At 41.8% G+C, this 144,179-nt stretch overlaps 1 long non-coding RNA gene and 2 pseudogenes across 2 annotated transcripts; 2 read left to right on the top strand and 1 right to left on the bottom strand.

Moving 5' to 3' along the window:
• Positions 1–47,771: 47,771 nt before the first annotated feature.
• Positions 47,772–99,965, top strand: LOC131275844 (uncharacterized). 2 transcript variants are annotated; one of them, XR_009183308.1, is made up of 5 exons: positions 48,122–48,198; positions 48,973–49,024; positions 78,830–78,951; positions 99,358–99,549; positions 99,835–99,965. It is a non-coding gene; the product is annotated as an uncharacterized lncRNA (long non-coding RNA). The 2 variants fall into 2 exon arrangements; XR_009183309.1 differs by lacking the exons at positions 48,122–48,198; positions 48,973–49,024 and adding an exon at positions 47,772–47,859.
• LOC101421127 (heterogeneous nuclear ribonucleoprotein D0 pseudogene) lies at positions 64,358–65,350 on the bottom strand (annotated as a pseudogene).
• Positions 99,966–132,553: 32,588 nt separating the features above from the next.
• LOC101420258 (ornithine decarboxylase pseudogene) lies at positions 132,554–134,451 on the top strand (annotated as a pseudogene).
• Positions 134,452–144,179: the final 9,728 nt, after the last annotated feature.

Genomic DNA, 144,179 nt, shown 5'->3' with positions numbered 1-144,179 from the left:
CAAGGTTAGTCTTTCCTATATAGTAAATGCTAGTTTTAGAGATAGGAATGTTATCACAAAAACTGAAGGAAAAGAGATAGTTGCAAAATCTCTGCACACAATGATTTGTTCTCAGAAATCAATCATATATACCATGTTGTTTCATTTGGTTTAAAGAGTTAGCTGCTATACCTTTGGTTATTCTTTCCTATACAGTAAATGCTAGTATTAGAGATAGGAATGCTGGCAGAAAAACTGAAGGAAAGTAGATAGCTGCAAAATCTCAGCACACAATGCTTAGTTCTGAGAAGTCAATCATATGTACCATGTTGTTTCATTTCGGTTTAAAGAGTTAGCTGCTATACCCTCGTTTATGATTTTCTATATAGTAAATGGTAGTTTTAGAAATAGGAATGTTAGCACAAAAACTGAAGGAAAGGAGATAGCTACAAAATCTCAGCACACAGTGCTTAGTTCTGAGAAGTGAATCATATGTACCATGTTGTTTCACTACGGTTTAAAGAGTTAGCTGCTATACCCTCGGTTAGGCTTTCCTATACATTAAATGCTAATTTTAGAAATAGGAATGTTAGTACAAAAACTGAAGAAAGGAGAAAGCTGAAAAATCTCTGCACACAATGCCTAGTTCTCAGAAGTAAATCATATGTGCCATGCTTTTTTATCTAGGTTTAAAGAGTTAGCTGCTATACCGCCAGTTACTATTTCCTATGGTGCAAATGCTAGTGTTACAGATAGGCATGTTAGCACAAAAACTGAAGGAAAGGAGATAGATGCAAAATCTCTGCACTCAATGCTTAGTTCCCTAAAGTAAAGCACATATGACATCCTCTTTTAAGTAGGTTTAAAGAGTTACTTGCTATATCCTCGGTTATTCTTTCCTATATAGTAAATGCTAGTTTTAGAGATAGGAATGTTAGCACAAAAACTGAAGGGAAGGGGATAGCTGCAAAATCTCTGCACTCAATGCTTAGTTCCCTAAAGTAAAGCACAAGTGACATCCACTTTCAAGTAGGTTTAAAGAGTTAGCTGCTATACCCGTGGTTAGTCTTTCCTATATAGTAAATGCTAGTTTTAGAGATAGGAATGTTAGCACAAAAACTGAAGGAAAGGTGATAGCTGAAAAATCTCTGCACAGAATGGTTACTTCTCAGATGTCAATCATATATACAATGTTGTTTCATTTAGGTTTAAAGAGTTAGCTGCTATACCCTAGGTTATTCTTTCCTATATAGTAAAAGTAGTTTTAGAGATAGGAATGTTAGTACAAAAACTGAAGGAAAGGAGATAGCTGCAAAATCTCTGCACACAATGCTTACTTCTCAGAAGTAAATCATATGTACCATGTTGTTTCATTTAGGTTTGAAGAGTTAGCTGCTATACCCTCGGTTATCCTTTCCTATATAGTAAACGCTAGTTTTAGATATAGGAATGTTAGCACAAAAACTGAAGGAAAGGAGATAGCCACAAAATCTCTGCACTCAATGCTTAGTACCCCAAAGTAAAGCACATGTGACATCCTCTTTCAAGTAAGTTTAAAGAGTTAGCTGCTATACCCAAGGTAGTCTTTCCTGTATAGTAAATCCCAGCTTTAGAGATAGGAATGTTAGCACAAAAAGTGAAAGAAAGGAGATAGCTGCAAATTCTCTGCACACAATGCTTAATTCTCAGAAGTATATCATATGTGCCATGCTTTTTCATCTAGGTTTAAAGAGTTAGCTGGTATACCGCTGGTTATGCTTTCCTATGGTGTAAATGCTACTGTTACACATAGGCATATTAGCACAAAACCTGAAGGAGAGGAGATTGCTGGAAAACCTCTGCACTCCATGCTTAGTTCCCCAAAGGAAAGCCGAAGTGACATCCTCTTTCAAGTAGGTTTAAAGAGTTAGCTGCTATACCCAAGGAGGGTCTATCCTATATAGTAAATGCTAGTTTTAGAGACAGGAATGTTAGCACAAAAACTGAAGGAAAGGAGATAGGTGCAAAATCTCTGCACACAATGCTTAGTTCTGAGAAGTCAATCATATGTATCATGTTGTTTCATTTCGGTTTAAAGAGTTAGCTGCTATACCGTCGGTTATTCTTTCCTATATAGTAAAGGCAAGTTTTAGAGATAGGAAGGTTAGCACAAAAAATGAAGGAAAGGAGAAAGCTGCAAAATCTCAGCACACAATGCTTAGTTCTCAGAAGTAAATCATATGTACCCTGTTGTTTCATTTAGGTTTAAAGATTCAGCTGCTATACCCTTGGTTATGCTTTCCTATATAGGAAATTCTAGTTTTAGAGATAGGAATGTTAGCACAAAAACTGAAGGAAGGGAGGTAGCTGCAAAATCTCAGCACACAATGCTTAATTGTGAGAAGTCAATCATATGTACCACGTTGTTTCATTCCGATTTAAAGAGTTAGCTGCTATAACCTCGGTAAAGCTTTCCTATATAGTAAATGCTAATTTTAGAGATAGTAATGTTAGCACAAAAACTGAAGGAAAGAAGATAGCTGCAAAATCTCAGCACACAATGCTTAGTTCTCAGAAGTCAATCATATGTGCCATGTTTTTTCATTTACGTTTAAAGAGTTAGCTGCTATACCAACGGTTATGCTTTCCTATAGCAAATGCTAGAGTAACAGATAAGAATGTTAGCACAAAAACTGAAGGAAAGGAGATAGCTGCAAAATCTCAGCACACTATGCTTTGTTCTGAGAAGTCAATCATATGTACCATGTTGTTTCATTTCGGTTTAAAGAGTTAGCTGCTATATCCTCGGTTACGCTTTCCTATACATTAAATGCTAATTTTAGAGATAGGAATGTTAGCACAAAAACGGAAAGAATGGAGATTGCTGCAAAATCTCTGCACCCAATGCTTAGTTCTCAGAAGTAAATCATATGTACCATGATGTTTCATTTAGGTTAAAAGTGTTAGCTGCTATACTCTCGGTTATGCTTTCCAATATAGTAAACGCTAGTTTTAGACATAGAAATGTTAGCACAAAAACTGACGGAAAGGAGATAGCTGCAATATCTCTGCACACAATGGTTAGTTCTCAGAATTCAATCATATGTACCTTGTTGTTTCATTGAGGTTTAAAGAGTTAGCTGCAATACCCCTGGTTAGTCTTTCCTATATAGTAAATGCTAGTTTTAGAGATAGGAATGTTAGCACAAAAACTGAAGGAAAGGAGATAGATGCAAAATCTCAGCACACCCAGCCTAGTTCTCAGAAGTCAATCATATGTACCATCTTGTTTCATTTCGATTTAAAGAGTTAGCTGCTATACCCTCGGTTTTGCTTTCCTATATAGTAAATTGTAGTTTTAGAGATAGGAATGCTAGCACAAAAACTGAATGAAAGAAGACAGCTGCAAAATCTCAGCACACAGTGCTTTGTTCTCAGAAGCCAATCATATGTACCATGTTGTTTCATGTAGGTTTAAAGAGTTAGCTGGTATACCCTCGGTTATTCTTTCCTATATATTAAATGCTAGTTTTAGAGATAGGAATGTTAGCACAAAAACTGAAGGAAAGGAGATAGCTGCAAAATCTCTGCACCCAATGCTTAGTTCTCAGAAGTAAATGATATGTGCCATGCTTTTTCATCTAGGTTTAAAGAGTTAGCTGCTATATCGCCGGTTATACTTTCCTATGGTTTAAATGCTAGTGTTACAGATAGGCATATTAGCACAAAACCTCAAGGAAAGGAGATAGCCGCAAAATCTATGGACTCAATGCTTAGGTCCCTAAACTAAAGCACATGTGACATCCTCTTTCAAGTAGGTTTAAAGAGTTAGCTGCTATACTCAAGGTTAGTCTTTCCTATAGAGTAAATGCTAGTTTTAGAGATAGGAATGTTAGCACAAAAACTGAAGGAAAGGAGATAGCTGCAAAATCTCTGCACACAATGCTTAGTTCTCAGAATTCAATCATATGTACCATATTGTTTCATTTAGGTTTTAAGAGATAGCGGCTATACCCTCGGTTATTCTTTCCTATATAGTAAATGCTAGTTTTAGAGATAGGAATGTTAGCAGAAAAACTGAAGGAAAGGAGATAGCTGCAAAATCTCAGCACACAATCCTTAGTTCTCAAACATCAATCATATGTACCATTTTGTTTCATGTAGGTTTAAAGAGTTAGCTGCTATACCCTCGTTTATTCTTTCCTATATAATAAATGCTAGTTTTAGAGATAGGAATGCTAGCACAAAAACAGAAGGAAAGGAGATAGATGCGAAATCTCAGCACGTAATGATTAGTTCTCAGAAGTAAATCATATGTACCCTGTTGTTTCATTTAGGTTTAAAGACTTAGCTGCTATACCCTCGGTTATACTTTCCTATATAGTAAATGCTAGTTTTAGAGTTTGGAATGTTCTCACAAAAACTGAAGGAAAGGAGAAAGCTGCAAAATCTCTGCACACAATGCTTAGTTCTCATAAGTAAATCATATGTGCCATGCTTTTTCTTTTAGGTTTAAAGAGGTAGCTGCTGTAACACCGGTTATGCTTTCCTATGGTTTAAATGCTAGAGTTACAGATAGGCATATTAGCAGAAAAACTGAAAGAAAGGAGATAGCTGCAAAATCTCTGCACTCAATGCTTAGTTTCCTAAAGTAAACCACATTTTACACCCTCTTTCAAGGAGGTTTAAAGAGGTAGCTGCTATATCCTAGGTTTCTCTTTCCTATATAGTAAATGCTAGTTTTAGATACAGGAATGCTAGCACAAAAACTTTAGGAAAGGAGATAGCTGCAAAATCTCTGCACACAATGCTTAGTTCTGAGAAGTAAATCATATGTGCCCTATTGTTTCATTTAGGTTTAAAGAGTTAGCTGCTATACCCTCGGTTAGGCTTTCCTATAGTGTAAATGCCAGTTTTAGAAACAGGAATGTTACCACAAAAACTGAAGGAAAGGAGATAGCTGCAAAATCTCTGCACACAATGCTTAGTTCTCAGAAGGAAATCATATGTGCCATGTTCTTTCATTTAGTTTTAAAGAGTTAGGACCTATACCCTCGGTTATGCTTTGCAATGCTGGAAATGCTAGTTTTAGACATAGGAATGTTAGCACAAAAACTGAAGGAAAGGAGATAGCTGCATAATCTCTGCACACAATGCTTAGCTCTCAGAAGAAAATCATATGTGCCATGTTGTTTCATTTAGCTTAAAGAGTTAGCTGCTATACCCTCGGTTATGCTTTCCTATATAGTAAATGCTAGTTTTAGAGATAGGAATGTTAGCACAAAAACTGAAGGAAAAGAGATAGCCACAAAATCTCTGCACTCAATGCTTAGTTCCCTAAAGTAAAGCACATGTGACATCCTCTTTCAAGTAGGTTTAAAGAGTTAGCTGCTATACCCTCGGTTATGCTTTCCTATATATTAAATGCTACTTTAGAGATAGGAATGTTAGCACAAAAACTGAATGAAAGGTGATAGCCACAAAATCTCTGCATACAATGCTTAGTTCTCAGAAGTAAATCATATGTGACATGGTGTTTCATTTAGGTTTGAAGAGTTAGCTGCTATACCCTCGGTTATGCTTTCCTATAGTGTAAATGCTAGTTTTAGAGATAGGAATGTTAGAACGAAAACTGAAGGAAAGGAGATAGCTGCAAAATCTCTGCACAGAATGCTTAGTTCTCAGAAGTAAATCATATGTGTCATGTTGTTTCATTTAGGTTTAGTTAGCTGCTATACCCTCGGTTATACTTTCCTATATAGTAAACACTAGTTTTAGAGATAGGAATGTTAGTGCAAAAACTGAAGGAAATGAGAAAGGTGCAAAATCTCTGCACAGAATACTTAGTTCTCAGAAGTAAATCATATGTACTATGCTTTCAGGTAAGTTTAAAGACTTAGCTGCTATACCCCCGGTTATGCATTCCTTTAGTGTAAATGCTAGTGTTACAGATAGGCGTATTAGCCCAAAAACTGAAGGGAGGGAGATAGCCACAAAATCTCTGCACCCAATTCTTAGTTCCCTAAAGTGAAGCACATGTGACATCCTCTTTCAAGAAGGTTTAAAGAGTTAGCTGCTATACCCTAGGTTATGCTTTCCTGTATTGTAAATGCTAGTTTTAGAGATAGGAATGTTAGCACAAAAACGGAAGGAAAGAAGATAGCTCCAAAATCTCTGCACACAATGCTTAGTTCTCAGAAGTCTATCATATGTACCATGTTGTTTCATTTACTTTTAAAGCGTTAGCTGCTATACCCTCGGTTATGCTTTCCTATCGAGTAAATGCTTATTTTAGAGATAGGAATATTAGCCCAAAAACTGAAGGAATGGAGATAGCCACAAAATCTCTGCACACAAAGCTTAGTTCTCAGAAGTAAACCATATGTACCATGTTGTTTCATTTAGGTTTAAAGAGTTAGCTGCTATACCCCCGGTTACGCTTTCCTATAGTGTAAACGCTAGTGTTACAGATAGGCATATTAGCACAAAAACTGAAGGAAAGGAGATAGCGGCAAAATGTCTGCACACAATGCTTTGTTCTCAGAAGTAAATCATATGTACCATGTTGTTTCATTTAGGTTAAAATGTTAGCTGCTATACCCTCGCTTATACTTTCCTATATTATAAATGCTAGTTTTAGAGATAGGAATGTTAGCACAAAAAATGAAGGAAAAGAGAGAGCTGCAAAATCTCTAAACACAATGCTTAGTTCTCAGATGTAAACCATATATACCATGCTGTTTCATTTAGGTTTAAAGAGTTAGCTGCTATACCCTCTGTTATGATTTCCTATATGATAAATGCCAATTTTAGAGATAGGAATGTTAACACAAAAACTGAAGGAAATTAGATCGTTGCAAAATCTCTGCACACAACGCTTAGTTCTCAGAAGTCAATCATATGTACCATGTTGCTTCATTTAGGTTTTGTCACTGAATGGGAAGGTTTCAACCTCGCTTAGGCCCGAGAGTCGGGGGGGCTTGCTCCTGCTGATCCACCGGCCGGGGGTGCCCCAAGAGGAAGCACCAGATCTCCAGGCGTGGGGGAAGCGCGGTTAAAGAGAAACCACGGAGACCGCTTGAGCGCAAGAACAGGTCTGCTTTATTGCAGAGGTACACTTAGTTATATAGGGTTGGGTAGAGGGAGGAGTGTGGCGAAGGGAGGGCTGTTTACTGGGCGGCTGTGGATAGGCTGAAGCGGATGGACCGACCTGAGGTAAGCAGTTACTGAGGAGGAGGGCAGATTGTGGGTTGGCAATGTGGGCGGGACTGGCGGGAAGGACGGCGGGGGCTGGAAGGGGAGAAGGGTCGGAGAAAGGCGGTAACAATTGCTCCTTTGTTTTAAAAAGAAAATAGAACAAGTTTTGGTGTGCACGGTGGGTGTGAATGACTCGGCGTGCGCAGCAACAAAAGACAAGGATTATGAGGATGAGAAGGAGGAGGAGAAGGAGGTCATAGGGACGGGTGCTGGGATAAGACGAGGGGTGGGACTGGCCGGCCGTGAGCAGACGACATAGCATCTGGCCATGACACATGTGCCCGCTATTAGGGTCGGCGCACGCTGGCGCCTGGTGCGCGCCGAGCCTTGCCAGCAAAACGTGCCCGTGATGTCCCCGAACCCCCACCTGAGGGGGAGGAATAGTTGGGGAGAAGTGAGGGGAGGAAGACAAGAAGCTATAGGCGTGCGGTCCGGAGTAGGTCGCGCGGGTGGAAGGGGCGAGGTGGACGGTTGGGGGGGGCTCAGTGGTGGCGAGGCGTTGGTAGTGGACTTGCACAAAGGAGCTGAACACTGCATTGGCTTGGTCTTTGGCAAGGTGGACTATCTTTCTGATGGCCCAGGGGCCCACAGTGAGGGCTAAAAGGATAATGATAAGGGGGCCTAAAAACGGAAGGAGATATGGGAGGAGGGTATGGAGAACACCGGAAAAATAGTTCGCGTTTTCTCGCTCTTTGCGGCGTCTATCTAGTCCCTCTTGGACTTTTTTCAGGTTGTCCTCGACCAAGCCGGTGGAGTTGGCGTATATGCAGCATTCTTCTCCGAGGGCAGCACAGAGACCCCCTCTTTAAGGAGGAGGAGGTCGAGACCGAGGCGGTTCTGGAGAACTACTTCAGAGAGAGTTGAGAGAGTCTTTTAGGTATTTTACAGCATTACAAAGATAGGTGATATCTTCGTCAATGGCCTGTCTGAGAGAGGAGAGGGCAGAGGACTGTGTGGTGAGGGCGGCAATCCCTGTGCCTGCTCCTGCAATACCCAGAAGGGAAGCAACTGTTAGGACTGCAGTGATTGGTTCTCTCTTTTGTAACTGGAGAGAGGTGTGTTTGTGCAGCAAGCGGCGGAAGAAATCGGTGTCAGAGTGGTAAAGGACTCGAGGGGCGAGAAGGATGAGCAGACAAGTTTCATTGGTGGCATTGAGGGTGGCGACATTGAGGCAGGGGGTTAATCCCATGGAGGTACAAAGCCACTGGGAGGTGTTAAGGGGGATTAAGAACTTGGCAGAAGCGCTAGGAGAGGTGTAGCTAGAGCAGGCGTGCACAAGGGGATGGGAACCTTGGCGGGAATGAACGCAGCGTCCTGTGGAGGAAACAGATTGGAAGGTTAGGGGAACAGAGGAAGTGTTCCAGGAACACTCGGCTGGGGCGGCCGAAGTAGATTCGTTGAACGTGAAGTTAATGGCGACAGGCTCATAGATAGGAAGGGAGGGAGAAAGGCAGAGCCAACAACTTTTGGAGAGGTTGGGGTGGGAAGAGTTCAGGGAGGTGTACGAGGCCTTAATTAGGTTGATGAGAGGGCTGGAGTGCTGAGTAGGGGGTAAGCGAGGCTTGGGGTGGTGGGAGCTAGGGGAGGCGGTAGCGAGAAGGGTGCTGGGCGAGGGAGAGGGTGGGGCGGCGCGGGACGGAGAGGGAGGCCGTGCCTGTGGAGGACTGAGAATTTGGTTTGGGCCCACTGGGGTGGAACGTGAGGGAATTGGCTCTTTTTTTATAGTGATAATGGCACCGTAATCATGGCCTACTGCATACAGGCAGGCTCCCCACATGCGGCCCTGTAACCAGAGGTCGGAGTTGGGGTCTTTAACTGTGAGTGTGATGGTGTTCCATCGAGTAGCATTACGCTGGAGAGTGAGGTATGGGTCTTTGTTGGGGGCGCCGGACCATCCGTGGGCGATGGTTTCGCACCCCCAGGAAGGACAGTAGTAATGCGTTGGGTCATGGCATCCTCTGGCAGAGGATGGGCACATGTAGAAACCTGTGGCAGTGACTCCGCCTGCCCCTAAATTATAGGATGGACGGTTTATGAGTCCAGTGAGATTGACGACATCAGTTGTGAAAGAGGGGGCGGAGGCGGTTACATTTGAGGCGAGGAGCCTTTTTTGTTCACTGCAGCTCTCGCAGGTCAAGAGGGAGAGGGTCCACTTGAAAGGCTGATGACTCAGGTTGGCAGGAGCTGGGAGAGCGAAGGAGGCCAGAACAATGAGGATGGTCGCGAGGCAGCACGGGGGCATCATCCGGTGGCGAGGCATCTGTGTAGACAAAAGAAGAGAAAATTCCTCGCTCTCCATGCGTGGCGAGCGGGCAGCATGAGGGGGGTGAAGAGAGCAGGGTAGGGGTTTGAAACATTTTAAGAGGGGGCGTTTCTTGATGATGGCTGGTGCTGGATCCGGGTGAATGGGGTGACATCTGGGCCATACTCACTGTCGATATTATCTCTCACCGAAGGCATAGGGTGCTGATCGTTTGGTGGAACTAGTGGGTCAGTGGCAGGCCGGATGCAGCGCCCAGGAACCCAGAGCGGCTGTGGCTCAGAATCTGGAAAGACGCAAGCAAAGCCCCTCCCCTGTGCTAGGAGGGGAGCTGGATCTTGCCAACGGTTGGTGGCAGGGTCTTTCCAATGGACAAGGGGAACTTGCGAGGGCTGCCACATGGGTCCCCAATGTTTGTGGGTGGGGGAGAGTCCATTGTCATCGAAGGTTAGGAGATTATGGTGGATAAGGCAGGCAGTCACGATATCGGCTGGGGCCTTGTGGGGAGACGAGGCTGATTCTTTTTGAATGAGTAGCTTGAACTGTCGGTGAGTGCGCTCGACGATTCCTTGCCCCAGTGGATTGTATGGAATGCCAAAATGATGTGTGATGTGATACATCTGCACGAAGCTGGCGAAGGCAGTGCTGCGATAAGCAGGACCGTTGTCTGTTTTGAGGTCCCATGGAATTCCCATGAACAAAATAGCCTGGCGAACATTGCCTTGATGCAATGTTTAGCACTTTCTCCTGTGAGAGGAACTGCATAACACAGGTGCGAAAAGGTGTCAACTGCCACATGAAGATATTTGAGGTGGCCAAATGCGCTGACATGAGTGACATCTAATTGCCACCTTGAGTTCGGGTGGAGGCCGCAGGGGTTAACACCCTGAGGCTGCAAAGGCCCAAGTGGCAACAATGGCGCGCAGGTCCGGCATGCGTGCACAAGGTGTTTGCAAGTTTCAATGGGTAGGTCTGGAAAGAGCTTCCGGATGGACCGCGCAGAGAAGTGGAATTGGGAATGCAGGAGCTTGGCTTGATTAACAAAGTCTCCAAGCCGCGGCCCGTCGGCAGGGCTTTCATGAAGGAGGACTGGGTTTACCTGGCGGCTTGACACAGAAGCATCAGCAAGGTCATTTCCTTGAGCCAGCAGTCCTGGTAGGCTAGAATGGCTTCTAATGTGAGCGATGAACCAGGGCTGTTGCCGTTCTTCAAGCAGCCGCTGCATGAAGGCAAGAGCCCGATCGATGTTTGAGTTACCTGGTAGGAAAGTGGCAAGCGGGAGGCTGTGACACACTTGAAGAGTGTACAGGCTGTCAGTAAAGATGTTGAGAGGCTGGTCCGGGTGGAGATTGAGGACTGCAGCGACAGCTAGAAGCTCGCCCACTTGAACAGAAAAGTCATTTGCGAACAGCAGCTGCCGTGGCTCAGGATTCCCAGGAGTGTATATGATGGCAGCAAACGCAGTTTTTGAGGCATCTGTGAAGGCAGTGATGGCTGAAGGGATCGGGTTCCATGCGGGCAATGGACGGAATGGGTTAGAAAAGGCCAATTGGGACATTCCCTGCAGCAATCGGTGATGAGGATAGTGGTTGTCAAAGGAGCCACGAAAGAGCTCTACCAGGCTCTGCATTTGGGCATTGTTTATGATGAGGGAGGTAACTTCTTTGGCATCTAAAGGCCAGACGATGGTGTGTGGTGGGACACCATACGTCTGTATGGAGAGGAGTACTAAGTCAGTGGCCAGCGCGATCCAGGCCCTTATGATTTTTGGGCAGATTTTTGGGAGCTTGCTTTTTGACGTATGAAGAAAGAGGAGGGGGCCATCTTGCCATAAGAGACCCATGGGAGTGACCGGCATTGGCAGAACTAAAGCCAAGATTGTAAGGTCAGGGGAGAACCACTCTAGGCGGCATTGCTGCAGAGCAGCGCTGACCTGTTGGACGGCTTCTCGGGCAGCGGGGGTAATGGTGATGTTACAAGTGACTGCAGTTGGTGGGCTATCCTTGGTCTGCAAGAGCTCGAAGAGGGGCTGCATTTGCGCTGTTGTGATGGGGAGCGCCGAGCGAAGCCAATTGATTTGCCCACAGAGTTGTTGGAGCTCAGTAAGCGTCATCCTGTGAGAAAGATGGATCTTCGGGCTTGTGGGTTGGATGAACTGATGAAAATGAAAGCCCAGGAATTGAAAAGGAGGCTGGAGGTTTATTTTATCCAACTGCACGGTAAGTCCGAGGCTGGAAAGGTTTATCATCACTGCTGAAAGCAGGTCATTGAGGAGCACGCTGGAACTCGCTGCTAAGAGGAGATCATCCATATAGTGGAGGATGTACGTATGCTCTGGATCGTATTTGGAGCGTAGCGGCTCAATAGCATGGTTGACGTACAGTTGGCACATGGTCAGGCTGTTGCGCATGCCTTGAGGCAGTACTCGCCACTGAAATCGCAGCGCTGTGCCCTGGTTGTTGGTGCGTGGAACTGTGAACGCGAATCGTGGACAGTCCCGGGGGTGAAGAGGAATAGAGAAAAAGCAGTCCTTGATGTCAATGGTCGCCGCATGAAAATGCTGGGGGACTGCAGTGGGGTGCGGGCATCCTGGCTGAGGTGATCCCATTGGCTTAATATGTTTGTTGATCTCACAGAGGTCGTGGAGAAGGCGGTATTTGCCGGTGTTCTTTTTGCTGATGACAAAGACTGGCGAGTTGTAGGGACTGGTGGATGGCTCTATATGTTTTGCTTGCAGTTGCTCTTCGACGAGAGCAGAGAGAGCCTGCAATTTGTGAGCTGGCAAGGGCCACTGCTCGACCCAGATGGGCTCCTCTGTGTCCCATTCCAGAGGGATAGGGTCAGGTTTTGAGATGTGAGCAGTGGCCCCTAGTGGGGGGGGAGGTAGCACAGCTGAGAAGGCCTCTGTGGTAATTCGGGCCTTTAACTGGCTGAGGACATCTCTCCCCCACAAGATGGTCTGGACAGACGAAAGGACGAGTGGGCGAATTTGGCCTTCGTGGCCTTCTCGGTCACTCCAATGCAGAGGCTGAGATGTTTTCCAGGAGGTAGCGGCTCCCGTGGCACCGATGACTTGAGGGCCAGTTTCTAGGGGCCAGTGATTGAACGCAGTGACTTCGAAGGGAACACAGGAGACTTCAGCGCCAGAATCCAGGAGCCCATCGAGCCATTGCCCATCGATCTTAAGCTCTAATGAGGGTCTTTGGTGGCGTGTGATGGGCATCGTCCACATTATGGCCTGGGAATTTTTTTGAGGGCCTCTTGGGGATGGGGCTGAGGCCTGCCCCGCTGGGAGTTTAAAGGCTGCTGGGGATCTTGGTTAGAATGGCAGTCGCGAGCCCAATGGTATCCTTTACCGCAGCGTGGGCAAGGTGTGGGAGGGGCTCGAGGGGGGCCTCTCGGTCGCCGCGATGGCAGGTCTGAGTGAGGCGCTGGGCCTGGCTGAGGGCACTCGCAGACAAAATGGCCGGATTGGCCACATCGAAAGCAGACAGAAGTGGAGGTGGATGAGACAGCCATGGCAGACGCAAAGGCAGCAGTGAGCGTTTTGATTTGCGGGTCGACGTCGCGGCAAGCAAGGACCCATTCGTACAGAGCTTTGTCGCGTATGGGAAGGACTACGGCCCGGAACGGCACAAGGCACCTGTCTATGATAAGCTCTTTGGCTAGTGCAAACTGGGCATCCTTGCTGGAAACCTTCCGCTGACAAGCTTCCAGGACACGGGCAACAAACGCTGGGAAAGTCTCATTGGAGTCTTGAAGTAGCTGCGCGAGCTTGGTGGGCTGCTTGGTGGAAACTAGAGAGAATGACCGCTGGGCAAGGACTTTCACCCGGTGCCAAAACCCTGGGTCAATTTCTAGGTAAGAACGAGGGTTTGCATAGTTGTTGGTCCCCGTGTATGCATCGGAGGGATCAAGGACGCCAGCTTGGGCATTTTCTACGATTTGCCAGTCAACAGCCGCTTGGTAATGGGCGTGCCATTCAATAAATTGACCCGGCATCAGGATGGCACGGGCTAGTGCAATCCAGTCATATGGGAGAACGAGTTGGGTCCCCAACTCCTCAAGTAGTTGCTGTGCATAAGGGCTGCCAATCCCGTCTTCTTTCACAGCTTTGTGGAGGGTTCTGACCTCTTCTGCTGTAAAGGGTAGCAGAAGGGGTCACTGCGGCGTGGGCTGTGGATTCAGCAGAATCAGCTGAGGGGTTTGAGGAGGTGTGGCACCAGGGACCGATGGAGCAGCTAAGGCAGGTGAGGGGCTATTGCCATACGGCGGCGGCAAAGGATCAGCGGAACACGGGTAAGAAAATGGTGGCTTAGCGGCTTCCGGGTGATAACAAAATGGCGGCGGGACCCTTCTGGGTGCCGGCCAAGATGGCGGAGCAGCTACATCCGGTTGTGGACAAGATGGCATGAGGGGCGCTTCCGGTTTAGCGGAAGATGGTGACCATGCAGTTTCCGGGCCCGAACCGGATGCTGACTGGGTAGGAAGAGGTGGGTAAAGGCGGGAGGAGAACAAAGATGCAGGCGAAGAAGAAGCCGGATGTGCGCCATCTTGGGCAGAAGTGGGGGAAGAAGGCGGAAGTCCGCCATCTTGGGGAGCGGCAGGGGTGGTTTCTGTCTGCTGCGGAGAGCTCGGGCGGGGAGGTTCGCGCTCGAGAGCGGCAGCAAGTTGGTCGGACAGAGAGTCAGTGTCGGCGGGCTCATTGGGATCACAGTCTAGAGGCCGTTTGGGAGAAGCTTCATAAACGGCCTCAGTCGGAGCGCCAAGGAGACAAGTGCGAATGGCAACGAGAACGGGTAAGAGGCCTGTTGGGAAGGCACGTTTCTCGTGCTCCATGGTGGAGGTGACTCGATCTATGAGTCACTAGTACATATCCAGGCTCCAGAGTTGGCAAGTGGCGAGCCACGGATTGAAAAGGAGCAAGAGATCCCAGTACTTTTGGAGCTGCCGCAAGGAGACGCGGACTCCATTGGCATCGAGCAGGGTGGCAAGGGCCCTGACTTGTGGTGCCTGATGCAATGACAAAGAGGCGCCCATGAGGGGATAGGGATGAGACGACGGCGAGGGGTCCCTACCTGGAGATGAGATGAGGGCCGTCACAGCAGCAGCAGCAGCAGAGAGGGGCCGAGGGAGGAGCTGCCCCACGTTGGGCGCCAATTGTGGCTGAACGGGAAGGTTTCAACCTCGCTCAGGCCCGAGAGTCGGGGGGGCTTGCTCCTGCCGATCCACCGGCGGGGGGTGCCCCAAGAGGAAGCACCAGATCTCCAGGCATGGGGGACGCGCGGTTAAAGAGAAACCACGGAGACCGCTTGAGCGCAAGAACAGGTCTGCTTTATTGCGGAGGTACGCTTAGTTATATAGGGTTGGGTAGAGGGAGGAGTGCGGCGAAGGGAGGGCTGTTTACTGGGCGGCTGTGGATAGGCTGAAGCGGATGGACCGACCTGAGGTAAGCAGTTACTGGGGAGGAGGGCAGATTGTGGGTTGGCAATGTGGGCGGGACTGGTGGGAAGGACGGCGGGGGCTGGAAGGGGAGAAGGGGCGGAGAAAGGCGGTAACAAGGTTTAAAGAGTTAGCTGCTATACCCTCAGTTATGCTTTCCTCTACAATAAATGCTAGTTTTAGAGATAGGAATGTAAGCACAAAAACTGAAGTAAAGGAGATAGTTGCAAAATCTCTGCACACAATGCTTAGTTCTCAGAAGTAAATCATACGTACAATGATTTTTCATCTAGGTTTAAGGAGTAAGCTGCTATACCCCCGGTTATGCTTTCCTATAGTGTAAATGCTAGTGTTACTGTTAGGCATATTAGCACAAAACCTGAAGGAAAGGAGACAGCTGCAAAATCTCTGCACACAATGCTTAGTTCTCAGAAGTAAATCTTATGTACCTTGTTGTTTCATTTAGGTTAAAAAGTTAGCTGATGTACCCTCGGTTAGTCTTTCCTATATAGTAAATGCTAGTTTTAGAGATAGGATTCTTAGCACAAAATCTATAGGAAAGGAGATAGCGGCAAAATCTCTGGACATTATGCTTAGTTCTCAGAAGTAAATCATATGCACCATGCTGTTTCATTTAGGTTTAAAGAGTTAGCTGCTATACCCTCGGTTATGCTTTCCTATATAGTAAATGCTAGTTTTAGAAATAGGAATGTTAGCCCAAAAACTCAAGGAAAGGAGATAGCTGCAAAATCTCTGTACACTATGTTTAGTTCTCAGAAGTAAACCATATGTACCATGTTGTTTCATTTAGGTTTAAAGATTTAGCTGCTATACCCCGGGTATTGCTTTCCTGTAGTGTAAATGCTAGAGTTACAGATAGGCATATTAGCACAAAAATTGAAGGAAAGGAGTTAGCCACAAAATCTCTGCACTCAATGCTTAGTTCCCTTAAGTAAAGCTCATGTGACATCCTCTTTGAAGTAGGTTTAAAGAATTAGCTGCTATACCCTAGGTTAGTCTTACCTATACAGTAAATGCTAGTTTTAGAGATGGGAACATTAGCACAAAAACTGAAGGAAAGAGATAGGTCCAAATCTCTGCACACACTGCTTAGTTCTCAGAAATAAATCATATTTGCCATGTTGTTTCATTTAGGTTTAAAGAATTAGCTGCTATACCCTCGGTTAAGCTTTCCTATAGAGTAAATGCTAGTTTTAGAGATAGGAATGTTAGCACAAAAACTGAAGGAAAGGAGATAGCTGCAAAATGTCTGCATACAATTCTTAGTTCTCAGAAGTAAACCATATGTACCATGTTGCTTCACTTAGGTTTAAAGAGTTAGCTGCTATACCCTTGGTTATGATTTCCTATATAGTATATGCTAGTTTTAGATATAGGAATGTTAGCACAAAAACTGAAGGAAAGGAGATAGTTGCAAAAACCCCACACACAGTGTTTAGTTCTCAGAAGTAAAGCACATGTACCATGTTGTTTCATTTAGATTTAAAGAGTTAGCTGCTATACCATCAGTTATGCTTTCATATATAATAAATGCTGGTTATAGGGATAGGAATGTTAGCACAAAAACTGAAAGAATGGAGAAAGCTGCAAAATCTCTGCACACAATGCTTAGCTCTCAGAAGGAAATCATATGTGGCATGTTGTTTCATTTAGGTTTAAAGAGTTAGCTACTATACCCTCGGTTATGCTTTCCTATATAGTAAATGCTAGTTTTACAGGTAGGAATGTTAGCACAAAAACATAAGGAAAGGAGACAGCTGCAAAATCTCTGCACACAATGCTTAATTCTCAGAAGTAAATCATATGTACCATTCTTTTTCAGGTAGGTTTAAAGAGTTAGCTCCTATACCCCCGGTTATGCTTTCCTATAGTTTAAATGCTAGTGTTAGAGATAGGCATATTAGCACAAAAACTGAAGGAAAGGAGATATCCGCAAAGTCTCTGCACTCAATGCTTTGCTTCCTAAAGTAAAGCACATGTGACATCCTCTTTCAAGTAGGTTTAAAGATTTAGCTGCTATACCCCCGGCTTTGCTTTCATATAGTATAAATGCTGGTTTTAGAGATAGGCATGTTAGCCCAAAAACTGAAGGAAAGGAGATAGCTGAAACATCTCTGAACACAATGCTTATTTCCCAGAAGTACATCATATGTACCATGTTCTTTCATTTAGGTTTAAACAGCTAACTGCTATACTCCCGTTTATGCTTGCATATATAGTAAATGCTCGTTTTAGAGATAGGAATGTTAGCACAAAAACTGAAGGAAAGGAGACAGCTGCATAATCTCTGCACACAATGCTCAGTTTTCAGAAGTAAACCAAATGTACCATGTTGTTTCATTTAGGTTTAAAGAGTTAGCTGCTATACCCTCGGTTAGGCTTTCCTTTATAGTAAATGCTAGGTTTACAGATAGGAATGTTAGCACAAGTACTGAAGGAAAGGAGATAGCTGCAAAATCTCTGCACACAATGCTTAGTTCTCACAAGTAAATCATATTTACCATGTTGTTTCATTTAGGTTTATAGAGTTAGCTGCTATACCCTCGGTTATGCTTTCCTATATAGTAAATGCTAGTTTTAGAGATAGGAATGTTAGCACAAAAACTGAAGGAGGGGAGATAGCTGCAAAATCTCTGCACACAATGCTTAGTTCTCAGATATAAATCATATGTACCACGTTGTTTCATTTAGGTTTAAAGAGTTAGCTGCTATACCCTCGGTTATGTTTTCCTATATAGTAAATGGTAGTTTTAGAGATAGGAATTTTAGCACAAAAACTGCAGGAAAGGAGATAGCTGCAAAATCTCTGCATACAATGCTTAGTTCTCAGAAGTAAACCATATACCTTTTGTTTGATTTAGGTTAAGAGTTAGCTGCTATACCCTCGGTTATGCTTTCCTATATATGAAATGCTTGTTTTAGAGATAGGAATGTTAGCACAAAAACTGAAGGAAAAGAAATAGCTGTAAAATCTCTGCACACAATGTTTAGTTCTCAGAAGTAAATCATATTTGCCATGTTGTTTCATTTAGGTTTAAAGAGTTAGGTGCTATACCCCCAGTTATGCTTTCCTATATTAGTAAATGCTAGTTTTACAGATAGGATTCTTAGCACAAAACCTGAATGAAAGGAGATAGCTACAAAATCTCTGCACACAATGCTTTGTTCTCATAAGTAAATCATATGTACAATGTTGGTTTTTTTAGGTTTAAAGAGTTAGCTGCTATACCCCCGGTTATGCTTTCCTATATAGTAAATGTAGTTATAGAGATAGGAAAGTTAGCACAAAAACTGAAGGAAATGAGATAGCTGCAAAATCTCTGCACACAATGCTTAGTTCTCAGAAGTAAATCATATGTACAATGTTGTTTCATTTAGGTTTAAAGAGTTAGCTGCTGAGAGGGGGCAAGATGGTGGCTGAGTGAACTTGCCTGGTAATGTCTCTGCAGGGGCCGGCTGGGCAGCTTTGAAGGCTCTTTGGCACTGCGCTATTTCAAGGATTTTTGCTGGTTGGAAGGTGTCTGGACGTCGATTTGGTGGGAAGGTAACAGAGAGGATATGTCTATGATATATAAACGGAGGTCTCAGCTGGGCTCAGAAAGTTCTCTCCTTGGGTGGGCGGAGCCATGGTGTCGGGCGCTGCTGCAGCTCGGGGAGCCGTGGCGGCCAGGGTTTTTTTTTTTTTTTCCTTATTTCGGAGGCTCTTCGGTGCTGAGTAATTCGCGGGTACTGGGTCGGCTCTTGGGGGGTTGATGGGACAGGACTCCTTTACAGATCGATTTGGGGAGACAGACGGTGTTTTGTTGTGAAGCGGGGGACGTTTTGGTCGCTGGACAGGGGGGGTAGCGCTTCCGCCTGGAGCTCCATCCCCACAGGTCCGGCTGCCGATCTGCAACAGAATTGGATTTTTGGCAATAAGGGGACACAATTGGGAGATTGTTGTAGGGTGCAGTGAGGGAGGGGGACACGTCTGGAAGCCGATTGGGGAATATTTTGCGGAGTTTGGGACTTCCGTTCTTGGAGTCTGTTTTCGGCGTTTCCAGCTGAAGCCCAGCCCACCCGGCGGGGCTTGGGATCTGGGTCATTGAACTGGCTGTGGTGTAGAGGCGCCCTCAAGTGGCCATTGTGTGGGAGCACAGGGAGGGAGCTGTCCAAAGGCTGAAACCCTGAGGAGTAGGTGAATTGCAGGGATCAGACATTAAATATAGAGTTTGCGGACCTGGCTTCCCCCACGGGGCTGGCACCCAGCTACGGGGATCCCTGAGGGCTGTGTTGTACTGCGGGGCTCCTAAGCTTCCTGTTGACCAGATTTGAGGTTGCCAGGTCTGGGTCCCCTGGACTCTGGTGGTCCACACCCCAGACTCACACCTCTTGAGTCTTCAGTGTCTCAGACTTTCCACCCCTGAATCCATCATGCCCTGGGGTCTACCTGGGGTTCTTGAGTGCCCTGGACCTTAACATTTGCATTTTATCTTTATTGGTTCATATTGTTTTGTTTTTATTTTCACTTTATCTTATTTTTTACTCTTTTTGAAGCCCTGGTTGTTAATATTGCATTATCCCCTAGTCTTTTCTCCTAGCGTGTCCCCCAAAGTCCTTTTTTTATACAGTTATTTAGGGTTTTTTTTCATTGTTGGTTTAGATAGTGTTGCAATTGTGGCACATGTATACCTGTATTTCTCTTCCCCCTACCTGTTCCCCACCGTTTGCCCACCCTCTTTTTCTTTCTTCCTTTCTTCTCGTCTCTTTTTTTCTTTATTATAATTAGTTTTTCTTTTTCGGTTTTCTCTCTCCCTCTTGTCCCTCATTTTCCACTTATTTTATTTTAATTCAAGTATACAATAGGTGCTACAGGGAACACCTCACATTTGCTGGGTTTCCCCATCCTCCACTGCCTCATTTCTGTGTGAACTGATTTAGGCTACCTACACTATCTCCCTTCCCCTGCATCTTGATATCCGCTATCACCTACTGTCTCTCCTATATTCCACCCCCCACCTCCCGTTCTTTGATCCACAAAGTGTCTAACTCTTAATTTCTAATACCTTTGTTCTGTTTTCTGTCTGGTATCCACTCTTGAAACTATTACCTTTCTTTTCTTTTTCCCTCTCTCACAAAAACAATAGCTTTGTAGCTCATACCATATTCCTCCCATATTCAGTCATCTACCTCATAAAAGGTACTCTTCCTACAGCTATAACTCTACACAATCTACATGAATCTAACCTCCATCCTCCCAGATCTCATATTCTTGCTTTGTTAACATATATCACCAATACTATTCTACACTTTTTCCTTACTTACACAATTGCCTTTCCCTGGCACTAATACTTTCCTTTAAAGTGAACTTAACCAGCAACAATAAATTAGAATAAGAAGAACAAAGTGACAAAAAGAAGATATAACACTTACACAAAAATAACAGCTAATTAATCTCCAAGACTAGACAAAGAAGCTAAGGAACTGATTAAACCCGTCAAGATAAAAGGATGACCAGAAAGCAACAAAAATCGACACCAAATCAGGAATCAGGAAACCATGGCTGAATCCAATCAACAAACTAAAACTCAGGAAGGGGAGCAGAACTTTGCACAAGCAATGAAAGATCTCACAACATTTATCACCAACAAATTTGATGAAGTAATGAAAGAGGTTAACAACATAAAGACAACACTGGGAGGGGAAATTGCAGACATACACAAAAACATAACAGACATGATGGGAATGAACACCACAGTTCAAGAAATCAAAAATACACTTGCAGCAAATATCAACAGCTAGAAGAGGCAGAGCAGAGAATTAGTGATGTGGAAGACAGTACATCAGAAATCAAACAGATAGTAGAAGGGGTCGATAAAAAGATAGAAAAAATCCAGCTAGGATTTAGGGACCTGAATGATAATGCAAAACGCTCAAATATACGTATTTTAGGTATTCCAGAAGGAGAAGAGAAGGGAAAGGGGTCAGAAGGAGTGTTGCAGGAAATAATGGCTGAAAACTTCCCAAATCTACTGAAAGAGACAGACGTACATATCCAAGAAGCACAGCGCACTCCACTAGTCATAAACCCCAACAGGCCCACCCCAAGACATATACTTCTCAAATTATCCAATGCTCAAGACAAAGAGAAAATCCTAAAAGCAGCAAGAGAAAAGAAAACCATCACATACAAGGGAAGCTCCATAAGATTAAGTGCTGATTTCTCTTCTGAAACCATGGAGGCAAGGAGGCAGTGGTATGATATAGTCAAGGTACTAAAGGAAAAAAATTTCCAACCAAGAATACTATATCCAGCTAAACTAACATTCAAACATGATGGAGAGTTCAAAATATTCGCAGACAAACAGAAACTGAAAGAGTATACCAACAAGAAACCTCCCCTTCAAGAAGTTCTAAAGGGAGTTCTGCAGGAAGAAAGGAAAAAACAGGACAGGCAGAGTTGGAGGAGAGTATAAGAGCAACAAAAAAAGACAAACTAGATGGGGGAAAAAATACAAACAAAATATGACAAACACAAATCCAATAAAAATATGGCTAACACAAATAATTCCTTGAAAGTAATAACACTGAATGTCAATGGATTAAACTCACCTATCAAAAGATTCAGACTGGGACATTGGATAAGGAAATATGACCCATCTGTATGCTGTCTACAAGAGACACATCTTAGACCCAGAGACACATGGAGATTGAAACTGAATGGCTGGAAAACAATCATACAAGCAAACAATAACCAAAAAAAGGCAGGAGTAGCTATATTAATATCAGACAAAATAGACTTTAAATGTGAAACAATTGTGAGAGACAAAGAAGGATACTACATTTTAGTGAAAGTGAAAATTTGTCCAGAAGATCGAACAATCATAAATATTTATGCTCCTAACAAGGGTGCCTCTAAGTACGTGAGACAAACGCTGGAAAAACTAAGTGAAACAATAGATGCATCTACAATCATTGTGGGGGATTTTAATATACCACTATCTACCTTGGACAGAACATCTCAAAAGAGAATCACTAAAGAAACAAAACATTTGAACAGTATATTAGAGGAGCTGGAACTAATAGACATATATAGATCATTACACCCAAACACAGCAGGATATACATTCTTCTCAAGTGCACATGGATCATTCTCCAAGATAGACCATATGCTAGGGCACAAAGAAACGCTGAATGAATTCAGAAAGATTGAAATCATACAAAACAATATCTCTGACCACAGTGGAGTCAAGCTGGAAATTTGCAAGGGACAGAGGCCCAGGTTTCATGCCACGATTTGGAAATTAAACAGCACACTCTTAGAAAAACAGTGGGTCAAAGAGGAAATCTCAAAAGAAATCAATGACTACCTTGAAACAAATGATAACGATAACACAACATACCAAAATTTATGGGATACAGCAAAAGCAGTACTGAGAGGGAAATTTATAGCCATAAATTCATATATCAAAAAAGAAGAGCAAAAATTGAAGAATTAACTGCACATTTGAAGGAATTAGGAAAACAACAACAAAGTGACCCAACAGGAAGAAGAAGGAAGGAAATAACAAAGATAAGAGCAGAACTAAGTGAAATAGAAAATAAGAAAGCACTTGAAAAGATAAACAAGACCAAGAGCTGGTTTTTTGAAAAGATCAACAAAATTGACAAACCTTTAGCAAGACTAACAAAGAAAAAAAGAGAGAAGATGCAAATACACAAAATAAGAAATGAGAAAGGCAATATCACCACTGACCCCACAGAAATAAAGACTATCATAAGAGGATACTTTGAAAAACTATATTCCAACAAAAATGACAATTCAGAGGAAATGGACAAATTCCTAGAAACACATAAGCAACCCATATTGACGAAAGAAGAAATTGATGATCTTAACAAACCAATCACAAGCAGAGAGATAGAATCAGTCATTAAAAATCTCCCAACTAAGAAGAGCCCAGGGCCAGACGGCTTCACAGGTGAATTCTACAAACATTCCGGAAAGAACTAACACCAATCCTGCTGAAACTATTCCAAAAAATCGAAACAGATGGAACATTGCCGAACTCCTTCTATGACGCCAACATTACCCTAGTACCAAAGCCAAACAAAGACACCACAAAAAAGGAAAATTACAGACCAATTTCTCTAATGAACCTAGATGCAAAAATACTCAACAAAATACTTGCTAATCGTATTCAACAACACATTAAACAAATTATACACCACGACCAAGTGGGATTTATTCCAGGTATGCAAGGATGGTTCAACATAAGAAAATCAATCAACATAATACACCATATAAACAGATTGAAGGAAAAAAATCACATGATTATATCTATAGATGCAGAAAAAGCATTTGACAAAATACAGCACCCTTTCTTGATAAAAACACTCCAAAAGATTGGAATACAAGGAAATTTTTTGAACATGATAAAGAGTATATATGAAAAACCTACAGCCAACATTGTTTATAATGGAGAAATCCTAAAATCCTTCCCTCTAAACTCAGGAACAAGACAAGGATGCCCATTGTCTCCACTCCTATTTAACATTGTCTTAGAAGTACTTGCTCGAGCACTGAGGCAAGAACCAGAAATAAAAGGCATTCAAATTGGAAAGGAAGAAGTCAAAATTTCATTATTTGCAGATGACATGATCCTATACATAGAAAACCCTGAGAGATCTACAACAAAGCTTCTAGAACTCATAAATGAGTTTAGTAAAGTCACAGGTTATAAGATCAATGCACAAAAATTAGTAGCATTTCTGTACACCAATAATTAGCAAGATCAGGAGGAAATCAAGAAACAAATACCATTCACAATAGAAAATTAAAAAATCAAATACTTAGGAATAAATTTAACTAAAGAAGTAAAAAACTTATACATTGAGAACTATACAAGACTGTTCAAGGAAATTAAAGAAGACCTAAATAAATGGAAGAATATTCCTTGTTCATGGATAGGAAGACTGAATATTATCAAGATGTCTATCCTACCAAAACTGATCTACACATTCAATGCAATCCCAATAAAAATCAACACAGCCTTCTTTAAGGAACTAGAAAAACTAACTATGAAATTTATTTGGAAAGGAAAGAGACCCCGAATAGCCAAAGACATACTGAAAAAGAAAAACGAAATTGGAGGAATCACACTACCTGACTTCAAAACATACTACAAAGCTACAGTAGTGAAAACAGCATGGTATTGGCACAAGGAGAGACACACAGACCCATGGAATCGAATTGAAAGCTCTGATATAGAACCTCACATATATAGCCATAAAATACTCAATAAAGCCACCAAACCCTCTCAACTGGGAGAGAGTGGCCTATTCAACAAATGGTGTCTGGGAACTGGATATCCATATGTAGAAGAATGAAAGAGGATTACCATCTCACACCTTACACAAAGATCAACTCAAGATGGATCAAAGACCTAAATATAAGAGCCAAGACCATAAAAACCTTGGTAAGCAGTTTAGGGAAACATCTACAGGACCTAGTAATAGGAAATGGCTTCATGAATATCACACCAAAAGCACGAGCAGCAAAAGAACTAATAAATAAATGGGACTTCCTCAAAATTAAAGCCTTCTGCACCTCAAAGGAGTTTGTTAAGAAAATAAAAAGGGAGCCTATACAATGGGAGAAAATATTTGGCAACCATATATCTGATAAGAAACTTATAACTTGCATATATAAAGAACTCATATATCTTGAAAATAAAAAGATAAACAACCCATTTAAAAAATGGGAAAAAGATTTAAACAGACTCTTCTCCAAAGAAGAAATACAAATGGCTAAAAAGCACATGAAAAAATGCTCCAAATCTCTAGCTATCAGGGAAATGCAAATCAAAACTACAATGAGATACCATCTTACTCCCATTAGACTGGCAGCTATAAAAAAACAGAAGAATACAAATGCTGGAGAGGATGTGAAGAAAGGGGAACACTCATCCACTGCTGGTGGGAATGCAGAAGGATTCAACCATTCTGGAGGACAGTTTGGCGGTTTCTTAAAAAGCTAACCATAGATTTGCCATATGACCCAGCAATACCACTGCTGGGTATATACCCAGCAGAAATGAAAACAAGGACACAAGCCGATAGATGTACACCAATGTTCATAGCAGCATTGTTCACTATCGCCAAAAGTTGGAATCAACCCAAATGCCCATCAACAGATGAGTGGATCAATAAAATGTGGTATATACACACAATGGAATACTACACGGCTGTAAGAACAAATACACTACAAACACACGTGATAACATGGATGAATCTTGAGAACCTTATGTTGAGTGAAGCAACCCAGACATTGAAGGACAAATACTACATGACCTCAATGATATGAAATAAACAAGCTGCCTCAGAGAGCTAGAGACTGAACGATAGACTTACAGGAAATCAGGGGGTGGAGGAAGGATGTGAGCCAACGTCTGCAGGGGTGGAATTTATGATGAGCTGGTGGTAAGTATGAACACAATGAAGAGATAAAATGAGGGCAAGGGGCTGCCTTTGGGGGGGCTTTGTGGGTTTGAGGGGGGCTGGGGATGGGCGGATGAGTAATATTGCCCAAAAAGAGGGGGGAGGGAGGGGTAGCATACAAACACAGGGGAGTGTCAGGTGTTGGTTGAGAGTAAAATGCTGAAAAAATCGTATCAAAATATAATTAAGAGGGTTACCTGTTTAGGATGCTCGGAAGGGATGGTCCGATGCGGGACAGGCTCCTGGGGAATGTCTGAATGCTCATTTTGCCAGAGTGGGTGGCACCATTGGGTAGAGACCCAAGTAGTGAGAGTGGGGGTGGACCCACATCCTGGGGAGGACTAATGCCATCAAATAGAGGGAACTGTATCTCTCTAGAGAAAGGGTGGCTCCCAGGGCATTGGGGCAGCTGAGCAATTTAGGACCTGAACACTGTTGCAAGTATCTCTGGACGTGGCTCCTTGGGAAACGGAGGTTGGCTGTCACTGTGGGCACCAAGGGAAAGGGAAAATGGATGTTAAATGTGTGAAACCAACATAAAGGTGGGGTAAGAGAGGAGTTTCGTGAGAATACACAAGGATGGATATAAAATATGTAATATTACATCATAAACATATAGGGGACAACAGAATGACAATGTAAACCATAATGTAAAACATAGGGTAACTAAAAATGTCAGAAAACTGCGTGTCCTAAAGTATGCACCACAATGTAAGCACAGATGTCACCTGGTTTGAAAGCTATTGTCTCAGACTATGTACATCACTTTAAGTAAATATGTTGTGAATAGGTTGTAAGAGTATCGCTGTGGAAGGGAAAAGGTTTTGTAGTGGATGTGTGGGAGTGCTGTATATTATATATATGCATTGCTGTGGTCTAGGGCTCTTGTGAAGAGAAGTTCAATAATTAGGGGGGAAAAAAGGAAAAGAAAAAGATAGGATGTAGAAATTTTCCAAGTCAACACGTGTTCTATATCTAACCTTTAAACCCATCGCTATATTCCATTTTGCTAGTAAGAGATCCTGACATGATATTGGGGCTTCAATATTCAGGAAGTTCTGGATCCCAGAGTGGTCCAAAAATGGCAGCAGAGAAATACTGGTATGGGATACTATTGACAGGGGATATATGGCTGACAGGGAGCTATACAGGGCATATGTCCAGGGTGCATGGTAATGTTTGGATATACTCATAGTGGCAACAATTAAAAACTAAAGCTCGGGGGATACTGGGTCCCTGGCCGGGGGTGTTGTGCTGTGGTCCCTAGGGGAGCAGCGGCAGTCCCCCAAGTGCAGCAGCAAGGTCTGAGAAGGAATGAAGTTCCAACAGTAAGCCCCTGATACTAATGACTATGCTTGTGAGCCTATAGGCCTGAAATAAGAACAAGGCCTAGAGCAGCATTGTGCCTGGGAATTTCCTCCTGACAGCCTTCATGTTACTCAAATGTGGCCAGTCTCGAAGCCTAACTCAGCATCTAAATGCAATGCCTTCCCCCCAGCGTGGGACATGACACCCGGGGATGAGCCTCCCTGGCACCGAGGGATCACTATCAACTAACAACTGATAATGCAACTGGAAAATGACCTTGAATTGAAGGTTCGATGCGGATTAGTAGAATATCCCTGTCTACATAGAATAATATGACTTTAAAATGCTGTTTGATCTAATGTAAGGGGGAAATAGGAGAAATGAGTTTATATGGCTATGAGTCTCTAAAAAAAAAGAGTCTGGAGGCTGTCAGAAGGATTTCCCTTATGCACAACTGAGCAGAGTCTAAGAGACAGATAAAGTAGATACAATCCCCAGGTATTGGTTCCTTTGAGGGCTAAAGGGATCCACGGGTTCTACGGTCATGGCAGATAGGGTTCACTGCCATGTCAGATGGCCCTTCTATGGAGCTGGTGTTTCTGCATGATGAAACTGAACCCAGAGGGGATCTCTTTTCATAAGACTATCATGCTACTTTACTGGAATTGTAGTTGGTATTGGGGTTTAAGATATATTTAGGGGATTGAATCTTTTTACTGACAATATGATAGCCAGGCCCTGAGCCTCAACAGACTCCAGCTCCTACAATCTGAATTATTGGACTCACCTCACTCAGCTAAGATGGAGTTGAAGAAGGGAAACCACCACACCATGGAGCCTAGAGTGTCTACAACTGAAAGCAGGAGGATTGCATCCAGTAACCATGTGGAATCTGAGCCTCCTCTTGACATAGAGGTGCAACGGACACAACCAATCCAAGGACCTCATAGAAAAGGTGGCATTGGAGTGGGAAAAGTGGATATGGTGGCTGATGGGTATGGGGAATGGCAGAAAGAGATGAGAGGTGGAGGCGCCTTTGGGACTTGGAGTAGCCCTGGATGGTGCTTCAGGGGCAATCACCGGACATTGTAATTCCTCCCAGGGCTGACTGGATGGAATAGGGGAGAGTGTGGGCCATGATGTGGACCAATGACCATGAGGTGCAGAGATACCCAGAGATGTACTTAACAAATGCAATGGATGTGTCATGATGATGGGAGTGAGTGTTGCTGGGGGTGTAGGGGTGCGGTGGGGGTGGTGGGGTCTAATGGGACCCCATATTATTTTAATGTAATATTTTTACAAAATCAATTTAAAAAAAGAAAGAAAGAAAATAATATTACGATAAGGAAATTAAAAAAAAAAAAAAGAGTTAGCTGCTATACCCTCAGTTATGCGTTCCTGTATAGTAATTGTTAGTTTTAGGGATAGCAATGTTAGCACAAAAACAGAAGGAAAAGAGATAGCTGCAAAATCTCTGCACACAGAGTTTAGTTCTTAGAAGTAAATCATATGTACCATGCTTTCTCAGGGTAGGTTTAAAGAGTTAGCTGTTATACCGTCAGTTATGCTTTCCTATATAGGAAATGCTAGTTTTAGAGATAGGAATGTTAGCACAAAACTGAAGGAAAGGAGATAGCTGCAAAATCTCTGCACACAATGCTTAGTTCTCAGAAGAAAATCATATGTGCCATGTTGTTTCATTTAGGTTTAAAGACTTAGCTGCTATAACCTCAGCTATGTTATCCTATATAGTAAATGCTAGTTTTAGTGATAGGAATGTTGGTACAAAAACTGTAGGAAAGGAGATAGCTGCAAAATCTCTGCACACAATGCTTAGTTCACAGAAGTAAATCATATGTACCATGTTGTTTCATTTAGGTTTAACGACTTAGCTGCTATACCCTCGGTTACGCTTTCCTATATAGTAAATTCTAGTTTTAGAAATAGGAAAGTTAGCACAAAAACTGAAGGAAAGAAGACAGCTACAAAATCTCTGCACACAATGCTTATTTCTCAGAAGAAAATCATATGTACCATGCTTTTTCAGGTAGGTTTAAAGAGTTAGCTGCTATACCCTCGGTTACGCTTTCCTATAGTGTAAATGCTTGTTTTAGAGATAGGAAAGTTACCACAAACACTGAAGGAAAGGAGATAGCTGCAAAATCTCTGCACACAATGCTTAGTTCTCAGAAGAAAATCATATGTACCATGCTTTTTCAGGTAGGTTTAAAGAGTTAGCTGATATACCCCCTGTTATGCTTTCCTATAGTGTAAATACTAGCATTACAGATAGGCATACTAGCACAAAAACTGAAGGAAAAGTGATAGCTGCAAAATCTCTGCACACAGAGCTTAGTTCTTAGAAGTAAATCATATGTACCATGCTTTTTCATGGTAGGTTTAAAGAGTTAGCTGTTATACCGTCCGTTATGCTTTCCTACATAGGAAATGCTAGTTTTAGAGATAGGAATGTTAGCACAAAACTGAAGGAAAGGAGATAGCTGCAAAATCTCTGCACACAGTGCTTAGTTCCCAGAAGTAAATCATATGTATCATGTTGTTTCATTTAGGTTTAACGAGATAACTGCTATACCCTCGGTTACACTTTCCTATATAGTAAATGCTAGTTTTAGAGATAGGAAAGTTAGCACAAAAACTGAAGGAAAGAAGATAGCTGCAAATCTCTGCACACAATGCTTATTTCTCAGAAGAAAATCATATGTACCATGCTTTTTCAGGTAGGTTTAAAGAGTTAGCTGATATACCCCCTGTTATGCTTTCCTATAGTGTAAATACTAGCGTTAGAGATAGGCATATTAGCACAAAAACATAAGGAAAGGAGATAGCTGCAAAATCTCTGCACCCAATGCTTAGTTCCTAAAGTAAATCACATGTGACATCCTCTTTTAAGAAGGTTTAAAGAGTTAGCTGCTATACCCCTAGTTATGCTTTCATATAGTGTAAATGCTTGTTTTAGAGATAGAAATGTTAGCACAAAAACTGAAGGAAAGGAGATATCTGCAAAATCTCTGCACACAGTGCATAGTTCTTTGAAGTAAATCATATGTACCATGCTTTCTCAGGTAGGTTTAAAGAGGTAGCTGTTATACTGTGGGTTATGCTATCCTATATAGTAAATGCTAGTTTTAGAGATAGGAATGTTAGAACAAAAACTGAAGGAAAGGAGATAGCTGCAAAATCTCTGCACACAGTGCTTAGTTCTTAGAAGTAAATCATATGTACCATGCTTTCTCAGGTAGGTTTAAAGAGTTAGCTGTTATACCATCGGTTATGCTTTCCTATATAGTAAAAGCTAGTTTTAGAGATAGGAATGTTAGCACAAAAACTGAAGGAAAGGAGATAACTACAAAATCTCTGTACACAGTGCTTAGTTCCCAGAAGTAAATCATATGTACTATGTTCTTTCATTTAGGTTTATAGAGTTAGCTGCTATACCCCCGGTTATGCTTCCAATATAGGAAATGCTAGTTTTAGAGTTAGGAATGTTAGCACAAAAACTGCAGGAAAGGAGATAGCTGCAAAATCTCTCCACACAATGCTTAGTTCCCAGAAGTAAAACATATGTACTATGTTCTTTCATTTAGCTATAAAGTGTTAGCTGCTGTACGCCCGGTTGTGCTTTCCTATATAGTAAAAGCTACTTTAAGAGATAGGAATGTTAGCACAAAAAATGAAGGAAAGGAGATAGCTGCAAAATCTCTGCACACAATGCTTAGTTCCCTAAGGTAAAGCACATGTGCCATGCTCTTTCAGGTAGGTTTAAAGCGTTCGCTACTATATCCCCGGTTATGCTTTTTATATAGTAAATGCTAGTTTTAGAGATAGGCATGTTAGCACAAAAACTGAGGGAAAGGAGATAGCTCCAGAATCTCTGCCCACTGTGCTTAGGTCCCAGAAGTAAATCATATGTACGATGTTTTTTCATTTAGGTTTAAATAGGTAGCTGCTATACCCCTGGTTATGCTTTCCTATATAGTAAATGCTAGTTTTAGAGATAGGAATGTTAGCACAAAAACTGAGGGAAAGGAGATAGCTGCAAAATCTCTGCACACAATGCTTAGTTCCCTAAGGTAAAGCACATGTGCCATGCTCTTTCAAGTAGGTTTAAAGCGTTCGCTGCTATATCCCCGGGTATGCTTTTATATATAGTAAATGCTAGTTTTAGAGATAGGCATGTGAGCACAAAAACTGAAGGAAAGGAGATAGCTCCAAAATCTCTGCCCACTGTGCTTAGTTCCCAGAAGTAAATCATATGTACCATGTTCTTTCATTTAGGTTTAAACAGTTAGCTGCTATACACCCGGTTATGCTTTCCCATATAGTAAATGCTACTTTTAGAGGTAGGAATGTTAGCACAAAAACTGAAGGAAAAGAGATAGTTGCAAAATCTCTGCACACAATGCTTAGTTCCCAGTAGTAAAACATATGTACTATGTTCTTTCATTTACCTTTGAAGTGTTAGCTGCTATACCCCCGGATATACTTTCCTATGTAGTAAATTCTAGTTTTAGAGACAGGAATGTTAGCACAAAAACTGAAGGAAAGGAGATAGCTGCAAAATCTCTGCACACCATGCTTAGTTCCCAGAAGTAAATAATATGTACCATGTTCATTCTTTTAGGTTTCAAGAGTTAGCTGCAGTACCCCCCGTTATGCTTTCCTATAGAGTAAATGCTAGTTTTAGAGAAGAGAATGTTATCACGAAAAACTGAAGGAAAGGAGATATCTGCAAAATATCTGTACATAATGCTTAGTTCCCTAGAGTCAAGCCCATGTGCCATGCTCTTTCAAGTAGGTTTAAAGCATTAGCTGCTATACCCGCGGTTATGCTTTCATATATAGTAAATGCTAGTTTTAGAGATAGGAATGTTAATACAAAAAATTAAGGAATGGAGATAGCTGCAAAATCTCTGCACACAATGCTTAGTTCCCTAAAGAAAATCATATGTACCATGTTCTTTCATTTAGGTTAAAGAGTTAGCTGCTATACCCCAGATATGCTTTCCTGTATACTAAATGCTAGTTTTAGAGATAGGAATATTACCACAAAAATGGAAGAAAAGCAGAAAGCTGCAAAATCTCTGCACACAATGCTTACTTCCCTAAAGTAAAGAACATGTGCCATGCTGTTTCAAGTAGGTTTAAAGCGTTAGCTGCTACACCCTGGGTTATGCCTTCCTATATAGTAAAAGCTACTTTTAGAGAGAGGAATGTTAGCACAAAAACTGAAGGAAAGGAGATAGCTGCAAAATCTCTGCACTCAATGCTTAGTTCTCTAAAGTATAGCCCATGTGCCATGCTCTTTTAAGTAGGTTTTGAAGCGTTAGCTGCTATATCCCCGGTTATGCTTTCATATATAGTAAATGCTAGGTTAAGAGATAGGCATGTTAGCACAAAAACTGAAGGAAAGGAGATAGCACACAATGCTTAGTTCCCAGAAGTAAATGATATGTACCATGTTCTTTCTTTTAGGTTTCAAGAGTTAGCTGCTATACCCCCGGTTATGCTTTCCTATATAGTCAATGCTACATTTAGAGATAGGAATGTTAGCACAAAAACTGAAGGAAAGGAGATAGCTGCAAAATCTCAGCACACAATGCTTGGTTCCCAGAAGTAAATCATATGTACCATGTTCTTTCATTTAGGTTTAAAGTGTTAGCTGCTATACACCCAGTTAGGCTTTCCAATATCGTAAATGCTAGTTTTAGAGATAGGAATGTTAGCACAAAAACTGAAGGAATGGAGATAGCTGCAAAATCTCTGCACACAATGCTTAGTTTCCAGAAGTAAATAATATGTATCATGTTTTTTTCATTTAGGTTTAAATAGGTAGCTGCTATAACCCCGGTTATGCTTTCCTATAGTGTAAATGCTAGTTTTAGAGATAGGAATGTTAGCACAAAAACTGAAGGAAAGGAGATAGCTGCAAGATCTGTACACAGAATGCTTAGTTACCTAAAGTAAAGCACATGTGAAATCCTCTTTCAAGTAGTTTTAAAGAGTTATCTGGTATACCCCCGCTTATTCTTTCTTATATAGTAAATGCTAGTTTTAGAGATAGGAATGTTAGCACAAGAACTGTAGGAAAGGAGATAGCTGCAAAATCTCTCCACACAATGCTTAGTTCCCAGAAGTAAATGATATGTACAATGTTCTTTCATTCAAGTTTAAGAAGCTAGCTGCTACACCCCCAGTAATGCTTTCCTATATAGTAAATGCTAGTTTTAGAGATAGGAATGTTAGCACAGAAGCTGAAGGAAAGGAGATAGCTGAAAAATCTCTGCACACAATGCTTAGTTCCCTAAAGAAAGCACATGTGCCATGCACTTTCAAGTTGGTTTAAAGCGTTAGCTCCTATACCCCCGGTTATGCTTTTATATACAGTAAATGCTAGTTTTAGAGACAGGCATGTTACCACAAAAACTGAAGGAAAGGAGATAACTGCAAAATCTCTGCACACAATGCTTAGTTCCCAGAAGTAAATCATATGTACCATGTTCTTTCATTTAGGTTTAAAGAGTTAGCTGCTATACCCCCGATTATGCTTTCCTATATAGTAAATGCTAGTTTTATTTATTTTTTTATTGACTTTGTAATAATATTACATTAAAAATATATATATATGAGGTCCCTTTCAACCCCACCACCCCCACCCCACCTCTCCCCCCCCCCCAGCAACACTCATTCCCATCATCATGACACATCCATTGCATTTGGTTAGTACATCTTTGGGCACCTCTGCACCTCATGGTCAATGGTCCACATCATGGCCCATACTCTCCCCCATTCCATCCAGTGGGCCCTGTGAGGATTTACAATGTCCAGTGATTGCTCCTGAAGCACCATCCAGGGCAGCTCCGTGTCCCAAAGACGCCTCCACCTCTCATCTCTTCCTGCCTTTCCCCATACCCATCAGCCACCATGTCCACTTTTCCCAATCCAATGCCACCTTTTCTATGTGGACATTGGATTGGTTGTGTCCATTGCACCTCTATGTCAAGAGGAGGCTCAGATTCCACATGGATGCTGGATGCAATCCTCCCACTTTCAGTTGTAATCACTCTAGGCTCCATGGTGTGGTGGTTGTCCTTCTTCAACTCCATCTTAGCTGAGTGTGGTGAGTCCAGTGAATCAGATTGTAGGAGCTGGAGTCTGTTGAGGCTCAGGACCTGGCTATCACATTGTCAGTCCAGAGATTCCAGTCCCCTAAATATATCTTAAACCCCAACACTAACTGCACCTCCAGCACATTAGCATGAAAGTCTTATGAAGAGAGATCCCATCTGAGTCCAGATTCATCACACATAAACACCAGTTCCAAAGAGGGGCCATCTGACCTGGTAGTTAACCCCATCGGCCATGACCATAACTCCCATGGGTCTCTTTAGCCCTCAAAGGAACCAATACCTGGGGGTTGTATCTGCTTTATCTGTCTCTCAGACTCTGCTCAGTTGTGCATAAGGGCAATCCTTCTGACAGCCTCCAGACTCTTTTTTAGAGACTTGTAGCCATGTAAACTCATTTCTCCTTTCCATTTCCCCCTTACATTAGGTCAAACAGTATTGTAAAGTCATGTTATTTTATGTAGACAGGGATATTCTGCTGATCCTCATTGAACCTTCCGTATAAGGTCATTTTCCAGTTGCATAATCAGTTGGTAGTTGATAGTGGTCCCTCCGTGCCAGGGAGGCTCATCCCCGGGTGTCATGTCCCATGCTGGGGGGAAGGCATTGCATTTACATGCTGAGTTTGGCTTCGAGACTGGCCACATTTGAGTAACATGAAGGCTGGCAGGAGGAAATTCCCAGGCACAATGCTGCTCTAGGCCTTGTTCTTATTTTAGGCTTATCAGCTCACAAACATAGTCATTAGCATCAGGGGCTCACTGTTGAACCCTCACTCCCTCCCGGTCCCCACCGCTGCACCTGGAAGACTGTCGCTGCTCCCCTAGGGACCACGACAGAGCACCACTGGCCAGGAACCCAGTACCCCCCCTGCTGTGGTTTTTAATTGTTGCCACTATGAGTATATCCAAACATTGCCATGCACCCTGGACATATGTTCTGTACAGCTCCCTGTCAGCCATATATCCCCTGTCAATGGTATCCTATACCAGTATTCCTCCATTGCCATTGTTGAACCACTCTGTGATCCAGAACTCCCTGAAATTTGAAGCCCAATATAATGTCAGGGTCCCTTACTAGGAAATGGCATATAGCGATGGGTTTAAATGTTAGATGAAGAATACGTGTTGACTTGGAAAAAATTCTACATCCTATCTTCCCCCCCCCCCCCCCAATTATTGAGCTTCTCTTCACAGGAGCCCTAGACCACAGCAATGCATATATATAGTATACAGCACTCCCATACATCCACCACGAAACCTTTTCCCTTCCACAGTGATACTCTTACACCCTATTCACATCATATTTACTTAACGTGCTGTACAGAGTCTGAGACAATAGCTTTCAAACAAGGTGACATCTGTGCTTACATTGTGGTGCATACTTTAGGATACACAGTTTTTTACATTCTTAGTTATCCTATGTTTTACATTATGGTTTACATTATCAGTCTGTCATCTCCTATATGTTATGGTGTAATATTACATGTTTTATATCCATCCTTGAAAAACACATTACTTTTGAATCATGGACAAGATGCAAGCATGGTACTTCATTGCTTCTAAGAGAAGACACTCTGCTGTAAATAAGGTATGTTTCCTGCATTCCTATGGAAAGTAAATTGATTACTTATGTCTCACTGTGGTAGTTCAGTCATATATACACAAGTTGTGTAAGTGAGGAAAAGTACATACATAGCAAAGAAGTGTGCATCCTGCATACTTCTCAAAAGTAAAGCCCAAGTTACTCGAGCATAGAACTAAGTTTAAAGAGTGAGCTAATATTGACTTTTGGGTTAGTGTTATGTTAGGGTTAGACTTCAGGTTAGGGACAGTATTAAGGATGGGATAGGGTTTGGGTTAGAGTTAGAGTTAATTTTAAGGATAGGCTTAGCTTTCAGTAATTGAAAAAAATGCACAAAGCCAGCCATGAAGTGTATATGCTACTTAGTTCACAATAGTAAAGCATATGTATCTTTGTCATAGAACTAAGTTTAATGAGTGAGCTAATATTGTCCTTTCGATTAATGTTATGTTAAGGTTAGGCTTAAGGTTAGGGATAGGGTCAGTATAGGGATAGAGTTAGGGTGAGAGTGAGGTTTAGTGTTAGGTATAGGCTTAGCTTTCACTAAGTGAGAAATCACAAAGCAGACAACGAAGTGTATATGCTGCTTAGTTCACAATAGTAAAGCATATGTACCTCTGTCATAGAACCATGTTTAAAGAGTGAGCTAATATAGACTTTTGGGTTAGTGTTTTGTTATGATTAAACTTAGGGCTAGGGACAGGTTTAGGGATAGGGATAGGGTTAATGTTAGGTTTAGGGTTAGAGTTAGGGTTAGTGTTAGGGATCAGCTTAGATTTCACTGTAAATGAAAGGAAGCACATAGCAGTGAAATAAATGTATATGCTGTTTAGTTCACAGTAGTAAAGCATAGAACTCTGTTTAAAGAGTGAGCTAATATACACTTTTGGGTTAGTGTTATGTTAGGGTTAGACAGGGTGAGGGATAGTGTTAGGGATAAGAATAGCATTAGGGTTAGAGGGTTAGTGTTAGGGATAAGATTAACTTTCACTAAGTGAAAAAATGCACACAGCAGGCAATGAAGTATATATGCTGCTTGATTCACAATAGTACCTTTGTAATAGACCTAAATTTAAAGAATGAGCTAATATTGACCACAGGGATTGGGTTAGGCTTAGGGTTAGAGTTCTATTTAGTTTTCACTCTAAGTGAAGAATAGGGTTCTGTTTAGGTGTTGGTGTAAGTGATAGCACTGAACAGTTAATCAAACGTGTGCCCTTCTTAGTTCACAAAATGAATCCACATGCTATTCTGTTCCAGCACTAAGTTTAAAGAGTGAGTTCATTATAAGTGTAGTTAAGACCCTACACATAGCAGACAAAAAAACTGTGTATTGTAAAATGGACAATGTTAAAACACATTACTTTTGAATGTGGATGAGATGCAAGCATTGTGCCTCATTGATTCTAAGAGATAACCCATTGCTGTCAGTGAGATATGTTTACTGCAACCATATGGAATAAGTTAACTTTTTACATGTCATTGTAGTAGCTCAGGCATATATACACATGTTGTGTAAGTGAATAAAAGCACATAGATGGCAAAGAAGTGTGTGTACTGCGTAGTACACATGTTATTCAAGCACAGAACTAAGTTTAAAGAGTGAGCTAATATAGACTTTTGGGTTAGTGCTTAGGATTTTGGACAGGGTTAGGGATAAAGATAGGCTTAAGGTGAGTGTCAGTGTTAGTGTTAGGGATAGGCTTAGCTTTCACTGTAAGTGAAAGAAAGCATATAGCAGGCAACAAAGTGTATATGCTGCTTAGTTCAGAATAGTAAAGCATATGTACTTTTGTCATAGAACTAAGCTTAAAGACTTAGCAAATATTGAACACAGGGATTAGGTTAGGCTTAGGGTTAGAGATCTGCTCAGGTTTTTCTCTAAGTGAAGAATAGTGTTCTGTTTAGGTTTTAGTGTAAGTGATAGAAAGCACTTAGCAGTTAGTCAATTGTGTACCTTGCTTAGTTCGAAAAACTAATGCACATACTATTCTGTCCTAACTTAATAATTAGAAATAAAAAGAGAAAGAAAGGATGTAGACACTGAGGAAGAAATGGAAGAAATTGCTTTGTCACTGTACATACACAGCATGAAAGGCAAAATGTCAAAACAAACCTTTTTCATTTTTTGATACCCCAATTTATTTTTACTTTATTTATTTTCCTAAATTAGTATGTATTCTATATCTAACCTTTAAACCCATCACTATATTCCATTTTACTATTAATGGAAACTGGCAATATATTAGGCTTCATTTTTAGGAAGTTTTGGACCACAGAGAGGTTCATCTATGGCAGGGGAGGAACACTGGTGTGGAGTGTTATTGATAGAGGGCACATGGTTGGGAGTGAGTTCTTCAGGGCATGTATACAGGGTACATAAGTGTTTGGATATTTTCATAGTGGTTAGAGTTAAAAATGTAAACTGAGGGAGTGCTGAGTTCCTAGTCAGGGGAGCTGTATCACATTCCCCAATTGAACAGGAACGATCCCCCAAGTGCAATGGCAAAGGCCAATAAAGAATGATGGTCCAACAATGAGCCCTTGATACTGATGACTATGCTTATGAGCCTGTGCACCTGAAATATGAACATGGCCTAGAGCCGCAGGGTGCCTAAGAGTTACCTCCCAAGAGCCTCCATGTTGCTTCAATGTGGCCACTCTCTAAGTCAAACTCGACATGTAAATGTATTACCTTCCCCCCAGCATGGGACATGACTCCTGAGAATGAGCCTCCCTGGCATTGAGGAACTACTACCAAGTATCAGCTGATGATGCAACTAGAAAAAGACCTTGAATAAAAGGGTCAACTCAGACCAGCAGAATATCTCAGCCTACATGTAATATCAGGTGTTAAAACTGCTTTTTGACCTTGAATAAAAGGGAGAAATGGAAAGGACAAATGAGTTTACATGGTTATGAGTCTCCAAAAAAGAGTTGGGAGGTCATCAGAGGGGTCATGCTTATGCACACCTCAGCAGGATCCCTGAGACAGACAAAGTAGATACAACCCCAGGTACTGGGTTCTCCTGAGGACTACAGGTTCTATGGTCATGACAGATGGCTCTGGAGTTCAGTGCCATGTCAGTTGGCCCTACTTTGGAGTTTGTGTTCCTGAATGTGATGGAGTTTGACTCAAATGTGACCTTTCTACACATGCCTCTTCTGTTACTTTTACCAGACATGTGGTTGGCATTGGGGTTGGTGTATACTCAGGAAACCTGAATCTCTGGACTGTCCATGTGACAACCTGACCCTGAGCTTCAAAAGACTTGCAACTCCTACCCTCTGGTTTATTAGACTTACCCCAGCCAGCTAACAGGGAGGCAAAGAAGGTTAACCATGGCGCCAGGGAGCCAAGAATGCCTACAACTGCAAGCAGGAGAATTGCACCCATCATCCATGTGGAATCTAAGTCCCTTTCTATATAAAGGTGGAGTGGACCTAACCATCTCAGGGTCCACAGGATGGAGGCATAGAGTATGGATTAGAGTGCACTTACTGATATTCTACTATGGAACTATTGTGATTAGTAATGGAAGAAATTGTAGCATTGATATGGAGAAAGTGGTCATGGTAGCTGCTGAGGGTAGAGAGAGGGAAGAAGAGATGTGATGTGGGGTCATTTTTGGGACTTGGAGTTGTCCTAAATGATATTGCAGGGACAGATGTTGGACATTATATATCCTGCCATATCCCACTGAAGATATTGTGGGAGAGTGTAAACTACAGTGTAAACTCTTATACATGAGGTGCAGCAGTGCTTCAAAATGAATTCACCAAATGAAATGAATGTGCCACAATGATGAAAGATGTCACTGATGTGGGAGGGGGTGTGGGGCATGGGACATATGGGAACCTCTTCTTTTTTTGTAATTTAACATTTCTGTGATCTGTGTATCTTCAAAAAGTACAATTAAACATTTAAATTTAAAAACTCAAATAAAAATGAAAAATAAAAATAGCTACTGCTCTGAAAGTAAGAGCAAAAAGCCACCGCTAGGTGGTGCTGTTGGATAGGAATTCTTCCATTCTGAAATTTCCTGGAGGAGCATGGAATTGGCTTTTTAATGTAGGAAGAGGGACTGGGACTCTTCAAGAAAGGGGCTGTGTGGCCTCTGTAGGGTGGCTGCCTGAGCCTTTTTTGTGAATGTTGTGAGACCCTCTCTTGTGCAGATAGGTTACGTGGACACACCATTGCTGGTGGTCCAGGCTGCAGGGAACTGCATCATGTCCCTCTTTTTAAGTAAAACCTGGCCTGGTGAATTGTTTGCCTGATGCCATCTGTCTTGGCTACCTGTCAGTTCTGGAGAGGCATCTCTCCCTATTTTTGTGTGTAAATACAAGAGGGGCTCAGAGAGTTTCATGTTAAATAACAAGTACCTCCCATTCTCTGCCTTTTTTTTTTTCTGTGATGTGATGGGACACTCAGATCCATTATTATTTTTTTTTAATTTATTTTATTTATTTATCTTCCCTTCCCCCCCACCCCAGTTGTCTGTTCTCTGTGTCCATTTGATGCGTGTTCTTCTTTTTGTCTGCTTCTGTTGTCAGCGGCATGGGATCTGTGTTTCTTTTTGTTACATCATCTTGCTGCATCAGCTCTTCATGTGTGTGGCACCATTCTTGGGCAGGCTGCACTTTCTTTCACTCTGGGCAGCTCTCCTTACATGGCCCACTCCTTGTGCATGAGGCTCCCCTATGTGGGGGGCACCCCTGCGTGACACGGCACTCCTGTGCATCAGCACTGCACATGGGCCAGCTCCACATGGATAAAGGAGGCCCGGGGTTTGAACCACAGACCTCCCATGTGGTAGATGAATGCCCTATCCACTGGGCCAAGTCTGCTTCCCCAGACCCATTATTATTTGTACTAAAGTGTCTGGCTTTTCTCCTGTGCCCATCCATTATTTTCACTGATTAATGACCTTCTTTATAATTTTCAGTTCTTGGTGACCAAAACCAAAGCTGCTGAAATATTTGGGGACAGGACTTTTTGTAGAAATAATTTATGTTCACTTGAATAAATATGTAGAAGTGGGGTTACAGGACCATTTGTTAAGTGTATGATTTACAGGGTATGAGGCTTCCATTATCTTCAAACTAGTTGTATTGTTTCATTTTGCATTGTCCTGGGTAATAAATTTGAATTACTAAAAAAAAAAACCAAAAACTAAACACACGTTGCTCAGTCATAAGACTAATTGTAATCAATTATTCCTATTGATTGTAGTGAAAATCTACCCCATAGCAGGCAATTCAGTATGTATATTGTCAAGATTTCAAAGCTAAACACTTTAGATTCTTTCCAGTCACCAACTGAGTAGGCACAACCTCAGGTACTGGTATTACTGAGGGCTACAGAGACACACAAGTTCTACAGTCATGGCAGATGGTTCTGCAGTTCAGGACCCTCCCAATGGCTCCTACTCTGGAATTTGTGCTCCCAGGGGGTATGGAAACCTAGATGGGACCTTTCTGCACAAATCTCTTCTGTCACTTTACTGAACCTGCTGTTTCCACTGGGGTTGGTGTATATCTAGGAGACTTTAATCTCTGGACTGACCACATGCAATCTAGATGCTTAGCCTCAACAGATTTGCAACTCCTAATCTCTGGTTCATTGGATTTACCAAGGTCTGCTAATAGGGTGGCAAAATTTATCCACCACCACATCAGAGTCGAGAGTGTCTGCATCATCTGGTAGATGAATCACATCCATCATCCTTATGGGATCTAAGTTACCTCTTGATTTAGAGGTGGAGTGGACATCACAATCCCTGTGTCATCAGGATGGAGGAATAAAATATATATTAGCATGGACTTGCTATTATTCTACAGCAGTACTATTGTGACTCTAGCAATCAAGAAATTGTATCAGTGATGTGGAGACAACAGTCACAGGATTTGCTGTGTGCAGGAGAGGGAAAAAGAGCTGTGATGTGGGGTCATTTTTGGGACTTGGAGGTGTCCTGAATGATATTGCAGAGACAGATGCAGGACATTATATATCCTGCCATAAATATCTGTGTTGTGTAGCAGAGCTCCAAAATATATTCACCCAATGCATTGAATATGCCACAATGATGAAAGATGTTGTTGATGTTGGAGGATTTGGGGTGTCGGGTTTGGGGTTATAGAGGAGCCTCATACTATTTAATGTAACATTTTTTTGTGATCTACATATCTTTAAAAGTAAAGACAATGAATTTCACTACTGATGGCTCCTGGAGACACACAGATTCTATGGTCATGTCATATGGTTCTGGATTCAGGCCCTTCCAATGGGCCCTTTGGAATTTCTGTTCCTGTGTGTGATGTAGTTGGACTCAGATATGACCTTTCTACACATGCCTCTTCTGTCACTTTTACTGAATCTTAGGTTGGTGCTGGAGTTCCTGTATACTCAGGAGACATGAATCTCTACACTGGCCAAATGGTTCCTGGGCTCTGAGCCTCAGCAGAGTTTCAACTCCTAATCTCTGGTTTGTTGGACTTACCCAGGTCAGTTAACAGGGAAGTGAAGATTGTCAAACACCATACCCTGTAGTCAAGAATGCTTACAGTTGCAAGTAGGAGAATTGCATCCAAACACCATGTGGGATATAAGCCTACTCTCAATTTAGAGGTGATGGGGACATCAACATCCCAGGGTCCACAGAATGGAGGAATAAAATATGTATTAGAATGGACTCACTGGTATTCTACTACAGAACGATTGTGTCTAGCAATGTAAGATATTGTAGCATTGAGGTGGAGAAAGTGACCACTGTAGTTGCTGAGGGCATGTAGAGGGAAAAAAATGATGTGATGTGGAGGAATTTTCATGACTTAGAGTTGTCCTAAATGCTATTGCAGGGACAGATGTTGGACTTTATATATCTTGCCATAAGCCATTGAAAGTATTGTGGGAGAGTGTAAAGTACAATGTAAATCATTATCCATGAAGTTTAACTGTGCTCAAAAATGTATTCACCATTCCAATGAATGTGCCACAATTATGAAAGAGGTTGTTGAGTGGGAAGAATAGGGGGTGGGGTATATGTGAACCTCTTTTATTTTTAATGTAACATTTTTTGTGATCTATGTATCTTCAAAAAATACAATAAAATTTTTAAATAAAAAAGCAAAAATAAAAAAATAAAAATAAACAACTACAGCTCTGAAAATGAGAACAAAAAGTCACCGCTAGGTGATGCTGTTGGATAAGAATTCTTCCATACTCAAAATTCCTGGAGGAGTAGGGAATGGCCTTTTGATGTTGGAGTTGGGGCAGGGACCTTTCAGGTATGTGGCTTTGTAGGGATCCTGTAGGGTGACTGCCTGGGCCTTACTTGTGGCTGTTGTGAGATCCTCTCTCCTGCTGATAGGTAACCTGGACAAAGCATTTCTGGTAGTAAGGGTCTTAGTTGAGCCAGGGTGCCAGGGAATTAAGAGGGCTTTCTGGGTAAAAAATTCCAGGACTGTGTCAAAGGGACCTAGGGCTGGAGATGCACTCCAGATCTCTTCTTTGGCATTGCTCAAAGAAGTGCTCTGTCCATTGCATCATCTTCATCTTCCTAGGTAAAACCTAGCCTTATGAATTCTTTGCCTGATGGCATACGCCTTGGCTACCTGTCAGCTCTGGAGAGGCCTCTCTCCCTGCTTTTTTGTTTAAGTAGATTAGGGGCTCAAAGACTTTCATTTTAATAATCAATTACCTCCCTTTCTCTGTCTTTTTATTCTGTGATGACATAGGTCACTCAGACCCCATATTATTTCTTTTAATGCATCAGCCTTTTCTCCTCTTTCCACTCATTTTTTTCACCTGTTAATGCCCTTTTTAATTTTTTTCCAGTTTTTGGTGTCAAAACCCAAAGCTGCTTAAACATTTGGGGCAAGATTATTTGTGGGAATAATTTCTGTTCACTTGAGTAAATATGTACAAGTGGGGTTACAGGACCATTTGTTAAGCATGGGATTTACAAGACATGAAACTGCCATTATCTTCTAAACTGGTTGTATTTTGTTGTCCTGCATTGTCATGAGTAATAAATTTGAATGACTAAAAGAAACAAAGCTAAACTAAACACATGTTGCTCAGTCATAGGACTAACTGTAATCATTTCATTCCTATTGGCTATAGTAAAAAGCTACCCCATAGCGGGCAATTCAACATGTATATTGTCAAGATTTCAAAACTAAACACTTTAGATTCTTTCCAATCACCAGGTGAGTAGATACAACTCCAGGTACTGGTGCTCCTGAGGGCTACAGAGACACACAGGTTCTATAGTCATGGCAGATGACTCTGGAGTTCAGGGACTTGCCAGTGGGCCCTACTCTGGAATTGGTCTCCTGAGTGTGATGAAGTTGGACTTAGATGTGACCTTTCTGCACATTCCTCTTCTGTCACTTTTACTAACCTGTGGTTGGTGCTGGGATTGCTGTATACCAAGGAGACTTTATTCTTTGGACTGGCCATGCACCATCTAGGCCCTTAGCCTCAGCAAATTTGCAACACTAAAATCTGGTTCATTGGACTTACTGAGGGCTGCTAACAGAGAGGTTAAGATATTCCACCACAACAGCAGGGAGATGAGAATGTCTACAACTTCTGGTAGATGAATCACACCCATTAAACATTTGGGATCTAAGCCCCCTCTTGAGTTAGAGGTGGAGTGGACATCACAATCCCTGTGTCTTCAGGATGGAGGAATAAAATATATATTAGTGTGGACTTACTGTTATTCTACTATAGTATTATTGTGACTCTAGCAACCAAGAAATTGTATCATTGATGTGGAGACAGCAGTCACAGGATTTGCTGAGGGCAAAAGAGGGAAAAAGAGGTGTGATATGGGGACATTTTTGGGACTTGGGGTTGTCCTGAATGATATTACAGAGACAGATGCAGGACGTTATATATTTTGCCAATACCCATGAATGCACTGGGGGTGAGTGTAAACTACAATGTAGACTATAATCTGTGTGGTGTAGCAGATCTCCAAAATATGTCCACCGAATGCACTGAAAGTGCCACAATGTTGAAAGAGGTTGTTGATGTGGGATGAGTGGGCTCATGGAGTGTGGTGTATAAGGCATTCTTGTATTTTTTAGTGTATCACTTTTTGTGATCTATGTATCTTTAAAATAAGAGACAATTAACTTGTTCTCCCAAGGGCTATGGAGACACACAGGTTCTATGGTCATGGCTAATGGTTCTGGAGTTCAGTTTCTGTCAGTGGGTCCTACTTTGGAATTTGTGTCCCTGAGTGTAATGGAGTCAGACTCAGGTGTGACCTCTCTACACATGTGTCTTCTGTCACTTTTACTGAAACTGTGGTTGGTTCTGGGTTTGCTATATACTCAGGAGACATGAATCTCTAGACTGAATCTCTAGACCAGCTGGGCCCTGAGCCTCAGCAGAGGTGCAAGTCCTACTCTCCAGTTCACTGGACTTACCCAGGTCAGCTAACAGGGAGGGGAAGATGGTCAACACCACACTAGGGACTCAAGAGTGTGTACAACTGCAAGCAGGAGATTCACATCAAAACACCATGTGGGATCTAAGCCCCTTTTCAATATAGAGTTGGATTGGACATCATTGTCCCAGGGTCCACAGCATGGAAGAATAAAATATGGATAGAATGGACATACTGGTATTCTACTATAGAAGTATTGTGTTTAGTAATGGAAGAAATTGTAGCATTGACATGGAGAAAGTGGCTATGGTAGTTGCTGAAGGCAAGTAGAGGGAAGAAGTGATGTGACATGGGGAATTTTCAGGACTTGGAGTTTCCTAAATGATCTTGCAGGGACAGATGTTGGACATATCATATCCTGCCATAACCCACTGAATGTACTGTGGGAGAATGCAAACTACAATGTAAACTATTATCCATGTGGTACAGCAGTGCTCCAAAAAGTGTCACCAATTGGAATGAATGTGCCACAATGATGAAAGAGGTTGTTGATGTGGCAGGAGAGGGCATGGAGTGTGGGGTATACAGGAGCCTCTTCTATTTTTTAATTTAACATTTTTTGTGATCTATGTATCTTCAAAAAGTACAAAACTAAAGCACATGTTGCTCTTTCAGAGCACTAATTGTAAACCAGTTTGTTCATATTGATTGTAGTGAATAGCCACACCACAGCAGACAATTAGCATGCATATTGTCAGGATTTCAAAACTAAAACATATAGGGCAGTGGACTTGGCCCAGTGGTTAGGGCATCTGTCTACCACATGGGAGGTCCATGGTTCAAACCCCGGGCCTCCTTGACCTGCATGGAGCTGGCCCATGCACAGTGCTGGTGTGCACAAGGAATGCCTTGCCATGCAGGGGTGTCCCCACATAGGATAGCCCCACATGCAAGGAGTGCACCCCATAAGGAGAGCACCCAGTGTGAAAGAAAGTGCAGCTTGCCCAGGAATGGTGCTGCACACATGGAGAACTGACACAACAAGATGACACAACAAAAAGAAACACAGATTCCTGTGCCGCTGGACAAAGAAGATGCAGCAAACAGACACAGAGAACAGACAACTGGAATGGGGGGGAGGGGAGAGATAAAAAATAAACTAAAATATATAAGCTTTTGGCTGAGCACCAGCTGAAAAAATGGTGGTCCCATTGCTTGTAAGAGAAAGTCCATTGCAGTCAATTAATCATGTGTGCATCCTTTTTACCAGCTATAGGACTGGCTTAAGGTGGTTTCCTTTGTTCCTGCTTAACTTTGGACTGGGAGACTGAGGCAGTAGTCTGCTGGGTTACATTAATTAATATTTTCTTCCTCCCTGCTTTTCAGTATCTTTATGTGAAAACTAAACTCATCCCTGTCTCTTACACAGTGTCACTCAATGGGAATCCCAGGGTTTACTGGTGGATGAGCCTCCAGAAATGTTTTAAAGTCCCACTCCATTGACCTGGACAAGATATAGCTTAGGAGAGAGGCCCATGGAGGTCTTTCCTGGCACCAAACCCTGAGAGATTTGAAGCCAGGAAAGTGTTGGATTACTCTATGTTCTTGGCTATGAATTTAATAACTTGCAGTTTAGTTTATGCAGTAAAAAGAATTTATTGGAAAATGGGGGAAAGGAACAGAACTTGCTGAGAAATGGAAGAGAAGGATGGAAATATACACTGTGATTTATTACAGGCTCCTCTAGGCAGACAGAGAGGGCTTTGGCTTTTGTGGTCACCCTTTAATCTATTAATTATTCTTTCCCTTGTTACTGGTAAGGGGAGGGTTCCAGCTGTTATTGGTTACCCCTCCAATGGGGTATCCAGTTTTCCTTAGGGAAATGGCATAAGCACTTAGCAGGCAGGAGGCTTTTGCTGGTGTGTCTCCTGATCAGTAGCTGTGACCTGTGACCGCTAGAATCTAGTTGTGTTAGTGACCTTTCTGAGGAAAAAAAACGTGCAAAGAGCTGCAATTGCCTTAGGGGATTGTGAGTTCAGGATGGGTGAGCATTAGCGCTCAGTAGCCATGGGGGCTACCGGCTACAAGGGCCTACAGGGAGAGACAACAAAATGCCACCATGCTGCTCTTCTACCCGAGTGGAGCTGCCATGACTTCCTTGCAATACCTGTCCTACCTCCTCAGGGAAGCGCTTCTGACTGAGCTCCACAGGGGAGAGGGAGGGAGAGAGAGGGCGTACATACATGTATGCACAGGTGTGGCAGCTGCAGGGGAAAAAGGGAGTTTGAAGGGAGGCAGGCAACGGCGTGCTGAGGCCATGAAGACTGCTGGAAGGCGGGGCCACAGGTCCTGCCGGGCAGCCGCCGCCATGTTGCTCTTCCGCCCTGTCTTGAGGAACAGGCTGAGGAGGAGGGTTGGAGCAGCCACGCGTTGGCTATGAATCCTGCCACTGTCCAGACTGGGAATGGTTCCCTTCACACCCACACACACCTGGAGGGATAAATCCAGAGCAGGTGGTCCTACACCTCCTTCCACCACCTTGGACGTGGTGCCCCTTCTTCAACCTCTTCTCACTACTTTCCTTTCAGCTCTAGTATGGCTGGGACTCAGGGACTCGGGTCAAGGGCAGTTGGCAGAAGATAGGAAGAGCATGTATGGGCGGGGTCACAGCCCGCTGGAGGGCCTGGGGCTTGAGGCGGAGGTGCAGACCAATGAGGAGCTTGGGTCATCCTGCAGGTTATGACTGGCTAGGAGCTTGTAACCACAGTGTCTATTGGTGGATTGAAGGCTGGGTGCCTGCTGAGCCAAAGTGAGGGGGGGCGCGGAGCAAGCTTTAGAGCCCAGTGGCTGCAGGGACTGCTGGGTCTTGGGACTGCCGCAAATGATGAGAAGGGAAGTGACAGACTTGCTGCCTTTCTGCCCTGACTGGAAAAAGGCTGAGGAGGGACAGAACTGCTGCCGCTTCTGCTGCAGTACCTTCCGTGATGGACATCAGCCCAAGGTGGGTCACCAGGTCTCTCACTTCACAGAGGGCACCCTCCCTGTCTCCTCTTGTCCTTAACACCAGGCTGCTCCCTGGCTTCCCCTCCTCGGGACTGGCTTCAGCATCGGGTCCCTCAGGCAAGTCCTGTCTGAGGGAGAGAGGAAGAGATTTATGTGCTTGGGGGCAGTTTTCAGTAATGATGGGAATTCTAGGCAGGCGGGCTGTGGGACTGCAGCGGCTGTCAGGAAGCCACCGCCATGTTGTCCTTCCTTCCTGGCTGAGGGAATGGGCTGATGAGGACCAACACAGCTGCTCTTGTTTCACTGGCAATTCCTGCCTCCCCATGCATAACTTAAGGTAAGGTGGGTCCCGCAGTTCTCCCTGCTTCATCAATCACAGCTCCATCTCCAACATCCCAGAGTCAGCTCCTCTGCTCTTTCTGACACCCATTTCCATACCTACAAATATACTCAGAATCCAGATGTGTCTAACTGGCTCCAAGCCTCAGCTTGTATTAGGTTATCATATCATTTGTGCAGATAGTGCGTAGTGCAGAGTATTCAATTTTCCTCATTTCCCCCCCGTTTTTTATTATGGAAGTTTTGAGCTTACAAAACAATCATGCATAACGTGCAGAATTCCCATATATCACCCCTCAACCAAAATCTTACATTGTTGTGGAATATTTGTTACAGATTATGAAAAAATATAGTATTACCACCATGGTCCATTGCATATATTTGGTGTATTTTTTCCATATGCCCCCCTATTAGTAATACCAAGTATGAGTATTGTACATCTGTGATACTTCATGAGAGAACACTCTCCTATTTGCACTGTTAGCCACAGTCCATCTTCCACCACATGGCTCACTGTGTTATAGAGTCCCATGCTTTTTACATTCTATTCAAAGTGTATACTCAGTGGCTCTCACTTTCTTCACAGAGTTGTGCAGTCCTTGTCAACTAAACCTTTGAATGTTTTCGTTAGTCCTTTGTCAATTTTTTAAAAATTTAAATTTGTTTTATTCTGTTAACATATGTACTGCATAAAATTCAAATGAAGAAACACCAGTTTTTATTTACAAAACTCAAAGCAAAATAATAATGAGTGCAATGTTTTGTGATACAGTTTTCATAAGGAGAAGAATGAATAACACCATTTTGCTTCACTGAGCTTATGGGTGAGTGTTCCCTATCTTCAAAATTGATTGCTAATCTATATCTGTGAATACTGATTGTGTGCATGAGAGCAATAAAAGTTCATGTGGCACTATCATTCTTTAACACATGTGAGCTTCAAATATTTCCATCAAATACCAGCTGATGAATAATACATTTTTAAAAAGCTCTGGGTATTAAAGGGCTTATATTTCCACTAGCTACATGAATTTTTCTACATAAGCCTTTTCCTGCTCCACACACATTTTTACCACCATAACCCAGGTAAGCAGATTCCACTTCAGGTTATACCAAGTTAGCTTTTTATCCATAACTTTGAAAAGATTCTTACCTGTATTTAAGTAAATCTATGCAGAGTATGCATAGAGGGTGATTTTCCATCACTTCCAACTCAGCAATGAGACCCTGAACCCTTGCTTTAAAACCACAGCTGAACAGTCTGGGCTCCACAGGAGCCAAGGGAAATAAGTTACAATCCTTTGCCTTGTCTTTTTTCTCTTCTGTTTTAACCATTTGTAAGTGTATAACTCCTTGTTGTGCTGTTATCACCTCCCTGCATTACCAAAGTTTTTTCATCACACAAAATAGAAACTCCTTACTTCCCATCATCCACCCCCAAGCCCCTGGTAACTTGTAATCTACTTTTTCCTCAGTGAACTTCATTATTCTACACATCTAATATAAGAGCAATTCTCTAATATTTTTAAATCTTGATTATTTCACTTAACATAATGGTTTTTTAATGTAAATGAAGAATTATTCTGTAACATTTTTCTCTATCCATATCATTTTAAAAATCAGTTATACAGGTGTATAATAATACAGTATATTTGTATTTATATTTTGTAAAAACTGTCTTATATAGGCAATGTCACTCATATTTGTGTTTGACATGAAGTTTTACTATCATGTGCAGTCCCATGTTACAGTTTCTAGCTTTCCTTTTAGTGATATCCATGACCTTAGACATTCCCTTTCCACCACTGTCCTAACCATACAATAGCACTACTAGTTTCAAACACCATGATATCCTTTCCCCATCTCTATTCATTACCAAAGATTTACAAAAAACTTTTTACCAATTATGCACAGGTTAAACCTCAGCTTTCCATTCTCTAACCTCAGTCTTTTCTATGGTGACTTATATTCTAATTATTAACTACATGACTTTACAAAATATATTTAATTCTTAATACTATTAGCATAATGTTTCATGATTCACTCATGTTTCAGTTCTCATTGTAGCTAATTTTTTTACAGCTGCATATTTTTCTATTATATCTATATGTCATTTTGTTTATTCATCAGGTTATGGGCATTTGAGTTGCCTCCACCTTTGGCTTGTGCTAATAGTGATGCTAAAAACATTCCTGGACAAGATTAGCTTCTCACTGTATAAGCACATTTATGGAAATGATTATGGAATACATGACACAGTTATGGTAGAGAGTACAAAAAACAAAAAGATGTCTATATATGCCCATTTTATTGCATATTAAGAATATGAGTTTGTCAGTCAAATATTTGGTCTCTACAACAGACCAATGTTCTAAATGGTGTTATCTGCAACATTAAATGGAAAAAATCACATAAAGCACAAGATGTTTTAAGATAAATGAACATTTTGTATTTTAATGAGTAATTAATGCTGTTGTCCTAAAATAAACTGTCATATTTCCAGCAATTTTGTATGGTAGATAACTTTCTGTTGTATGATTTTGTCATTGTGATAACAAAATCTCTAATACATCTGCTCACACCAGTTTTAGCAAATCTTTCAAATATTTCACACAGCATTAAAAATTATGGGACTATTAATGTCCTTGTTGGAGGGAGTTTAGAGTTTGTTTAGCCTTGTAGGAGAAATCTTGGGTCACTTCCTGTAACAGTTTTTCAACCTTATTAATATGCTTGTGATAACATTTCTGAAATGTTTTCAGACATAAGCTTTATTAAATTAATAAATAAGCCATATATCACTAACAAAAAAGTTAGAGGATATTTACAAAAATAGTACAAAACCCATACAGAGAATCCTACATAGCCCTATCCAACTTTGCCACATTTTCCACATCATTATGTATCATCTATCTATCTATCTATCTATCTATCTATCTATCTATCTATCTATCTATCTATCTATCATCTATCTACCTACCTACCTACCTATCTTCTATCTACCCATTATATCCATCCATCCATTTTATGGTCACTTAACTGAAGGGTATATATACCATGCTCCTTGAGCACTCAATACTTCAATGTACATTTCCTAGGAAGAAGGATATTCACTTATGCAACCACCTTAAATAATAGCTAAGTTCATAAATTTAGCACTGATATAAAGTTCAAAGTTTATATTCTATTTTTTCTTATGTACCAATAATGTTCCTTTGATTCTTTTTCCTCCCTTGCTAGACCCCATCCAACATCCAAGATCATGTATTATATTTGTCATTGTCTCTTTATTTGTACTTTTTATTCTTTTAACTGTGAGAATATATCATAAACTTTCCATCCCAACCACTCCCAAGCATGCAATTCAATGGGATTAATCACATTCACAATATTTCAATATCCTTACTCAATTCCATTAGTAATCCTCCCCAAACAGAATCCCTACACTCTTGGTGCCCTGTTTTCTCTTAGGAAGTTTTATGGTGAGAGATTAACTCAGAAGTGATGATGCCTGAATAGTGGAAATGGGAGAGGGAGGGAAATGTAAATAAATCTATAAATGTAAATGTAAATCGAGGTGGAGTCTCCAGGTCCAGATGCCTGGGCAGGAAGTGAGGAATTAGGCAGAGTCATGGATGACTTCAGTTTCTTGTCCTCCCTAAGATGGAGAGCAGAGAAAGAGGAGGCTGTGTTGGAGACAGAATAGAGGCAGAGAAGAAGATGAGTCCTGTTTTGCTATATATTTTTTCTTTAGATTAAAATGAAAGGAAAGATCTTACTGGAAAGCAGAAAATGGAAAGTACATACTAGCTAAAATTCTATTAACCCTTATATGACTTTTTAAATTGATATAAATTCAAACATTTAGTTTGTGATTAAATGTGGGGCTTAATGTAGATGGAAATATTATTTTGTTCTTGATTCTGGTTCTCCTCTTGTATCTCCAACTACACAAAGTTTCAGTCTTCTTCTTGAGCTCATCTCTTCCCTTTCCTGCTACCACCACACATATTATTTTTTTGTTTTCGTTAAGTATTTTGTTTTAGAACAGTTTTAAAATTACAGAAAGTTGCAAGGATAATCCATAGAATTCCTCTACTTTAATAGATATTTAACATCTTACATTTAAACAGTGCTATAGTGAACAAATATTGCCATGCTATTATGAACCAAATTCCATACTTTATTTGCATTCCCTTCATCTTAATAAACTTTTCCTATCTCAGAATTCCATCCAAGGTACACTAATTTTTTGTTTGTTTTATTAGAGAGCTTGTGAGCTTATAAAACAATATGCATAATGTACAGAATTCCCATATATCACCTCTCAACTGGCACCTTATATTTGTTGCAGATTATGAAAGGACAGGATCAGACTATGACAACTAACTATAGTCCATAGTGTACACTTGGTATATTTTTCCATGCAGTCTCTATTAATGCTATGTATTAGTATTGTGCATTTGTTCTGGTACATGAGAGAACACTCTCCTATTTGTACTGTTAACCACATGGTTCACTGTGTTATACAGTTCCATGTACAACACATTCTATCCAAAGTGTACACTCAGTGACTCTCACTTTCATCACAGAATTGTACAGTCATTCCCTCAATAAAGCTAACATTTTCTTTAGTCCCAAAGAAAAAATACCATATTTTGATCCTTAGCATTGATATAGTACCTTCTGTGACATTGATCCAAGAGTATCATAAAATTGCTTTTAACTATAGTCCATAAGTTACTGTGACTGAAAGGGGTGTCTAGTCATGGAAATGTTGATTGAAAGAAAGCTAGAGAGTAATCTAGGGCCTGAATAACACAGTGAACCCAGAGGTTAATGAAAATAGTGGTTAATAATACAAATATAAGAATGCTCTTCTATGAACTACCACAAATAATGTCTCTATTACATGATGCTAAGAATAGAGTGATGCATGTGAAAAATATAATTAATGTAATTTCTTACAGCTTTTAAGTTGGGATGTTTGGCTTTTTGTTGAGATTTAGTAATACCTTAAATATTCTGTATATAATACTCTTAACAAAAATACATTCCAAATATTTTCTTCCATTCTGTACATTTTATTTTCATTTTATTGATAATGTCCTTTGACTCTCAGAAGTTGTATTTCATGGTCCCCAGCAGATGCACAGATGCTCTTGCATGAGGTGGCACCCTGCAGGCACACCAGAGGCCTGTGCACCCCCAGCAGCCTTCCACTCAGGTTCAGAGCCTCAATGCACATGTGACTTTGGGCTGCAGGTGGGGGAGAGGTAGTGCCAAGGACCCATGCATGTCCCAGCAGCACACAGGCACAGGGGCTACCAGGGTGCCACCCACCACTCACCCTGCTCCTGATGCAGTCCTACAAGGCCATGGTGGGGGCCCCATGCATGGCATGGGTGGTGAAGATGAGGCAGAGTCACTGGCCATCTGGGCCCACTGGGCAGAGAGGGCATGGCCATCTTGGAGGAGCAGGAGGAGGAGCCAGCCCCAGCAGGAGGAGCAGGAGGCCCTGGTGGGTGTGGGGGTGGCAGCAGAGGTGGCATGGCCATCTTGGAGGAGCAGGAGGTCCCAGCAGGGGGAAGCAGTGGTGGCAGCAGTGTGGTACAGCAAGATCTGTACCTTTGAGGTCTGTGGCAAGACCAGAGCCAGGTGGCCAAGCAGCATAAGCTATGGATGTCAAGAAGCACCATGACAAGATGCACAAGGACAGGTACAAGGGGAAGAGCGACTAGGCCCTGGGCAGTGGCAGTGTGGTGGTGTCAGGCTGGAGATATGGCTGGGGCAGGGAGGGAATCTCAGGCTGGGTGACAGCACACCTGCCATTTGAGAGCACTGGGGCAGGACTGGGAGGACACGTAGGCAGTGAGGGCTGTGTGATCACCCAACAGCAGCAGAGACACTTCCCCTTGGTGGAGCTAAGGTTTGGAGAAGGCCATCACTCCCTACTTTCAGCATTCTGTCCTCAGTATCCCATTCTCAATACTTATTACCTACATCCTATTACCCTACTCTCAATACCCGCCCCTTTTTTTTTTTTGAGTACTGCTAGAGGAAAAAAATTGAATGGCTGTGGATTGTTTGGTATTGTTTGAGTTAAACTGTGATGAAGGGAAGGCAGTGTCTGGAGCTGGGCTTCAGCCTGTGGATCCCTGCCCTTCCCTTGCTGCCTTTTGCTCTTGCACAGATGGTCAGTCTGCTCTTCAACTTCATCTGTGACATAGACACACCTGCTAAATGACGTTGCAGTGAAAGAAGTGAGATATACCATTCTGAATGCTTATCAGTGTTCAGTAGGTAGTAAAATTCATTAAGCCTTTAAAAAAGAAGGTATATTTGATCAAGTCCAGTTTAGCTATTTTTTTCATTTTCTGTTTGTGTGCATTGTTGTAAAATACAAAATCAGTGCTTACTTCAAGGTGCTAAAGTTAGTTATCTCTTTTATTTTAGGAGTTGTATGGTATTAGCTCTTATATTTAGATCTTTGATCTATTTTGAATTAATTTTTCCATATAATGATAAGGGGGTATTCACATTCATTCTTTTCATATGGATTTCTTGTAGTCCATATGAAAGAGATTTTGAAGAGATTATTTATTGTTTCCCCATTGAACAAACTTGGGCATTTGTCAAAAATTAACTGCCCATAGATGTGTGGATTTTAGGCTGGACTTTAAAGTCTAGTCCATTGGTATATTTGTTCATATGCCAGTACCACACAGTGTTTATTCCTGTAGCTTCATAGCAAGCTTTGTAACCAGCAAGTCTGATTCCTTTAGATTTTTCCTTATTTCAAGTTTGTTTTGCTTACGCAGTACCTCTTAGAGTGCCTATGAATTTGACAATCATCTTTAGCATTTTTGCAAATGTTACTGGAATTTTGATAGGGATTGCTTTGAACTTGTAGATTCTTTTGACAATATTGATATATTAATAGTGTTGTCTTTCAATTCATGAACACTGGATGTATACCCAGTTTGTTTAGGTCTTTAATAATTTCTTTCAGCAATGCTTTGTATTTCAATATCTCAAGATACTTCATTAGTCCCTTGAGATTTCTTCTTCAACTCTTTGGATGTTTAGTAATATACTGTTTGATCTCTACATGTTTGTAAATTTTCCAGTTTTCCCCTGCTACTGATTTTTGAGAAGATCCTTTGTATGATTCCAATATTTTAAATATTATTTTCATTTTATAAATGGTATAATATATGGTATACCCTGGAAAAATTTCCATATGTATTGTACACATGTACTCTGATGTTATTGGTTGTATATATGGCAGATTACTTATCACCATTATATCTTTTTTGATTGGGCCTTTTATTAATGTAAAAATTTTTATACCTGAAGACTCTATTTCTGAAAATAATATAGCCTCTGGGGCTTCTTGTGATTACCATTCTCATGGAAATAATTTTTCTCCTTATTTTTCATTTACATCTTTTTGAGATTGTACCTAAAGTAAGTCTTTTGTAGACCACATTTAGCAGGATCAGGTTTTTCATCCAGTCTATCAATCTCTTTCTTTTAATAGGGGAGTTTAATCCTTTGACAGTTAAGACAATAGAAGAAGGAAGAAAATATATTTTCAATTTTGCTATTTGATTTCTGCGTGTCATGTATGCTTATTGTTCCTCAGTGACGGCTGTAATGCTATTTTTTTTCCTTTTTGTGGCTTTCTGCTCTGTACTATTTGGATTTCCTTCCCTTTTCTTCTTTATATTTTTATGTTATTATTGGTTACCTTTGTGTTTAACAATAACTGCTTAAAATAAAAAACCTAGTTAGACTAGTACCAACCTCATCTCAGTAATAAACAGTCTATCCCCACAATACTCCACCTCTTTTTTTGTGTTCTTACTGTCTTAGATTACATCTTTGTATGTTGCATGCCTGTTAACATAGACTTTAAACCATTTTTATATCTCTAAGTTATGTATTTTGGGGCACTATTTTTAAATGCATAAATGTTTATTTCATCCTGTTTTACTGTGCCTTTCATTAATAGGTAGCCTCCTGTTTTGTCTTGTAACTGATTTTGGTTTTTAATTGTTTTTTGGAGAAGTTGATGGTTTAGAGCATACTCATCCAAAAAATAAAGGAGTCCCATGTACCTCTGTTATTATCACCTTGCATTAGTATGAAATATTTGTTACAATTGATGATATCATATTTGTATAATTGTACTATTAACTGTAGTCCATGGTTTAAGTTAGTATTAACAGTGTAGTGTAGATCTATGTATGTGTGTATTCTGTTTTGTAAGACATTTGAATTAGTCAATTTTGTCCAATATTGTTATATCCACTTGTGTTCTCATTTGGCTAATAACTGTGTGGAAATATTTTTGCATCCTTTCACTACATTCTTTGCTTGAGTAAATTCAATTACTGTACTTATGCAGCGCCAAATTTCTCTTCTTTTATAATTTCTATCTCTAGTTTATTCTGTGAGTTTTCTGTTTTCCTGCTTTCCTTTATTTCTTTCCATATGGATTCATTTAGGTTATGTATATTTTTAAGATAAGTCATTTAACATCTTAAACAAATTGCTCTATTTTATGAGCTTCCTCAGGAATGTTTTCTTGCAAACATTTTTTTTCTGTGAGTGGGTTATAGTTTGCCTTTTTGTTGGTCTTGTAAGTTTTTGTTGATTCCTGGACATAAAAAGATAACAGGAATAAAAAGCCCTGTTTCAAGACACCTCTGCCAGTTTCACCTGAGGGGTGTGGAACAATGGCTGCCCTTAGTTCTGGTTCCTCAGTGGTCTCAAAAGCAGTGAATAGCAATCAGACAATGTGCTGGCTTACTTAGAAAGAATTGTTTCTTAATGTGCATCCTGACACCAGTGAATTCAACCTCAAACCTGGGTCACAGTCTCATCTCTAAGAAATCTTACTGGGATTGTCTTAGTAATGGTATCATGCATTTTTTAGTAGATATTTTTAAAGTTATTTATCTCCCCTTCCTCCCTAACCCCCCCACACTGTCTGCTTTCTGTGTCCATTCACTGTGTGTTCTTCTGTGACTGCTTCTAGCCTTATCAGCAGCACTGGGAATCTGTGTTTCTTTTTGTTGCATCATCTTGTTGTGTCAGCCCTCTGTGTGTGTGGTGACATTCTTGGGCAGGCTGTACTTTCTTTCACACTGGGCGGCTCTCCTTGCAGGGTGCACTCCTTGTGCATGGGGCTCCCCTACACAGGGGACACCCCTGCATGGCACAGCACTCCTTGCATGCATCCGCACTGTACATGGGCCAGCTCCACACGGGCCAAGGAGGCCTGGAGCTTGAACCGCAGACCTCCCATGTGGTAGGCAGATGCCCTATCCATTGGGCCAAGCCCACTTCCCGGTATCATGCATTATTATTGCTCTTCATTTGTGGTCAATGTTATTAAACACTGTTGAGTTTCTGTGTCTGTGACATTTTTACCCTTTATTAACAATGATGTCAGAGTTTCCTCCCCACACATACAACCTTTTCATGGTCTCTGAAAGCCATGCTCAATGTCATTTCATGTCAGGAGCCTCCAGCCATCCATGTAAGACCTTGCTCACACTTGTACCTGGCAGTTTATGCCTCCCCCAAAACTAAGTTAAGTCTCCATTTGGAGACCAAGAATTGCTGGTGATGGCCTGCAGGGCCATGGGGGGAGGCTTGTTGCCCCACCCAGTTTACCCTTTGATGCCTTTTTGGGTGAACATGAACCAAATTCTCCAAATTCACTGCAAGGGACAGATCAGAGCCATCTTGCTTCAGGGCTCTGAGCAGTAGATTCACTTTACCTGACACAGGAGCCTCCTTTCTACCCTTTGCTGGGGCTTCAGACAGTGGTACAAGGTGCACATCCACACCACCCAGCCAGCATCTGCCAGGACCAGCCATCTGTTTGGAGGCCTCATGAGGCAGACCCCAGATGGCCTAAGTTTCTGAAAGATGGTCCGACAGCCAAAACCAAGTCAGCTTGCTAGGGAGTTCCCAGGGTCTTTGCCCTGAGCAGCAGCTGTCAGTGGTGGGACAGGGATTCCAAGGGTAACATGAAAAATTTCTCCCAGGCCCTCTTCAATGGCTGGAATGTTGTCCTGCTGGACCCTTCAGGCTGATATGGCCTGGGGAAAAACAGCTGTCTCTCTCTGCCCTGGCCAAGAAAAGTCTCAAAGTTCATGTGCCCTTACAGCATTTCAGGCCGATTTTCCAGTTCCAACTGTCAGATTGCTTATTGTCTTGTAAGTCAATAGGACATTCTAAATGATGTTTTTCCATAGATATCTGGGTGGCAGTAGCTGAGCATTTATATTGTCAAGGTTGTGGACTACTCAGGAGATTCCAGTGTGCACCTTCAGAGTTAGATTGAGGGTTAAGTTTTGAGAGACATTGAAGTTTAAGTTTATAGTTAGAGAGGTAAGGACAAAGTTGTGGTTAGGGTGATGGTTAGAAATAGTTTTCCTCAAAATCTCCTCTGGAGGTACCTGTTCAGATATGAACCTGTGTCTTGAAAATTGTTCCTGTGACACTGGTACAGGTCTGTGGGCTTTGGGCAAGGTCTATACAACATATCATTTCACTTGGAAATCCACAGTGGAGCAGCCAGTAATTTTCATTCACACTTCTAATGCCATTTCCTTCCAGAGAGATGGGATTTCTTGTGACAGGATAATCCAAAATCCTTTTCAGTGCTCTTTTGTTATCTGAGGGCATGTGATTGCTCATAACATTTCTAATATTCACATTTTGTGATGGAAACTACTGGACTCTGACTTCTGGGCTCAGAGATGGCACTGCAGGTCTGGCCTGGATATTGGTTGATGCTCCTTGGTTGTATGACAGTTTTGAAAAATGTCCAATCCTCTTATGGTGTCATTCTCATGCCAGCACTCATGGAATCCCCAAGAGTGATCCAGTTTTGCTTGAGGGTAATCTGTGGCATAACTAGGTGGATTAACATCCTGAAAGTCCCACTCCAGGCACCTAGACAAAGCACAGGTAATGGAAGAGGCTGGTGGAGGTCTTTTCTGCAGCCTTCCTATCTAAGATTGTAAAAAAACCCTTAGGGAGCTGGCAACAGCCCTTGCTGGGCAGGGAGGCCTTTGCTGGGAGTGTCTCCTGATCATTAGCTGTTCCTGACAGAAATTAGTGGCTTTAGTGCCCTTATGAAAAAACATTCAAAGTCTCCCTTCAGCTCCTGGGGTCTCAATGAACTTGTCCTAAAGAGGAATACACCTAAACTTTGTGTGTAAGGGGTTTTCAGGTTGGAGATATTGTCCCAAGTTACCTTCCTCAGGCCACTGGGCTGCAGTGGTCTCTTCTGCACCAGGTGTGGAGGCCATACACCCTGGCTGTCCAGGATGGGAACTGTCCCCTATACACCTGCACACACCTGGATGGGTAAATTCAGGGCAGGTGGTCATGTACCACCTTGACAAGGTCCTCCTGGGATACATCCACCACCTCAGAGGCAGCATCTCCTCTTTGTCCTCTTGTCAGCCCTGCTTTTCCATCATATAGGTCTGCCCATCAGTCTTCCAGGCTCCTGTGGCCACTTTAGGGTATAGATAAATGCTATAGTTTCTTCCATTACTAGTCACAATTGTTCTTAGTAGAATACCAGTAAGTTCACGCTAATCCATATTTTATTCATCCATCCTGTGTACCCTGGGTTGGTGATGTCCACTTGACCTCTATGTTGAGAGAGGGTTTAGATCCCACATGGTTGATGGATGTGAATCTCCTGCTTATAGTTGTAGGCACTCTTGGTTCCCTGGTGTGGTGGTATCTTCATTTCCCTGTTAGCTGACCTGTGTAAGTCCAACAAAATGAAGAGTAGGAATTGCAACTCTGCTGAGGCTCAGGGCCCAGCTGGCATATGGCAAGTCCAGAGATTTCAAGTCTCCTGGGTATACACCAACCCCAGTGCCAACTACAGATTCAGTAAAAGTGACAGAAGTGGCATGTGTAGAAAGGTCTCACCTAAGTCTAACTCCACACTCAGGAACACAAATTCCAAAGTAGGGCCCACTGGCAAGGCACTGAACTCCAGAGCCAACTGCCTAAACCATAGAACCTGTGTGTCTCCATAACCCTCAGGAGAACCAGTACCTGGGGTTTTATCTGCTTTGGCTATCTCTGGGATCCTGCTAAGTCATGCATAAGCACAACCCCTCTGATGACCTTCTGACTTCTTTGAAGGCTCTTTACCATCTAAACTCATTTGTCTTTACCATTTCCCCCTTTTATTCAAGGTCTTTTTCTAGTTGCATCACCAGTTAGTGACTGGTAATAATCCTTCAGGGCAAGGGATGTTCATCACTGCGAGTCATGTCCCATTGGGGGAGGGGGGGTAAGGTAATATGTTTACATGCTGAATTTGGCTTAGATAGTGGTCAAATTTCAGCAACATGGAGGTTCTCAGGAGGTAACTCTTAGGCACCCTGCAGCTCTGGGCCTGGTTCAAATTTCAGGCGCACAGGTTCATAAGCATAGTCTTCAGTATCAAGGGCTCATCATTGGAGCATTCTTCTTCACTGGTCTTTGCCCTTGCACATGGAGGTTGTTGCTGTTTCATTGGTGAATGTGACACATTTCCCTGACTAGGAACTCAGCACTCCCTCAGTTGTCATTTGTAACAGTAACTACTATGAATATACCCAAAATATATCCAAACATTTTATGTACCCTATATATATGCCCTGGAGAACTCCCTCCCAACCTTGTGTCCCCCATCAATAACACCCCACACCAGAGTTCCTCCTCTGCCATAGCTGGACCCCTCTGTGGTCCAAAACATCTTCAAAAATGAACCCTAATATATTGCCAAATTCAATTAATATGAAAATGAAGTAATAGTGATAGGTTTAAAGATTAGTAGTAGATTGCATACTATTTTAGAAATACTAAAATAGAGTAAAAATAAATTGGGGTATTAAAAAGTGCAAAGTATCATAAAACTTTGTTGTGACATTTTGCCTTTCATCACTCTAATAGGTGTTGCCATGTATGTACAGTGGCAAGGCCATTTCTTTCACTTCTTCCTTAGTGTCTACATCCTTTCTTTTTTTCCCTAATTTTAAATTTTGTCTTCAAAAATGTTTTAGATTATGTTAAAGTCCCATAAAATATAGGGGACTCCCATATATCCAACATCAAACCCTTTTCACCTATAAAGTCCCATAAAATATGGGGGACTCCCATATATCCAACATCAAACCCTTTTCACCCTTCCCCAGCAATGATCTTTTTACATGTTCATGTTATAGTTGCTGCAGCTGATGTAAAGGTATTGAAACATAGCTATCAAACACGGTTTCATTTTGGATTACATTATGGTTTATATTTTAGACAGTACAATTTTTCTAATCTTTTATTTTTTATTTTCATTTTTTCAAGATTTTTATTTCTCCACCCCTTTCCCCCAGTTGTCTGCTCTGTGTCCATTTGCTGTGTGTTCTTCTGTGTCTGCTTGTATTCTTGTCACCAGCACTGGGAATCTGTGTTTCTTTATGTTGCATCATCTTGCTGCATCAGCTCCCCATGTGTGCTGTGCCACTCATGGGCAGGCTGCACTTTGTTTCATGAGGGACAGCTCTTCTTACAGGGTGCACTCATTGTGCATGGGTCTTCCCTACATGGGGGACACCCCTGTGTGGCATGGCACTCCTTGTGTGCATCAGTGCTGCATGTGGGCCATCTTACCACATGGGTCAGGAGGTGCAGGATTTGAACCCTGGACATCCCATGTGATAGACAGATGCTCTATCATGTGAGCCAAATCCACTTCCCAAATTTTCTAAAATTTTAGTTACCTTATGTTTTACATTATGGTTTACATTTTAGCCTATAGACTTTTATACATTTTTGGTGTAATTTAACATGTCTTATACCCGTCATTGCATGAGCTTATGGAACACTTCCATTGACCCCCAGTTACCCTGCTTCCATCTACTCTAGTCCTCTCTCTCCCTCCCCTCAGGACGCACAGTGACAACCAATATTCACTGTTTGAAGGGCCAGATTCATGGATACTTACAACAATGCTGAGGGCTTGATATACTAGACTGTCCTCCTCTCTTGAGAGACACAATTCCATCTATTTCAGAAGATCAGGCCTCCCCAGGATGTGGGCACACCTTCCCACTTATTGTATGAGTTTCCACCCAATGATATAACACACTATAACACTATGAGAAGATGAGCATTCACACACTCCCTAGAAGCCTGCCCCTGTACCAGATGCCCCACCTTAAGGAACTTAACCAGATAATCCTTCTTTATTAAATTTTCTAAAGAGTTTTCTCAACATTATAGTTTAAACCACATACCCAACAATCTCCCATGTTCAATTGTTCCCCCAGCCCTCCTCCTGATTCCTTAGGCCATCTGACCCATCCTCCCACCCAAGACCCCCTCAGACCTGCAAAGACCCACCCAATATTTTCCCTATGCCCCCATCTTATCCCTTCCTTGTACAACTGCTTAACCTCCACTTTATCATAGATTTCACTCATGTAGACATCAGTGCACAACCTTCCTCTCCCTGCAATTTCCTGTAAGCCTATCATCCAGTTTCTAGCTCTCTGAGACAGCTTGGTTTGATTATTTCATATCAGAAAGGTCATGTAGTATTTGTACTTCAATGCATGGCTTGCTTCACTATATATAAGGTCCTCAAGATTCATCCATGTTTTCCCATTTGTTTGTACTGTATTTCTTCTTATAGCTGAGTAGTATTCCATTGTATGTATAGACAACAGTTTGTTTATCCATTCATTTGTCGATGGGTTTTGGGTTGATTCCAAATTTTAGCAATAATGAAAAATGGCACTATGAACATTTGTGTGCATAGGTTTGTGTCCTTGTTTTCAGTCCTTCTGTATATATACCCAGTAGAGTGATTGCTGGGTCATATGGCAAATCTACAGGTAGTTTTTTGAGAAACTGCCAAACTGTCCTCCAGAATGGCCAGATTCTACTGCATTCCCAATAGCACTGGATGAGTGTTCCCATTCCTCCTCATCCCCTCAAACACGTGTAGTCTTCTATTTTTTGATAGCTGCCAGTCTGATGGGAGTAACATGGTATCTCGTAGAAATTTTAATTTACATTTCCCTAATAGCTAGTGATTTTGAGCATCTTTTCATGTGCTTTTTGGCCATTTGAATTTCTTCTTTGAGAAAGTGTCAGTTCAAATTTCTTGACCATTTTTTAAGTGGGTTGTGTGACTTTTATTTTATTTTGAACCCATAATTTCCAAGAGCTACATTTTCCACATCCTCAAAACCATTTTTTTCCCTAAAACCAGCATTAAAGCATGTGTGTAGTAGCACCTCATTTTTATTTTTGGTATCTTATGTGCATTTCTCTAATGGCTAATGATGTTGAGCATCTGTTTACGTGATTTTTGGGCATTTGTATATATTCTTGGCAGATATGTCTATTCAAGCCATTTTCCCATTTTTTTAATGGGGCTATTTGTCCTTTTGTTGAGTTATAGTAATTCTCTTTATGTTTTGTATATTACGCTATTAGCAGAAACAGAGTTTCCAAATATTTTCTTTCCCTTTTTAGATTTACTTTTTTAGTTTTTGGAAAAGTAGTATAGTAGTAAAGTAGTTAAGTAGAGCTCAGGGTTCAAATTTTGGGATTAGGTCCTCTTTCTGACTTCTGGAGACTCATACAATAAGTGGGCTTATATTTAAGTTTAGAGCCACCTTCTTGCTCTGTGGTCCCCATGAGCTTGCCTAAGAGGGTCAAGAGTGCAAGGGGAGCAAAAAATGAACATGTGGTTGGGCTGTTGGGGAAGAGCATGGTTGCAGACTTCTTCATGTCCTGTTGCTGAGCAGAGCTTGGATGCCTTGCTCAGGAGGGTGTGCTCCCACGCAGTGCTTTTCATCAGAGAGCTCTTCCCATCCTGGGAACACTGGACCCTTTTGGGTTTTTTTTTTTTTTTTTTTTTTTTATACAAAAGGATTTATTAAAAAACCAGTAAGACACTACTACATCATGACACTGTCACACTGGGCTTTTAACCCAAGACTTGCTCTACAATACTGGGGAAGGGGCATAAAATAAATTGATTCTGAAGCATAACAATTAAGAAATAAATCAATGAAAGCAAATTTCTTTTAATGAATACTCAGAGTTAAACTTCAGAGGGACCCAAGGTCATACTTCCATTTGGGGACTTGATAGAAAAAATTTAGTTTGAACTGCTATTAGCAAGGTGGCAGGAGCCACCCTCAAATGAATCTTCAAATTGGAAAATACTGCTTCACCACCTGTTGGGGATAAGTTGCAAATGGAATAATTTAGTGTGGTTTGTAGCTATTTTGATGACCGCCTCACCTGGATACTTTCCCATAACCACTCTGCTGATGACCACCTCTTCCACGAGCTCTTCCTGCAAATCCTCCTCTAGATCCCTACTGTTGCTGTTGCTGATACTGTTCCTTTGACATGGCTACTTTTATTTCACATTTACTAAGACCAACATTATGGTATTTCTTTTCCATTATCTTCTCCACTGGTTCCTCTTCTTTAAAGATAATAAAGCAGAATCCATGCCTCTTATTGGTCTTGTTGTCCACGGGGAGCTCTATGATTTCCACCTTATGAAAAACCACCAAAGTACTCCCTTATTTTCTCTTCAGGTGTATCTGGAGAAAGGCCACCAACAAAAATTTTTTTAACAGGCTCTTTTGTTTTCATGGCTTTGGCCCTTTTAGGATCAATCACCTTCCCATTCAATTTATGTTCTTTCTGACTCTTTAAATAGCACAAAGCCAAAACCCCTTCATCACCCTGTGATAGGATCTAACTTCAGAGTACAGTCTACAACTTCCCCAAATTTGGAGAAGTAGTCCTTCAGATCTTTCTTTGTAGTGTCCCAGCTAAGGCCTCCTATAAACATTTTCCCTTTATCCTCCTTGTTCTTACTGGCATCGATCTTTGCCCCCTCTGACTCGGCGCTGCCCCCTTTGGTGCCTCTGGCCACGGTTCCGTCCCCCGGTCCCAGCTTTGCTTCCTGCTACCGCTGCTGCCTCCTGCTCCACCACCACCGTGGCTCCCTCCTGCTCACCTGCCGAGGCGCCTACCACTGCCGTTACCACCGCCACAGCCCCGTCCCCGCTGAACTGCTCCTCCGACATCGTGCTACTGCCTGCACCGCCGCCACCGAGACTACACCCGCCACTGCCCTGAACTGAAACTAGCAGCAAAGTAATCCCCGCTGCTGCCGCGCACCCGCTCTACCTCCGGAGACACACAAGACAGAGAGGGAGCAAACGTGGCTGCAAAAGCTCCTGCGCCTCTCCCTGGCCTGTCCCCTCGCCTCCCACTCTCGTGTGGCATGCACTCCTGCTTTTTTTGGCTGCACTTAAAAAGAAAAAGAAGCAGTGGCGGCCCCTCTTGCCGCCTCCTCACTTTAATGGCGCCACTGTGGACCACCTAAAATGGCCAACTGAACCACTAGACCCTTTTGATGGAAGGTCTAGCCTTTTGGGAAGTTCTCTATGACTCATATCAATTCAACTGGCAATCTGCAGATGAGGTTCCAGGAAAATTCTGTCACAATTCTAAAGTCATGACCTTCCAGTCAGGTGGAATTTCCTATTAGAGTGCAACCCGAACCCCTTTTCTGTGGCACTCACCTGAGGGCATATGATGCCACCAAACATTTTCTAATGTTCATGTAGACTGATGGAAAATGCTTGAGTCTGGCTTTTTCTTCCCTGAGATGGACCACAGATCTTGTATGGATACTGGTTGTTGCTCCTTGGTTTTATGAACACCTTGGAAATTTTTCAAATCCTCTCGGTGTGTCATTCTCATGCCAACACACTGGGAGCCCAGGGCAAGTCATCCAGGTTTGCTTATGGGGACTTCTTGGGATTGTTAGGTGGATTAATTTTTGAAAGCTGTTCAATTCCTGATCCAGTCACCTGGACAAGACACAGGGAGGAGGCAATGCAGGTGGAGGCCTTTTCTGACACTAGCCTGCAGTAGATTTTCAATGTGCCCTCAGGAACTGTCACCAACCCTTGGCAGGCAGGGAGGATTAGCTAGGAATGTATCCTGATTATTAGCTGTTCCTGACAGAAAGTTGTGGTCTCAGTGCCCTTCTAGAAGTACATGAAATGGCTCACTTCATCTCTGTGGAGCTCGATGAAACTTCTGTGAATGGGGATTGGGCCAGGTGCACATAAACTCTGCATGTAGGAGGTTGTCAGCATGGTGACAGTGCTCAGTGCACCTTTTTCAGGTCTCTGGGCTGCAAGTAGACCCTGTAGAAACTGGTGAGGAGGCCATGCTGCCCTGGATATCCAGGACTGGAGGAGATTCCTCCTCACCAGCACACACCTGGGTGGGTAAATTGAGGGAAGGTGGTCCTACACAATGTTGGCAAGGCCCTCCTGGGCTGCATCTACCACTTCAGAGGCAATGACGCTCCTTCAACCTCTTCCCACAACTTCCCATCCATCTGCCCAGGCCTCCCTTGTTCTAGGGTCATTGGGAAGGATAGCCAGGGTGAAGTAGTCAAAGCATGAATGGGCATGGATGGAGCCCATTAGAAGGCCTGAGGCTTGGAGCAGAAAGTGTGAGCTGTGAGGAGCACAAGTCATTCTGCCACTGACCTACTGGGAGTTCATAACCACGGTGTCTATTGGTGGTCTGGGGGACAGGGAAGACTGCTGTGCCAACATGAGAGAGGTTTAGTGCCCAGTGCCTGCAGGTGCTGGTGGGTCTTCTGGCCACAGGGAATTATGGGAAGCTACTGTCATGTTGCCCTACTGCCCCGAGTGCTAAAGGGCTGATTGGGACAGAGCTGCCCCAATGGCTGCTCCAGTATCTGCTCTGATATGAGGTCAGCCCAAAGTGTGTCCCGAGGCCTCCTGCCTCATGGGGTGGGTCCTCCATACCTCTCCTTGTCCTATTGTATTCTTAGCCCCAGGCTGCTCCAGCCAGTCTGAGGGAGAGAGTTGGAAGTGTGATGCCCTGAGGAGGCAGGTTCCAGGAACATGGGACTTGGAGGCAGGTGGGCAGTGGTGACAAGTGAACAATGTGGATGTTGGGAAGGTAGGGCTGCAGCACCACCCTGGCAGGCACCCACCAAGGCTGAGGGACTTGACTGATGGGGAGAGACAGAGCTCCCCTTGTTTCACTGGCAATGGCCACCTGAGCATGCATATTTAATGCAAGGTGGGTCCCTCCAGCCTCCCTGCTTTGTCAGTCAGAGCTCCATCCCTGACACCTCACATTCATCACCTCTGTGCATTCTCTCTGGCTACTTTCCTATCTTCCAATATACTCAGAATCCTGCTGCATCAAACTGGGTTCAAGCCTCAGCTCTTTTTAGGTTATCCCATCATTTGAATAGGTCGTATATGGTGCCGAGTATTCAAATTTCTGCATTTTCAAAAAATATTATTTTGCCAGTACGTACTACATAAAATTAAAACATGAATCACAACTTTTTATTGACAGAAACTCAAATAGCTGAGTATAATCCTTTGTATGACAGGTCTTATCATGAGAGGAATAAATACTCGCATTTCACTTAAGCCAGCTTCTGAGTCAGTGTTCTTTTTATTTTTTTAAAAGATTTTATTTATTTATTTATTTATTTCTCTCCCCTTACTGCTCCCCACCCTGGTTGTCTGTTCTCTGCGTCTATTTGCTGCATCTTCTTTGTCTGCTTCTGTTGTTGTCAGCGGCATGGGAATCTGTGTTTCTTTTGGCTGCATCATCTTGCTGTATCAGCTCTCCGTGTGTGTGGCACCATTCCTGGGCAGACTGCACTTTCTTTCATGCTGGGCAGCTCTCCTTATGGGGCGCACTCCTTGTGCGTGGGGCTCCCCTATGTGGGGGGCACCCCTTTGTGGCATGGCACTCCTTGCACATGCATTAGCACTGTGCATGGGCCTGGTCCACACGGGTCAAGGAGTCCCGGGATTTGAACCGTGGACCTCCCATGTGGTAGACGGACGCCCTAACCACCAGGCCAAGCCTGCCGCCCCAGTCAGTGTTCTTTATCTGAAAATTGCTTGCAAATGTGCATCTAGTAATACTGGCTGTGTGCCTCAGAGCAGAGTAAGGTGCCTGGGACCCTACCCTTCTTTAATACATGAGAGGTTTAAAGAGTTCCCTCAAATACCGGCTGGTGAATGATAGAATAAAAAAGCTGTAGGTGTTAAATGACTTATATTTCCAGCAGCCACCTGCTTTGTTTGACTCTCCTGTCCCTGCCTGTCACATACTTTTCCACAATCAGTGGTGTCCCATGTTAGCAGATTCCACTTCAGGTTATCCCAAGTTAGTGTTTTATCTGTATCTTTGAACATATTCTTCCCTGTCTTGCAGTAATCTTTTGTAATACATTCTGTATGATCTAGGCATAGAGGGTGATTTTCCACCAGCTTGACCTTGGCAGGAAACACCGAGCTCTTCTTCGATAAGCTCAACTGAGCAGTCTGTTCTCAACAGGACCAAGGCCCTTATAATCCTTTGCCTTCATTTCCCTCCATTTGAATCAATTTTCAGTATATGTAGCAGTTTGCTATGGTTATGAATTCCAAAAATTGTTATTGCAATTTGTTTGTCATCTGATCTGTACCTGGGAAAGACTAAGCTATGAGGAGGGCTTGGATTGGGCCACCTCACTGGGTAGGCCATTGAGTCTTCATCACATGGGCAGTGGTGACTGGCAGAGAAAAGGCATGGTGAAGGAAACAGTTGAGGATTCTTGAAGTTGGAGTTTGATGCTGAAGCCTTAGCTGGAATCTGAGGAAGTAAGCTCAGAGAGGAAACAGAAGCAAGCCTCAGGAAGACAGGACTTGAGGCAGGGGAAGAACACAGAGGAATAGAAACAGCTCCTTAGACACGGCAGAATCCCTGGGGTGAGGGAGAGACAGAGCCTTTCACCTGATTGTCTCCAGCTGACCTTGTGGAGAGAGGCAAAGCCTTAGAGAGCCTCATAGTCTACAGCTGCCCTTATGGAACAATCAGAGGAGCTTAGCCCAGAAAGAAGCAAGACTTGGGAAGAGAGGAAGCCAGGAAGCCTGTACCCTGGCTGATGTTGCCAGTCATCTTGCTCCAAGATGTTCAAATAGATTTGTTGAGGGAAGTAACTTAGGCACTATGGCCTGGTATCTGTAAGCTCCTACCAGAAAGAAATAGCTTCAGTGGAGACTAGCAGGCTTGTGGAATTGTGCCTCAGCACCCCTTTGGCTGACCAGTCCAGCACACAACTCTGTCATCTTGTTAACAGTAACAAATTTGTGCTATTTTCCCCTTCCACTATTACCAGACATTTTCCATCATGCAAAACTGAAATCCTTTACTTCTGATACCTGCCTTGAGTCCATGTGGTCATCGATATTTTGCAGTTCATTATTTACCCAGCTGATTTCAGTGCAGTTCTGTGTTGCTTTTCCTTGTGCTGACTTCAGTTAGCACAGTGCTTTCATGGTTCATCCATATTTCAGCTCTTTCCAGAACAGTATGCCTTTTCATAGCTGTACAGTTCTCTGTTGCTTATATGTACTATTTAGTTTATGCATTCATTGATGGACATTGTAGTTGCTTCCACATTTGGCTGTTGCAAATAAAGACACTGAAATCATTCCTGGGTAACGTTTTGTTTGAACACCTATTTTGACCTTTCAGTAGGAAAGTAGGTGTGCAACTGCTAAGTCATATGGAAATTCTATGGTTAACTGAGGCATCACCAAACGGAATCTAAAGTGTCTTCACCCTTTGAACTTTCTTTCTGCAATGTGTGAGGGTTTTGATTATGCAACATCTACTTTAGTAGTTATCCAACATTTTTAAAGAAGTGGTAGCACTTCCTTTGTTATTTGTATTACCCTAATGTCTCAGGATGTTTAGCACCTTCTCATGTGCTTATTTCTCATTAGTATATCTTATTTGGAAAAGGTCCAGGCACCTGCCCATATTTTAAGTGCAGTATTTCTCCTTTTATTCTTGACTTTCAGTAGCCTATAGACTTGGCATATTAAGCTCCCATCACACAGACGATGTTCAAGTGTTTTGTCCCTACTTCAGGACATTTTCTTTTTCCTTTCTTGAGAATGGACTTTCATGCAGAAAAGTTTTTAATTCTGATGAGTCTGTTCTTGTGATCTTAGGGAATGATCTTTCCTTCTTGAGCAGGTATTTTCATCTTAGCTGGTTTTTCATCAATATCCTTTATCATATGGAGGAAGTTCCTGTCTCCTGCTACCTTTCTGAATGATTCCTTAACATGAACGGGTGTGGGAATTTTTCAAAAGCATTTTCTGAGTCAATTGAGGGGATCATAATGGCTTGTATCTTTCACTCTATAAACGTGGTCATTACCATACTTGATTTTTTCCTTTAATTGTGGAAAAATATTCATAGCATAAAAATCATTTTAATCATTTTAAGTGGGACACGTGGTGACATTGATTGAGTTCATTGATAATATTGGGTAGCTTTGATCACTGTATTCAGACTCTTTCCATCATCCCACCCAGACCTCATGCCCCTTTAGCAATAACTCCCAACTCCCTCCTTTCACAACTCCTCTTTTGAATGACACTGTCATGAATATTGCCATAGATGTATCTGGTTGAGTCCCTGCTTTCAGTCCTCTGGTATGTTTTCTCAGAGTGGAATTGCCAGCTCCCATGGTAATTCTGTGTTTAGCTTTCTGGCTGCAGCATTTTAGTTTCCCACCCATATTATCTAAGGGGTCCATTTTTCCACATCTTCTCAACCATTTGTTTCCATAACAACAGCTTTCAAGTGTGTGTGTAGTAAGTAGTGCCTCATTTTTATCTTTGGTATCTTATTTGTATTTCTCTAATGGTAATGATGTTGAGCATCTGTTTATGTACTTTTCAGTCATTTGTATGTATTCTTGGCAGATACATCTATTCAAGCCCTTTTCCCATTTATTGCTGTGGCTCTTTGTGGTTTGGTGGAGTTACAGTAATTCTCTTTATGTCCTGTACATTACACTATTAGCAGAAATAGGGTTTCCAAATATATTCTTTCCTTTTTTGGTGTTTTTTTTTTTTTTTTTTTTTACTTTATTGGAAAAGCAGTGTAGTAGTAACATGCAGTTAAGTAGGGATAAGGGTTCCCAATTCGGGAATAGGTACATTTTCTGGGCCAGGGCCTACGTTTCAGGTTAGAGCCACCTTCTCACTCTGTGGTCCCCACAAGCTTGCCTAAGAGGTTCAAGGTTGTGAGAGGAGCTGAAAATGAAGGGTTGGCAGGGCTGCTGGAGAAGAGCAGGGTTGCAGACTTCTCCATGTCCTGTTGCTGGGCAGAGCTTGTATGCCTTGCTCAGGATGGAGTGGTCCCATACAGTGGTTTCAATCAGATGGCTCTTCCCCTCCTGGGAACACTGGACCCTTCTGGCAGAAGGCCTGGCATTTTGGGAAGTTCTCTAGGACTTACATTGCTTCAGCTGACAATCTGCAGATGAGGCTCCAGGAAACTTCTGTCACACTTTGAAAGCCATGACCTTCCGGCCAGGTGGAATTTCCTATGCGATGTAGCCCAATCCCCTTTTCTGTGGCCCTCAGCTGAGGGCATATGATGCCACCTAACATTTTCTAACGTTCATGTTGACTGATGGAAAATGCTCGAGTCTGGTGTGTTCTTCCCTGAGATGTACCATAGGTCTTGTACGGATTCTGGTTGCTACTCCTTGATTTTATGAACATCTTGGAAAAATTTCAAATCCTCTCAGTGCATCAGGCTCCTACCAATATGCCCAGAGTCTGAGGAAAGTCATCCAGGTTTGCTTATGGGGATTTCCTGGGATTGCTAGGTGGATTGCCTTTTGAAAGTTGTTAAAGTCCCAATCCTGTCACCTGGATGAAGTACAGGGATCAGAAGAGGCAGGTGGAGGCCTTTCCTGGCACCAGCCTGTGCTAGATTTTCAATGTGCCCTCAGGAACTGGCACCAGTCCTTGGCAGGGAGGGAGGCTTAGCTAGGAGGGTCTTCTTGTCATCAGGTGCTCCTCACACAGAAAACGGCCTCACAGTTTCCCTTCTGCAGGTAGATGAAATGGCTCACTTCAGCGCCCAGCATCTCGGTGAAGCTACTGTCAAAGGGGAATGGGCTGGGTGCACATACACGCTGCATGTAGGTGGTTGTCAGCAGGGTGACAGTGCTCAGTGGACCTTTATAAGGCCTCTGGGCTACAGCAGACAATGCAGAAACTGGTGAGGAGGCCTTGTCCCTTTGGCTGTCCAGGCTTGGAGGAGGTTCCTCCTCACCAGTACACCCCTGGATGGGTAAATCTAGGGCAGATGGTCCTGCATTGTGTTGGCAAGGCCCTCCTGAGCTGCTTCTAACACTTTGCAGGCAGCGACTCTTCCTCGACCTTTCCTCACTACTTCCCCTTCATCTGTCCAGGCCTCCCCTGTTCTAGGGCTGTTGGAAAGTATAGCCAGCCTGAAGTAGTCACAGCTTGCATGGGATTGGATGGAGCCCATCAGAAGTCCTGGGAATTGGGGCAGAAGGGCTGAACAGTGAGGAGCACAGGTCATCCAGCCACTGACCTGCTGGGAGTTTCTAATCACGGAATCTGTTGGTGGGCTGAGGGATGGGGATGACTGCTGTGCCAATGTGAGTGAGAGCTTTAGTGACCAGTGGCTGCAGGTGCTGGTGGTTCTTGTGGCTGCAGGAAACTACGGGGAGCCCCTGTCATGCTCCCTTACCACCCTGAGTGCTGAAGGGCTGATTGGGACAGAACTGCCCCCATTTCTCCTGCAGTATCTGCCCTGAGGTGCAGGTGAGCCCAAGGTGTGTCCCCAGGCCTCCTGCCTCACAGGGTGGATCCTCCACACCTCTCCTAGTCCTTAATGTACTTCTAAGCTCAGCTGCTATGGCCCATCTGAGGGATGGGGTTGGAGTTTTAGTGCTCTGAGGAGGCAGGTGCCAGGAACACTGGGATTTGGAAGCAGGTGGGCAGTGGTGCCAATTGAACTTGGTGGCTATTAGGAAGGGGGGGCTGAAGCACCACGCTGGCAGCTACCAACATGTGACAGGCTCATCCACCAAAGCTGAGGGACCTGGCTGATGGGGAGAGACAGAGCTCCCCTTCTTGCACTGGCCGTGGCCACCTGAGCATGCATAACTTAATGCAAGGTGGGTACTTCTGGCCTCCCTGCTTTGTCAGTCAGAGCTCCATCCCTGACACCTCATCTTCAGCCCCTCTATGCTTTCTCTCTGGATACTTTTCCTACCTTTGAACATAATCAGGGTCCTGCCATGTCCAACTGGGTTCAAGCCTCAGCTCTTTTTAGGTTATCCCATCATTTGAATAGGTCGTATATAGTGCTGAGTATTCAAATTTCTGCATTTTCAAAAAATATTATATTGCCAGCATGTACTATATAAAATTAAAACATGAACCACAACTTTTTATTGACAAAAACTCAAATCTAAAAATAATAGCTGAGTATATTCCTTTGTATGACAGGTCTATAATGAGAGGAAGGATACCCGCATTTTGCTTAAGCCAGCTTCCGAGTCAGTGTTCTTTACCTGCAAATTGCTTGCAAATGTGCATCTCCTAATGCTGGCTGTGTGCCTCTGAGCAGAGGAAAGTTGATGGGACCCTACCCTTCTTTCATACAAGAGGTTTAAAGAGTCCCCTCAAATACCGGCTGGTGAATGACAGGATAAAAAAACTGTAAGTGTTAAATGACATATTTCCAGCAGCCACCTGCAGTTGTTGACTCTCTTATTGCTGCCTGTCACATACTTTTCCACCATCAGTGGTGTCCCATATGAGCAGATTCCACTTCAGGTTATCCCAAGTGAGTATTTTATCCATATCTTTGAATATATTTTTACCTGTCTTGCAGTAATCTTTTTTAATACATTCCGTATGATCTATGCATAGAGGGTGATTTTCCACCAGCTTGACCTTGGCAGGAAACACCAAGCTCATCTTTTAGAAGCTCAACTGAGCTGTCTGTTCTCAACAGGAGCAAGCCCCATATAATCTTTGCCTTCATTTCCCTCCATTTGAAACAATTTTCAGTATACATAGCAGTTTGCTATGGTTATGAATTCCAAAAACTGTTATTGGAGTGTGTTCATCGTTGGGTCTGTACTGGGGATAGACTAAGCAATGAGGGGGGCTTTGATTAGGCCATGTCACTAGGACATGAAGCCCCATCCCATGGGCAGTGGTGACTGGCAGAGAAAAGGCATGGCAAAGGACAGAGTTGAGGATTCTTGAAGTTGGAGCTTGATGCTGAAGCCTTAGCTGAAAGTAAGCTCAGAGAGGAAAGAGAAGCAAACCCATCAAGATGTTACTTGAGGCAAGGGAAGAACACAGAGGAATAGAAACTGCTCCTTAGACGTGGCAGAATACCCGGGGTGAGTGAGAAACACAGTCCTTCACCTGATTGTCTCCAGCTGACCTTGTGGAGAGAGGCAAAGCCTAGAGAGCATCATAGTCTACAGCTGCCCTTGTGGAGCAAACAGAGGAGCTTAGCCCATAGAGAAGCAAGACTTGGGAAGAGAGGAAGCCAGGATGCCTGCACCCTGGCTGATGATGCCAGTCATTTTGCTCCAAGACTTTGTCAAGGGAAGTAACATAGGCATTACAGCCTGGTATCTGTAAGCTCCTATGAGAAAGAAATACCTTCAGTGGAGCCTAGCAGGCTTGTGGAATTGTGCATCAGCACCCCTTTGGATGATTAGTACAGCACACAACTCTGTCATCTTGTTAACATTCACAATGCTGTGCTATTTTCATTTCCCACCACTTCCAGGCATGTTCCATCAGGCAAAACTGAAATCTTTTACTGTTGATGCCTGCCCCGAGTCCATGTGCTAATCGATATTTTGTCCCTGTGGAGTTCACCAATTACCCAGCTGATTTCAGTGCACTTCTGCAGTGCTATTCCTTGTGCTGACTTCAGTTAGCACAGTGCTTTCATGGTTCGTCCATATTTCAGCTCTTTGGAGAACTGCATTCCTTTTTATAGCTGTACAGCTCTCTGTTGCCTATATATACCATTTAGTTTATTCATTCATTGATGGACATTGGAGTTGCTTTCACTTTTGGATATGGCAAATAAAGACACTAAAATCATTCCTGGATAACGTTTTGTTTGAATACCTATTTTGACCTTTCAGTATAAAAGTAGGAGTGTAACTGCTAGGTCGTATGGAAATTCTATGGCTAACTAATTGAGGCATCAACAAAATGGAATCCAAGGTGGCTTCACCGTTTTAACTTTCTCTCTGCAATGTGTGACAGTTTTGATTACACTACATCTACTTCAGTAGTTATCCAACATTTTTTTAAAGATTTTATTTATTTATTTATTTCTCTCCCCTTCCCCCCCCACCCCAGTTGTCTGTTCTCTGTGTCTATTTGCTGCATCTTCTTTGTCCGTGTCATCTTGTGTCAATTCTCCATGTGGGCTGTGCCATTCCTGGGCGGCTGCACTTTCTTTCACGCTGGGCGGCTCTCCTTAGGGGGCGCACTCCTTGCGCGTGGGGCTCCCCTACACAGGGGACACCCCTGAGTGGCAGGGCACTCCTTGTGTGCATCAGCACTGCACACGGGCCAGCTGTACACGGATCAAGGAGGCCCAGGGTTTGAACCGCGGACCTCCCATGTGGTAGACAGATGCCCTAACCACTGGGCCAAGTCCGCCACCCTATCCAACATTTTTAAAGAAGTGGTAGCACTTCCTTTTTTATTTGTATTTCCCTGTTGTCTCAGGATGTTTAGCACCTTCTCATATGCTTATTTCTCATTAGTATATCTTCTTTGGAAAAGGTCCAGTCACCTGCCCCTATTTTAATGGTGGTATTTCTCCTTTTATTCTTGACTTTCAGTAGCTTATAGGCTTGGCATATTAAACTCCCATCACACAGATGATGTTCAAGTGTTTTGGCCCTACTTCAGGAAATTTTCTTTTTCCTTTCTTAATAATGGACTTTCATGCAGAAAAGTTTTTAAATCTGATGAGTCTTTTCTTCTGATTTAGGGAAAAGTCTTTCCTTCTTGAGCATGTCTTTTCATCTTAACAGCTGGTTTTTCATCAATACCCTTTATCATATGGATGAAGATGCCATCTCCTCCTACCTTTCTGAATGTTTCCTTAACATGAACGGGTGTGGGAATTTTTCAAAAGCATTTTCTGAGTCAATTGAGGGTATCATGTGGCTTGTATCTTTCATTCTATAAATGTGGTCAGTGCCATACTTGATTTTTTCCTTTTAATTGTGGAAAAACATTCATAGCATAAAAATCATTTTAATCATTGTACGTGGGACACATGGTGACATTGATTGAGTTCATTGATAATATTTTGTAGCTTTGACCACTATATTCAGACCCTTTCCATCATCCCAACCAGACTTCATGCCCCTTTAGCAATAACTCCCAACTCCCTTCCTTTACAACTCCTCTTCTGAATGAGGCTGTTATGAATAATAGACCCTACTTTCATTCCTTTGGTGTGTATACTTAGGAGTGGAATTGCCAGCTGCTATGGTAATTCTGTGTTTAACTTTTGGGCATCAGCATTTAAATTCCCATTCATAGTGTTTAAGGGTTCCATTTTCCACATCTTTTCAACCATTTTTTTCCCTAACAACAGCTTTCAAGAGTGTGTGTAGAAAGTAGTGCCTCATTTTTATCTTTGGTATCTTATTTGTATTTCTGTAATGGCTAATGATGTTGAGCATCTGTTTATGTGCTTTTCAGTCATTTGTATGTATTCTAGGCAGTTATGTCTATTCAGGCCCTTTTCCCATTTATTGCTGTGGCTCTTTGTGCTTTGGTAGAGTTACAGTAATGCTCCTTGTGTTCTGTACATTACGCTGTTAGCAGAAATAGGGATTCCAAATATTTTCTTTCTGTTTTTGGTTTTCTTTTTTACTTTATTTGAAAAGTAGTATAGTAGTAATATATCACTAAGTAGAGATGAGGGTTCATGATTCAGGATTAGGTCCTTTTTCTGGTCCAGTGCTTACATTTCAGGTTCAAGCCACCTTCTCTCTCTGTGGTCCCCAGGAGATTGCCTAAGAGGGTCAAGGTTGTGAGAGGAGCTGAAAATGAAGGAGTGGCAGGGCTGCTGGGGAAAAGCAGGGTTGCAGACTTGTCCATGTCCTGTTGCTGGGGAGAGCTTGGATGTCTTGTTCAGGATGAAGTGCTCCCCCAAAGTGCTCTCACTCATAGAGCTCTTCCCCCCTGGGAACACTGGACCCTTCTGGCAGAAGGCCTGGCCTTTTGGGAAGTTCTCTATGACTTACATCACTTCAGGTGGCAATCTGCAGACTAATTTTCAGCCAAAATGCAAGAAGAGGCATGTGTAGGGAGGTCCCATCTGAATCCAACTCCATCACCTTCAGGAGCACATATTCCAAAGTAGGGTGCACTGGCAGGGCACTGAAGCTCAGAACCACCTGCCATCAATGTAGACCTGTGTGTCCCCACAGCCTTCAGGAGCACCTGTACCTGGGGCTTTATCTACTCAGCTGCTCCTCGGCGAGAAGGTAGTCTGCTTTAGTTTGGAAATCTTGGCAATATACATGTTGAATCACCTGCTATGGTGGCTTTGAACAACAAGCAGTAGGAAAATCACCTGGTTGCATTGCGTGCTCTGGCCAAGCAAAATGTGCTTCCGGTTTTTATTTTATTTTTTCAGAAACTGATCATTATTACTCAAGTCAATGCCAAAGCAACCCATACAACCACTTTTGACGGTCATGATGGCTTCTTATAATGTACCTCATACATGGAACACAAGGACCTGTAATCCCACTTGACCGTAGTGACTCAAGTGAGCAGAAATTATTTCCACTGAAAAGTCTCACAACCAGATGTAAGCAGCTTCATTTTGGGTCCCCCAAACCTGGAGAAAAGAAAAATGTTCATTAATACTGTACCAAAAAGCAGGGTGAGAAGAGAAAATGCAGGCTCATTTCTAAGAGTCAGATAGGTCCTCAGGGGCCCCTCTCATCCCAGAAAAGAAACACAGAGAAAGAGAGGTCATTGACAAGGAACAGGAAAGTCTCTGAGCCTCTCCTCTCTGGGGGACAGGCCTCTGGGGGTGAGGGTCAGGGTGGGGGGGGGTGGGGAGGGGTTGGCTGGCAGGGAGCCAAGGCAGGAGCCCTCAGGCAACCAGTGGAAAAGGCCAGGTTTTCAGTTAAAAAAGATGGAGGTGATACAATTGGAGACAGCATGTCTGTGACCATTGCCATGGCAGAGACCTACAGGGCAATGCCAGCCCTAGGTAGGCCCATTTGACCAGGCCTTGGAACTTTGGTTGGCAAGGAATCCCCCTCTGAAGAGTGACCTGGCAGCCTGACCCAACCCAGACTCTTGGCTTGGACCAGGTGAGCTATCTGATGGAGAGAGGTTCTCACATCATCACAGATCTGGCTCAGGGGTCCCCTACTGCCCCTTCTGCAAGGGTCCTTGCCCCTCCTCCTGCCTTCAAATCCAGCCCCCTGCCCTCCAGGAAGTGTGAGGAAGGAACATTTCTTATCCAACATGGCACCTAGTGGTGGCATTTGGCTCTGGCTTTCTGCAATGGAATAGCTTTCTTGTTCATGTTTCTTCTGTCTCTTTTGTTTCCATGATACATAGATTAGAAAACAACAGTACAAGACACAATAGAAGAGGTTCTCTTCAACCCCAGGCTCCACTCAACAGACTCCTTCCACGTCAGTGATCTCTTTTATCACTGTGGGGCCTACTCATGGCATGTGGTGAGTACATTTTGGAACACTGCTCCCCTGCAATGCGTTAGTTTCCATGGCACTTGACACATTCCCCAGTCCATTCAGCGGGTTTCAGCAGGATGTATAATGGCCACATATGTCCTGGAACTATCATGGGGGACAAGTCCAAGTCGAGAAAACGTCCCCACATCGCAACTGTCTTGGCACTCCCTGCTGTAGGCAATGCCTGTGGCCAATGTTTCCAAAGCAAGGAGGTGGGATAGGGGTGGGGCAACTCTGATGTGTGCAGGGGCATGGAGGCCTACATGCCAGGGAGGAGGTGGGTACAGCCACCCCAGCTTGTGGGGCACTGGTGGCTTGGTCCGGGCTTGGCAGGCACCAGAGTGAGGGATAGTAGGAATGAGAGGAATTAATAGAACGGGTTCCTTTAAGTGAGTTCCAAGTCAGTGTCCTTTATCTGTGATTTGCTTGCAAATGTGCGTTTCCTAATGCTGGCTTGGAGACTCAGATAAGAGGAATGTTCATGGGACCCTATCCTTCTTTAATACATGAGAGGTTTAAAGAGTTCGCTCCAATACCATCTTGTGAATAATGGGATAAAAAAAAGCTGTAGGTGTTAAATGACTTACATTTCCAGGAGCCACCTGCATTGTCTGAATCTCTTTTGGCTGCCTGTCACAACTTTTCCACAATCAGAGCTGTCCCATGTGAGCAGATTCCACTTCAGGTATTCCCAAGTTAGTGTTTTATCCATATCTTTCAATATATTCTTACCTGTCTTGCAGTAATCTTTGTAATACCTTCTGTGCAATCTATGCATAGAGGGTGATTTTCCACCTGTTTGACCTTGGCAGGAAGCCTGGAGCTCTTCTTTGATAAGCTCAACTGAGCAGTCTGTCCTTAACAGGAGCAAGCCCCTTATAATCTGTTGCCTTCATTTCCCTCCACTTGAACCAATTTTCATTATATGTAGAAGTTCGCTATTGTGATGAATTCCAAAAACCGATATCGGAATGTGTTTGTCATCTGATCCGAACCTGGGAAAGACTAAGGTATGAGGAGGGCTTTGATTGGGCCACATCACTAGGACACGGAGACCCCATCCCGCGGGCAGTGGTGACTGGCAGAGAAAAGGCATGGCAAAGGACAGAGTTAAAGTTGGAGTTTGATGCTGAAGCCTTAGCTGGAATCCCGGGAAGTCAGCTCAGAGAGGAAAGAGAAGCAAGCCTCGGGAGGACAGGACTTGAGGCAAGGGAAGAACACAGAGGAATGGAAACAGCTCCTTTGACGTGCCAGAATCCCCGCGGTGAGCGAGAAGCAGAGCCCTTCTCCTGATTGTTTTCAGCTGACCTTGTGCAGAGAGGCAACGCCTAGAGAGCCTCATAGCCTACAGCTGCCCTTGTGGAGCAAACAGGTGCTTAGCCCAGAGAGAAGCAAGACCTGGGAAGAGAGGAAGCCAGGAAGCCTGCGCCCTGGCTGATGTTGCCAGTCCTCTTGCTCCAACACGTGGGAGCAGACTTTGTCGAGGGAAGTATCTTAGGCATTGCGGCCTGATATCTGTAACCTCCTACTGGATATCAATACCTCTTGTGGGAACTAGCAGGCTTGTAGAATTGTGCATCAGCACCCCTTTGGCTGACTAGTACAGCACACAACACTGTCATCTTGTTAACCTTCACAATGCTGTGCTCTTTTCCCCTTCCACCATTACCAGACATGTCCCATCACACAAAATGGAAATCCTTTACTGCCTGTCGCCTGCCCCAATCCGTGTGGTCATCGATATTTTGTCTCTGTGGAGTTCACCATTTACCCAGCTGCTTTCGGTGCAGTTCTGCAGTGCTTTTCCTTGCTCTTACTTCAGTTCGCACAGCGCTTTCACGGTTCGTCCATATTTCAGCTCTTTACAGAACTGCCTTCCTTTTTACAGCTCTAGAGTTCTCTGTTGCCTCTGTATACCATTTAGTTGATTCATTCGTTGATGGACATTTGAGTTGCTTCCACGTTTGACTATTGTGAGTAGACACTGACATCATTCTTGGGTAATGTTTGGTTTGAATACCTCTTTTGATCTTTCCGTGTAAAAGTCGGAGTGCAACTGCTAAGTCCTGTGGAAATTCTATGTTTAACTAATTGAGGCATCACCAACTTGGAGTCCACAGTGGCTTCACCATCGTTTCATCTTTCTCTCTGCAATGTGTGAGGGTTTTGATGACTCTATATCCACTTCAGTGGTTATCCAACATGTTTTAAGGAAGCAGTAGCACTTCCTTTGTTATTTGTATTTCCCTGATGTCTCGGGATGTTTAGCACCTTCTCGGGTGCTTCTTTCTCAGTAGTGTATCTCCTTTGGAAAAGGTCCAGGCACCTGCCCCTATTTTTTTTTTTTTTTTGTATTTTTTTTATTGACTTTGTAATAATATTACATTAAAAATATATATGTGAGGTCCCATTCAACCCCACCCCCCCACCCCCCTTCTCCCCCCCCAACAACACTCGTTCCCATCATCATGACACATCCATTGGATTTGGTAAGTACATCTTTGGGCACCTCTGCACCTCATAGACAATGGTCCACATCATGGCCCATACTCTCCTCCATTCCATCCAGTGGGCCCTGTGAGGATTTACAATGTCTGGTGATTACCTCTGAGGCACCATCCAGGGCAGCTCCATGTCCCAAAGACGCCTCCACCTCTCATCTCTTCCTGCCTTTCCCCATACCCATCGTCCACCATGTCCACTTTTCCCAATCTAATGCCACCTCTTCTATGTGGACATTGGATTGGTTGTGTCCATTGCACCTCTATGTCAAGAGGAGGCTCAGATTCCACATGGATGCTGGATGCAATCCTCCCATTTTCAGTTGTAATCACTCTAGGCTCCATGGTGTGGTGATTGTCCTTCTTCAACTCCATCTTAGCTGAGTGTGGTAAGTCCAATAAATCAGATTGTAGGTGCTGGAGTCTGTTGAGGCTCAGGACCTGGCTATCACATTGTCAGTCCAGAGATTCAAATCCCCTAAATATATCTTAAACCCCAACATTAACTGCACCTCCAGCACATTAGCATGAAAGTCTTATGAAGGGAGATCCCATCTGAGTCCAGATTCATCACACATAAACACCATTTCCAAAGAGGCTGCCCCTATTTTTAATGGCAGTATTTCTCCTTTTATTTGTGACTTTCAGTAGCCTACAGGCTTGCCCTATTAAACTCTTACCACACACCTGATGATCAAGTGTTTTGTCCCTTCTTCAGGAAATTCCCTCTCTCCTTTCTTGATAATGGACTTTCCTGCAGAAAAGCTGTTAGGTCTGCTGAGCCTGTTCTTGTGATCTTAGGGAAAAGTCTTTCCTTCTTGAGCAGGTCTTTTCATCTTGACAGCTGGGGATCATGTGGCTTGTATCTTTCATTCTATAAATGTGGTCATGACCATACTTGATTTTTTCCTTCCTATTGTGGAAAAACATTCTTAGCATAAAAATCATTTTAATCCTTGTGAGTGGGACACGTGGTGACATCAATTGAGTTCATTGAAAATATTGGGTAGCTTTGACCGCTCTATTCGGACTCCTTTCATCATCCCACCCAGACCTCATGCCCCTTTAGCAATAACTCCCAGTTTCTTCCCTTTGCAACTCCTCTCCTGAATGATGCTGTCATGAATATTGGCATACAGATAGCTGGTTGAGGACCTGCCTTCAGTCTTTGGTGTGTATACCTAGGGGTGGAATTGCCAGCTCCCATGGTAATTCTGTGTGTAACTTTCTGGCTGCAGCATTTTAATTTCCCCGCCTGTAGTGGCCAAGGGGCCCATTTTCCCACACCTTCTCAGCCATTTTCCCCCTGACAGCAGTGTTCAAGCATGTGTGTAGTAAGTAGCACCTCATCTTTATCTTTGGTATCTTATTTGCATTTCTCTCATAGCTAATGATGGTGAGCATCTGTGTAAGTGCTTTTCAGTTGTTTGTATGTGTTCTTGGCAGCTTTGTCTATTCAAACCCTTTTCCCATTTATGGCTGCAGCTGTTTGTGCTTTCGTGGAGTTACAGTCATTCTTTTCATGGCCTGTACATTGCGCTCTTAGCAGAAATAGGGTCTCCGAATACCTTCTTTCCCTCTTCGGTTTTCTTTTTCTACTTTATTGGAAAAGTAGTGTAGAAGTAACTTGTCATTAGGTAGAGATGAGGGTTCACGATTGGGGCTTAGGTCCTTTTTCTGGGCTAGGGCTTTCATTTCAGAATAGAGCCACCTTCTGGCTCTGCAGTCACCACGAGCTTGCCTAAGAGGGTCCAGGTTGCGGGAGGAGCTGACAGTGAAGGGGTGGCGGGGTGTTGGGGAAGAGCGGGGTTGCAGACTTCTCCATGTCCTCTTGCTGGGCAGAGCATGGATGCCGTGCTCAGGATGGAGTGCTCCCACACAGTGCTTTTCATCGGAGAGCTCTTCCCCTCCTGGCGGAAGGCGTGGCCTTTAGGGAAGTGCTCTAGGCCATTGCGTGGCTTCAGCTGGCAATCTGCCGATGAGGCCCCGGGAAACTTCTGTCACACTTCGAAAGCCATGACCTTCCAGCCAGGTGGATTTTCCCATGCGATGTAGCCCAGTCCCCTTTTCCGTGGCCCTCAGCTGAGGGCATATGATGCCGCCTGACATTTTCTAATGTTCACGTTGACTGATGGAAAATGCTCCGGTCTGGCTTGTTCTTCCCCGAGCTGGGCCGCAGGCCTTGTAGGGATTCCAGTTGCTGCTCCTTGGTTTTATGAACACCTCAGAACAAGGTCAAATCCTCTCAGTGCCTCAGGCTCGTAGCAACACGCCCAAAGCCCGGGGCAAGACATCCCCCTTTGCTTATAGGGAATTCCTGGGGTTGCTGGGTAGATTGCCTTTTGCAAGTTGTTAAAGTCCTGATCCAGTCACCTGGACCAGGCCCAGGGAACAGAAGGAGCAGGTGGAGGCCTTTCCAGGCATGGGCCTATGCTCTCTTTTCAGTATGCCCTTGGGAAATGGCAGCAGCCCTTGGCAGGCAGGGAGGTGTAGCTAGGAGGGCCTCCTGGTCGCCAGCTGCTCCTGACCCAGAAAACGGTGTCCTCACAGTTTCCCTCCTGCAGGTAGATGAAATGGCTCACTTCAGCACCCGGCATCTCGGTGAAGCTGCCGTGAGAGGGGAATGGGCCGGGGGGCACGTAGACTCTGCATGTAGGAGGTTGTCGGCAGGGTGACAGTGCTCAGTGGATCTTTCCCAGGCCTCTGGGCTGTAGCAGACCCTGCAGAAGCTGGTGAGGAGGCCTTGCCCCCTTGGCCGTCCAGGCTTGGAGGAGATTCCTCCTCAGCAGCACACCCCTGGCTGGGTCAGTCTAGGGCAGATGGTCCTGCACCGTGTTGGCGAGGCCCTCCTGGGCTGCTCCCACCTTTTTGCAGGCAGCGACTGTTCTTCAGCCTCTTCTCACTACTTCCCCTCCATCTGCACAGGCCTCCCTTGTTCTAAGGGCTGTTGGCAAGGACAGCCAGCCTGAAGCAGTCACAGCACATATGGGCTTGGTTGGAGCCCATCGGAAGGCCTGGCTCTTGGGGCCGAAGGGCTGAGCAGTGAAGGGCACAGGTCATCCAGCTGCTGACCTGCTGGGAGTTGGTAACCACGGAGTCTGTTGGTGGGCCAAGGGACGGGGGTGACTGCTGTGCCAAAGGGAGAGAGGTTTAGTGCCCAGTGGCTGCAGCTGCTGGTGGTGCTTGCAGCCTCGGGGAATTATGGGAAGCCACTGTCATGCTGCCCTGCTGCCCTGAGTGCTGAAGGGCTGACTGGGACAGAGCTGCCCCCATTTCTCTGGCAGTATCTGCCCTGAGGCCCAGGTCAGCCCAAGGTGTGCCCCGAGGCCTCCCACCTCACAGGGTGGAGCCTCCACACCTCTCCTCATCCTCATTGTTCTCTTTAGCCCCAGGCTGCTCCCGCCTGTCTGAGGGAGAGGGTTGGAGGTTTGGTGCCCTGAGGAGGCAGGTTCCAGGAACACTGGGACATGGAGGCAAGTGGGCAGCAGTGGTGCCAAGTGAACAGTTGGGAAGGTGGGGCTGCAGCACCGCCCTGGCAGTCACCACCATGTGGCTCACCCACCGAGGCTGAGGGACTCGGCTGATGGGGAGAGACAGAGCTGCCCTGGTTTCCCTGCCCGTGGCCACTTGAGCATGCATAACTTAATGCAAGGCGGGGCCCTCCAGCCTCCCTGCTTTATCAGTCAGAGCTCCATCCCTGACACCTCACATTCAGCATCTCTGTGCTTTCTCTCTGGCTGCTTTCCTACCTTCGAATATACTCAGGATCCTGCCGCGTCCACCTGGGTGCAAGCCTCAGCTCTTTTTAGGTTATGCCATCCTTTGAGTAGATGGCACATGGTGCCGAGTATTCAAATGTCAGCATTTTCAAAAAATATGATTTTGCCAGCAGGTACTACGTGAAATTAAAACATGAACCACAACATTTTTATTGACAAAAACTCAGATCTAATCATGAGAGCTGAGTATAATCCTTTGTATGACTGGGCTTATAATGGCAGGAGTGGATACCCCCCATTGCGCCTGAGCAAGCTTCTGAGTCAGTGTTTTATATCTGCAAATTGCTTGCAAATATGCATCACCTAATGCTGGTTTGTTGCCTCAGAGGGCCAAATGGTCCTTTGTTTTAGTGCTCAATAAGCTTGTATTAATATATGTCTTCCACATCTTAGATAAGCTTTTAGCATGGACTTCAAACTTTCCTGGTAAGCTTTTAGCACATAATGTTTTCATTTTCCCTGTATATTTAAAGTTTGTAGAGGTTGCATTGCTAAAATGTTTTTTGGACTACAGTTGTCAGTGTTTCCAAGGGTAGGGCTGCAGTTTTCATTGTCCCAAATCCATACCTCAAGACACATACAACAGAGATTATATGTGAAGACATGAATAGACCCCCCATCCATAGCCTACATCAGTATGAGTAAAAAGTTCATGTAAATAAATACTTAAAGAGTGTATAGAATTCCTGCAAATTGAATAGTGTTTTACCATATTAGATAAAATTATAATGTGTTAGTCATCATTTTAATTATTATTAAAAATAGTATGTGTCACCAAACAACCTTTTATCATAAATTAAATAATACCACTGCTGTATGCCACAGCCCCAAATATTGTTAGTTTGTTTGAAGAAATTAATATCCACTTATATTATTATTACTTTTTTTAAAAACTTACTAATATCTTCTTAGGGAAATCAAGTCAGCCCACATTCTCCTATCTGCAGAAAAGTCAACAATGGTCTTTTGCAGTGCCTCCCCAAGGCTGTGTGCATAGCTCAACCATCTGTCCTGGCCTGGTGGCAAAAAAACCTGAGAAGAGGCAAAGTGGTTCCACCAAAAAAGTGAACATCATGAGTACCAAACCTTATGGTGCCTAGCCCAGCAGTTCCTGTTGCCTGTTACCTACCAACAACTCATAAACATCATCCATGAGTGTTCTTCATGCTCACTTCAGTGACTATGACATTGGTTCCCTCCTGGTCTTGAAAGGGATGAGCCCTCAGCAGCATGCTACAAACCCTCTGGGGAATAATACAACAAGAAACCACCCAAGCTATATTCAGTACTTTGCAAAAACAAAGAGGGGGAAATATGTAGTTATGGTTGGAGGTTAAAATACTTCATTGAGAACTGTGGCAATTGGTAGCTGCCACACATCATATTATTCTCATTACAGATCCTGGAACTGCAAACTAGCAGTTTGAGCCTACTTACAGACTTCAGGCCTGTATGCCTCCTTATGTTATTATAGAAGGAACTGTTAATATTACTGTTGGAGAAAAATGGCATTCACTCGGACATGGAGACTGATTGACCACAGGCAGAAAAATAATTTATTGAGAAGCTCTCCCAATGGAGGGGGTCTGAAAAACAGACTTCAGCCCTCCCCCAACCAACATGGTGGGGGTCTGAAGAGAGGCTTCAGTGCAATTCTGGAATTGGGGGGGACTTGAATTTATACAGAACTTTCCTAGGAGGGGAATTGATAGTTCGTGGGAGGGGGATTGAGGGTCTGAGTGCGGTAGTGGGAAAGGGTTGAGGGCGTTTACGGCTTTTTGGAATGCTGCAGGAGCAGATTTTTTTTTTCATCTGTAGGGATTAAAAGATATGTAAATATTGAAGACTTCCATCTCCCTCTCCCTCTGATATCAGGTAGAGATAGTAAAGATCTCCATCTACCTCTGATATGCAGATGGTGAAGATCTCTATCTCCCTTTATTCCTGTCTCTATGAGATTTCTTTAGGCTGTGGGAAAGTACCATGCTATGCCCTCAGACCCAGGGGAGGGGGTTTGCCTTTTCCCAATGCATATCAGGGGAAATTGAGCTACAGCTTGTTAATTATTGCAAATCTCTAACATTCCTAATTCTTTGTTTATATATATATATATATATATATATATGGGAAGGATCAGAGGGTGAGGGGATTTGGGGTGTTGGTTCTGTCTGGCTACTTCCTGCTGTCAAGGGGCAGAGAAAAGAAGTTCTCATCCATCCTGTATAGTAGGCTGTGGTTTTAGGTCCCATAGGCATTGATATTGTTGTTCATGTAGCAGAGAGACACTATTTACATATTCCTGGGTTATTGGCTGTATGATTTGGTGTATGAATTGGACAAGAAGCTGTAAGAGACCAGGATCAAAAAGAAGCAGCAGGAAAATGGACTTGGTCCAGTGGGTAGGGCGTCCGTCTACCACATGGGAGGTCCGCAGTTCAAACCCCGGGCCTGCTTGACTCGTGTGGAGCTGGCCCATGTGCAGTGCTGATGCGCGCAAGGAGTGCCACACCACACAGGGGTGTACCCCGCGTAGGGGAGCCCCACGCACAAGGAGTGCATCGGTAAGGAGAGCCGCCCAGCGTGAAAGAAAGTGCAGCCTGTCCAGGAATGGCACCGCCCACACTTCCTGTGCCACACACAACAACAGAAGTGGACAAAGAAACAAGACGCAGCAAATAGACACAGAGAACAGACAACCGGGGGAGGAGGGTGGAATTAAATAAAGAAAATAAATACATTTTTTAAAAAAGCAGCAGCAGCAATACTGTTAATAATGATGTTATAAGGGTAAAAGGGTTGATTTTATGGGTGAAGAAAAATAAAAAAGGAATGAGGATAACCGTGATTGATTTTCATAGTTATTATTTCGGGTTTTCTGAATGATTTCTATATTTTTCTTAGGATTTTAAGATTTTCTTTTACCTGACCAGTTCTGTTAATGTAAAAACAACAAGTTTCATTTATGATTGCACAGGTACTAGTATATCCTGTTGAATCAAGGGCAGGGTGGGTGTTTGTTGTCATCTGTTATCTGTTTGGTATTGGGGCAGGGGAGGCCTGAAAATTACAAAAGTAGAAGGGTATTTTTATGTATACTGTTTGCATTGTAATTTAACTAATGTGTTATTACTGGTAATAGGGATGATGATCTTTTGATAGCTCATCAGCCTACTTTTGTTATGCCTCCTGCACACTTAATCAACCCTTGACTAAATGCTTTAGAGGAAACTGTTATCTCCCTGGATGGGAGGAGGTCATGGTTATTTGATCCTGAAGGCTGTTGCAAGCTCTAGACACTCCAGCTTGTAAAATTCTTCTTTAGTCTATTCTGAATCGTTCCTTTAATATATCATGTGTCAACTTAGTAACGTTTATCTGGAATTTCAAGGGGAAATAAACTATGTCTTTATGAAAAACAAAAAAAGGAAAGCAATGAAAAGCACAAAGCAGTAAACATCCTTTAAAACACCAAAAACTGAAAACCAGAAACTTCCATCACTAGAGTCACAGTAGTTCTATAGTAGAATACCAGTAAGTCCACTCTAACATATAATTTATTCCTCCATCCTGTGGACCCTGGGTTGATTATGTCCACTCCAACTCTCAGTGAAGAGGGGGCTTTGACCCCACATGGTTGGAGGGTGTCATTCTCCTGTCTGCAGGTATAGATACTCTCACTTCCCTGGTGTGGTGGGTGACCATCTTCATCTTCCTCTTAGCTCACCTGAGTAAGTCCAATGAACTGGAGAGTAGGTTTTGTAACTCTGCTGAGGCTCAGGACCCAGCTGGCACATGGGCAGTCCAGAGATTCAAGACTCCTGAGTATACACAAACCCCAGTGCCAAACACAGCTTCAGTCAAAGTGACAGAAGAGGCATGTGTAGAAAGTCACATCTGAGTCCAACTCCATCACACTCAGGAGCACAAATTCCAAAGTAGGACCCACTGGCAGGGCACTGAAATCTGGAGTCATCAGATGTGAACATAGACTGTGTGTCTCCTTAGCACTCAGGAGTACCAGTACCTGTGGTTGTACCTACACAGCTGGTCCTTGGCAAGAAGGTGTAGTAGCAGAGAAGTCAGGTGTATGCAGTAACAAAGGCCAGGACATGAGAACTCTGGGAAGCAAGGTGGTTTATTTCAACCAGCTGGACTTGGCAGACTCCTGTGCTAATAAAAACTGAATGCCTAGTAGAATTTTTGGATTCCTTTTATACAGAAGAAATAAGAGTGGGGGGTCTAATGGTGGTTGTATGCAAAAGGACTTTTTGTTAGTTTCTTCAAGTGTTTTACATGAGTATTAGATAGGTTATTTCCTCCAGGTAAGCTTGATTTAACACATATCCCCCATATTCAGGTAGGCTTGCCACATTTGGCTTACATCCTTTCTGAATATCCAAAGCTTATAGAATTTATACTTCTCAATTGGTTTTCTAGACATATTTGGATATGAAATAAGTTTGAATCTATGCACAGGCAATATTATTTCCCTCCTTTGATGCCTGCTTAAGGTTATTAAGCTTTGGCATCACTATTGTCAGAGTCTCTCTGGACTGACTGGTATGTATATACTGCCATGAGATGGGCAGCTGTCTGCCTGTTTTGTGCACATTCTGTTTATGATGAAAGGGAGGAGGCAAGGAAGTATGGTGCATCCTCCTATGATGAAGGCAATTATTCCCAGTAGAAACTTGAAATTGTTTACTATTGGCTGCCAGCTTCCAATGGGATTACTTAAATTCCACCCATTTCAGCTCTGGACTGGAACATGAGCAATTTTTACCATTTTGCTTGTAATTTCATCAATAACCTTTCCAGTGCTGTCTAGTTCAAGGTAGCAGTTAGAGAGATTGAATTTTCCACAAACTCCCCCTTTAGCTGCCAGGAGATAGTCTAGGGTGAGATGGTTTTGCAGATAGCATTTCTGAATTTAGTTTGCTGTTGGGCTAGTAGGTTTAGAGCATGGGCAGTTTCATTAGTTATTATTTCCACCATGGCTTGCAAGTGGATGATTCAGTTTAGCATATAGATAAGGGTTCAGTAACTTCACATGTCATCCTCTGCCTGAGATGCTGGCCCACATAGTACCGGATTACACATTCAGGGGGCCATTCTTCACCTCTCCAGGTAACGACAGCCCTTTCTTATATTTTGATACACTGACTGGCTTAGCTCTTTCCCTTCCATTAAGGGAATGAGGAAGAAGGAGGGTTCTATTGTACTGAGCATACAAGTACCACACCAGTTTTGGGGAAGTTCTCAGAATGCAACTTTCCCACAAATCCAGTACAGACCATTTGGGGCATTAAAGGGGCCTTTTGCAGTGGAGTTCCACACTGTGATTAATTTGGGGAAAGTACAATTTATGAGAGTGAGGTCAGATTCATTCCATGTTCCCCAAGGCTCTGTTATATTGGTGGTATAATTTTGGAATTCTCCCCCTGTACATGTTAGGTTTCCAACAGATATAGAAGAGTTTAGGCAGGCCCTTGAAGCACAATATTTTCCTATGACAGAAGTTTACAAGGGCCACATGCTATCTCAGGGGATAGCTGAGAGGCCAGTTTCATTATATGTTTGGCTGTAATTGTGTTCTCTAGTTTCCCAGGGTCGTTGGTCTTCCATATTAGTACCTCCACATACATAGCACAAGGAGACATTTAAGCTGCCCCTACTACTTCAGCTAGGCTTATGAAGAGGTTTCTCACTCCTTGTAGAATGGAAAAGGGCTTTTCCATTTCTTCATAGAAGGAGTGGAACACAGAATGGCCTTTACTTTTGAGTGGGTATTCCGAATACGCAACCCAGATGTAGTCTCCTGGGTCTATTCCTCTACCATCAATGCAGAGACTCGTTTGGACTCCCTGAGTCTGTCGGGGTTAAGGTTTAAGGATGGTGAGGTTTAAGTGGTTACAATGACAGCATAAACAGCCAGGGCCATTCCTTTGGTGAGGATGACTGTTTAGTTGCATCTGTGTTCCACGTGGCCCAGGTGACACAGGACCAGTAGGGGCAGTAGTATGCACCTATGCATTTACACCAGAAGGCCCCCCTTGGACTGCACTTTTCATTTCTGGAGCACACATATACTTATTGTTATGAGTATATTTTTGCTCCCTGCTAAGCCCTCCACAATTGGTGTTCCATGGTATCCCAGAGTCTATAACTTGGCAAGCATCAAATAGGAGGGACACTCATTGGTTCTGGCTAGTGGCTGGGGTAGAGCTAAGTAGCTCCCCATTTTGATTACGCACCCTTATTTCCCATTTATGGGAGACTGTTGGAGGTTTGGGGTCATAGCAGATTATTTGACCAGATATGTTACAGACACTATAGGAGATTCCTTGAAACTGGCAGGCAGCTATATGGCCCTTGCAGGTGTAATGGTTATGATATACTAATGTGGTATTGACATGGGCCCCCATTCACACCTTTTCAATAATGGCTCACACTCTGTGATGCCAACCTGGGACCAGGGGAGGGTCAGGGCTAGGAGTAGGGAGAATAATCAAAGGGGCATTGTAACTGGGATTAAACTGGATTCTTATTATTTATACATAGACCTATCAGTTTCTGGGGTGTGATTGGAGCAGAGCTCGGTGTCCCATCCTCAACCTTCAGCCATGCACGGACCAGTCAGCTTCTGGGGTGTGACTGGAGCAGGGCTTGGTGTTTTGTTCTTTTGCAAGATGAGTTTGGTTGAGTTGTGGGCATCTGGAATACAGGTCCAGAACTCTGGGGCAGCTTGCTTGACCCGGCTATGGCGTATCCATGGGGTGCTTTCAGCTACTTTAATTGCACTGGGGGTGGATAAAATGACAAGATAGCATCCCCACCATAGAGGGATTAGTGGAGCTGATTTCCAGTCTTTGACAGAGACTGCATCTCCTGGTTTCTCCAGGTGTATGTAGTTGCTTAAGCTAATGGGGGCCCTTTCTTGGACCTAGTGTTGCAGATTTTGTAAGGTTTTTCATGAGCTGATCATTTGCTGAGCTATTGGTAAGTTTCCTCTTTCTCTGGGATCCCCTTCTATATTTTGGATTAAGGGGGTGGTTTCTGAAAGAGGATTTCGAAAGAGGTTAGGCTTGGCTTTCAGCTTGGGCTTGCCCAAACTTGGAGAAGAGGACTCAGAAGTACTTGCACCCATTTTGGCCCAGTTTCTTGGCAAATCTTGGCAATATAAGTCTTTATTGTATGGTTCATTCACTCTACTTTCCTGAGCTTTGAGGATGGGAAGAGGTGTGCAGTTTCCATCAGATGCTCAGTGCTTTGGCAATTTTTGAGTGATTTCAGAGACGAAGGTGGGTCCATTGTCAGAGCCAATTGAGAGGGGTAGCCCATATCTAGGAATGATTTCCCTGAGAACTTTGGTTACTTCTTCAGCTCTTCCACCCAGCCAGAAAAGGTGCAAACAAGGACTAGGAGATATTTATAACTTCCAGAGTGTGGCATTTCATTGAAATCAACTACTAGATCTTCAAGAGGCATATTGTCAATTCTTTGGTCTCCTGGGACTCCCATAGGCCCCCTGCCAAAGGTTTTATTTTTGCACTTGTGATGCACCACTGGCATATGGCATGGGTGATAGCAGCTAGACTTGGGATGTAGAAGAATCTTTCTTTTTAAAAAAAATTTATTATTTATTTATTTCCCCTCCCACCCCGGTTGTCTGTTCTCTGTGTCTATTTGCTGCATCTTCTTTGTCTGCTTCTGTTGTTGTCAGCAGCACAGGAATCTGTGTTTCTTTTGGTTGCATCATCTTGTTGTGTCAGCTCTCTGTGTGGGCAGCACCATTCTTAGGCAGGCTGCACTTTCTTTCACACTGGGTGGCTCTCCTTACTGGTTGCATTCCTTGCACATGGGGCTACCTTATGCGGGGGACACCCCTGCATGGTGGGGCACTCCTTGTGTGCATCAGCACTGTGCATCGGCCAACTGCACATGGGTCAAGGAGGCCCGGGGTTTGAACCGCAGACCTCCCATGTGGTAGATGGATGCCCTCACCACTGGGCCAAGTCTGTCACCTGAAGAATCTTTTTAAAACTTCTTTAAGATGGGTTTTTCCCAAGTGTGTCTTCTCATGGTAGTGTTGAACTAGAGTTGTGGCTAATATTTGTGGCACAACTATTTTGTGATCGGTCAATGTCCACCATCCATTTTCTCCTTATATCCCACCCTCAGAGAGTATCCACTCTCTCTTGGCTTGAGTGTATTGCAGCTCTTGTTGATTCAGAGGCTGTGGGACAAGAGCAGGCAGTGTATTCTGGAGTTTCTGATAATTAAAAAGGTTGAGGAATGAGAGCAGTGGCCAGGTTTTTAGATAGGGATCCTTACCATGCCACTCTTTTTGCTTCAGCATCTGCCCTCTGATTTCCCTGGGTGACAGGGCTGTGGCTTGTCTGGTGTCCCTTGCAGCGCATTACAGCCACTTTGGTAGGTTTCCAAACTGCTTCTAGTAGTTCCAGAATCTGTGTGCCATATTTAATGCTCTTTCCTCCTAAGTTAATGAGTTCTTTTTGTTTGTATAAGGCTCAGTGCATATGCTGGGTAAAGAAGGCATATTTGGAGCCTGTGTAGAGATTAACCTTTGCTCCAGCTGCAAGTTGTAGGGCTTGGGTGAGGGCAATGAGTTTGACTTTCTGTGCTGATTTGCTATCCAGGAGGCTCTGGGCCTCCTGATACCACAGCATATCCCACTCACTGATTGCTGTCCTGCATAAAGCTACTCCCATCCATGAAGAACTCCATGTCAGAATTTGCCAGTGCTGGTCTTGGAGGTCTGGCCTGCTGGAATATACTTCTTGTGATGTTTTCAGGCAGTTATGGGCTAGAATCCCCAGCTCCACGGGTAGTAGAGTGGCAGGATTTAGGGTTTTTACAAGTTCCAGTTGAAGGGAAACCACATAATGGGGTTTGATATTTAACCTGGCAGCTGTTAGTTAGCCGGTGTGTTCCTTTGGCTTTGAAGACTATGATTACTGCATGCAGAACCAATTTTATAGCTTCTAGTGTAAAAATGACTGCAGCTGCTACAGCTTGCAGACATGAGAGCCTGTCTTTGGGCTAGTGTCCAGTTGCTTGAATAGATAGGCTATGGGTCTTTGCCAGGAACCGAGGTATTGAGTGAGTGCCCCTACTGTGATCCTTTGGCAGTTGTGAACATAGAGGTAGAATGGTATACTGAGATCTGGAAGCCTGAGGCTCAGTGCTTCCATTAGAGCTTGTTTGAGAGCAATGAAAGCATTTTTCTGTGGGCTTTCCCAGAGCAGGGAATCATAATCTTTCCCCTTTGTGACTTCATATAAAGGGCACATGAGGACCCCAAAATTGGGGCTCCAATTGTGGCAGAATACTGCCACACTGAGGAACTGGCAGCTTCTGGTGCCTGTTGGGCTCAGGGAGACCACAGATTGCTTTCTTTCTTTCAAGTCCCAATTCACGGTGCCCCTGCATTATTTTTATAATCTAGATATTTGACCTGAGGCAGGCATATTTCTGCTTTTTTCTTAGACACTCAATAACCTTTTTGCTGTAGATGCTTTAAAAGAGCATGGGTTCCACCAGCGCAGTCTTGGTAGGTGGGACTTCTGAGAATGAGGTCATCTACATAACGGAGGAGAAAACAGTTATGGCTTTCTGGTTTAAAGGATTTGAGATCACTAGCCAGACCTTGTCCAAAAATAGTGGGGGCATTTTTAAACCCCTGAGGCAGTTGCATCCATGTTAGCTTCTGCTTTTCATCTGGGTTCAGATTGTCCCACCTAAAAGTGGAAATTGGCTGGCTGCAGGGCACTACCCAAATGCAGAAGAAGGCATCCTTAAGATCTAGGCATGAAAAGTAGATTGCCAATGAGGGTATTAAGCTGAGAAAAGTATATGGATTAGAAACTGCAGAATGAAGAGTTATTACTGCCAAATTAACTGCTAGTAAGTCCTGGACTGGGCGGTAATCCCCATCACCTTTTTTAACTGGAAAGAGTGCAGTGTTCCATGGAAACTGGCATGGCTCAATATGCTTTCATTCAGTAATCTCTGAATAAGTAGCTGGACATTTGCTTGTGCTTCACGTGGTACTGGATATTGCTTTATGCTTATTGGACTGTCTGTGGCCTTTATTCCAATAATAATTGGAGGAATGTCATATGCCATCCCCATTGGGTTACCCTCTGCCCATACTTCAGGTGCATCTTCAAAAGGTAGCTGCATGGGCATGGACTGGCCAGTTTCACTGAGGCAAAACAGTCTCCATTCCTCCTGCAGAGGAAGGGTTAGCACTATTCTCAGAGGGTCCTGTGGCCCCAGTGTCAGTGTGGATTGCCCCATGACATCAAAGGTAATTTGAGCTGCAGTTTAGACAGCAGGTCACAACCCAGGAGGAGGACTGGGCACTCTGAGGATAAAGGAATTTGTGAGTGACCTCTTTTCTCCCAATGTTGCAGGTCCTGGCTTGCAGGAAGGGCCATTGGGTACTTTTGCCAGTTGCACCTATGACAGTGGTCTGTCTTTTTGAGAGAGGCCCAATTGGCTTGGTCATTACAGAATGTTGAGCCCCAGCATCAACCATCATATGTATGGTGTGGCCCCCAATTTGGACTCTGACCATAGGCTCTGCAGGGCCGGGAGAATAGGAACCCAGTCTGTCCTAATAATCTCCATCAGAGTCCTCTATTCCTGCCAGCCCAGTTATCTGATTTGCAGGGTTTTTTTCCTGAACTTTTTTGGACCCAGGTTTTGGTTTGTGATGCCCCACTAGCTTTCCTGGTTAATGTTTTAACTGCAGTGGCAGGGTTGAGTGGCCAGCTGGGACACTCTTGCTTCCAATGCCCATCTTCTTTGCAGTACACACACTAATTTTGCCCTAGCATAGGCCCTTCCCTCTCCTTGGGGCAGGGGATTCCCAATTTACTCTCCTTGACACAGGAATGGATTTTTCCATGATTGCCACTGTCAGAAGATCTGCCTTCTTCTTCATCTTCTGACTTTCTTCCCTCCTTGTTTCTACATCATGGTTGGCATAGACTTTAGTAGCTACTTCCATGAGCTGAGAGATATTCATTCCAGCAAACCCATCCAACTTCTGCAGTTTTCTTTGGGTGTCAGTTTGTGATTGGGAAACGAATGCTGCGTTGACCATTGTTTGGCTCTCAGGAGCATCTGGGTTTGAAGGGTGTGCATACACAAAACATGCTGCACAGCCTCTCATAGAATTGAGCTGGACTCTCATCCAGAGCCTGTAGAATTAGAGTAGTTTTTGCCATACTTACTGTCTTGTGGCTCCCCACCATGAATCATTCACCTAAGGCCCTATGGAACGTTTCTAGTCAGTTGAGCCTGGTTGTGCTCTTTGGATCCCACAGGGGGTCCTCCTCTGGGGACTGCAAGTAGGCATATTGGTCACTGTCCAAACTTTCCTCAGGTGGGTGCCAAGCCAGGTTAGAGCTCCCTGCATGACACGCATTCTTTCTTCAAAGTTTAATAAAGTCATTATAAATTGTTTACAATCAACCCAGGTGGGTTTGTGGGTCTGTATGATGGACTGGAAAATGTCCATCGTGGCTTGAGGCTTCTCTGAGAATGGTGAGGTGTGGCTTTTCCAGTTAAAAAGGTCCGTTGTGGTAAAGGGCTGATAGATGAATGTCCAGTTCCCCCCCGAACCTAGCCATGTGCATCGTAAAAAATTGGGGTCCAGCCTTCATGGAAAGGTAGCTGGTAGGCAGGTTTTCTCTCTGCTTCCTCTGCCCCTAGGGGTTCCTATGGTTTAAGTTGCTACCTCTCAGAATCTCCACCCTGATGGATTGGCAGTACTGCAGCAGCATTGCCAGGGGCAATGGGCTGTAAAAGCTGCAGATCTGTATTTTCCATTGCAGAAGGTATCAAAGACCACTGAGGAGATGGTAAAAGCTGCTACAGGGATGGCATAGGGCTCTCTGGTTTGATAAAGGCAACTGCAGGGATGGTATAGGTGCCCTCTCAGATGGTGATAAAATCAGTGGTGGTGGTGGTATGGGTGTCTTTCCCTGTGTGGATGATTATAATGGGGCACTGCTTAGAGAGACTAGCTCATTTTCATTCTTTGTATTTCTGGGGCAGGAGTCATTGCATAAGGTGGCAGAAATTCATGTTTGTATGGCCCTTCTAAAATGGGCAGATTGGCACTGGACTGAGGGTACACTTTCTCTGGGCCCTTTGCATGGTGATTGTTTGGTATGGTCCCTGGGACAGCACTCCTTGGTTTCTGTATTAGGCAAATTCTAGCTTCCATATTCATGCACTACCCTAACCAAGGTGGATTTTGGCTTACAGCATTTTCCCAAGGATCAATGTAAGGGAATTGGGTGTCCTGAGTTTCCAGTTACTGCATCATGGACTTTATGGATGATCCAGGGATCTAAAATGCCATACTGGGGCCAGCCCATGCCAAAAGTTGGCCATTCTAATTCACAAAGCATCCTAAGCTTTCCTGATTGGAACCTTATGCTGTATACATCTTCATGGAATGCATGGGGGAAGTTTTTCAGCATACAACTGAAGAGGGTCCTACTTTGTGTGTTTCCCATGTTTCCACCCTGTGCTGATGGTACACAACAGTCACTCAAGCCATACACTTAGTCCATCTCTGGTAGCAACCCTCACGGAAATTTTTGGCACCTCTTAACCTTAGCAGGTCTGTATAAGCCCCTGACTTGGAAGAGGGTCCCTTTGCAGGGACCCCCCAGACTGCCCTTGATCATATGAGGTCACCACAGAACCACAGATCAGGACTCTGCACTTGCCACACAGAAGTGACTTTCTGCATCTCACCCAGTTGCCACAATCACATGCACACAACCACCTCCCTTTCCTTTTCTTGGACCTGGAGAGGAGGTACCTTCCTCCTGTATTTTCAGGTGTACTGGGGCCTCCCCTTTTAGAGAGCTGATCAGTCTCCCTCCTTATTTTAGAATTAGGCTTTTCCTGCACTATGCCCCTGGGGGTCTTACCCATCTGATGTGTAGTGCTCCTTGCTTCATTCTCATTGTCTCTCAAACGCACTGGTGCTCTGGTTCTTCCAGGAGGGCTCTGGTGAAGACCACAACCTCTTTCTGGACTAAAAGGGGAGTCCAGGGGCACCCAGGGCTGGGGTTCACCTGGGCCCTCCCAGCCTCCTCAGAGATATCCAAAAGGGGCAAACAATTGTTGCCACCTCTGATCTTCTCAGCGCAATCCTGAACAAGCCCCCAGAATTGTAGTAGCAGAGAAGTCAGGTGTATGTGGTGTTGAAGGCCAGGACACGAGAACTCTGAGAAGGAATTTGACTTATTATTTTTTTAAAGATTTATTTATTTATTTATTTCTCTCCCCTCCCCCCACCCCAGTTGTCTGTTCTCTGTGTCTATTTGTTGCATCTTCTTTGTCCACTTCTGTTGTTGTCAGTGGCATGGGAATCTGTGTTTCCTTTTATTACATCATCTTGTTGTGTCAGATCTCTGTGTGTGCAGCACCATTCCTGGGCAGGCTGCACTTCCTTTTGTGCTGGGCGGCTCTTCTTACAGGGTGTGCTCCTTTGTGTGGGGCTCCCCTATGCAGGGGACACCCCTGCATCACACGGCACTCCTTGTGCACATCAGCACTGCACATGGGCCAGCTCCACATGGTCAAGGAGGCCCTGGGTTTGAACTGCAGACCTCCTATGTGGTAGGTGGACACCCTAACCACTGGGCCAAGTCCACCACCTGGAAGTTGATTTATTTTGACCATCCAGAATTGGTGGACTCCTGTTGTAATAAAAACTGAGACCCAAATAGAATTTTTTGGGTCCCTTTTGTACAGAGGAAATAAGAGTGGGAAGAAAAATTGTGCTTGTATGTATGCAAAAATATTTTTGTTAGTTTCTTCAAGTGTTTTGTCTGAGTATTGGATTGGTTATTTCCCCCAGGTAAGCTTGAATTAATGCATATCCCTCACATTCCAAGTCAGCGTTTAGCACTAACCTCCCCCCCCCCCCCACATTCCAGCTTATATCCTCCCTGAATATCCAAAGCCTACAAAGTTTATACTTCTCAATTGGCTTTCTAGGCATATTTGGAAATAAGTTTGGATTTGTGCACAGGCTATATTACATCTGCTTTCAGCCCTCCATTTATAAAGGACTCCAGCAAGAGGACCGATACCCACCCTAGACTCACTGAAGCAATCCAATCAAAGACTCCAAATTGAATCCAATTCAAGTTCTCAAGCCCACAGGAATGAATTAGCCACAGGAATGAAGAATATATGATCTTTCCTGGGCTTCACATAAAGTTTCAAAGTGCCCCAACATGAAGGTCAGTTTCTTTCTCTTGCCTAGTATTTTTTGTTGATTGGCTTTATATTAAAACTCTTCTCTGACACTTAGAATTAGCTGTATTTAATTGATCAAATTTTCCCAGTTCTTCATCTCATTCTAGCCCTGGATATTTGGTATAATTTTTAAGATTGTACTATGTGTGTAATTGTTTTACGCTAAGAAAAAAGATTCTTTCCTAGTTCCTTCTCTGAGAATATTGATCTGTTCTGGTTTTTTTTGTTTTGTTTTGTTTTGTTTTACACACTCCTTTCATTGCCTCTAGCTGTTTTACATGATATGCAAAATCTTGGAGGATGGTCACCTCAGAAAGGACTTTCTGAAGTCAGTATTTCCAGTCAAATGAGGACCAGAGACTCACAAAAAGGTCTCAGACCAGCCCCAATGAGCCCTGGAGAGAGGTACAGGTAAGACACCAGAAGTCTTTTACACAACTCAGTGAAGCTTGAATTCCTGGCCTGCCAAAAATAGGCACCCTTTAGAAAACTGTTCTCTGCAACCCTAAGGAGGTATTGTGCCTTTAAGCTTTAACTGCCTTCCTCCATGTCAGCAGTGGGGTTGAGTCAATGGCAGTGGCTGTCCTTGTCTGGGTTAGCTAAAACAGCAGTTCAGAACTGGAACTCAGTAATCAAAACTTGCTGATCAAAAGATATGCTCAACCCCACCATTCTCGGGGTAGACTTCCATGTTCCTCTCCACCCACAACAGCCAGCCAGGGACTAGATCCTAAGATAGCCCATATCATGAATGGGGGATGGGTGCCAGCTGTAAGTGTAGAGTGAGCTACTCAGTATTTTTTAAACTTGATAAAAATTGTAATTAGACTGTGTAGTGTTCTTTTTTAACAAATCAATTTTATTTATACATATTAATAAAGCTTACAATTCACACAAAGTAAAAAAAAAGTGGAATTTGGTATGATCACATAGTTGTGCATTCATCACTTCAATCATTATTGGAGTATTTCTATTATTTCAGTAATAATAAAAAACAAACAGGAAAATTCCTCACCTCTCAACCTCTCTATGATTCCCCTGCTGTACATAGTTGCTATTTCTGGCTACTCTTGCAAAATTATTTATTAGTTCATTAAGTTGTTTTTTTGAGATGTATTCACATACACTATGATCTATCCAAAGTGTATAATCAATGGCTTTTATTATAATCATAATGTTGTACATACAGTTTTTAGCACAATTTCTCAGCCTTTTCCATACACCATTCTCTGGATGCTGTATAATGCTCCTTTGGCCTCCTGAGCTCCAGAACAGTTGTTACAGACAGTTTCTGACTCTTCACTAGCTCTTTTGGAAGAGAAGTGAGTCCTGAATCTCCCTGCTCTGCCATCTTCCTGGAAATTCCCTTGCTAGTGTAAATATCTTTGGTATACATGGAACAAGATAACCTAGTACACATCTTCCTGACCATACATGGAGAAAAGTTTTATATATTTTCCCACATGGAAAATAAGCAATCCAATATGATCTAAAGTTTGGTTAAGATTAGATCCAGAAAACCACCTTGAGTGTCTCTCTATTTGTATTTTTTTACCCTTTAAGGAGGTCATATAAGCATCAGCACATTGCCATTTTACAAGAGTCCATTAGTCTGAGAAAGAAGAAAGCATTCCTATTTAAATGATGTAACAAATCATGTATATTACTGCCAATTAAGTATGTTGAGTTTCCATTTTAAATATAACCTGAATATTGACTAAATCATGTTATATAAGTTTATCATATTGGGGAAAGAGATAATGCAGGCATTACACATGCAAGTGGGATAGTTGTCATTGAATGAATATCTAATTTAGTGATTTTCTTTGTTACATCAGTAAAAATATCATTATTGGAGTCACTTTTAAGCTCTCAGTCTTTGAATATGGGAGTCCCATCTCTATTGTCTGAATCTAACCTGATTGATTGGTTATATACAACCAGTATATACAACCAGTCTTGTATATATCCAATTTTGGCCCTGTCTTATTACAGTTTTCTTGCATAAAGAAGAGTTTATAGTCACCAAATATAAGTTGTGAAAATGTAGTTAAAGCTTCAAATAAAGTGTCCCAATGCCAAATACATTTAACTTACTGATCTGTAACAAGGGCTGACTAATTTTTAACAGGATACCAAATCTTTTTATTAAACATTTACCTCTTTTTTTGGCCAGTGATCACTTTTGCCTGAATGGAACACTATTTTAGGTCCATCTTTTTTTTTTTTAAATGAAAATAAGCTTTATTACATCAAGTAATAAATACATACAAAGATGCAGTTTCAGTCAGTTTTTCCCAGACATTTTGATCAACTTACAGGAAACACAAAACTGAAAGCTACACAGTCTCAGTATGAAAATTTTTGGGGATCCTTGTTCGGTATGATAGATTGCTCTTCTGTATTTATAACTTGTGCACTTTTTATTTGACTTCAAAGCACTAATAGTCATGCAAATGCTTAAGCAAAAAGTTATATTAAGCAGAATCTACACTGTATTGCCAAACTGGGACTGGCTGCTAAGAAAAGCGTGCTGTCAGTATTTGCTATAAACAGAATCCTTAGAGTTGTATTAGCTTATGAAAATAACAACTTAGGTAACAAATATATTCAAGAGAAGATTAAAGTGAGATACTGGTATCTTGGAGGCAAACTATAGTTTGATGTAAGATAGGTAACTTTTCCATGTATTATTTTTTTAATCAATGCTTAAAAAAATACCCGGGTACTTCCTAACTACTTAAAACACAAATCCTAATCAACTGCAAAATCTTTTCTCAATCTTAGTTGGTAGGTTCAGAGCCTAATGAACCATGAAAACAAACTGTTAACATTTTGAAAACAAAAGAGTTACATCTGAACAGGTAGATGAACTGTAACTTCTCATCTTGTAAAAAGATGGAAAGCCTTTAAAGCTAACGAGGTGGCTAGGATCTGGCATTCCATTCTGTTTCTGCCAAGCACTCCCCAACCAGTCCTCTAGCATAAATGATGCCTCATTTCAATCTCTTCATGGCGCTCTTGCTCCCTGCATAGGTGGGTCTGATCTCTTTCCCCAGCTCTTTGATGATGGCCAGCAGCTCAGCATATTTGCTTTGGGGCACCTGGCTCTTCCCAGTTCCCTGGGTGTAGCCAAGGGATGGCCGCCCATAGTCACTCAGCAGCTGGTGGTACTGCGAGGATGTCACCATGCTGGTAGAAGGAGAGTGGACACTTCCAGCCGCATTGAGGGAGGCGGCGGGCATGTGCGCATTCAAGTTTGGTTTGTAAGACATCCCCGCGGGCGGTGGGGCGCAGGGCATGCGGGGCCAGGCCCGCGGTGGTGGCGGTGGTGGCGGCGAGGCGGCGAGGGGGCGCTGCACCTGTGGCCCCTGCGCCCGGCCGTGCGCCCGCCCGGCTCCCGCGCACTTTTTGTTGGCGGCGGCTCGGGCCCCGCCGGCAAATATCTAGGTCTGTCTTTATCATCTAGATATTGGCAAACCCAGCAATCAGTTAAATTTATAATGCTAGAAACCCTATGAATAACTGGAGTTGAGCTAGATCTAACCTTAGGGAAGTAGCAGTGATTAATAGTGATATAGCCTGTGCATAAATTCAAAATTGTTTCCCAGTGTACCTGGTCCCCAAAATAGCCAAATAAGTAATATAGGCCCTACAGTCTTTGAATGATCAGATATGATGTGAGACTAAATGTGTATTTAGGGTTGCCTCCAGATGAGATATGGAAGATATGCTAATCCAAGCTGCCTTGGATGTGGAGAATATGTAACTCGCCTGGAGGAAATAACCTATCTGATACTAAGAGCAAACACTGAAGAACCTAACCAGAGGTCTGTTTGCCATCACTGTTAGTCTCCCTAATCCTATATCCTCTGTATAAAAGGGTCTGAAAAAAAGCTATTCGGGGCTCGGTTTTTATTAGGACAAGAGTCCGCCGAGCCCAGCCGGTTGAAATAAACCAACTTCCTTCTCGGTACTCTCGTGTCCTGGCCTTCGATACCTTGCACACCTGATTTCTCTACAACAATAGCATTGCTTTTTAAATATTTAAAATCACTTAATAAGTTGTTTCTTTGTAAATCAATCAATAATATTTTACACCATGCTTTAAAATTTAGGTAATCAAGACCACATTAATAATCCATTTAGGCATTTAGAATGAGATTCCATTTGCTCAGTTTTGCATTGTAAGCAGCATAATCACTGCAAAGATATACTCTGAATGTATATTAAATTATCTCATTTATACTAACTATTCTAAGAAAGGATGTATTCTGTTTAGCTCTAGCTGGAGGTATCATAAATTAAAAATTAATTAAGCTTTACTGTATTTGAGAATAGCTTTGGCTTAATTACCAATACCTTCAGCCATTTGTTTTATATTTACATGCATATATATGGGTAAGTCATATGTGGATGTGTTTATTGTTTTTATGAAGTCTATCTATAACAATCTACTGCTAATAACAGACACACTATTGACCCGACCCGCGGATCAGTAGAACCATGACCTGAAGGAGGGATTGGGAATGAAAAGGGACAAGAGACACAAAGAATGGAGGCAAGACAGGATTCTGATCAAGTCTCATTTATTGAGGGTCAATCAGGGGTATTTATAGCCAGGGATGAATGAGGTGGTACATACTGATGACAACACATGTGTCAGTAAATGATTGGTTAACTAGATTTTGATTCTCATGCCACACGCATGTGCAGATGGTTATTTGGCAATGTCAGCGGAAAGACTTTCCTGCTCTTTAGGGAGTGCCCAATTGGAGCCTGGGGGAGTGGTGTAAGAATAGAAACTTAATTGCTTCAGCGAGGGTGGGGAAATGGAAACTTAACCGGGTTAGTATCTAAAAATAGCGCTTAGCAACAAGATGGCCAATAAAACACCTGTGCCAGAGGCAGCTTCCCACACACTATGTTGCTGTTTAAAATTGTCCCTCAGTTCTGTTCTAAACTCATAGTTCAGTTTATTTTATTGCCCTCCACCTGTCATAACCAGAAGCAAAACACTGGAACTTTAAATTAAAACTCAACTCCACTTATCTAAAGGTTTGTTTATTCATACTATTTTGCTGAAGGACTCATACATATATATAAATCAATAAGTTAATCTGTGCAGTTTGACAGCAATATTAGAATCCCATGACCCTGTAATTCTTGAAGGAAGTGATGTATATTTTCTGGATAATTTAGAGAAATGTCGACCTTTCCAGCTATTTTTTAAAAAATGAGCAGTTCTTCCTTTTAACTAATTATGAATTAATCTTTCTGAATTCACTTGTTTCTGAAACTGGTCTTAAGCAAAGTTCTGATGTCTAGGCAATTAATAGAGACTGTGTAATCCTGTCTAAGAAGACACTTCAAAGTGAATTAAACTGTTTTTCACTTGAGAGAAACAAACAGTTCCCACCAAACCCTGAAAATGTATGTCACATTGGACCTCCCAGGACAACTCCGCATTTTACTGCAGAGCTTTAAAAAAGTTGTATTGGCTCTTCTGAAAGACTCTCAATGGACAACATCATCACCACCTATACCTGGAGAACAAGTGGTACATTTTTTACTTCAGTAGCAGAGAATATAACTACCACTTTCTATTTATCTGTAAAGAATATCTTTTAAAGATTTTTTTTCTCTGCCCTTCCTGCCCCCCACCCCTAGTCATTTGTTCTCTGTGTCCATTTGCTGTGTTCTTGTTTTTGTCGGCTTCTGTTGTCAGTGGCTTGGGAATCTGTGTCTCTTTTGCATCATCTTGCTGCATCAGCTCTCCATGTGTGTGGTGCCATCCCTGGGCAGGCTGCACGTTCTTTCATGCTGGGCAGCTCTCCTTACGGGGCACACTCTTTGCACATGGGGCTCCCCTACACAGGGGACACTCCTGTGTGGCACGGCACTCCTTGTGCACATCAGCACTGCACGTGGGCCAGCTCCACACAGGTCAAGGAGGCCGGGGTTTGAACTGTGGACCTCCCATGTGGTAGACAGACACCCTAGTCACTGGGCCAAGTCTGCTTCCCTGTAAAGAATATTTTAAGAGACTCTGAAAGAGCAGAGTAAGGATGAGAAGATTTAAGAGTATCTAAAATTTAAATAATAAATCTCTCTCACAAAATTTATCTCCTTAAAAGAAATGTACTAAATAATGTATATATGAATGTATATGTGAATACCCTACTTATATTTTGAAAAATCAGATATTTTTATTTAAGTGAAGGTAGAAATGAATTAAAATATGAAGGATAGAGTTAAAAAACCAGCTATATAACCAATTCAAATTACATTAAAACCCAAACATGAACTATAAACAGAAGTGAAATTTTCTTAAAATTAAGTGAATATTCACTAAACCCATCCCCTCCCCAAGTAGGTAAATTATATTAAGGAGAAGAATTCTATATGAACTGAGATACTTTTAAGCTTCAATATGTATGAAAACATAAAAATAAAGTTAATGTTGCCAAAATAACCAGCTATATAGCCAATTCAAATTACATTAAAACCCAAATATGAACTATAAAGAGAAGTGAAATTTTCCTAAAATGAAATGAATATTCACTAAACCATATCCCCTCCCCAAGTAGGTAAATTACATTAAGGAGAAGAATTCTACATGGACTGAGATACTTTTACACTTCAATATGTATAAAAACATAAAAATAAATTTAATGTTGCTAAAATAACTATCTGAGTTTTTAGGGTTACATAGTTAGAAATATATAATTCTACTCTTACAAACAAGTCAACTAGGAGAAATAAGTTAGCATAATCATTTGAACTAGCTGCCTACATATTGGGCAGGCCTTATTTTGTTTTTTGTGGGTTTTTTTAGCTTTTTTGAACATGTAAAACAAGCCATAAGATGTCCTTTTTTGTCATGGATGATACAGTCAATTTTAGGTCACAAGGTTCAATGGCACAAAGATGGAAACTAGATTCCATGCATTTTTCTTTATCTTGTGTTTCATTCCTCTCAAACTCTCAGACAGCTTTAATTTTTTTTTAATTTTTAAAGAAGGTTTAGATTATATAAATGTTCAATAAAAAATATAGGGAATTCCCATATTCCCCAACCCCTCACCCTAAACCTCCCACACTTTCCCACATTAACATCTTTCATTAGTGTGGTAAATTTGCTACAGTTGATAAACACATATTGAAGCATTGTTATTAATAATGTACTATAGTTTCTATTATAGCTTATACTCTGCCTTAACCAATTTTATAGGTTATGACCAAATGTAATGGCCTATACCTGTCATTGCAATGTCATGCAGGACAATTCCAATGCCCCAAATGTCCCCATATTATATCTATTCTTCCCTCTCCCTCACCTCAGAACCTCTGGTGGCCACTACCTTTACATCAATGATAAAAGTTCTTCCATTGCTAGAATAATATTGTCTATAATAGAATAATAGTAAGTCTACTTTAGTCCATTGTTCACTCCCCAGTCTTGAGAATTTCAGGATGGTGATCCCACTGCTTCTACTTGATAGGGAGCTTAAATCCCAATGGGCAGATGGCTGACATCTTCTTACTGGTATAAATGTTGCTACTAGAAATTGATGGCTGAGAATAGCCCTCATTTTCTTGGGATTGGGAGGCTTGTGTGATTTTATTCTTTTCCTCTATGTCATTTTTCTGAAATCAGGAACATTAAAGTCCTCTTCTACATGTGTTGAATTTTCTAGTATGGCTTTCCCAGGTATTTTCCCTTTATCATTTCCTTTATCTTCAGGAAGCCAATTCTCACATCTGTTGTAATGCATTTCCACAAGGGGAGGATACATTTCATTGCATGAAGTACATTTCCCACAGAGTGCTAAGGAAATTTCAGGATCTACTTCAGATGAGTCTGTATCACTCTCCCCTGCTTGATATACAGTAACTTGATAAACCTGATCATCTTCATATGAGAGTTCTTGTCCTTCTTCACTAATCTTCTGAATCAAGAGATTCAACTTCAAATTATACACTGAATTGATCTGAAACTGAATCCTGATTCAACCAATCACCAGAATGTTCACTTAAATCAGTATCAAGATCCAGATTTGATAGACTCCATTGATTCACTCCTACAGAATCTTTTACACCATATCTTCCTTATTATAGAGCAAGACTTTCATCAGAGGAAAGGTAAATGCTAGCAGATTTGTGGTGCTTTCTCTGTTGTCCACCAGCTAAGTCTTCTGAATTCTCTGTCTCACTAATTACTCTCCTTTTAGATGAAGGTCTAAAAATCAAATTTGAGGATGAAGGTTTCTCCTTCTACACTTCTTGCACAGGGTCCCTTTGATGGCTGCCATCTTTTTTTTTTTTAAGATTTATTTATTTCTCTCCCCTTCCCCCTCCCCTGCCCCAGTTGTCTGTTCTCTGTGTCCATTTGCTGTGTGTTCTTTGTCTGCATCTCTTGTTTTCAGCGGCATGGGAATCTGTGTCTCTTTTTTGTTGCATCGTCTTGTTGTGACAGCTCTCCGTGCATGTGGCACGGAGACTGAACTGGGCAGACTGAACTTTCACACTGGTCGGCTCTCCTTATGGGGTGCTCTCCTTGTGATGGGGCTCCCCTATGCGGGGGGCACCCCTGCGTGGGGCAGCACTCCTTGTGTGCATCAGTGCTGCACATGGGCCAGCTCCACATGGGTCAAGGAGGCCTGGCATTTGAACCGCAGACCTCCTATGTGGTAGACGGACACCCTATCCACTGGACGAAGTCTGCTTCCTGATGGTTGCCATCTTGAAGGTGACACCTGTTTTCACTTAGAGATGCACCTGAATCTGATGGTTCCTGCTGGTTGACTACTACCAAGTTTCTGTAGACAGTTTCCTGCGTTCTTTCACAGAGAAACTTGGCACTACAAACAACTCCCCTAGAAGATAATTTAAACAATATATAATATATTGTTGTTTCTCATCACTTGGTCATAATATAGTGGCCAAGATAAAATATAATATCTTTCATTGTGTGTGTTTTTGTGCACCAACAGACTTTAGCAACTTCAGTAATGATTGTTTTGTTCTAACCAGGGTCTCTGGTTCTGAAACAGGGATCTGTGAGGTGCTCATAGCATATCAGTAGATAGATAATTGTTGATATTGCACATTTGCCATGCAGGGTTTTTCATGCCTACAGTGGGATCTTTTGAGGCTCCCCAGTTCTGTTCATGGGGCACATGGAAGCCTGCGTGTCAATTTCACACCACTATTGTATTCCAACACATTAGGTTGGGAATAGGAGATCCCTTGAGGCAAAAGCATCAGAACCTGAGTCAGAGGCTCTGACCAGAAAAAGGCTCAGCTTCTTGCTCCATCCCCCTTCCAGTCACGCAGGGCAACACAAGCCCCAAACAAAAGGAACAATGGTTGCTAATAGCCATGCTCCCCCCCTCTTCCCATCTGTCCTCTTGATAGTGGGAGGCCACTGGGGCTGGGAAGCTAAGTATGGAGGCCCCCCAACCTCCTGAGAACCCATATGGATCAGAGTATTCTGCTTTGATGCCTTGAGAGACATGCTTGTTGTCTCTGCTAACTAAAAGGGAAGAAGATTAGAGCTCTTCTGTTTTACTTAACCTCTTAGATACTCTTATCTTTTTAAACAAAAGCAGCAGCATTTGGCAATGTACACACACATCTTGTCTATTCTCTTGTATGTAGCCAGAAATGAAGCAGTTGCTTACAGATAATAAAATACTTCTCAGTTTTGTTGTAGAATTTGAGAGAAGTTCAATTACTTGAGTATAGAGAGGCCAGGACTCAGGAATGATTTTGAGAAGGAAAAATGGTTTATTGATGGCCGGCCAGACTCAGGAACTTTCTGTTTGAATCCCGAGCCCTGAACAAGATTTTCAAACGTCTTTTATACAGAGAGGAAAGGCCAAATGGTCCCTTTGTTTCAGTTCTCAATAGGCTTCAATTAGCATATATATCTTCCACATCTTAGGTAAGCTTTTAGCATGGACTCCAGATATTCTAGATAAGCTTTTAGCATATTTGGTTTTTGCATTTCCCCTAAATACTTAAAGTTTATAGCCCTTGCATTGTTAAACTGTTTCCTGGGACTGGAGCCTGTTGCCATTGTCCCTAAGGGCAGGACTGCAGCCTCTTACCATTCCACACCCACAGCCTTCAGCTTAGGTTATCTCTGAAGAGACAAAGAGACTTCCACCCACAGCCCACATCATTCCCCCCTTTTGCCAAAGTTTAACTTGCTAAGCTTTGGCATAATTATTGTTGGAGTTATGAGGTGGATGGCTCTTTGTTGTTTTGATTGATTATTTATCAGTCTTTAGTACAGCACCCAGGACTGATTTTAGAAGTTTAGAACTTTTCATTCTGGACAGCAGAATCTTGGGCAGGGGCCTCCCGCAGTTATTCTGCTGCCACTGGCACTCATGTGGATTTCCAGTCAGGTTCCAGATCCATCTATTACTTTTATTTTACTCTTAAAGAGTTTACACCTTTAATTTAAAAGGGGTGCTGAAGGGAGATGATCTCTTTTCTGTAACTGCTTCCTGCTGGCCATGGGCTGTAGTCATTGCCTAATAAGGTGTAAAACTCTTATTAATTTATTCTAACTGGAGGAAGATGGATCTGGCATTCTGTACGAAGTTGGATGAAGTTTTCATATGGTTAATAAGATGTTCACTCTGAAAGAAACAAACTTAATTAAAAATTTGGAATACCCATTTTTAAAAGAGGACATTGGATTACAGAGGTAGACAAGGTTAGGTGCCTATAAAGATGGCACTCCTTCTTAAAAGCTGGTGGGAACAGCATATATATTCTTTTTTTTTTTTAAGTTATTTATCTTTAGAGAAAAATTGCAACAGACACTTAGCTTTGTCTGAAGACACATTCCAAGCTGTTCAATGACTGGCACTCATTCACTCTGTCAGATGCTCCTGGTCAACTGGCACTCTTTGGGCAGCTGGCTTCATTCAGGATTAGAACACTAAGTTGGAAATTCTCTTGGTTTTCACCTGTGGAGTGATTAGAATTACAGAATAAATGTTTTTTTTTTTTTACACCTTGGTTTTAATTGTACAATTTTTAGCAATTTTGACTTGTTCAATAGGTGACTCAACATCAGCAAGCAAGCCTCACCTTTGCTACACAGCAGAGTACAGTAGAATATAGAAGTTGACTGAGACTGGCTGAGACTGCCACCTTATTCTACAGACATGTTATTAACTGTTTAGAAAATGATTTTACCAGGAATTTAACATGTCTAATATACTTTTGCACTTGATCCAAAATAGAAAAGATAACATTACAATTATTAGGCATATATTTAGTACAGGATAAAAGTACAGCACTTAATATTAACTAATGTATTACTTAATGCATAAGGATTCAGAGTTGCAATTATTAGTTTTGAGTTTCAGGGTTGTAATACCTTACATGTTATCTCTCCATGAGAGCAGGCCATAATGCCAATTGTGTTTAAGTTTCACTTACAGTATCCTGGTATCATGGCTCCACTTAGCATGTTCTTCAACGCAGTGAGCAAGTTGCAGCATCCTTCATCTTAGAGAGATTTTCCAGTATTCTACCAGCCTGGAGCATAGTGCTCTCTGGCACTATGGAACAGTGCCAGTCTGGAGGCGATATCCATTGTACACTTGGCCATACCGAGTCATTATTGGCTGCTGCAGGAGCTTGAAACTGCAATATAGTTTCCATCAACTTCAGGAGCAGAACCAGAGACTGATATAGCACATATTTTAATTGAGGGGTCAGTGACCAGCCTAGCCAATAACTCACATGGAGAGGCCACCTGTAATGTATTCAAGGCCTGGTTTGAATGCACAAGAGTTTGACAATGTTAAAGTTTATTCCTTGTTTTTATATATATTTTAAACAACTTAATGCAACACATATATCAAATGACTGTTTACTTACACAATTTTACTATGAAGATAACAGTAGGTACTTTACTTTAGTAATAGAGGAAAAATATTATTTTTCATTGTTAGAATGAAAACAGAATATTTCCAATAGAATCAAGACAACTTTTTATTACCATTTACTTAAATGTGTACTTTGCAGTGGCCTTCAGACAGGTTTATTATCATGAAGTTATTTCTGCTACCAATACCAATCTAAGTTTTTTTAGTTAACAATGACTTCTAAAACTAGAACTATTTAAACATTTTCAGTTTGGAAGATGTTTTACAAACTCTTTATAATTGACTATAACCACATTGACTAGCCACCTCATGTTTAAATAAACTTACTAAATTACAATTACCAATGAAAGAAATTCACTCTTTATTTAAGAGAGCATATCTACAATCTTTTTCCTTTAGCCTAATTTCACTAATGTGAACTTACAATTTTCATTACTCTAAAGATTTCGTACATAGTGTTAATTTAGTTTATAAATTAACTATGGGAGATTACACTCAAGTTAAATAAAATTGAAACCATAATAGTTTATGCAAGGAATTTTCTCTTTTTCCCTTACAGGAAGCTAGAAACTTCTTTTCTTTAAGTTATGAAAATTATTAATTTAAAAGCATACTGACTACCAGGTTTTAAAACACATTATACAATTACTTAATTTTTTTAAATCATAACCCAGGAAAGATCTCTCCATAGTTTTTATGGACTTTCCTTTACTTACTGAAATTTGTTAATAGAGCCACTAATTACCTTTATTTTGTTGGAAAGAAATCTTCTGGAAGAAAATAAGGCTCACCCGATTGTGGAGAAGAAAATAATTTATTCTGAATCTTGCAAGAAGGGGTGCAGAGCCAGAAATGGCTGGTGCCACGAACAAAGAAAAATGACACAATTTATACCCCTAAGCCTAGCATGCAAGCTCTTCCTCTGTTTTTCCATAGATTGGATACTTCAGAAGTTACAGCTTATCTGAGATTTAACTTTCCCATGCAGAAGTTTGATTTAACTGCTTCTTCTATCACAATCCAACCATTTTAGTTTTTACCTGCTCCCCTTTGTCAAATAAGGAATAGAATTTAGTGCTGAAATGGCACCAACTTAGTTAGCTCCTTCTTGGGCCTCCTTCCACTGTCCATAGGACTGGCCTAAACTGGTCTCCACTGCTGTCCAACCCGGGAGTGGGAGACTGAGGCAGCAGGCCACCAGGTTACATCAACATTTTTCTTATGTGAAAATTAACCTAATCTTTGTTGTTGTTGTTTTTTTTTGCATTTTATGGCTGACAAAGGTTTAAACTGGGAAATTACCAGGCAAACTGATTCTTAATTCCCTAGCCTAGTGGATAGGTTTAATCTGCCACACCTAGTCTTGCCTTAAAAGCTCTTGCAAAGAGGAGGCCCTTTCCCAATTGTTTCTATAATCAGATTTCTATGACTTTTTCATCCTGCTCAGTTTAATTTGGGCTTTAAGAATATTTATAAATATAACTGCATATTTAATTTTTAACAATTTGAATAGAGCTCTTTTAAGAATTTTTATTTGTTAATTTGATATTATCCTGATGTGTGAAGACATACATTGAGCATTTTTTTAAAATGGGCAGACACAAAGAGTTAGACACAAACACAACTCATTGATATTACTTATAATTTGTGTTATTTTATATACTGTTTACCTTAATTAATTAGGGGTCCAGAAATACATATTACTTATATAACTGCATATTTAACCTCAACAATTTGAGCAAATAGGCAGATATAAATAGTTTGAGACAAAAACATAACTTTAATTACTTTAAACTTCTAATCTTTACAAAACAAATGTGACTGCTAACATTTCAAAGACTCTTGAAACTCTTCTTATTTGCACTATGACCATGCAGTTTACCACAAGAATTTTCCTTCTTACTTAATGGACTGTAATAACCAAAATGTTCTCAATGCCTTAGCACCATTTTGTTTTAGAACTTTATATTTTACTTTGAAATTAGCAGAATTTTGGATAAGCAACAAGATTAATTTTATATATATTTACTGAGGCTATTTGAAGCCTCAGGGAGACAGACTGCTTTCTCTCATGCATTGCCACTCTTAGGAACACTGACCGTCAAGGCAGGAGACTTCTCCCCCTCCACCCCCCTTTTTGATTTTGGAGATAATAAAACTCCAGTGGTCATTTAACCTTATTCCATCAGGCAGCCATTTATTTAGTTTACACTTGAATTCATGAGAGAAAGGGTTACTAATACCAGGAGAGGAGACAGTGATGTCCCAGCTCTTTTCAATTATGAAATAACCATAGGCAAAGGCAAAGGGTGAGGTTAGGCTTGAAGTAACCATAAACAAAGGAAAGGTTAGTTTAGAATTTACACTTAAATAATAGTTTCAGGCTAAATTCACCCAGCTATAATTTCAGTTATTGTCTTTCCACTGTTTTATAATATAAATGCATTTACAAATGATTTTAACTCTTAGTTACAGTTTTTATTAATTTTTTTTAAAAACCTATCAATTTTATAACACCTTTAATACCTTTCATTCGACTTATAACATATTAAATGAACTTAACCATTACTTTAATTTTTCCTTTAAAGTAAAAGAATAAATCTCTTGCAGTTAGTTTGAAATAAAAAGCTACTTTTCAGGATTTGATTTCTAGAACATAAATGTTCTTTTAAAAGAGGTAAGACTCTTCTTTAAACACTGAGGAAATGATGAGGTTAAAGCACAAGAAGCTATTGATAAAAGATTTTCTTTGTATATTGATCTTACTCAATTTTAATCATAAAAAATTTCCTTCCACAAACCTTCTACACTTTCAGTATTCATTCAGGTTCTGTCCCACACTCTACTCTTTCCAATAATCAATCATTTTATCTTAGGACAAAATCATCTTCTGTTTCCTTAACAATAAAAACACACTCCATATATCCCACATACTAAGTTACCAGGCAAACTTCTTACAACATATAATTGCCATTAATACTAAACAAGCTTGTTAAAATAATGAACTTTTCTTCAGTTTAAATACTTAGTAGCATGTAATACCAGAAACAGTTTTTTTGGAAGCAAGTTGGCAGGGGAGATTGGCTGCCGAATAAGTTTGTTATAAAATTGCCTTTTATTATTATTATTATCAATTCAGTTTTGTTAAATAATGACTTTCTGCAATTAGCCATTTAAATACCTTAATTTAAACAATGCTTTGTAAAACTTTTATAATTATTTATACCCTTAAGACAAATTTTACCTTCACAGAACACATTCTCTTACTTAAAGTTACTACAATACCTTCTAAGAACCTGGGCAGAAAGCAAACGTATTTTGGCTTTGACACCCTAAGGAGGGAACTTTACTGCATTTATTCTGATTCTGCTTTTCACCCCCTTCACTTCCCCCCCTTCCAGGCAGCCAGGTGCACAACAAACAGGAATGCGGCTTATGAATAGAAGGGTGGACTCACTGGAAAGGGCAAGCCATTCCCCCCTTTCCAGCTTTCAGCCAAAATGGGCAGACAGAACCTACTCAAATTTGGCAACACTCCCAGGAACCCAGCCACCCTGACTGGGACATTCCCAACAAACTTGGGTGCTTGGTGCGGACACAGATGGCCTCCAAGCCCTGGCAAAGGGCCAGACCAGAGACAAGATAGCAGAGCATGTACAAACATCTAGACTCTGCAAACATCCAGACTCCTCAGCTTTTGCCCCAGAATCATTTCACCCCCTTGCCAATGGCAAGGGAGGGCTCCAGCTCAAGCTGTAATTCTACTTTACATAAGGACACAACTCCAACACTAGCATTGAGCTGACACAGACAGAAGCACAAAGGTCACTAATCTGACCCACAAGTTTATATATTTATTTTCACCATGGCTGCCCCCACAGCCATCACAAACCTCAGAACACTTAACATTTGGTATAAAGCAAATTCATTCACAAATTAGCATCATAACAAAAGATTTCAGCTAGACTTTTCCACTGTTTAAACTTTACACCCAGACCAAGCTCCACCAGAAAAGCCGATCCATTTTCCTGTAACCAAGTTTTGTTTTCCTTAATCTAGACCAATTTCCAGGACATTAGGACTTGAACTTATAAATAGCCCTTCCTATTAAATTGAGACTCCACTCCTTTAGTGGATATAAGACCAGTACCAGATTCTAACATGCAGTTAGACAAACCCAAAACACCAGGGCTTTTCCCCGGTTTTTCTCCTTTTCCCAAGCCTAGAGAGAACGGCTTCCCCCCAGCCTTCTGGGGCTACTAGGGTTCTCTCGGGAGGTGATCAGCCTCCCCTTCCTAGCAGTTAAAGCTAGGGCCTTCCAGACTGTGCTCACCCGGGGAGTCTTACCTTCTTCCAAGTTCGGAGTTCTTTTTCATTCCCAGAATCTTTCTCTTCAGACCTTCCATTGCCCTCGATTTTTGTCGGGAAGATTCTGGTGGAGCCCACATCTTTTCTGGATTAAATTTAATCCAGGGGCGCCAAGATTTGGGGTTCACCTGAGTCCTCCCAGCTTCCTCAGGGATTTGGAAGGGGCAGCAAAATGCTACCATCTCTGGCCTTCATTTGTTGTCCTGGCGGAGTCACCAAAAATGTTGTAGAATTTGAGAGAAGTTCAATTACTTGAGTATAGAGAGGCCAGGACTCAGGAATGATTTTGAGAAGGAAAAATGGTTTATTGATGGCCGGCTGGACTTGGGAACTTTCTGTTTGAATCCTGAGCCCTGAACAAGATTTTCAAACTTCTTTTATACAGAGAGAAAAGGCCAAATGGTCCCTTTGTTTCAGTTCTCAATAGGCTTCAATTAGCATATATATCTTCCACATCTTAGGTAAGCTTTTAGCATGGACTCCAGATATTCTAGGTAAGCTTTTAGCATATTTGGTTTTTGCATTTCCCCTAAATACTTAAAATTTATAGCCCTTGCATTGTTAAACTGTTTCCTGGGACTGGAGCCTGTTGCCATTGTCCCTAAGGGCAGGACTGCAGCCTCTTACCATTCCACACCCACAGCCTTCAGCTTAGGTTATCTCTGAAGAGACAAAGAGCCTTCCACCCATAGCCCACATCAGTTTTACTACTGTGTGGTTAGACTGGTAAGAGGATGTGTCTGTCCCTTGAAGCTGGCACATGGTCTGTATGAATGCCCAGAGCCTGGAGAAGCCCTGGGTTCCCACCCAGCTCTTCAGGATGACAGTGGCCCTCCATCCTGCCATCCTCCCCAGCCCAAGGCTGTGCTAATTATATTTCACCAGGTCCTTGTCTGGTCAGCACCAATGTGAAACACCTTTCTCCATTCTAAAAGATTCTAAAAAGGAATCTTGTGGCTCTTTTAATACTATTACTATGTAGCAAAAGTTTTCTCTTCCTTTCTAGCATGGTATTTTTTGTTTGGGTTTTGTTTTTGTGCTGAAATGACAGTTCTCTTTCTTGCTCAGTCAGCCTCACATCTGTTCTGTATAATATACCATGGCCAGACTCAGTACAGGCTCAGCACACCAGTGTCTTCCCAGCTCATGTCCATGATAAAACAGCCCACTTCCCTAATTGGCTGACCAACCTTGTGGGTTTAAATTATGTGACATGGACAATTTTTCCAAATTGAGTACATTCAGTTGTTCATATGACCCTCATGGTATTCACGATATATGTAGGTTCACAACAGAAGATGATACATTATCAATATGATACCTAAATCATAGACTGCATATGTCATCATTTATAACAATGTAACTTCATCAAGAATTTCCCTCTGAAAGTTCTTTTTTTCAGATTTGTGCTAACATGGGGGTCAGGGACTGATTCCACAGGCATCATGTAGACATCAGTCAAGGTTGTTTTCAAGTACCATTTTTTAAAAGAAAATATTTGTTTTGCCCCATAATGATAGCAATGTATGTAATCTCAGCCCAAGTTTAAATATTTTTAAGGTACTATGAACTTAGGGCAGCACTGGGCAGTTTAGCACTTGCTGAAATGTGTTCAGTGTTCAATTATATTTGTGCACATTTCTTTACTGTACAATAAGGAAAACAACATTTAATTTTCTAATTATCCAGAGAAAGTAATGTAAAACAATGTTTTACTGAGAAATAAGACATTTTTCTTGTTGTTTTTCAGGGGGTTAGGATTGTTTTCTTTGCTCTATTTATTTTTAAAGTTCTTTTGCATTCTCCTTTTCATATATTTCCTTCATTTTACCAAAAGTTGTCCTTTATTCTTCAACCTTGATCTTTTTGTCTTCTAAAAATGCCATATTTGCTTAATGAAACCTCAGGGAAATGATAATGCCTCATACACACTGGATGTGTCACTTGTCTTTATTTTATTTGGTCATTAAATTTTTGTTTGGGGGAAGAGACATGCATGACAACTGCATGGCATATTCCACTTACTAGCTGCCTTCTCCACAAGTATGTCTGAAACATTTCTATAATTGTACAGAAGATGCAAGAAGTACATAGCTTCATTTATATCACAAAATCAAAGATTGGGTTATTTTTCTTTTAATGTTTACAACCTATTTTCTCCATTTAAGGAGTGCTGTTTCAAGAACTATGTGGTATCACAGAAAAAGTTGGAGATTAGTTTGAGGACTGTTTATTGTTATACTCCTTGTCAATCCCCCACTGATTGAAAGAAAAATTGTTCCAGATAGCTTATCTTATTTTAGGATGAGGTCTTAGTTGGTATTTAAGAAAACCAGTCCATTCTTAGCTTTAAGCTTTCAATTTTAAGAATAAATGTATACAGCAGGAATTTAGAAACTTAAATGTGTGCTTAACTTATTGCAGTCATAGTTTCCTCATAAATCCTTTATCAGCTATTTCATGTGCATTAGAAATAACAAGCTGGACTCCAGTCTTGTGAAGCTGCTGCTGGTTAAAGAAAGATGTGCAGATGCTACCAAGTGTGGCATCTGGACCTCACACTGTCATGAAGCCCGAGTCAGGGGAAAGGAACTGAAATAAAATCATTGCCTTTGTAAACATGGGAACCTTTACTCAGCCTTATAAGGTGGGAAGGGAAAGCTAATATTAAAAATCAGCCTTGAAGGGTGGGTGCAACACCATTTGCTTTGTTAGGTGGTTTGGTGAACGTTTTTGCATGTGGGTCTTTCTCTTTTTACAGAGTAGATCAAGGTCCAGCCAAGTTGACTATAAAGGAAGTGAGATATCCCATTAAATTGCTATGAATTAGGAATGTCCCATTGGAGATCGCATCCACCCTACATTATTCAGAGCAGCAGCAGCTGTTTGCTGAGGGAGAAGGTTCTGTGGTGTCCTCATCACCTGCCACCTTGAAAGGCTGCTGCCTGCTCCTCTTTGGACAAAACTGCCACATCCAGCCCTTCCATTCCTCCCCAGTGTGCTTTGCTTTTAGAGTAGAAATTCACAGAATGAATTCCAGCTCTTCATTTGCATGGTTGTGGCATTGACTGAGCCTCAACTTCAGGGTCACAGTGGTCAGGAGGCACTGGTGGCTGTCCTGAGTGCAATGGCCCTCACTGAGCACCTGCCATCCAGTCTTCAGTCCATGATAAGTGTTGCTGCTGGGGAACCAGAGCTGAGTCTAAGCACTTCACTCATCACACTGCATAGGACAGACACAGGATCTGAGTCCACATCTGGGAGCCCAGTATCTGGAATTTCCCTTCCTGGGTGTTTCTCAGTCAGCTAATTAAAGTATTTAGAGCAAGCATGCCTATTTTAAATAAGCAGCATTTCTAATATTCATTGTGCTGTTCTAGTATACATAGTATTAACTATAGTCCTTTGAGAAACATGTATCTGCTGTTCACATCTTATTACAGCTACTTAAAAAGATAATCAGCTGTGCCAAAAATAGGGTGTTTTTGCTTTCACTTATTTTCTTAGAAGTTTAGGTATTGTTTGTTTAGTTTTTTAGTCAACAGTGTATTCAAATCAAGTTCTGGAAATATAAAATTACTGCCTTATATTACCTAATATAAAGGCATTCCATGAAGTTTGAAACAAGCTAAAAGGACACTGAAGTTCTTCTTCCTTATAAAACTTCAATAATTTTCCTGATGAAATTAAAGAGTGTGGTTGAAGACAGTTGTTCATCCAACTTTTTCTTTCTGGGGAAATGTGGTCTCTTCCCTTTACACGTTTAGAAAAAGGGTCATATTTAAGTAGGTTGGTAAAGTTGTGGCTGTGGTTAGGAGACACCAGTGCATGAGCCTGCCTGTTAGCCTGCAATAAACATAGCCTTGTTCCTTTCTGAGTGATTTAAACTACACAGAAGTCCATTAGAAGGCTCTCTGCAGCCATTGGGCTTCTGTCTTCTCTTCTAAAACTGCATGACCCTGTATAAATAGCCCTTATTTTGTTTGTCGCTGACATACGGGAGGTTGAATGGGAGGCTGGGTCATGACAAGACTGGGAATCTTAGGGCACAGAATATGCAGAGAGCTTTGTGGTGATCATGGCGTTTGTATGTCAGGGGCACTGTGGACCTCTGTTTAGGCAAGAGGTTCCTGGGAACCTGAGTCCTGCACCCTCTCCCCCATCACTTCCACCTGCACACACATCTGTGGCTCAGTGACACCCTGCAAGTGGGGTCTGGGGTTGGTGTGCTGCTCTGCCAGCTACTTCAGGAGTAACTCCTCTCCTGTCTGCCTCTCCTTCACACAGAGAACCTGCAGTTTTGGAGGATTTGACCTGACAAGCCATTCTCTGCACATGGGCAGTAGTAATGCCTCCCCAGTGGTGAGTGCAGTCAGAAAGAGACCATTGGTTTATACTGGAGGGATGTGGTTGGCAAGGGCTTGAGCTTGGTGCTTAGAGAATAGAGGCCCTGTGAGCAGGTGGTCTTTTATGGCCCTCAGGCTCTTCCCTGCTCCATGGGGGTAAATGAGAGCTCCCCCAGCCTGGTCTTCTCCCTGGAGGCAGCCACTTCCCCAGGTGCTTTTATCACTCTCCTTACACAGTGGATCCAGGTGCCTTTGGTTTGTGCAGAAAACAGCAAATGGAGCATGGCTTAATGGAGACTGAGATTTCCCACCAAGACTCTGGGCTCCTGTGGCCTCTCTGCTGCCTTCATGGTCCAGTCCCCACTCACAGGGGGTTCTGCTTCTGGACCTCAGCCCCAGAGGCTGCTGGGTGCCCAGCTTGCTCCCTAAAGGCCACTCTCTCAGGGCCCAAGTGTTTAGGTGAGCTTTCTGTGCAGCTTTGGAAAAACATGCATTTTGTCACAAAACTGAAATTTAGATTACCTGCTTTATATTTGTTAGCATATATGACACAAGAAGAGTTTGAGAAATTCCTGGGAGAAAAACTATTTTATTTGGATGTCAAATTTTATTACTTTGTAAACCCATAATTTTATGTAGTGATGCTTTTAAAAAATGAGAGAAAGTATGATCTTTTTTTTCCTTTCTCAGGAGAAAGTTTTTTTTTAAAGCAAAACAAAATGAGTGCTGAACACAGCCTGCCTTTTCAGACTAGGAAATTCAAACCTAGAAGAGCCAATACCCTTGGTCACCTGATGCTGGCTTTGCTGACTTGCCTTTTTTTCTCCTGGGAAAGGTTACCTGGATATTAGTCCATATAAACCACTGTTGGACTGATGAAGTGCAGTCCCCTTGGGATTTTTGTCATTTTTGTTGTCTGTTTGAGGTACCAAGGCCAGGGTTTGAACCAGAGACCTCATATGTGGGAAGCTGGAGCTCAAACATTGAGCCACATAGGCTTCACTGAATTGATTTTTTCTTTTGTTTTTCTTGTTTGTTTTTCTTAATTTTTTAGGAGGCATGAGGCAACTGAATCCAGGATCTCCAATGTGAGAAGTGGACACTCAACAACTTGAGCCACATCTGCTCCTAATAGTGTTATTTAAACTAAGGGTTTTATCTTGATGTCTAGAGAAAGTATGGAAAATCGGCTTTTGAGGAAGATAACAAAAGCATAAAAACAAAATTGTAAATACAGATAAAAGCACAAGGGTGTCAATTAAACAAGGGAATTTTGGTGTAATGAAATAAATTATTTTGACACATCTTCACCTTGTCCTAACTTAGTCATTTTGAGCAACCACCTGAGTTAACACTTCCCTGGGTATAACCACAACTAGCAACACCTGCACCTTCACAGGTATGGATGATAAGAGCTAACCTCAGCTTCTATGATCAGCCTCTGCCACTTCTTTTCAATTGCCCCCTTGCCACTGCAGCTCTTTCCTGCTGCATAATTTATTTGCAAGGCATCAATTTCCATATGGCTTGGATGATAAGAAGCTGCTCCCAGCTTCTCCACATGGCCTTAGTCACATCTGCTTTTTGTACCATATATTGTGAAACTGCCAGGCCCAGGATCCATTGGATCCTTCCCATCTGGGTCACAGTAAAGACAAGAGCCTGGAATAAACATGTGCTCCAACCTGCCTTACCATGAACCCTCACAGGAACCTAGGCTAGGTAAGCTGGGACCTGCCATGCCAAGATTCTCCATTCTCCCCCTCCAGATTCTTTGATGTTATGACCCTCTCATTTCATGCAATCTTGCTGGGTATCTGTGTTTGTACCTCATCACTGAAAAAACTTCCCCATAATCTACAAAGCACTTGGCTGAATGGGTTCTTGTTCCATGATCTTGGCAGTACCTGTCCACATCAGATACACACAAAGTGTCAATTGCTTCTGGATTATTTTGGTTAATTTTAATTTTGAACCATGTACCATTTCATATACCCACCTTGGAAGTGACATCAGTTTTAGCTGCACGTGTTGTAACAAAGTCTCATTTCCTTCTAATTTGACAGCTATATGTGAAGTTATTAACACCTGATAAGTTTATTTCAAGTAGGTCAGAGATTGGTTTTTCATTGTTTTCTTTTCCAGAATATAATGTCATCAGTTTGCAGGTGGTGGTGATATAGCCTGTGCATAAATTCAAAATTGTTTCCAAGAGTACCTAGTCCCCAAGATGGCCAAATAAGTAATATAGGCCCTATAGTCTCTGAATGTTCAAAAAGGATGTAAGACAAATGTGTTTAGGGTTGCCTCCAGACGAGATGTGAAAGATATGCTAATTCAAGCTCACCGGAGATGTGAGGGATATGTTAATTCAAGCTCACCTAAAATATGGGGGTACTATAAAAAACTTATCTGGTACTCAAAACACTTAACTAACAAGGCAACTCATTTTCTTTCACAAAAGCACCATTTAACTCCCTACCCTTATATCTTTTCTATATAAAAGGGAACCCAAAATTCTATTCGGGGCTCGGTTTTTATTAGGACGAGAGTCCACCGAGTCCGGCCGGTCAAAATAAACCAACTTCCTTCTCGGTACTCATGTCCTGGCCTTCGATACCGCGCACACCCGATTTCTCTACAACAGTGGGATGTTGTCTTTAGGTGGTAGAGGGTCAGTAAATCTTCAGTAACTTAAAAAAAAAATCCCTGAGGATATTCCACTGATTTCCTACAATACTGAAAAAACCTCAATTCACTATCATTGGATCCTGTTTTAGTTAACCGAGGCTGATGAAAACAGTATTTCCCCAAATAAGTTGGCTTTTCCAAAGGGAGTTTATTGACTTGCAAGCTTACAGTTGTGAAGCTGAGAAAAGAGTCCAAATCAAGACATCTTCTGGCAATGCTCTCTCCTCAAAGATCAGCTGTGGGTGATCCTGGACTCTTCTGTCATATGGGAAGGTACATGGTGTCATCTGTCAGTCTCTGCTTTCTCCTCTGAACTCTGTTGCTTTCAGTTTCTGGTTTCTCTCTCAGCTTCTGAGCATTTCACTCTGAGCACCTGTGTCTGTCTCTTTCCATATGGACTCTAGTAAGAGGATTAAGTCCCACCCTGGGGCATGCCTTAAAGAAGTAATCTAATCAAAGAGTCCCATTTACAATAGGTCCACTCCCACAGGAATGGATTGGCTCTAAGGACATGATTCTCTGGGATCCATCCAGCATCAAACTGTTACAGATCCTCTCTAGTGAATTTTCCCCATATATGGGCTGCCCTATAATTACCTCTTGTGGGATCAGTGGTGTTGCCTGATGGCATAGACCTCAGGGCCATGAGGACCAAAGGGAATGTTTTGGCCAAGACAGAACCAGTGAGTCAATATTTAAGCTTTAATTTGTATAGCTCATGGATTTATTCTACCTTACCATAGGTGTTGGATGGTATGGGCAGTGGGTGATTTGCTTGATGGGAACCACTTGACACAAACTTTAAATATATATATATAAATTTTTAAAAAGATACTTAGATTACATAAATGTTTATTGACACACTTTTTTATAACCTTTCCAGTGAAGTGAGTTTGAAGCTTGCTTGAGAGTTCAAAGGGTACTCCCTGATTTGGAAAACCATTTTCTTTTTTCCCCCTACAGTTAAAGCATTCTTATTTTGACAAGAGAATGCCTCAACCCATTCTTAATACCTATAAGCCATAAACTATATATAATTTAAATCCATTGAAAGAACTGGCTGGTAAAGCCCTTCAGCTGATGTTCAAATGATATAGCCTGTGCATTAAAATCAAAATTATTTCCAAGAGTACCTAGTCTCCAAGATGGCCAAATAAGTAATAAAGGCCCTACAGTCTTTGAATGTTCAGAAGGGATGTGAGACTGAATGTGTATTCAGGGCTGCCTCCAGACAATGTGGAGCTATGCTAATCCAAACTGGCTTGGATGTGGAGAATATGTAACTCACCTGGAGGAAATAACCTATCTGATACTAAGATCTGAAGAACCTAACCAAAGGTCTGTTTACCATCACTGTTAGTCTTCCTAATCCTATATCCTCTGTATAAAAGGGTCTGGAAAAGGCAGTTCGGGGCTCGGTTTTTATTAGGACAAGAGTCCGCCGAGCCCGGCCGGTCGAAATAAACCAACTTCCTTCTCAGTATTCTCTCGTGTCCTGGCCTTCGAAACCGCGCCTATCCGAATTTCTCCACTACACAAATAGTCCAGGTGTGGGGGTTAAGGTTATGGAGATACATACATTAATAAATTTTGCCTAGTTTACAAGCCTGTCATGTATGAATCTGGTTACAGATTTTTAAAAGTACCTTATCAAAGACTGCCCACCAATATATTTCCTTGTCCTTTTTCATTTTTTGCATTCTGTATTGGGTAATTTCATGGAGTGCTCACATATAGTTTCTTCTAGGGACTCTAGGGCAAATAGGGCACTATCCAGCACTTCCTAGATTCTATCCCCAGAATTTAATTGGTGACCCTACTGACTCTATTTTTCTTTTTCAAATACAAAAACACTTTCCTAACTGTGAGCTAACTCATTTGGAGAGGGCTTATGAGGGACATTGTATAAGGAAACTGTTTTGTTGTCTCCACATATTGTTGAGCTGCTAGGTTGGCATTTTTCTTCTAAGTTTTGTGAGTGTGAGCTTCCACTTTTATCACAACATTTTTTCTTTGTTTTACCTTTTCCTTAGGTGATAGAAATACATCTATTATTTCAGATATTTACCATTTTTTATTTGTTTCCTAATGACTTCAGGGAGTCCATTTGTTTTCATAAACTTCCCAAATCATGAATTACTCCAAACACATACCTATGGTCAGTATAAATATTGTGATTTCCTTTTAGCTAAATGACTGCCTCTATTTAAAAGTTTTATCACAGCTCACTAGGGCATGGTGAGGCTAGGGGCTTGTTGACCAGTAATTGCTTCTACTGTAGTGGTTACTTCATAGTCTGCCTCATAATTATCTGTTTCTGTTTTATGGTAAGACACATCTTAAAATTTCATCTAACCCAGGTTTAGCAAGGATTTTTATGTTGTTTGTTTTGTTTTGTGTGTGTGTGTTTTGCTTTGTTTTGCTTTATTTTTGGTAAATCTGGTCCTGGGGATAATAATTGAGAAACAGGAACCTCACAATCTTGAGAACCATCTTTTTCAGGCATGGACAACAGAGTACTGGATTTAAAGTATCACAGTAGAGGATTTGGATATTTTAAGGAGTGAGCAGTATGATTTCAAAAAAGGTCAGTCTGTGAGTTGACATATGCTAGGTTTTTCTTGAGATTAGCAACCAGCAAATCATAAGCTCTATTAACTAAAAAGTACGCCCCCTGCCCAAGTCAGCTGACATCTCATGTAATGTTGCAACCGCAGCTACTATCCTTTCATGGCTGAGTATGGTATAACTTCTGCATCCAATTACAGACTGGAATATTTTATAGCTTTTTCCCTTTGGAAACTGTGGCACAGTGGTCTCACAAGGAGAGACATACTCTTTCCATGGCTATGCTTGCAACCGAAGGAATGTGGTAATAAAGAGTTCCCAGTAAACAGGAGGAAGCTGTTAAAGACTAAAAGAAAAGATGAGCACATACGTTTTGTAGTAAATTGAACACTTAGACTTTGTACCTTGAGATAAGATTTTTTAAAGTTCCTTAGACTATGAGTAATGCTGATAGTTAACTGCATGTTGCTGCTTGTTCTCATGTAGCTGGGTATATATAGAGTGCCTTGTAAACAAAAAGTTGTCTGATGAGTCTGTACTCACAGACCCCCTGATCCCAGCTCTCTCTCTCTTTCTTTCATTCTTTTTTTTCTCTTTCTTTCATTCCCAATAACATTCAGGCCCAAATCTCCAACAAATGGTGCCCAATGCAGAGCCCAAAGAAGTGAGTCTTCTAAAACAGTATTGGGACCCACGGAAAGGACTCCTACGAGGGTTGTAAATGACGTCCAAAGCAGTGTGACTCAAGTCTTCTTTTAGGTAAGTAACATTTCCACGAAGTCATCAGGGTAATGGGTATTCAAACGGGAAGTGTGGAAGAATATTTGCAAGTGTTAAAAACTTTGTTGAAAGCTAGTGGAGTGCTGGTAAAAAGTTGTGAGTTAATTGAATTGTTTGCTTTAATACAAAAGCATTGTGGTTGGTTTTAGCCTCAGGGGCATAATGTTTTACATTTGAAACAGTGGAGATGTGTAATGAAAGCTTACAGAGAGCATATCAAAGAGGGGAATCCATTCCTTTTATCTGTGTAAGCTTTGTGCCAGCAAATTACTGCCACCTTAGATCCTTTACAATCAGAGGAAGATGACAAAGAAGAAATTACTATATTTTCAAAACCCATAGACAAACAGAAAGTGGAGGGCCATTTGAAAGAAATAAATTCTGAGCCAAAAGGCAGAGGAGAGTCTCCTGGCTTTATGCCTAGTCCTAGTACTAACCCTTTTATAGTTAAGAAAATAACTGTCTACTCTAATGAAATATGCAGTCTCCATATATCATCCAGGTCTTTATCCTAGCTTATATCCAGTTCAACCTAATGCACCTGTTGAGCCAGCAATTATGGCTGCCCCAGCATCAACACCTGGAATCTTTTCAGATATGGCAGATGCTTTACCCTATGTTAAAAAGATAGTTGTGGGTAGGAGGCAAGATGGCGTCTGAGTGAGTGCACCTTATAATTTCTCCTGCAAAGAAGCGGCTGAGTAGGGTTGGAGTCCTGCTAGACCAGGCTGTTTTGGGTGTTTGAAGAGAAGGAGGTGTCTGGATGTTGATTTGGTGGGAGGGTGACAGAGGAGATTCTTGGAAGAGGTAGAATTTTGGGTCTCTTTCACGGAGGTCAGGGTTGTGAGTGGGACCCTTCCCCCTGGGGCTGGCTGCCCGGTGGTGGTGATTCCTGGAGGCTTTGCCTTGCTGGGGAGTTCCCAAGCCCTGAGAGGCTGTTTTGGGGGCTTACAAGGTGGGAGGTGTCTGGAAGTCGATTTGGTGAGACAGTGATAGAGAAGATTCTTGCAAGAGGTGGAAATTTGGGTTTCTGATTCAGAGGTCAGAGGTCTGGCTGGAGCCCCTCCCCCTAGGGCTGGCGGCTGGGCCATGGTGATCCCTGGGATCTTTGTTGTGTGGGTTCCTAAACCTGAGCAGGCTGTTTTGGGGGCTTGCAGGGCAGGAGGTGACTGGATGTCAATTTGGTGAGACAGTGACAGAAGAGATTCTTGCAAGAGGTGGAACTTGCAGTTTCTGACATGGAGGTCAGAAGTTTTAGGAGGAACCCTTCCACCTAGGGCTTGCAGCCTATCTGGGGTGGTCCCTGAACTCTTTGTAGTGCAGCAGCACACCCAGCAGGCTGTTTCAGGGGCTTGCAGGGCAGGAGGTGTCTGGATGTTGATTTGGTGAGACAGTAACAGAAAAGATTCTTGTAAGAGGTGGAATTTTGGGTTTCTGACACAGAGGTCAGAGTTTGCAGGTGGGGCCCCTCTCCCTAGGCCTGGTGCCCAGCTGCAGGGATCCCTGAAGGCTGTGTTGCACTGCAGTGCTCCCAGGCCCCCTGTTAACTGGATGCATGGTTCCCAGGTCTGTGTCCCCTAAACCCTGGTGGCCCACACTCTAGAGACTCACACACCTTAAGTCTGCAATATCACAGACTTCCCATCCCTGAATCCACCGTGCAATGAGGTCCACTGAGGTCTTTGATTAGCCTAGCCCTCAGTGTTTCTGTTTTTTTCTTTTTCTTTTTTTTTCTTTTTTTTTCCTCTTGGTTGCTAATATTGCATTATCTCCTGGTCTTTTCTCCCATTTTATCCCCCAAGGCCCTTTTTTGTTTATTTAGTTTTTTTTTCTCCTTTTCTTTTTCTTGCTTGTTTCCCTCCCTTTTCTTTGCCCACCCTCTTTTTTCTTCTCTTTTTTCTTTTCTCTCTTTTTCTTCTTATTTTATTATATTTAATTTATATAATAGGAGCTGCAGGGAGCACTTCACATTTGCTTTGTTTCCTCATCCTCCATTTCCTCTTTTCTATGTGAATTGATTTTGGCCACCTACACTACCCCCTTTCCCCCACATCTTGTTATCCTCCATCATCTACTGTCTCCCTTACATTCCACCTCCCTTTCTTTGGCCCCCAAATTGTCTGACTTTTAATTTCTAATACTGTTGTTCTGTTTTCTGTCTTTTATCCACTCTTGATATTATTGTCTTTCTTTTCTCTTTCCCTCTCTCATTAAAACACTGCTTTTTAATTCATACTCTATTTCTCCCATATTCAGTTGACTGTCTCATTATAGGTACTCTATTTACTGCTATAACTCAACACAACTTACGTGAGTCTAATATCCATTCTCCCAGATCTCACATTTTTGCTCTGTTAACAGTTATTACCAATACTACATTACACACTTTCTTTTCTTACTCATTTTGCTTTCCCTGGCCCTAATATTTTCCTTCAAAGTGAACTTAGCCAGCAACAAGAACATAGAATAAGAAGAACAAAGTGACAAAGAGAAGACATAACACTTATGCAAGAACAACTAATTAATCCCCAAGAATAGACAAAGAAGCTAAGGAACTGATTAAACCCATCAAGATAAAATGATGACCAGACAGCAACAAAAAACTACAAACCAAACCAATAATCAGGAAAACACGGCTGAATCCAATGAACAAACTAAAAGCTGGGAAGGGGAGCAGAACATCGGACAAGTAATTAAAGATCTCAAAACATATATTAGAGATTAACAATATGAAGAAAACACTTGGAGAGGAAATTGCAGATCTATGAAAAAAGATAACATATGATGGGGATGAACAGCACAGTTCAAGAAATGAAAAATACACTTGCTGCAAATAGCAGCAGATTAGAAGAGGCAGAGGAGAGAATTAGCGACATGGAAGACATTACATCTGAAATCAAGCAGATAATAGAACTGATTGATAAAAAGATAGAAAAAATCCAACTACGACTTAGGGACCTGAATGACAATGCAAAATGCACAAACATATGTATTATAGGCATCCCAGGAGGAGAAGAGAAGGGAAAGGGGACAGAAGGGCTGTTGGAGGAAATAATGGCTGAAAACTTTCCAAATCTACTGAGAGAGATGGATGTACATGTCTAGGAAGCACAACACACCCCAAACATCATAAATCCCAACAGGCCCACCCCAAGACATATATGTGTCAAATTATCCAATGCTCAAGACAAAGAAAAAATTCTAAAAGCAGCAAGAGAAAAGAAAACCATCACATACAAGGGAGGCTCCATAAGATTAAGTGCTACTTTCTCATCTGAAACCATGGAGGCAAGAAGGCAGTGGTATGATATAGTCAAGGTACTAAAAGAAAAAAAAATCCAACCAAGAATACTCTACCCAGCTAAACTAGCATTCAAAAATGATGGAGAGTTCAAAATATTCACAGATAAACAGAAATTGAAAGAGAATGCCAACAAGAACCCTGCCCTTCAAGAAATACTAAAAGGAGTTCTGCAGGAAGAAAGGAAAAAACAGGAGAGGCAGAGTTGGAGGAGAGTGTAAGAGCAACAAAAAAGACAAAAAGAGAAGGAAAAAAACAAACAAAATATGACAAACACAAGTCCAATCAAAATATGGCTAACATAAATAATTCCTTGAAAGTAATAACACTGAATGTCAATGGATTAAACTCACTTATCAAAAGATTCAGACTTGGAGATTGGATAAGGAAATATGACCCATCTATATGCTGTCTACAAGAAACACATCTTAGACCCAGGGATTCATGGAGGTTGAAAGTGAATGGTTGGAAAACAATCTTACAAGCAAACAATAACCAAAAAATGCAGGAGTAGCTATATTAATATCAGACAAAATAGATTTTAAATGTGAAAAATTGTGAGAGACAAAGAAGGCTACTACATATTAGTGAAAGGAACAATCTCTCAAGAAGAACGAATAATCATAAATATTTATGCTCCTAACAAGGGCACCTCCAAATACATGAGGGAAACACTGGAAAAACTAAGTGAAAGAGTAGATGCCTCTACAATTATAGTGGGAGATTTTAATACACCCTATCAACTTTGGATGGAACATCTCAAAAGAGAAACACTAGAAACAAAAACTTTAAACAGTATATTAGAGGAGTTGGATCTAATGGACATTTACAGATCATTACACCTGAATACAGCAGGATATACATTTTTCTCAAGTGCACATGGATCATTCTCCAAGATGGACCATATGCTAGCCACAAAGAAAGGCTCAGTGAATTCAGAAAGATCAAAATCATTAAAAATAATATCTCTGACCACAGTGGAGTGAAGCCAGATTTCACACCAAGATATGGAAATTAAACAGCATGCTCTTAGAAAAACAGTGGGTCAAAGAGGAAATCTCAAAAGAAATTAATAACTACCTTGAAACTAATGAAAATGATAACACAACATACAAAACTTATGGGATGCAGCAAAAGCATTACTGAGAAGGAAATTTATAGCCATAAATTCATACATCCAAAAAGAAGAAAGAGCAAAAATTGAAGAACTACCTGCACATTTGGAGGAATTAGTAAAAAAACAACAAAGTAACCCCACAGGAAGAAGAAAGAAAGAAAGAACAAAGATAAGAGCAGAACTAAATGAAATAGAAAATAGGAAAGCACTTGAAAAGATAAACAAAACCAAGAAGCTGGTTCTTTGAGAAGATCAATAAAATTGACAAACCCTTAGCTAGACTAACAAAGAAAAAGAGAGAGAAGATGCAAATACACAAAATAAGAAATGAGAAGGGAGATGTCACCACTGACCGCACAGAAATAAAGATTATCATGAGAGGATACTTTGAAAAACTATATTCCAACAAAAATGACAATTCAGAGGAAATGGACAAATTCCTAGAAACACATAAGCAGCCTATATTGATGAAAGAAGAAATTGATGATCTCAACAAGCCAATCACAAGTAAAGAGATAGAATCAGTCATTAAAAACCTCCCAACTAAGAAGAGCCCAGGGCCAGATGGCTTCACTGGTGAATTCTACAAAACATTCCAGAAAGAACTAACACCAATCCTGCTGAAACTCTTCCAAAAAATCGAAGCAGAAGGAACATTACCTAACTCCTTCTATGATGCCAACATTATCCTAGTACCAAAGCCAAACAAAGACACTACAAGAAAGGAAAATTACAGACCAATTTCTCTAATGAATCTAGATGCAAAAATCCTCAACAAAATAGTTGCTAACTGTATTCAACAATACATTAAGCAAATTATATACCATAACCAAGTGGGATTCATTCCGGGTATGCAAGGAGGTTCAACATAAGCAAATCAATCAATGTTATACACCATATAAGCAGATTAAAGGGAAAAACATCACGATTATATCTATAGATGCAGAAAAAGAATTGGACAAAATACAGCACCCTTTCTTGATAAAAACACTGCAAAAGATCAGAATACAAGGAAATTTTTTTAACATAATAAAGAGTATATATGAAAAACCCATAGCCAACATCTTTTACAATGGTGAAATCCTAAAATCCTTCCCTCTAAGATCAGAAACAAGACAAGGATGCCTACTCTCACCCCTTCTATTTAACATTGTGTTAGAAGTACTTGCTCGAGCACTGAGGCAAGAAGCAGATACAAAAGGCATTCAAATTGGAAAGGAAGAAGTCAAAATTTCATTATTTGTGGATGACGTGATCCTATACATAGAAAACCCTAAGAGGTCTACAACAAGGCTTCTAGAACTCATAAATGAGTTTAGTGAAGTTGCAGGTTATAAGATGAATGCACAAAAATCAGTAGCATTTCTATATACAAATAATGAGCAAGCTCAGGAGGAAAACAAGAAACAAATATCATTTACAATAGTAAATTAAAAAAATCAAATATCTGGGAATAAATTTAACTAAAGATGTGAAAAACTTATACACAGAGAACTACACAAGACTGTTCAAGGAAATCAAAGAAGACCTAAATAAATGGAAGAATATTCCCTGTTCATGGATAGGAAGACTAAATATTATCAAGATGTCTATCCTACCAAAACTGATCTACACATTCAATGCAATCCCGATAAAAATCAACACAGCCTTCTTTAAGGAACTAGAAAAACTAACTATGAAATTTATTTGGAAAGGAAAGAGGCCCTGAATAGCTAAAGACATATTGAAAAAGAAAAATAAGTCAGGCCTCTGCAGCTCTGCCACCAACCACCCTCTGGCAGCAGTTCTGGTGCCTCCTTGGGCCAGCAGTCCTCCAGCGGGAGGGAGCGAGGCGGGCGGCGGTGGTGCAGCATTGCGGGCTGCAGGACCTCCTCGGGGTGTGGCCCCGGTGCCCAAGTGCTAGGAGAACATTTCCACTGCTGCATCAAGGGCACAAGTCTTATAATTCAGCAAGATTTGGAATTCCTGGAGAATTGCCTTCCTGAAAAGTTGAAAGAAATCTCTTTAAATTCTGTCTCTTAGTTTTCCATTTTGTTGTGTTTCAGTGGAACATCAAGAAACCATGAACAACTTCAGTAATGAGGAGTTTGACTGCCATTTCCTGATGAAGGTTTTACTGCCAAGGACATTCTGGGCCAAAAAATTAATGAAGTTTCTTCTGATGATGATAAAGATGCCTTCTATGTTGTGGACCTTGGAGACATTCTAAAGAAACATCTGAGATGGTTAAAAGTTCTTCCTCGTGTCACCCCATTCTTTGTAGTCAAATGTAATGACAGTAAAGTCATAGTGAAGACCCTGGCTTCCATAGGAACAGGATTTGATTGTGCTAGCAAGACTGAAATCCAGTTGGTGCAGAGTCTCGGGGTGCCGCCAGAGAGGATAATCTATGCAAACCCTTGTAAACAAGTGTCTCAAATTAAGTATGCCGCCAATAATGGAGTTGAGATGATGACTTTTGACAGCGAGGTTGAGTTGATGAAAGTGGCCAGGGCATATCCAAAGGCAAAAGTTGGTTTTGTGGATTGCCACTGATGACTCCAAAGCAGTCTGCCACCTCAGTGTTAAATTTGGAGCCACAAACAAAACCAGCAGGGTTCTTTTGGAATGGGCTAAAGAGCTCGATATTAATGTCATTGATGTCAGCTTCCATGTGGGAAGTGGCTATACTGATACTGAAACTTTTGTGCAGGCCATCTATGATGCCCGCTGTGTCTTTGACATGGGAGCTGAGGTTGGTTTCAGCATGTATCTGCTTGATATTGGTGATGGCTTTCCCAGATCTGATGACGTGAAGCTTAAATTTGAAGAGATAACCAGTGTCATTAATCCAGCATTAGACAAGTATTTCCCATTAGATTCTGGAGTGAGAATCATAGCTGAACCAGGCTGATATTTATGTTGCTTCATCTTTCACACTTGCAGTGAATATCATTGCCAAAATAAATTGTATTTAAGGAAGAGACAGGCTCTGATGATGAAGATGAATCGAGTGAACAAACCTTTATGTATTATGTGAATGATGGAGTATATGGATCATTTAATTGTATCCTTTATGATCATGAGCATGTAAAGCCTCTTCTGCAGAAGAGATGCAAACCAGATGAGAAGTATTACTCATCTAGCATATGGGGACCCACGTGTGATGGCCTTGATCGGATCGTTGAGCACTGTGGCCTGCCGGAAATGCACGTGGGCGACTGGATGCTGTTTCACTGGATGCTGGGGGCTTACACTGTGGCTACTGCTTCTACTTTCAATGGGTTCCAGAGGCCAACCATCTACTATGTGATGCCAGGGTCTGCATGGCAAGTCATGCAACAAATAGAGAGCCAGGGGTTTCCACCCGAAGTAGAGGAGCAAGACGCCAGTGCTCTGCCTTTTTCCTGTGCTTGGGAAAGTGGGATGAAGCACCACCCGGCCACTTGTGCTCCAGCTAGTATTAATGTGTAAATACCATTTTTTGTAGCTGCTAACTGTGAGTTTACCTTGAATGGAGGGATTTGGGGGGGGGATCATTTAACTTAATTACTGCTAGTTTTGAAATGTCCTTCTAAGAGTAGGGTCGGCACAGACACAGCAATAAGGAAGACTAGGAGATGGGGTTACACTTATCTGTGTTCCTATGGAAACTACTTGATTATTTTGTTTTATATGGATTTTTATTCACTTTCAGACATATTTCTAAGGGATGCCTCTCACCTGCTGAGCAAGCATTTGTAGCTTGTATAACCGCAGAATGGGCCAAAAGCTTAATGTTGTGACCTGTTTTAAAAATAAAAGTATCTTGAAATAAAAAAAAAGAAAAAAGAAAAACGAAATTGGAGGAATCACACTACCTGACTTCAAAACATACTACAAAGCTATAGTAGAGAAAAAAGCATGGTATTGGCACAAGGAGAGACACACAGACCAATGGAACTGAACTGAGAGCTGATAGACATCCTCATATATATAGTCATATAATATTCAATAAAGCCACCAAACCCTCTCAACTGGGAAAGAATGGCCTATTCAAAAAATGGTGCCTGGAGAACTGGATATCCATATGTAAAAGAATGAAAGAGGATTACCATCTCACACCTTATACAAAAATCAACTCAAAATGGATCAAAGACCTAAATATAAGAGCCAAGACCATAAAGACTTTGGAAAGCAGTGTAGGGAAACATATACAAGATCTTGTAATAGGAAATGGCTTCATGAACTTCACACCAAAAGCATGAGCAGCAAAAGAACAAATAGATAAATGGGACCTCCTCAAAATTAAAGCCTTCTGCACCTCAAAGGAGTTTGTCAAGAAAGTGAAAAGAGAGCCTACACAATGGGAGAAAATATTTGGTAACCGTATATCTGATAGGAGACTTATACCCTGCATATATAAAGAACTCCTATATCTTGAAAATAAAAAGATAAACAACTCATTTTAAAAATGGGGAAAAGATTTAAACAGACACTTCTCCAAAGAAGAAATACAAATGGCTGAAAAGCACATGAAAAAATTCTCCAAATCTCTAGCTATCAGGGAAATGCACATCAAAACTACAATGAGATACCATCTTATTCCCGTAAGATTGGCGCTATGAAAAAAACAGAAGACTGCAAATGCTGGAGAGGATGTGGAGGAATGGGAACACTCATCCACTTTTGGTGGGAATGCAGAAGGACCCAACCATTCTGGAGGACAGTTTGTCAGTTTCTTAAAAAACTCGCCATAGATTTGCCATATGACCTAGCAATTCCACTGCTGGGGATATACCCAATAGAACTGAAAACAAGGACAAAAACTGATATATGCACACCAATCTTCATAGCAGCATTGTTCACTATTGCCAAAAGTTGGAATCAACCCAAATGCCCATCAACAGATGAATGGATAAATAAAATGTGGTATACACATACAATGGAATACTACTCGGCTTTAAAAGCAAATACACTACAAACACACATGATAACATTGATGAATCTTGAGAACCTTATTTTGAGTGAAGCAGCCCAGACATTGAAGGACAAATACTACATGACCTCAATGGTATGAAATAAGTAAACCAAGCTGCCTCAGAGAGCTAGAGCCTGGGTGATAGGCTTACAGGAAATTGGGGGGTAGAGGAAGGTTGCGAGCTCACACATACATGGGTGAAATCTATGATAAGCTGGGGGTAAGTATTTGTACAAGGAAGGGATAAAATGGGGGCATAGTGTTAACCTTTGGGTGGGGCTTTGTAGTCTTGAGGGGGTTTAGGGATGGGAGGATGGGTAGTATTGCCCAAGAAATTGGGGGGAGGGTGGGGAAACATACGAACATAGGAGATTGTCAAGTATTTGGTTGAGAGTAATGCTGAGAAAACCTTTTCAAAAATATAATAAGGAAAGTTACCTTCAAGATGCTTAAAGGGGATAATCTGACACAGGACAGGCTCCTAGGGAATATGTGAATGCTCATTTTGCCATAGTGGGTTATATCATTGGATAGGGACCCATATAATGAGAGTGAAGGTATACCCACATGCTGGGGAGGACTGAGGCCATCAAATAGAGGGAACTGTATCTCTCAAGAGAAATGGTGGTTCCCAGGGCATTAGAGGAGTTTAGCATGTCAAGCCCTCAACACTATTGCAAGTATCTCTGAACATGGCCCTTCAAGCAATGAAGATTGACTGTCACTGTGGGCCCTGAGGGGAGGGGGAAGAGGTATTGAATAGATGGAACCAATGTAACTGTGTGGGCAATAGAATTGTTTCACAAGAGTATGCAAGGATGGATATAAGACATGTAAAATTACACCAAAAATATATAGGGACTAAAATGTAAACCATAATGTAAAACATAAGATAACTAAAAATTTAGAAAATTGTATCATCTAAAATATAAACCACAATGAAAACACAGATGTTACCTTGTTTGAAAGCTATTGACTCAATATCTGTACATCAGTTTCAGTAAATATAGTATGAATATGTAAAAAGATTATTGCTGTGGAAGGGAAAAGGTTTTATGTTGGCTATGTGAGAGAACTGTATATTGTATATATGAATTACTGTGATCTAAAACTCTTGTGAAGATAAGCTTAATAATTAGAAAAAAGAAAACAAAAAGTTAGGACATAGACACTGAGGAAATGATGGAAGTAGTTGCCTTGACAATTTGCATACAGGACAACACTTATTGCAGTGATGGAAGGCAAAACATCAAAAACAAAGCTTTTGCATTTTTAAATTTTTTGATACCCCAATTTATTTTTACCATAATTTTTCCAAATTAATATGTATTCTATATCTATCCTTTAAGCTCATTTCTATATTCCATTTTACTATTAAGGCAACCTGGCAATATATTGGGCTTCACTTTTCAGGAAGCTTTGGATCACAGAGAAGTTCAACAATGGCAGCAGAGAAATACTGGTGTGGGATGTGATTGACAGGGGACACATGGTTGGCAGGGAGTTCTACAGGGCATATATCCAGGGTACATAAAAATGTTTGGATATTTTCATAGTGGATATGATTAAAAACAACTGTGGATGTGCTGAGTTACTAGCCAGGGGAGCTCTATCACAATCCCTAAAGGAACAGCAACAATCCCCCAAGTGCAACGGCAAAGACCAAAAAAGAATGGAGGTCCAACAATGAGCCCTTGATACTAATGACTATGCTTATGAGCCTGTGCACCTGAAATAAGAACAAGGCCTAGAACTGCAGGGTGCCTAAGAGTTACCTCCTGAGAGCCTCCATGTTGCTCAAATGTGGCCAGTCTTGAAGCCAAAATCAGCATGTAAATGCATTGCCTTGCCCCCAGCATGGGACATGACTCTCGGGGATAAGCCTCCCTGGTGTCGAGAGATTACTACCAAGTACCAGCTGATGATATAACTAGAAAATGACCTTGAATAAAAGGGTCAACTCGGACCAGCAGAATATCTCAGTCTACATATAATACCAGGAGTTAAAAATGCTTTTTGACCTGAATCAAGGGGGAAATGGAAAGGACAAGTGAGCTTATATGGCTATGAGTCTCCAAAAAAGAGCTGGGAGGTTATCAGAGGGTTTGCCTTTATGCACACCTCAGCAGAGTCCCAGAGACAAAGTAGATACAACACCGGGTACTGGTTCTTCTGAGGGCTACAGAGACCCACAGGTTCTATGGTCATGGCAGATGGAGTTCAGTGCCATGTCAGTTGGCCCTTTTTTGGAGTTTGTGTTTCTGTGTGATGGAGCTGGACTCAGATGTGATCTTTTTTCACAAGCCTCTCCTGTTACTTTTACTAGAACTGTAGTTGATGCTGGGGTTTAAAATATACCCAGGGGATCTGAATCTCTGGACTGACCATATGATAGCCAGGCCCTGAGCCTCAACAGACTTCAGCTCCTACAGTCTGGTTTATTGGACTTACCCCACTCAGCTAACATGGAGTTGAAGAAGGTCAACCACACACCATGGAGTCAAGAGTGCCTACAACTGAAAGCAGGAGGATTACATCCAGCACCCATGTGGAATCTAAGCCCCCTCTGGATATAGATGTGTAGTGGGCACAACCATTCCAAGGTCTACAGGATGCAGGAATAGAATATGGATTAGAATGGACTTACTGATATTCTATTCCTGAACTATCGTGATTAGTAATCTAAGAAAATGTGGCATTGGTGTGGAGAAAGTGGCCATGGTGGCTGCTGGGTGTGGGGAATGGGAGGAAGAGATGAGATGTGTAGGCATTTTCAGGACTTGGAGTTGTTCTGGGTGATGCTGCAGGGACAGTTACCAGACATTGTATGTCCTCCCATGGCCTACTGAATGGGAAGTGTTTGAGTGTGGGCTATGATGTGGACCTTTGACCATGAGTTGCAGCAGTGCTCAGAGATGTATTCACCAAATGCAATGAATGTCTCATGATGATGGAGGAGATTGTTCCTATGGGGGGATGGAGTGGGCTGAGGGGGTGGGGGGTATATGGGGACCTCATTTTTTTTAATGTAACATTAAAAAAATAAAGACAAAAAAATAAACCAATGCTGTATGATAAAAAAAAAAAAAGATAGTTGTTTCCAACCTCACTCCTCAAACAACCTTCATATACTGTTTATTGCAAGGATCTTGACAAGGGGATCTGGAGGCCATGCAATTCTTATCAGCTTTTCTGGTTATATCATGACCAACTCCATCAGATGCTAATAATCCTCAAGGAGGTGCTGAGTTCCATCATGAACCAATACCTTTTAAAGTATGGGAAAATTTAAAACAGGTAAAAATACTAAATAAAGTCCTTTTTAGTGAAATCAGGCTTGTAAGAAAACTCTCTGTTAAAGTGTTAACTAAGATAAGGAAATTATTCTGGCTGCAACTCTGTAAACCCCTGCTGTCTACATAATAATGTAGTTGTGGGCTAGTGGGTGTTAACAGAATTAAACTCTTGGAAAAGGAGATAAACATAGCAACATTAGTGTTCTGTTTTGTTTCCATGCTAATTCTGATTGGGCCTATTTAACCAAAATAATAAAACTAGTACAAAATTTTTATCAAGGTGTTAAAAGGAATTTTTGGTTTTAAATCAATAGTTTACTCCTGAACTTCAAGTCTCAGTATAGTCTTACAGAGTAGTAATCCAAGAAATGTCTGTTCTAAACTGCTAAATAAGAGCTTAACTACATTTATGCTGCTCAAATTATCTTAACTGATTGCTCATAACTAATAAAAATGTTTCCAAGCACAAGCTTGCATGTTACAGGCAACACGGATTCCAGAAAAAATCTTAAAAACAGTAAAATCTAAGATGTGCTATGATGGAGAACTTAAAAACTGCTATACCAAAAAAGTAAGAAAGTAAGAATTATGAGTCAATTGTAAACTGTATGTTCCTATTAATGTGTTGTGATTGTTTTGTGTTTGTTTGTTCAATGTCAGTTTATGTTTTGATACCTCTGGATGGTGATATAAATTAATAAATAAAAATTTCTAAGAGTTCTATTCAAATGGCCAAAAATTAAATAAGTGCTTATATTAATACTTAAGTTTAAATGTTAATGGGATCTCTACAATGATAAAAAAGTAAGTCTTAATTAATGAAATTACTATGTCTCTTCATAAAAAAAATGGTTCTTGCCTAAGTTTAAATGAATAGTTTATTTTTATTCACAAAATAAAGGATGTAAAACTTGAATAAATATTTTGAAAAGTAAAACTTTGTAGAAGTGCTAACTAAAATTTGATACATTTGTTTAAAAAAGTGTATTTTATCCTAAAATAAGACAGCTGGTCTTCATAAAGTCAGAAAGAACATATGCAGAACAGAACTTGAATGCATGTGTTAAGTTATAAAGGGTATTGTAGTAACTTTGGGTAAGGGAATGTGTCCTGTGAAGGTAAAATTTGTCTTAAAATAATATAATTATAGTCTATATGGTTACAAATAATTATAAGAATTTTAACAAAGCATTGTTTAAATTAAGGTACTTAAATGGATAATTGCAAAAAGTCATGATTAAACAAAACCTGAATTGATAATAATAATAATAATAAAAGGTAATTTTGTAACAAGAAAACTTGTTGGCAGCCAGCCTCCCCTGCCAACCTGCTTCTAAAAGACTATTTCTGGTATTACATGCTACTAAGTATTTAAAATGAAGAAAAGTTCATTATTTTAACACGTTTGTTTAGTGTTGATAGTAATTATATTTTGGAAAAAGGTTGCCTGAAAAGTTTCCAAAATTGTTTTGGTAACTTATGTATGTGGGATATACAGAATGTGTTTTTATTGTTAAGGAAACAGGAGATGATTTTGTCCTAAGAAAAATGATTATTAAGAAAGAAAAAATGTGTGACAAAACCTGAATGAATACTGAAAGTGTAGAAGGTTAATGGAAAATAAATTTTTATGGTTAAAGTTAAGGAAGATTTGATGGGTCTGTCTATAAAGTTTTAAATAGTTTAGTATCAAGAAGTATACTAATGCAAAGTTAAAATTTTCTTCTTTCTCAAAGTCTCTCAAATCATTAGCCTGTTTTGGTAAAAGTTTATAAAAAGTTTTCATCTTGAATAATCAGTATACAGAGAAAGTCTGTTTTATCAAAATAGCTTCTTGTGCTTTAACCTCATCATTTCCTCAGTGTTCAAAGAAAAAAAGGTCTCATCTCTTTTAAAGGAAATTAATTTTTAAACCTGCTTTCTCAAAATCAAATCCTGAAAAGTAGCTTTTTATTCCAAACTAATTACAAGAGATTTGTTTTTTTACCTTGAAAGAAAAATTAAATAGTTGAGTTCATTTAATATGTTATAAATTGAATGGAAGGTGTTTAAAAGTGTTATAAAATTAACCAGATTTTTAAACCCTGTTAACTAAAACGTTCATATGAATGCTTAAGAGTGTATAAATCTACCAATATTTCAACATAATACTAAACAAAAGTACAATATGATTAATTATGGCTTTAATTAATATAAAAAGGTGTGTGTCATAGAAACAACTTCTTATCATAAATTGCAGTAATACCATTGTAGTATGGAGCTCTACCAAATATTGCTAGCTTGTTGCAAAAAATTAATATCCAACTATGCCACTATCACTTTGTTTTAAAATGTGCTAAGACTTTCTTTAGTATTCCCTTAGGCAAGTCAAGCCAGCCTGCATTCTCCTACCTACTGTAGAAAAGTCAAAAATAGACTTTTGCAGTGCCTCCCCAAGGCTGTGTATATAGCCCAACCATCTGCCCTGGCCTTGTGGAAAAGAATCTGGCTGTGCAGAAGAAATCTGTGGCTAAAAAATGCTACTGATGACATTATGTTAATAAGTAATCCTTTTTTCAAAATTAAAAGAAACAGCAGAAACAATGGTATCTTATCTTGAGAGCCTGGGGTGGGCAGACAGTTGGGGTGGACTGTGAGGTCCCTGCTCCTCTAATGAATTCTTCAATATTGTTTAGTTGGGCAAAACAAAACTATAACCTCTGCTGTAATTGATAAAGTACAATGTTTTCTCATGTTAATGTAGTTTGTAATATGGTTGAAATACTGAAAATCTTTCATCCCTCACCTAGCTCAAATATTACAACCATTGTATGTATTAATAGGGAAAAGTCCTTCATGGAAGTAGGAAAACCTCCAGCAAGCTGCTTTAAATAATAATAAAAGGAAAGTAAACTGTGGACATTAACTTAGCCTATGAATTGGACGTGGCAAGCACCAATATTGGCTTTGGATGGAGTTTGTGGCAAAAGCAAAATTCTAAACAAGTATCCCTTGGATTTTAATCACAATTCTGGAAAGAGACCAAAAGTGCAATATAAAAAAGCAATTGTGTGCAGCATGGGAGGTCCTGCTAAAAGTGAAAGATTTAAACCAATAGTGTCTGGTTACTCTAAAGACTGCCATCCCTATCCAGGGGTGGATTGCAAATACTAAAAGCAAGACAGAAATGATGGACTGTGGTAATTCACCCTCAGATTATGAAAAAGCACCTGGGATACCTGCTAGTAGTAACAGGTGGCTGTCATGTCCCTGCCCACTCCACTAACACCCCTTTTAGGACTGTTGACACAGATGCCTTTGTAAAGATCCAGGGCCCTACCACTGAAACCTGAGAAAAGGAAAAATTGGCTCCACTGTAAAGGTGAATATCAATGAAGAAAATATAGTGATGGCCAGAAGAAGAAAAGGCATCTGGATACCTGTGAGAATGATGTGGAATTTGGCAGTCATTTCCTGAAAGTCAGTTATTGCTACATATGGCAAAAGAATTCTTGAAATGGACTAGATGCTTTCTTTGACTGCTTATTATAAGCATTTTGGGGATGACTGGTATCATTACAGTTGCTGCTATTGCTGTAATAACTTTACATGAAAGTATGAACAGAACAATATGTACATAACTGGCATAAAAATGGTAGTGATTTGTGCCATAGTCAAGAGCATATAGATTCTGGGCAGTTAAATAATTGAGTTAATGATTTGAAATCAGCTATGTAACATATTAGAAATCAATTTTATAATTTGAATTTGTTAAGGGGGTTGAGATGTGGTTGGAATGAAAGTAATTTCTGTTTAACTCTGCTTGCATATAATACATCAAATATAGTATGGGAAAAGTAAGAATCATTTATTAGGCCATAAAAGTAATATCTCTCTGGAAATAATTGAATTACAAAGGAAAATATTAGAGATGTCTCATAATCAAATTCATGTAGCAAATGATAAGGATATTTTCTCAGATATGATTTCACATATTACAAAATTTAACCCAGTTAATTGGTGGAAAGCACAGCATTTCCTGTCAGCTTTAGGAATAGGGTTAAACATATTTGTTCTATTGCTCATGATTCTTGCCTGTGCTGGACAGTGCTTTCAAAGAAAATTGCAAACTGTAACAGCCATGGGACATGCAAATAATCTGGTGCTAGCCAAAGCACTTCAATAATCTCTCCAAGTCAAAGAGCTTGGCGGGTAGTCAATGATGAGTAAGACTTTCGAGAGGAGGGCAACCTAAGACAGGCATGGTCACCTCAAGTAAAACAAAAGGGGGGGGAGGTGGACTTGGTCCACTGGTTAGGGTGTCCGTCTACTACATGGGAGGTCTGCAGTTCAAGTCCCGGGCCTCCTTGACCCGTGTGGAGCTGGCCCATGTGCAGTGCTGATGTGTGCAAGGAGTGCCGTGCCATGCAGGGGTATCCCCCACATAGGGCAGCCCCATGTGCAAGGAGTGCACCCCATAAGGAGAGCCGCCCAGCGTGAAAGAAAGTACAGCCTGCCCAGAAATGGTGCCACACACATGGAGAGCTGACACAACAAGATGACACAACAAAAAGAAACACAGATTCCTGATGCCACTGACAACAACAGAAGTGGACAAAGAAGATGCAGCAAATAGACACTGAGAACAGACAATGGGGTGGGGGAAGGGGAGAGAAATAAATAACTAAACAAACAAAACAAAAAGGGAATGTTTGGAAACTGAGGCACAGAGGTCTCACAAGGAGAGACATGCTGTTCCATGGCTATGCTTGCAACCTAAGGAATTCCATAATAAATAGTTCCCAGCAATCAGGAGGAAGCTGTTAAAGGCTGAAAGATGAGCACATACCTTTTGTAGTAAATTGAACACTTAGACTTTGTACCTTGAGATAAGATTTTTTTAATTCCTTAGACTATGAGTAATGCTGATAGTTAACTGCATGTTGCTGCTTGTTCTCATGTAGACTGAGGTATATATAGAGCCCCTTGTAAACAACAAGTTGTCTGATGAGTCTCTACTCATGGACCCCCTGATCCCAGCTTTCTCACTTTCTTCCTCTTTCTTTCATTCTTCTTTTTCTTTCATTCCTGATACCCTTCGGGCCCAAATCTCCAACACTCCCCATGTCTCCAGTGAGGGCTTTTAATAGTTTTATTTTGATTTTCATAAACTTGAAATGATAAGTTTAATTGTAATTGGGTATAAGGTTAAAGTTGGAGGTGGTAGAGATTGTATAAAGTCCATTTAAAGATGTTTAAAGGGTCCTTTTTGCAAGGTATTTGACACCTCTTGAACTTTCAGTTTTACAAG

The sequence above is a fragment of the Dasypus novemcinctus genome, chromosome 24 (assembly GCF_030445035.2).
Source record: "Dasypus novemcinctus isolate mDasNov1 chromosome 24, mDasNov1.1.hap2, whole genome shotgun sequence".
NCBI lineage: Eukaryota > Metazoa > Chordata > Mammalia > Cingulata > Dasypodidae > Dasypus > Dasypus novemcinctus.
Note: the sequence above shows the minus strand (reverse complement) of the source record. Positions and strands in the feature narration are given on the sequence as shown.